Raw genomic sequence first — 144,179 nt, forward strand, 5'->3', positions numbered from 1 at the left:
ATACGTTTAAAAATGTCATCTTCTGACCCCTATAACTTTTTTTATTTTTCCGCATATGGGGATGTATGAGAGCTCATTTTTTGCGCCGTGATCTGAAGTTTTTATCAGTACCAATATGTTTTGATTGGACTTTTTAATCGCTTTTTATTAAAAAAAATTATGGTATAAAAAGGGACTTTGGAATTTTTTTACGTGTACGCCATTGACCGTGCGATTTAATTAACGATATATTTTTATAATTCGGATATTTACGCAAGCGACGATCCCACATATGTTTATACTTATTTTTAGTTACAAAGTTGTTTCTTTTAAATGGGAAAAGGGGGGTGATTCATACTTTTATTAGGGAAGGAGTTAAATCACATTTATTAACTATTTTTTTTACACTTTAAAAAAAAAATGTTATAGCCCCCATAGGGGACTATAACATTTAGTACAGTGAATAGGCGATCGGACAACGAGGAGGCAGGTAGGGACCCTCCTCGTGTCCGTGCAGCTGATCGGTACACTGTGTTTTCACCGCGGTGGTCCCAATCAGCCCAAATGAGCTGCCGGGAAGGATTTACTGTCACTTTACATGCGGCGATAAACTTTGATCACCGCATCTGAAGGGTAAATACTGGGCATCACCGAGATTGGTGATGTCCTGTATTAGCCACAGGTCCCGGCCGTTGATAGCCGCCGAGACCGGCCTGATTATATCACGGGAGCCGGCGCAGGGCATAAATATACGTCCTGTTTCATTAAGGAGTTAAGGGCATGAGAAATTATAATCATCAGGGTGAGCCACAGTGAGGGAGAAGCGACGAGTCCGATTGGTCTGACTGTCACCAAAAGAATTTGAAAAAACATGGAGATACAGGAAGAAAGAAGGTGGAAAAAGGAGAACAAGATGAAAAAGAGAAAGAGGAGGACCTAATAGGAAGAGCAGTATACTTAACCCGCAACTCGAACTGTCACAGAACCCCCACAGTGCCCGGATGCAACGCAGTATCCATATATATGCATAAAGGGAGCGTCAGACAGTCCAATGTTAGGGGTGGGAGAAATGAAAGTGGGGGAGAGACCAGGTAATCAAGCCACACATCAGTTAGCAAGGTATAGGCTCTCATAGTCAGGGGATGACACAAAGGCCAACCAAGGGGACAAATCATGCTATATTTAGCTAATTTCGGGATGAATCAGCTAACAGTTCAGATGGGATGTTTTATCATGCTACCTGCATTAGTGAGAACACGCTTGTTTGTTTATTTATGTATATTTTCTGTATATTCACTGGTCGGATGTTGCTATCTATTCTTTTAGGATAAGCAAGAATGTTTTTATTGTTTTCACTGAAAAAAAAGCAAAAAAGTCAAAGTCCATGTTTAATCCATGTGGAGCAAGGGAATTCAGTTGGAATATCCATTCTCCTTCTACCTTTGACATTTGGTTAATGTAGTTTCCTCCCCTCCAGTGGGGAATGATTTTTTTCTATTCCAAAAAATGTTAATCCTAAGGCTGATGACTGATGTTTTTCTTTATCCACTTAAGGATGCAGGGTGTACCCGTACACCCCGATCCCGAGTCTTTAAGGACTCAGGGCATACAGGTACACCCTGTGTTTCTCCGGTCCCCGGACCGGGATGCCTGCTGAAATCATTCAGCAGGCATCCCAGCACATCGCCGAGGGGGTCCTGAGACCTCCCATGTCGGCGTTCCAGCAAATCGCCATTCATTTCAGACCTGTGACGGTAAATAAGGGGGATCGGGGTTGTCCAAGATTCACACGATCCCCCTGAAGGGATAGGAGTGAGGTGGCAGGGGTGCAAACCCTCCTATCCCTGCTATTGGTTGGTCAGAAGGGACCAATCAATAGTTGATCGGGGTGCTGGGGTTAAAGTTCGGTTCCCCCTTTCTGCCCACCCACTGTAGTCCGGGCAGAACGTTGGAATCGGCGCTGACCGTCGCCGGAGGTCACTTACCATCGACGATCGGCGGCGATGATGTGCAGCTCCTTGGTGTGGCGATCCTACGGAAGCCGGTGAGTTGTTGCCTAGCAACATCTTTAGGGCTACAGTTTTCAGGCCACTATACAGTGGTCTCTAAACTGTAGCCCTCCAGATGTTGCAAAACTACAACTCCCAGCATGCCTAGACAGCTGTTTGTGCATGCTGGGATTTGTAGTTTTGCAACAGCTGGAGGGCTACAGTTTGGAGATCACTGTGCAGTGGTCTCTAAACTGTAGCCCTCTAAATCTTGCAAAACTACAACTCCCAGCATGCAGGAACAGCGAACCGCTGTCTTGCCATGCTGGGAGTTATAGTTGCATACCTCCAGCTGTTGTATAACTACATCTCCCAACATGCCTTTGGTAATTAGTACATGCTGGAAGTTGTAGTTTTGCAACAGTTGGAGGCACACTGGTTGGAAACTACAAAGTTAGGTAACAGAACCTAACTGAAGGTTTACCAACCAGTGTGCCTCCAGCTGTTGCAAAAGTACAACTCCCAGCATGCACAGTCTGTCAGTGAATGCTGGGAGTTGTAGTTTTGAAACAGCTGGAGGTTTACTCCCCCCCCCCCCCCATGTGAATCTACAGGGTATACTCACACGGGCGGGTTTACAGTGAGTTTCCTGCTTCAAGTTGGAGCTGCAGCAAATTTTCCGTAAAATTTAACTCACCGTAAACCCCCGCCTGTGTGAATGTACCCTAAAAACACTACGCTACACTACACTAACACAAAATAAAGGGTAAAACACTACATACACCTTACACCGTTCCCCACAATAAAAATGAAAAACTTATTGTACGGCAGTGTTTCCAAAATGGAGTTTCCATCTGTTGCAAAACAACAACTCTCAACATTTTCAGACAGCCACTGACTGTCCAGGCATGCTGGGAGTTTAGCAACAGCTGGAGGCACCCTGTTTGGGAGTCACTGGCATAGAATAGCCCTATGTCCACCCTATGCAATCCCTAATTCAGTGCTCAAATGCGCATGGCGCTCTTTCACTTCAGAGCCCTGTCGTATTTCAAGGAAACAGTTTAGGGCCACATATGGGGTATTTCCGTACTCGGGAGCAATTGCATTACAGACTTTGGGGGCTTATTCTCCTTTTACCCCTTATGAACAGGAAAAGTTGGGGTCTACACCAGCCTGTTAGTGTAAAAAAAAAAAATTTACACTAACATGCTGGTGTTGCCCCATACTTTTTATTTTCACAAGAGGTAAAAGGAAAAAAGTTTCTTCGAAAGTCTATGGGAACTGATATTAGTGATATTTAGATCTAAAAAGTGAATACCGGTTTTGTTATACTCTCCAGTGAATTCTAAATAAGTCATTTTTATTGATATCCATTCAAAATTATTTTAAAACTGTTTCACTTCCCTCCCAGATAAAAATAATATCATCAATGAAGCGTTTCAAGAGGACCAGATCCGCACCTAGGACCACGCCAGCGCCACCACACACAGGATCACGTGCAGTTACTCTGCCTACTAATATAGAAGTTGGTATTGTACTCTTTGGACCTGAGGAAGGCACCTTGAGTGTGCCGAAACGCGTTGTCCACTCCTTTTTGCAAAGTAAACAAGTTTTACTGGCTTGAGTCTCTCCGTCCTTTCATACACATACAGCAGCGCCTCCATTAAAAACCGGCCTTTTTTCTGTAGCTACCAGCTACCTATCCCATCTCTCCACTGGCTCTTGCATAAGAGCCCAGACCCGGTCGGAGTGCAGCAGCTTTCGTATAACAGCTCACAACCACAACTGGTGAGCCACCAGCAAGATCTGGCAACAGATTCTTGCACTAAATTCCACCCTGGGAGTGCCCCCCCATTTTTCACCCTACTATCCACACCTGAGAATATGTGATCTTCCTCCCAGTGACCTAAGTACAGATTACAATAGCAAGGTGTGAATCTGGTCCCCATCGCTGTACCTCACTTCTGCAAGTAAAATAGATTTTCATACTGAAAATAATTATGGGTTAAAATGTAAAAAAAAAAAAGCATCCCCTATAAAGTGCACTTGTGTGTCTGGGATGTTTTTATTTTGTTTTAAAAAATGTTCTGCCGCCTCTCTGCCTTTTTCATGTTCTATCACCTTGTATAGCGAAGTCTCGTTTAAGGTCCCAATAAAATAATTCTCCTTCCAAACAATTTTTTCTAATAATTGTAAATTATGCGTGGTGTCCTTTAACCCCTTAAGGACTCAGCCCATTTGGGCCTTAAGGACTCAGACAATTTTATTTTTACGTTTTCGTTTTTTCCTCCTCGCCTTCAAAAAATCATAACTCTTTTATATTTTCATCCACAGACTAGTATGAGGGCTTGTTTTTTGCGCGACCAGTTGTCCGTTGTAATGCCATCACTCACTTTACCATAAAATGTATGCCGTACAATTTACAGTAAAAATGACATATGTTCTTTATTCTTTGGGTCAATACAATTAAAATGATACCCATGATAACATACTTTTCTATTACTGTTGCGCTTAAAAAAAAATCGCAAACTGTTTAACCAAATTAGTACGTTTAATTTTGAAGACCTATAACTTTTTCATTTTTCCGTATAAGTGGCGGTATGAGGGCTAATTTTTTGTGCCGTGATCTGTACTTTTTATTGACACCATATTTATATAAAGCCTTTAATACTTTTTTTATAATTTTTTTTTGGGAATAAAATGTTATAAAAAAAGCAGCTATTTTGGACTTTTTTTTTACATTCACGCCGTTCAACGTACGGTATCATTAACATTTAATTTTAATATTTGGGATATTTAGGCACGCGGCAATACCAAATATGTATATAAAATATTTTTTTTACACTTTTTGGGGGTGAAATAGGGAAAATGGGACAATTAACGTTTTTATTGGGGGAGGGGGTTTTTCAAAATTTTTTTACTTTTATTTTTTTACTTTTATTTTTACACTTTAATAGTCTCCATAGGGGACTATTAATAGCAATCATTTGATTGCTAATACTGTTCAGTGCTATGTATAGGACATAGCACTGATCAGTATTCTCGGTCATCTTCTGCTCTCTGTTCTGCTCGATCGCAGACCTGAGCAGAAGACCCCGGGAGACGGCCGGAGCAATGTGAGGGGACCTCCGGCCACCATGCTGGATGATCGGATCGCCACGGCAGCGCTGCGGGCGCTCCGATCACCCATTTAAAGTACCGCGATGCTGCAGATGCCGTGATCTGTATTGATCACGGCATCTGAGGGGTTAATGGCGGACATCCACGCGATCGCGGATGTCCGCCATTACGGGCGGGTCCCTGGCTGCTATCAGCAGCCGGGACCTGCCGCACATGACCCGAGCATCGCTCCGATGCTCGCAGTTATGCATAGGACGTAAATGCCTGTCCTGGTGCGTTAAGTACCAGCTCACCAGGACGTACATTTATATCCTGCGTCGTTAAGAGGTTAAAGACGCCTGTAATTCTGCTACACATGGCTGCAATTGTTCATTCACATATTTTGATAAGTTTGAGGTTAGACAATCAATCCCAGAAATAATGGGTCTTCCAGGGTTTTTTCTAAGGATTTGTGGATTTGGGGAATTTGGTAAAACATTGCTGTTTTTGGATTTTCAATCGTAATAAAGTTATTTTCTTTTTTATTTAGGATTCCTTCTTCCACTACTTTGTCTTTCAGATTGTTTAATTCCTTCTGAAAGACTGCTAAAGGGTCCCACTTTAGTTTTTTGTAGGTTTATGTGTCTCCTAGGAGAGGTAGAGATTCCCCATGGTAATCTGTGGTATTAAGTGTAATAATACTTCCCCCTTTGTCCACTGGTCTTATTACTATATCATTATTAGCCTGTAGATTGTTTATTGCCTCATTTTCTTTGTTAGATTAGTTTTTTTTTTTTTTTTTTTTTGGTATTTCCCATTAATTTTTATTTTATGGAGGTCTTTAGTGATCAAATTTTCGAATGTGTGGAAAGCCTCTGAGTATTCGTTGTATTGGAAAAATATTGACCTTTTCTTTAATTGGGTTTGATTAAATATAGATGATGGGGGGGGGGGGGTTCAGTATTTGTGGTTGTAGTTATAGGATTTTTTTAGGAAATACTTTTGTAATGTTAAACACTTTATATAATGTAGATAATACCATTACATGTATATTTGTAAAAAAAAAAAACAATGTGTATATTTTTGTCCCTGCAGCTATTGTCTGTGTGTCTCTATGAGGAGTCCAAATACAGGAAGTGAGGGTGGACAAGCAGGGCTCTGTGCAGAAAGAAAAAGCAGGACAGTGTGCACTGAGGCTCTATTACATGCTCCTGGCTTATACATCATGATAATCGACAAGCCAAGAGTCTGCACCCCCACTTCCTGTTTTTGGACTCCTCATAGAGACACACAGGCAATAGCTGCAGGGACAGCATTTTTTCACTCAAAAATATATAAAATTTTTAACCAATGTATATTACAAATATACATATAATGGCATTATCTACATTCTATCAAAAGTTTTTGTTGATGACAGGCTAAATGGCTATGTTGTGGGATTACCATAACCCTGTGACTAGCTTTTTGTGAACTGGTATTTCCTGTTTGACTTTTCTTTTTTTGACTACAAATCCCATAATTCCATTTCCCTTCCTCCCACACATCAGCCACCTCACCCATTGAAACATAAATGAGCTGCATCCATTCAAAAGACCTGTGGTTTTCAGTCAGGGTGCCTACAGCTGTTGCATTAGTTGCAGATTGATCTCTCTCCCACCCAGTGATCCCTCCACCCATTGAAGCAGACAGGCTCCCTGTCATCAGCTGACTAGTGAGTCAGGTCTCGGCCGCATTGCAACCTGGGAAAAATGTGAGACAACAGTCATTTTGTATGCTGATAAAAATAAATATTGGGGTGAAAATCACAGAAGAATTGTGAGAAAACCATCACACACAGGTACAGACACTATATTATGAATTACACTAACTTTACAGCCCCGGTAGTATTGTCAAATAAAAAAAAAATATCCTGGAATACCCCTTTAAATCTTGGTATATTTTATCAATGGTTTCCATTTCCTGCTTGTAACCTATTTGATCCTCATGTCTAATTGGGCTATTTGGAACCTGATCCCTGGTGAATTTTGTTTCTTTTTTTATGTTATCCTCTAATTCTCATTTTAATACTTGTGGATAATCTAATTATTTTCCGACATTTTTTTGTATGGTTGTATATTTTTTTAAATTTCTGATATGGATTTAGTGGTTTTTAAGACTAGTTTTTCTTTTTTCAATAATAAACATTACTGCCGTGAAATAAATGATCCCATTCATGTACCGTGTCTGGGTCTCCCAGGTCTCCTGATAATTCTTTTTGTACAATTAGTCCCTTTAGTATCTTATCCCAGTCCAAATAGTTTTCTAGTCCAAATTGTTTTCTTATGAAGTACAGTGATCCCTCAACTTACAATGGCCTCAACATACAATAGTTTCAGCATACGATAGTCTTTTCTGGACCATTGTAAGTTGAAACCAGACTCAACATACAATGCTACAGGCAGTCCAGATCTGTGAAACATGTCAATGGCTGAAAGAACCGACCAATCAGAATGGACATTCACTGGTAAAACCCCTGTATTTCTGAAGCGTATGCACTGACTGGTGTCTGGTAGCACCCCCCACAGTACAGGGAGGTATTACATGTTCTGTACTCTTAACCTGTACCAGGATTACCTGCTCCTTTGGACACCAGGTGGGGGCGACATGTTACTTTTTTGGGACATTGTGTGTACTGTACAGGACCCAGAATAAGCTCCTGTCCTCTACATAGACCAGTGTTTCCCAAGCAGGGTGCCCCCAGCTCTTGCAAAACTACAACTCCCAGCATGCCCGGACAGCCTTTGGTTGTCCGGGCATACTGGAAGTTGTAGTTTTGCAACAGCTGGAGGCTCTCTGCTTGGGAAACACTGACATTGACAGTGATTACAGCTCCCAGCAGATCTTTATTACTTTTATATGTAAGGACTTGCTTTATCTATATTAATTATCTACTTATTTTTCTTTAGTCCTCACTTTTTCCTATTTCTGAATGACATTTTGGTGGCTTCAGAACCAATTACCAAGTTTCCATAGAGTTCTGGTCTCAACATACAATGGTTTCAACATACAATGGTCGTCCCAGAACCAATTAATATTGTAACTCGAGGGACCACTGTATATTAAGAATGTCAATATTTTGCCATGATGTGCAACATATAAAAAAAAATTGTAATCTGACAGTGCCCATTTACCATTTTTTTTGTTTCACATTAAAAGATACTGTATAATGAAGAATGCCATTAAAAAGTAGAATTTGTCCAGCAAACAATAAGCCCTCATACACATCATGGAAAGATAACAAGAATCAGCATCTTATGAAAGGTGGAAAAATAAAAACTGAAAAAAAAAACAAAATCACTGCGCTGGGAAGCAGGTGACACAACATGGTGTCTTTCATCAAAAAACTGCAACATCAGTCCAAAAGCTGTGTCCGGTATTGCAACCTAAAGGGGTACTCGGGTGGAAAACTTTTTTTTTATCAATTGGTGTGAAAGTTAAACAGATTTGTAAATTTCTTCTATTAAAAATTCTTAATCCTTCCAGTACTTATTAGCTGCTGAATACTACAGAGGAAATTATTTTCTTTTTGGAACACTGTGCTCTCTGCTGAGACCACGAGCACAGTGCTCTCTGCTGACATCTCTGTCCATTTTGGAAACTGTCCAGAGCAGCATGTGTTTTCTATGGGGATTTTTTCCTACTCTGGACAGTTTTTAAAATGGACAGAGGTGTCAGCAGAGAGCACTGTGTTTTTGATGTCAGCAGAGAGCTCTGTGTTCCAAAAAGAAAAGAATTTCCTCTGTAGTATTCAGGAGCTAATAAGTACTGGAAGGATTAAGATTTTTTAATAGAAGTAATTTACAAATCTGTTTAACTTTCTGGCACCAGTTGATTAAAAAAAAAAAAAAAAAAAATTCCACTGGGGAACCCCTTTAACGACGCAGGACGTATATTTACGTCCTGCGCTGGCTCCCGCGATATGAAGCGGGGTCGCGCTGCGACCCCGCATCACATCGCGTCGGTCCCGGCGCTCATCAACCGCCAGGACCCGCGGCTAATACCACACATCGCCGATCGCAGCAATGTGTGGAATTAACCCTTTAGAAGCGGCGGTCAAAGCTGACCTCCGCTTCTAAAGCAAAAGTATCCCGGCTAGTCAGTCGGGCTGTTCAGGACCGCCGCGGTGAAATCGCGGCATCCCGAACAGCTTACAGGACACCGCGAGGGCCCTTACCTGCCTCCTCGGTGTCCGATCGACGTATGACTGCTCCGTGCCTGAGATCCAGGCAGGAGCAGTCAAGCGCCGATAACGCTGATCACAGGTGTGTTAATACACGCCAGTGATCAGCATAGGAGATCAGTGTGTGCAGTGTTATAGGTCCCTATGGGACCTATAACACTGCAAAAAAAAAAAAGTGTTAATAAAGGTCATTTAACCCCTTCCCTAATAAAAGTTTGAATCACCCCCCTTTTCCCATAAAAAAAATAAAACAGTGTAAATAAAATAAAAAATAAACATATGTCATATCGCAGCATGCGTAAATGTCCGAACTATAAAAATATATAATTAATGAAACTGCACGGTCAATGGTGTACGCGCAAAAAAATTCCAAAGTCCAAAAAAGCGTATTTTGGTCACTTTTTATACCATTAAAAAATGAATTAAAAGTGATCAAAAAGTCCGATCAAAACAAAAATCATACCGATAAAAACGTCAGATTACGGCGCAAAAAATTAGCCCTCATACCGCCCTGTACGTGGAAAAATAAAAAAGTTATAGGGGTTAGAAGATGACCTTTTTAAACATATACATTTTCCTGCATGTATCATTTTTTCCAGAAGTGCGACAAAATCAAACCTATATAAGTAGGGTATCATTTTAACCGTATGGACCTACAGAATAATGATAAGGTGTAATTTTTACCGAAATATGCACTGCGTAGAAACGGAAGCCCCCAAAAGTTACAAAATTGCGTTTATTCTTCGATTTTGTTGCACAATGATTTTTTTTTCCATTTCGCCGTGAATTTTTGGGTAAAATGACTAATGTCACTGCAAAGTAGAATTGGCGACGCAAAAAATAAGCCATAATATGGATTTTTAGGGGGAAAATTGAGAGGGTTATGATTTTTAAAAGGTAAGGAGGAAAAAACGAAAGTGCAAAAAAGGAAAAACCCTGAGTCCTTAAGGGGTTAAAGGGCTTTTCCAGTGATAATTACCAGAGCTGGGGCTCCGTCCTGGAGAATGCTGAGGATTCAGGGGTCGGACAATTATCCACTGCATTATCCTGTGCATAAGGGGCAATTTGTATTTACTTTTTTTTTTTCAGATAACCCCTATTTACATCATGAAGCTGAACTGCAATACCAGATTCACATCTTGGTCAGGAGTGGCGCTGTTAATAAATAAATTCCATGTAAAGTTTAGCGCCGTGATAAGCCACCAGGGGGCGCAGATGGCGTTATTATGTCCTATAGTGCGCTATGACGTAGACTACCACCTCTCTGTGCGCTGCCCTAGGACGTAAACACCAGCTGCACTGCGCGACAACACCCGACAGTTCATGCATCTTTACAATGTCAGATTGTTCTCCGCAGCAGTGTTAATAAAGATTATTGAAGGACTGGACGCATCGCTGACATCATCATGGAGCTATGCAAATAGAATTTAGGACGTCACATGGGCGTGGGCTCAAGCATCACGCAAGTGGGCGTGGTTATGCTTTTGGTCCTATCAGAATTCATTTTGTATTGCAGCGGAAACAGGAGCTCAAACATGGCGCGTTGTTGGCTTCAATTCTAGACATTTACATTCCACACCATAGAGGCCTAAGGGTGAAGAGTAGGAGGGGAGGGAAAGAGGTGCAAAGTCTCGCGAGATCCTCCCCGCTCTCCCGCTCCTCCCACCGGCCGAGCTAGCTGAGTGAGGGATGCTTGTCCGCCATCGCGGAGGGGTTTAGTCAGCGCCGAGTAGACTAGTTCCGGTACACAATACTACGTTCTTGCGGCTGCCGCTCGCTGGGAAGCAGGCCTGCATAGAGGACGATACAGGAGCACCGAGGTCTCTGATAGGCCGGGCCCGGGGCCTCCTCAAACCGACGCACGCCGGGGGGAGACAAGGAGGGGCCCCGGGGCCGAGAGAGGGGAGGACGACGACTGAGCCGCCGACATGTCGAACCTCAGCAAAGGCACCAGCAGCAGGAAGGACACCAAGATGAGGATCCGGGCCTTCCCGGTAAGAGCGGCTGAAGGCGGAGAGATTATGAGGGAGGCGGGGAGTGTGCCGGGGGAGGGGGCTGCTTCCTGGCAGTAAACACTGGAGGCCCCGGGGGTCTGTGCGGATCACACAATGACCGGGGATACACACACTGACAGTGTACACGTGACCCCCGGTGAGGTGTATCCGGAAAGATGTTCTGCAGCTGCTGTACTCTGGAATGGGACGTCCAGCTGCCTTCTCATTGGCTTTGTGTTCCTGTCTCACACCATTTATAAGATCCCTGCCTGCTGTCAGTGAATGGAAATACTCATCATTCAGTCATCTGTCATGTTCACTCACATGGTGTAGGTCTCCAAACTGTGCTCCTTTTAAGATGTTACAAAACCACAACTCCCACTTTGGACTTTGTTTTACAACCTCTGGAGGGCCATAGTTTGAAGACCACTGGACTATAGCCGATGGTCATTGGGATTGTTAAAGTACGCTGGGGATCAGACTTGATCAGCACCGGCCCCAGAGTATGGTCCTAGACCATTGTTTCCCAACAAGGGTGCCTCCAGCTGTTGCTAAACTACAACTCCCAGCATGCCCGGACAGCCTTCAGCTGTCCGGGCATGCTGGGAGTTGTAGTTTCGTAACAGCTGGGGGCACGCTGGTTGGGAAACACTGTCCTAGACTAACAACCAGGCCTGATGTATAGCTGCAGGGCTGATGTAGAACTACAACGCTCAGCATGCCCAGACATAAGAACCAGACCTGATCATGTCTACCTAATGTACAACTGCAGGGCTGATGCCAGGGTGTGCTGTTATTTATAGTTGTGTAACATCTGGAGGGCCATATTTTGGAGACCACTGGTCACTATAGCTGATGGTTATAGGGATTGTTATAGTACAATGGGATCAGGACAGGGCTCTGTATGCTCCTAGGCTGACATTCAGGCCTGATGGTTTACAGCCACAGGGTTGATGCAAAACTACAACTCCCAGCATGCACGAACAGCTGTTTGCTTCCCAGGCATGCTGGGTGTTGTAGTTTTACAACATCTGGAGGGCCATAGTTTGAAGAACACAGGGCTGTAGCTGTGGGTTATATACACTTGGGATCAGATGTAGTCAGAACCGGTCCTAGGCTAAAAACCAGCCCCGATGGTACAGTGTACAGGCCCTGCAGCTGTGACAAGTCCTGTGCTGAAAATGAGCAGGGAGTCAGGATTTTTAGCACTGTTTGTAACCCTTTACAGGGAGTTGCTTACTTTCTATGTGTTGTGCATGAGCCACAGCTATATATATATATATATATATATATATATATATATATATATATATATCAGTATTGCAGGTGTTTTCATGGCGCTCCCTCCAGGAATTGGGAAGGATAGCCTTGTCCATCTTTAGTGTACTTTGTTCTAAGAAGAGAAAGTGTTAAAAAATTAAAAAAAGAACAGGTCCACGGTGCAATCTACTAGTAGTCTCAATCTTGTAGTTTATTATTTTTATTGCTATCAATAAGGATGACTATTACGGTATTTATACAAATGAGAGAAATCTACAAGATTGACACTACCAATGAAACAAAGTACCCTGGATATGATCAGGACAGGTTTCTAGGCTCTGGATGTAAACTGTAATCTTTATTTGTGTAGCACCACTAGATTCAGTAGCGCGGTACAGAGCTGGTCATTAGGCACGTCGGTCACTGCCCCCCAATGCCCCCAATGGGGCTCACAGTCTCATTACCAAAGTATGTCTTTGAAGCAGTGTTTCCCAAACAGGGTGCCTCAAGGTGTTGATAAACTGCAAATCCCAGCATGCCTGGACAGCCTTTGGCTGTCCAGGCATGCTGGGAGTTGTAGTTTTGCAACATCTGAAAGCACCTTGGTTGGGAAACACTACTTTAAAGAGGTACACGGGTGGAATTGTTTTTTTATTTTATTTTTTTTAAATCAACTGGTGCCAGAAAGTTAAACAGATTTGTAAATAACTTCTATAAAAAAAATCTTTACCCTTCCAGTATTTTTTAGCAGCTGTATGCTACAGAGGAAATAGTTTTTTATTTTTTTTTTATTTCTTTTGTCTTGTCCACCGTGCTCTATGCTGACACCTGATGCCTGTGTCGGGAACTGTCCAATGCAGGAGAAGATCCCCATAGCAAACCTAAGCTGCTCTGGACAGTTCCTGACATGGACAGAGGTGGCAGCAGTGAGCACTGTGGTCAGACAGAAAATAACTTCCTCAGTCTGTTGCATACAGCTGCAAAAAGTACTGGAAGGGTAAAGATTTTTTAATAGAAGTCATTTACAAATCTGTTTAACTTTCTGGAGTACCCCTTTAAAGTGTGGGAGGAAACCCTCACATACAAGAGAACACACTCCATTGCATATTTTGGGATTTGGTCTCAGGACTTCAGTTCTAACCAAACTATGAATGTTTCCATCCCCTGACTGCAAGAAGAGATAGTGAAAGTGTGGCACAGTTTATATTGTGTTGTAAAGCCGCTTTACAGGATTTAATAAACATGGCTGAATCTTTTTATTTTTTCCTTTCACCAGAAATAACGCCGTAAATGTTCAGAGATTGTCATCTAGCCTTATAAAATTGATGGCGCTTGTGTGCGAGTCGCAGCCTCTTCATTGTATACTGCTGCTTATCCAGCAAATCACTGTCCTAGTAGCAGAGGTACAAGGAACTACAGGGTTTTCTTATTTTAGTAAAGAGGGTAACACCACTACAAAAAGTACAACAGTGCAAGGGCGAGCATTGTAAACAGTGTAGAGGCTGCGGCACTTGCACAAGAGCTCATTGACGGGTGCCAAGAGTCCCCAACACCAGTGTAGCAGTGATACCTATCCATTTTTTTTAGGGTGGATAACCCTTGGGGGCTGAGCTATAGTCCCATGTATGAGATGTTGTACTGTAAGAAAGTAATTTCTTCCCCTGTATTACAGGGGGGTTAGGTCTGTATGTTGGATGAAAGGATCAGCCTACCTGCAGACCTAATGACCCAAACTAATCAGTGTAGGACATCAGACCCACAGTCAGGACAGAACTGCGTCTAATATGGATGCAAAAATGTGTCTGTAAGGCTAGGTTAATATCTGCATTGGACAGAGTCTGGAAAATGACACCAGATGTTAAAGGGGTACTCCGGTGAAAAACTTTTTTTTTTTATTATTTTTTAAATCAACTGGTGCCAGAAAGTTAAACAGATTTGTCAATTACTTCTATTAAAAAAAAAATCTTGATCCTTCCAGTAGGGATCGACAGATTATCGGTATGGCCGATACTATCGGCCGATAATCACGATTTTGGGCATTATCGGTATCGGCAATTACCTTGCCAATAAGTCGATAATGCCCCACACCGCCCGTAACCCCCCGTCCCCCCCCCCGACCCGCCGCACCACGACCGACCCGCCGCACCGCGTCATACCACCCACCGCACCGCCCCCATTGCCTTCCCCATCCCCGCTTTTATAATTACCTGTTCCCGGAGCCCACGCTACTTCTTGTTCCTGCTGCGTCCTGCGTTACGCTGTGCGCAGTGACGTGCGCGACGTGACGTCACCATCAGTGCGCACAGTGACAGTTCAGGAGGACGCCACCGGAGCCAGATGTGGAGTGGACCCCGGGAACAGGTATTTATAAAACCGGGTATGGGGGATGAAATGGGTCCGGTCCGGTGGGCTGTCGCGGTGCGGCAGGTCAGGGGGGCGGGTGCTGTGCGGCGGCGGTCGCAGTGCGGTGCGGCACGGCGGTGGGGGGAGCGGTGGCGGTGATAGGTCTAAGGTCCCCCGGACAGGCAGGGGAGAGAATTGGCAGCGGCCTATGGCACTGCAAAAGCCACTGCAGTGCATTGATTTAAAGCGCCCGCTAACTTAACTTATACCGGAATATCGGTATAAGTTATCGGCCCTAAAAAAGATATCGGTCGATCCCTACCTTCCAGTACTACTTAGCTGCTGAATACTACATAGGAAATTATTTTCTTTTTGGAACACAGAGCTCTCTGCTGACATCACAAGCACAGTGCTCTCCGCTGACATCTATGTCCATTTTAGGAACTGTCCAGAGCGATATATTTTTGCTATGGGGATTTCCTTTTACCCTGGAAAGTTCCTAAAATGGACAGAGATGTCAGCAGAGAGCACTGGGCTCGTGATGTCAGCAGAGAGCTCTGTGTTCCAAAAAGAAAATAATTTCCTTCAGCAGCTAATAAGTACTGGAAGGATTAAGATTTTTTTAATAGAAATAATTTACAAATCTGTTTAACTTTCTGGCACCAGTTGATTAAAAAAAAAAAAAAAAAAAAAAATTCCACCGGACTACCCCTTTAATCTTATGGACCCCGTTTGTGTGCAGCCGGCCTTACGTTATTTACATTTTGGATAACGAAGCCTAAAGACTTGTCGCTCCAGAGTGACACACACGAGATTTCATCGGACTCCTGTGCTTTGTACATTCACTTCTCTATATATTGTTTTCTTTTACCTGTTTTACTAATACACTGTAGAGTTAAGTAAGAAATGCACTAACACGTTCACATTCTGGATATTTCTAAACTCTCCAGGGGAGATTTATCAAAACCTGTGCAGAGGAAGAGTGGGGCAGTTGCCCATGGCAACCACTCGGTTTGCTTCTTTCATTTTTCACAGGCCTTTTTAAAAATTAGAGTTCCAGTCACCAAACTAAACTTTTAATATATTGTTCCTTATGTAGTTTTAAGACACTTTGCTATTTACTTGCTCTAGAAATTCTCATGTGTTTAATGTTATTGAAAAGACGGCCACTAGGTGGCTCTGTTCTGTTCCCTGCCGCAAGTCAAAAAGTTAGTTTGGTCTCCCCTGGGCCTGGCAGGAGACCAAACTCAGGAAGTGCGTGCGGGGCATGGCGACTCACAGCTCTTGCAGGCTTCAGTGATGTTGAGCCTTCTGGGGAATGCCCACTTTCTCCTGCCGGGAGCTCACACAATGTGAGCAAGGGGAAAGGTATGATACACAGCTTTTTAAAGCTCAGAAATATATATATTTATTTATTTTTTAACGGCAGGAGGGTTGTTAAAAGTAGTTAGGGAATATAATCTGAGTTAGTTTACTCTTTAGTACTCTTTAAAGAAGAATTCTGATTGGTTGCTATGGGCATCTGCACCACTCTTCCTCTGCACAGGTCTTGATAAATCTCCCTCTCCATTCTCACAGCCATTTGATAATTGAACCAGAAGTCGGAGTACCCCCTTAGATGCTTTATGGCTCATCAGGCATAAGTGCAAACCGTTTTACTTTATGACTTTTCTGGTACCAGATAAGGCGATTTGATTTTCTCATAACATATATTGCACAGAATACTTTGTTTGCACCAAATGTGCAGACAGGCGTGTGAGATTTTGGTGCTACATGTTGGATCATGTTGACTAAATCATAAAATGATGCACAAATAGATGACAGCCTTCATTGTACTTTATTTTGTCAATATACCACCTCTCCACCAAGCTGAATTCAGTCACAACACTAAAAGAACACACAGTAATAGTAACCGGTATTATATGGGGCCCATCTGTGTACATGTCCTATATCTACCACCTGCTGCATTCATTTTATAACTCTTTCCCATAACCTACTGTTGTGATTGATAATGTATTCTGCTGGCGGATTCTCAAGGATCTCGGTGCAGCCCATACAGCTAATAGTACAGGTGATCTCTATGATCCTGCTCTGTGCTGGCAGTGACTCTGGAGCTCCTTATCTCTGGTGGTTAGTGATCTGTTGATAATAGTAGTAGTCATAAGTATAAAAGAGGTACATTACAATTCGGTCACTCACTTTCTGTTATAGGTCACTTTTCCTGGAGTTGCTGATTCAACTTTTGTTTGGTTTCATTTGCTTCTGATATGTATTTTTAGTCTTCAGTGGCCAGATCATAGGTGTGTACAGATGTATCTTCTGATCATTATGGGATTGTTCACTGGACTCTTGTATAGTCATTAGTAAGTCTAGTGTTTGAGTTAGATCTTTTTCAATACGTTCAAAGTTTTCAGACCCTTTTATTATTTTTTCACATTTTGTTGCAGTCTTTTGTGACTTTTCAAAAATTAGATTGGTCATACATAAATGAGTCCCTATCAGACTGGAACAGATCTCAGGGAGTCCAGGAGAAATGAAACTACTTAAAAGATGCATTATTGAAGGCAACAGAAAATTGCATTAGACTTGTCAGTAAAAGCAGAAAAAGGAAGAGACCACTGTGGTACTCAGCAGAAGTGGCCTAAATCATAAAAGAAACTAAAAAGCTAGCATTTAGTAATTATAAAAACCCAGAGCAATCTACAAGATTTAGTACCGTATATACTCAAGTATAAGCCGACCAGAATATAAGCCGAGGCCCCTAATTTCAGCCCAAAATCCCAGGAAAAGTTATTGACTCGAGTATAAGCCTAAGGTGGGAAATACATCATCCCCCCCCCCATGTCATCATCCAGACCCCCGTCATTAACACCCTCATCATCATCATCCTGTCATCATCCCCCCCCCCTTCATCATCATTACCCTGTCATCATCCCCCCCTTCATCATCCCCTTGTCATCATCCCACACACCCCCTTCATCATCCCCTTGTCATCATCACCACATGTCATCAGCCCTCCCACCCCCCTTCAGCATCACCTCTTGTCAATGTCTGATACAGTGGTCTTCAACCTGAGGACCTCCAGATGTTTCAGAACTACAACTCCCAGCAAGCCCGGGCAGCCATCGGCTGTTCGGGCTTGCTGGGAGTTGTAGTTTTGAAACATCTGGAGGTCCGCAGGTCGAAGACCACTGCGGCCTTCGACATTATCCAGTAGGGATGTAAGAAAAAATCGATTCCCGCGATTATCGCAATTTTTCACCTGCCGATATTGAATCGATTCAAAATATTTTTGAATCGATTCTTTTAGTGATGTGGAATTTGAATCTCCTGATGCCCAGAAAGCATGTCCCGGGCATCAGGAGATACAAGTTCCACATTTTGTCAGCCGGATCTGACACGGCGGCTTCTAAAGGGAGATGTGTATGCTCTCCGTGGCTCTGTCATTGATAGAGCCTGGCTGGACCAGGCTCTATCAATGGATCGCAGATAAATGGAGTTCAATAGAACTCTATTCATCTGTCTGAGGAATCTAATGATTCCTAAAAGACTAATAAAGTGTACAAAAAAAGAAAAAAAAAAGAAAGTTTTAATAAAAGTGTAAAAGACATAGTTTTTTAGACAGAATCGGGATATATCGCGATGTATCGTCACCTAGACGGTATCGCGATATATCAGGATATATCTAATCGCCACACTGGTATCGCGATTCGAATCGAATCGCCAAATTCTTGGCGATGCACACCCCTATTATCCAGCACCCTCTCACCCCCTTTAGTTTTGTACTCCCCTCCGGCGGGACGTTAGGGTCCGGTGCTGCAGGACTGTCCGGTGGGGAGGGATAGTCGTTCTGGGCTGTCCATCTTCACCGGGGGGCCTCTTCTCTTCGAGCCCGGAATAGAGGCGTTGCCTTGACGACGACGCACAGGGACGTTGCTAATGAACATCCCTGTGCTTCGTCGTCAAGGCGCAACGTGACTATTCCGGGGCCGGGCCCGAAGCGCGGAGAAGAGGCCCCCCAGTGAAGATGGACAGCCCGGAACGACTATGCCTCCCCACCGGACAGTCCTGCAGCACCGGACCAGCGCACCCTAACGTCCCGCCGGAGGTGAGTACAAAACTAAAGGGGGTGAGGGGTCTTGATGATGTCGAAGGCCGCAGTGGTCTTCAACCTGCGGACCTCCAGAGGTTTCAAAACTACAACTCCCAGCAAGCCTTGCTGGGAGTTGTAGTTTTGAAACATCTGGAGGTCCGCAGGTTGAAGACCACTGAGGGCGGAGAGTTCACTCGAGTATAAGCCGAGGGGGGTGTTTTCAGCACGAAAAATCGTGCTGAATAACTCTGCTTATACTCGAGTATATACGGTAATTATAAAAACCCAGAGGGAAATCTACAAGATTAGGCAGAAAGAGGCCAAGCAAGTTATAAAAACTTGTAAAGTGCAGGCAGAAGAAAAACTAGCTCAGTCTGTGAAAAAAGGGGATAAGACATTCCTCAGATATATAAATGAAAAAAGGAAATTTAAAACAAGGAATAACTAAATTAAAAACAAAGGAAGGAAGGTATGTAGAAGAGAATAAAGGGCTAGCCGACTGCCTTAATAAATATTTCTGTTCAGTTTTTACAGAAGAAAACGAAGGAAAAGGACCTCCATTAGGGAGGAAGGCTAATAATTTGTTTGATGCATGTGTCTTTACAGAGAAAGAGGTTCTACGTTTGCTATCTAAAGTGAAGACAAATAAGTCACGGGCCGGATGGGATACACCCAAAATTATAAAAAAAAAAAAAAGCTTAGAGTTGAGCTAGCAAAACTGTTAACAGATTTATTTAACCAATCACTGGTAACAGGAGTCATCCCGGAAGATTGGAAATGAGAAAAATGTTGTGCCCATTCACAAGAAAGGTAGTAGGGAGGAATCAAGCAACTATAGGCCAGTAAGTCTGACATCAATAGTGGGGAAATTAATGGAAACCCTACTAATGGATAGGATTGTGGAACATCTCATATCCCATGGATTGCAAGATGAAAAACCGAGGGTTGTAGTCAATGGAGTATATTCAGAGTAAGGTCTTGTTACCAGTGGGGGACCTCAGGGATCTGTACTCGGACCAATTTTGTTTAATATCTTCATTAGTGATATTGCAGAATGTCTCGAGGGTAAGGTATTGGTCTTTTTGCTGATGACACAAAGATATGTAACAGGGTTGATGTTCCTGGAGGTATATGCCAAATGGAAAAGGATTTAGGAAAACTAGAAGAATGGTCAGAACTCTGGCAAATTTAATGTGGATAAGTGCAAGATAATGCACCTGGGGCATAAAAACCCTCAGGAAGAATATAAAATATATGATACAGTCCTGACCTCAGTATCTGAGAAGGGATTTAGGAGTAATTATTTCAGAAGACTTAAAGGTGGGAAGACAATGTAATAGAGCAGTAGGAAATGCTAGCAGAATGCTTGTATGTATAGGGAGAGGTATAGGCAGTAGAAAGAGAGAAGTGCTCATGCCGCTGTACAGAACATTGGTGAGACCTCACTTGGAATATTGTGCACAGTACTGGAGATCGTATCTCCAGAAGGATATAGATACTCTAGAGAGAGTTCAGAGAAGATACTAAACTAGTACATGGATTGCAGGATAAAACTTACCAGGAAAGGTTTAAGGACCTAAACATGTATAGCTTAACCTGTTAAGGACCCATGATGTACTGGTACGTCATGAGTCCGCTCCCGTTCTATAACGCCGGGCCATAGCGCCCGGGACTGATCGCGGTGCCGTGCGCTAGTAACCCTTTAGACGTGGTGTTCAAAGTTGATCGCCGCGTCTAAAGTGAAGCTAAAACGTTGCCGGTTAGCTCAGGGAGTTGTTCGGGATCGCCATGGTGAAAACGCGGCATCCCGAACAGCTTACAGGACAGCCGGAGGGTCCCTACCTGCCTCCATGCTGTCCGATCGCCAAATGACTGCTCAGTGCCTGAGATCCAGGCATGAGCAGTCAAGCGGCAGAATCATCGATCAATGGTTTCCTATGAGAAACCAGTGATCAATGTAAAAGATCAGTGTGTGCAGTGTTATAGGTCCCTATGGGAGCTATAACACTGCAAAAAAAAAAAGTGTATAAAGGTCATTTAACCCCTTCCCTAATAAAAGTTTTCCCATAAAGAAAAAAAGTAAATAAAAATACATATGTGGTATCGCCGCGTGCAGAAAAGTCCGAATTATAAAAATGTCATTAATTAAACTGCATGTTCAATGGCGTACGCGCAAAAAAAATTCCAAAGTCCAAAATAGTGCATTTAATAAAAAGCGATAGTCAGATCAATACAAAAATGGTACCGCTAAAAACAGACCCCGGAGCAAAAGATGAGCCCTCATACCGCCCCATATGCGGAAAAATAAAAAGTTATAGGGGTCAGAAGATGACATTTTCCTGCATGTAGTTATGATTTTTTTCCAGAAGTGCGACAAAATCAAACCTATAAAAGTAGAGTATAGTTTTAATCGTATGGACCTACTGAATAAAGTGGAGGTGTCATTTTTACCGAAAAATTTACTGTGTAGAAATGGAATCCCCCAAAAGTTATAAAATGCAGTTTTTATTTTTTCAATTTTGTCTCATAATGATTTTTTTTTTTCTGTTTCACCGTTGATTTTTGGGTAAAATGACTGAGGTCATTACAAAGTAGAATTGGTGGTGCAAAAAAGAAGCCATCATATGGAATTTTAGGTGATTTTTTTTTTTTTTTAAAGGTAAGGAGGAAAAAAACAAAAGTGCAAAAACGGAAAACCCCCGGGTCCTTAAGGGGTTAAAAGAAAGACAGAGGGGATATGATAGACTTTTAAATACGTAAAGAGAATCAACAGGGTAAAGGAGTAGAGCATATTTAAAAAAAGAAAAACTACCACAGGAGGACATACCGTATTTATCGGCGTATAACACGCACTTTTTAGGCTAAAATGTTTAGCCTAAAGTCTACCTGTGTGTTATATGCCGATAAGCCGCTGCAGTTCAATGATTTAATGCGGGCGCTTTAAATCAATGAACTGCAGTGGCTTTTGCAGGTGCAGAGACCTGCCGGCTTCTCTGCCCCTGCCTGTCCTGGGGTCTAGAGCCCTGCTGCCGGCCCTTCTCTCCCCCTGGCTATCGGCGCCGCTGCCCCTTCTCTCCCCCTGGCTATCGGCGCCGCTGCCCCTTCTCTCCCCCTGGCTATCGGTGCCGCTGCCCCATTGCCGGTGCCAATAGCCAGGGGAAGAGAAGCGGCGGCAGCAGGACTCTAGACCCCAGGAAAGGCAGGGGGAGAGAAGCGGGCTGCGACAGCCTCTCTCCCCCTGCCTTTCCTGAGGGCTTCTGCGGGGTCAGAAACAGTGTATCTAGGTATACACATGCACACACACCCTCATTTTACCAAGGATATTTGGGTAAAAAAACTTTTTTTTACCCAATTTTCCTTGGTAAAATGAGGGTGCGTGGTATACCCCGATAAATACGGTAGTTTTAACAGATCAATGAAAGATAGAAATAGCCGGCATTCACAATCATTCTTCTGCTGCTTCTTTATTCAAACATAATACTCACATTATAAAGGGGATAGACACAAACAGAGGGGGTATCACAAGACTACAGCAGCTGTGGTACCCCCTCTTTAGAGACCAGATTAAGCACTAAGTGCAAAACGGCTGCTGTATATGTGTGTGTGTGTGTGTGTGTGTGTGTATGTGTATATATATATATTCATTTTTTTATTTTTTATTTATTTATATTATGGAGAAGACCTGACTCATCAACGCCCAGCCTAAACCCTTGGACCTAGAAACCTGAATTTTTGCACAGGTATTGTTTTTAAGACTTAGACAAGAAATAAGAAAGGATTTTTCGAAATACCACCCTTAACCCCTTAAGGACGCAGGGTTTTTCAGTTTTTGCACTCTTTTTTTTCCTCCTTACCTTTTAAAAATCATAACCCTTTCAGTTTTCCACCTAAAAATCCATATTATGGCTTATTTTTTGCGTCACCAATTCTACTTTGCAGTGACATCAGTCATTTTACCCAAAAATTCACGGCGAAACGGAAAAAAAATCATTGTGAAAGAAAAAACGCAATTTTGTAACTTTTGGGGGCTTCTGTTTCTACGCAGTGCATATTTCGATAAAAAGGACACCTTATCATTATTCTATAGGTCCATACGGTTAAAATGATACCCTACTTATATAGGTTTGATTTTGTCGTACTTCTGTAAAAAATCATAACTACATGCAGGAAAATTTATACGTTTAAAAATGTCATCTTCTGACCCCTATAACCTATTTTATTTTTCCACGTACAGGGCGGTATGAGGACTATTTTTTTGCGCCATGATCTGACGTTTTTATCGGTATGATTTTTGTTTTGATCTGACTTTTTGATCACTTTTTATTCATTTTTTTAATGGTATAAAAAGTGACCAAAAAACGCTTTTTTGGACTTTGGAATTTTTTTACGTGTACACCATTGACCGTGCGGTTTAATTAATGATATATTTTTATAGTTCGGACATTTACGCACGCGGCGATACCACATATGTTTATTTTTATTTACATTGTTTTATTTTTTTTATGGGAAAAGGGGGTGAATCAAGCTTTTATTAGGGAAGGGGTTAAATGACCTTTATTAACACTTTTTTTTATTTTTTTACTTTTTTTTTTTGCAGTGTTATAGGTCCCATAGGGACCTATAACACTGCACACACTGATCTCTCATCCTGATCACCTGTGATCAGTGTTATTGGCACTTGACTGCTGGATCTCAGGCACGGAGCAGTCATTCGTCGATCGGACACCGAGGAAGCAGGTAAGGGCCCTCCCGGGGTCCTGTAAGCGGTTCGGGACACCACGATTTCACTGCGGCGGTCCCGAACAGCCCGACTGAGCAGCCGGGTTACTTTCACTTCAGATGCGGCGGTCAGCTTTGATTGCCGCGTCTGAAGGGTTAATACAGGGCATCACCACTATCGGTGATTTCCTTTTATTAGCCGCGGGTCCCAGCCGTTGATAGCCGCCGGTACCGACCCGATATGACGCGGGGACACCGCGTGACCCCGCGGCATATCGCGGGAGACAGCGGAGGACGTAAATATACGTCCTTCGTCGTTAAGGGGGTGTGAGAGTTTTTTTTTTATTTTTTTAAAGTCCCATACAAGTCTATGGGAAATATGTTACTGCATAACTTCCAAACGGCTGGAGATATTTCGATAATACTTGGTCACATGTTACTTATATATCCACTTTAAGTATAGGATAGTTAATTTAACCCTTAACTACCCCAATTTGTGAGGGTCAGAGTTTTTGTTTTAAGTCCCTTGCAAATCAACGGGAAATGTATGTTCCCACATAACTTCCGTACTGCTTGAGATATTTCAATACCTGGTACACATATTACAGGTCTGGATGGGAGGTCGGGATATGAGGACTGTTGGCAGTATATAAGCAGCGCGAAAAGGCGGGTTCCCCTGCGCCCAGACTCGGTAAAAGTCCTCAAAGGATGTCGATCTTCAGTTCTATGACACAGCAGATGTAATGTTTCGGGTTGTTTGGATGCCCGTAGACTTTACCCAGAGCGGCCTCATTACTATAGGATCGTAAAAAGTAAATCTATGTTACCTCAAATTTAACGCGAGCGAAGCCGCAGGCAAAAGCTAGTGTTTGAATAAAGAAGAAACTGAAGAATGATGGTTGGTTCCAGCTATTTCTATCTTTCATTGATCTGTTGAAGTCACCTGTTGCTCGATGTCAGAGCACCACATATCACAAAGCTATTGAGGACTTTTATGCCGAATTGTGCATTGGCAGTGTCGAACTGTCTGTCTTTAGTTGGACATAGTTTTAAATTAGAGGGGCAAAGGTTTAAAAGTAATATCAGGAAGTATTACTTTACTGATGGAGTAGTGGATGCATGGAATAGCCTTCCTGCAGAAGTGGTCGCAGCAAATACAGTGAAGAAGTTTAAGCATACATGGGATAAGCATAAGGCTATCCTTCATATAAGATAGGGCCAGGAACTGTTGATAGGATTCAGATTATTAGGAAGACTAGATGGGCCAAATGGTTCTTATCTGCCGATACATTCTATGTTTCTAACATAAAGTTTCCCCATCATTCTGCCACCATTACCCCATAATGACAGAATGTTAGAAATTTTTGCTAATTTATTAAAAATAAAAAAAACTAAACTGTTGCGTTAATGGAAGTATTAATACCCTTTACTCAATACAGTGGTCCCTCAACATACGATGGTAATTCATTCCAAACGAGCCATCGTTTGTCGAATCCATCGTATGTTGAGGGATTCGTGCAATGTAAAGTATAGGAAGCTGTACTCACCTGTCCCCGCCGCTCCCGATGGTGTCCCCGCCGCTCCCGATTGTGACCCCGGGTCTCCGCTGAGCTCTCCTGGTCTTCTCCGGTCCTCCGCTGTTTTCTCCTTTCCTCAGCTGTCTTCTCCGGTCCTCCGCTGTCTTCCAGAAGGCCTTACTGGGCCTGCGTAGCGCCTTCATTGCGCCGCTGCGTACGCCATTCCTATTGGATGAAGTGCGCAGCAGCATATTGACGTCATTGGAGAGGGCCAAGAAGACACCGGAAGACCAGTGCTGGACCCGGAGGGCACCCCAGAGCATCGTGGAGGGGTAAGTAATACTTACCGCACCACACGGGGAACATTAAGCTGCTATCCGGCAGCAGCTTAAGCATTTTTCGCTGCCGGATAGGTCTTAATGCGATGGCCCCGACATACAATGCTTTTTTATGTCGATGCTGACATCGACATGCGATGGCCTCTGAGAGGCCATCGTATGTCGATTTGATCATATGTCGGGGCCATCGTAGGTCGGGGGGGGGTCACTGTACTTAGTTGTAGCACCTTTTGGCAGGGATTACAGCCTCCAGTCTTCTAGGAAGGCTTGCACACCTGGATTTGGGGCAATCTGGTTCCCATGGACAACTGCACCACTTTACTTGGCTCTGTTCAGCTTTACTTCAACCCTGACCATTCTCCTTGTCTCAGCTACAACAAACCTCCCCACAGCATGTTGCTGCCCCTACCAGGCTTCACCATAGGAATGCTATTGGGCAGGTGATGAGCAATGCCTGGTTTCCTCCAGACAAGATACTTAAAATTGAGGACAAAAAGTATAACCTTAAGTCATTGGCTGTTGGGAGCTTTCAGTGCAGCAGAAATGTTCTTGTACCCTTCTCCAGATCTGAGCCTCCACACAATCATGTCTTTGAGCTCCACAGGTAGTTCTTTCTTCCTCATTGGCTGCAAACTTTCTAAATGCATTGTACAGAAGAAGGTTACTAAACAGCAAATGCATCCAGTGTAGAGGACTGTGAGTGACTGTACTATATGGAATTGTCATAAAAAATGGAGGGGTGTGGCGAGCTGCTGCTTGGGGGAAAAAATGCTTAACCCCACCAGGACCAAGGGCGTACAGGTATGCCCTCACATCTTGGGACCACTTAACGACCGGGCGTTTTTCTGTTTTTGCACTTTTGCTTTTTCCTCATTACCTTTTAAAAATCATAACCCTTTCAATTTTGCACCTAAAAATCCATATGATGGCTTATTTTTTGCGCCACCAATTCTACTTTTTAATGACATCAGTCTTTTTACCCAAAAATTTACGGTGAAAATGAAAAAAAAAATCATTGTGCAACAAAATTGAAGAAACAACGACCTTTTGTAAATTGTGGGGCCTTCCTTTTCTACACAGTACATTTTTTTGTTAAAAATTACACCTTCTCTTATTCTGTAGGTCCATACGATTAAAATGATACCCTACTTATATAGGTTTGATTTTGTCGTACTTCTGGGAAAAATCATAACTACATGCAGGAAAATTTATGTTTAAAATTGTCATCTTCTGACCCCTATAACTTTTTGCACCGTGATCTGGTACCATTTTTGTATTGATAGGACTTTTTGATCCCTTTTTATAAATTTTTTCATGATATAAAAAGTTACCAAAAATACGCTACTTTGGCCTTTGGAATTTTTTTTGCACATACACCATTGACTGTGCGGTTTAACAATATATTTTTATAATTCGGACATTTCCGCATGGGGCAATACCAAATGTTTATTTACATTTTTATTTTTAAATGGGAAAAGGGGGGGTGGGTGATTCAAACTTTTATTAGGGAAGGGGTTAAATGATCTTAACTTTTTTTTTCCACTTTTTAAAAATTATTTTTATTTTTTTGCAGTGTTATAGCTCCCATAGGGGGCTATAACACTGCACACACTGATCTTTTAAATTGATAAATGGTTTCTCATAGGAAACCATTGATCGATGATTCTGCAGCTTGAATTCTCATGCCTGGATCTCAGGCACTGAGCAGTAATTTGGCAATCGGACACCAGGAGGCAGGTAAGGGGAACCTCCTCATGTCCTATAGCTGATTGGTACACTGCGATTGTGCCGCTGTGATCCCGAAACACCCCCTGAGCTAACTGGCAACGCTTTAGGTTCACTTTAGACGTGGTGATCAACCTTGAACGCCCCATCTAAAGGGTTAATAGCGCGCGGCACCACGATCGGTGCCGTGTGCTATTAGCCACAGGTCCCGGCTGTTTTGTTAGAGGCCGGGCCCGACATGCTACGGCACCGCATTATAGAATGGGAGCAGACTTACACCCTCAGTCCTTAAGGAGTTAAGGACCAAGGGCGTACCTGTACACCATGGTCCCTTTAATGGGGTTTAAACTGTTCTCACGAGCAGAGAACGGGTTAAACCCGGTGGATCCTGGTAGCTACGGCTAATGCCTGTCACCGCCGCTTGGGCCGATGCCCTCATTAATCCTTTAAACACCTGTCCAGGAGTTGGTGGATGCTTTAGTCCAGGTCTGGGAGGACATCCCTCAGGAGACCATCCGCCACCTCATCAGGAGCATGGCCAGGCATTGTAGGGAGGTCATACAGGCACATGGAGGCCACACACACTACTGAGCCTCATTGGGACTTGTTTTAAGGACATTACATCAAAGTTGGATCAGCCTGTAATGTGGTTTTCCACTTTGATTTTGAGTGTGACTCCATATCCAGACCTCCATGGGTTAATAAATTTGATAATTTTTGTGTGATTTTGTTGTCAGCACATTCAACTATGTAAAGATGAAAGTATTTCTTACAATTAGTTCATTCATTCAGATCTAGGATGTGTTATCTTAGTGTTCGCTTTATTTTTTTGAGCAGTGTATATTACAAATATGCATATAATGGTATTATCTACTTTCTATTAAAAGTAGTTTTTTACGACAGGAACACTTTAAGATATCAGTGAGCTGTCTGCTATCTCTTCTGATTCCCACTGAGCATGAATGTCCCCACTGACAACTGCCCTTGGTGGAGTCTGTACCCCCCATACACCTTGTATACATGTCAGGTCTCATCTGAAGTGAATTGGCTGTACATGATCATGGCCGGCCTCTTTCCATTACATCTTCATACTCTCATGACAAGGACTCTTCCTTCAGTGCCACATAGAAAAGAAATGAGAACTCTTTATTCAACCAGCCCATTGATTTTCAGACTACATTACTGTGGATCTGACCCCAAACGATCCCTTCTAATGGTTCTCAGCAGTTAGGGAAAAAAAGACCCAAAAGAATTAGACTAACCCTGGCACCTACAAAATGTCAGCCATGACACGGTCTCTAACATGTCTTTCTAATAAGAACAAAACTATAACTCCCAGCATGCCCTGCCAGCCTCTACCCAGCACATCAGTGTGACGGTGACAGGTTATTTGTAGTTTGTGACTTGCTATTGATGCTGGTTTTGCACCCACAGACAGCAGTCTCTGTAAATTCAGAATTTTAAAACTTTACAAAAACTTTGATACTTTTTTTTAATTTTTTATTATTGGTAGCACCAAGCAAGCTGAAGAACAGGATTGAGTTCTGTGAATGAGCTGTAGATTGACATTGGTGAGGTGGGGAAAACAAACGCCGGTATTTCATATGGTCTGGATTTATAAAGAGGTGTCTTTGGGTGCCCCAGGTACCTGACTGTAATCTGCACCAGCTGAAAGATTTTACCTAAAACCTACACTTATGTGCAGGCGCAAGTTTCAGTGTATTCAGCAGGAGTGCAAGGCTTCACCCCTTTATTTATTTTTATTTTTTTACCAAGTCCCATTGACATTTTTTTAAAAGTTGGTTTGGACAGCATAAAATCCCCTGAAAGTTGCAAACTTTTTTTAATATTTTTTTTTTTACACCTGAAAAGCAGGAATAACTGTGTAAAATTCTCTCCATAGGGCTTTTTAAGCTATGTTCATATCATAACTCTTTGTTTGTGGCATACTGAAAGAACCATATGCTGACATGTACTACAGTGTACAAGGCCAGGTTCTTTTAAATGGGTTGTCCAGGTATAAAATGTATTCTCTATCAAGGATAGGGAATAAGTGTCTGAGGGGGACCATTGCTTATTTGAATGTGGCGGAACCATTTTCCGAGAGCCTGCTCAGCCAATCACCAGATGAGGCGGGACATTGCTGCGTCTGGTGATTGGTGGAGCGGGCAGTCACTGCCAAGACCAGTTTCTCTGAAGATGGGGCCCAAAGTGCTCAGGAGTAAGAGATGAGCCCTGTTTTGGAGATTTGTAGGGGGCCCCAACAATCGAAACCCCACAATTGAACATTTATTTAGCTGTTGGCTGTCCGGGCATGCTGGGAGTTGTAGTTTTGCAACAGCTGGAGGCACCCTGGTTGGGAAACACTGTCATAACTAGATGAGAATTTGCACCTACTAAACAAGCATCTTCTGCCTCATAGCTGGTTCAGAAAATAAATCCTTGGCAGGCTGTATCCTGAATCGTCTTCTGCTGGTAGCTCACCCCCCCCCCCCCCAAATTACTTTTAGGGTGTAAGCCGATTTTTTTATTATAAAGAAATGTACTTGAATTGTGAAATCAGCTTTGTCAGACAGGTCATTTAGGTTACATAGCTTGGTAAATACTAATAGATCAATGTGATGTATTACCTTGGATTCCCTAGAGCAGAACAGCTGCAGTGCTGGGCCGGCATCAAACGCTGCAGGAAAGAACGGCTGTAACAGAAACAGTCAAAACACGTTTCCTCGCTCGAACAACTTCTCTAGACAAATACTTCAGCAGGCTTTGCAGTTGAATAGTAATGAACTTCCTTTTAATTACCAAATCACAAGGTTTTCTCAGCTTCCTGTCTTCGTTACATTGCAGTAAAATCCAGCATGCGTAGTGGCTAACAGTTCAGGTCCATGGCAGGTGTTATTGATGGTGCGTCGTAAGGTGTTCACATCTTGTCTTCTGAACATATTCTGTGTACAGAATGTAGCCATGCATGTTAAGGAATATTCCTGTGCAGGGAGAAGCACCCAGCTGAGCTCTTCTATCCCTGGCTGCAGGAGCCTGACAGGGAGACCAGTAAGCTGGTGAGAACAGTGCTCAGCCATGTGCTTCTTAAAGGGGTACTCCACCCCTAGACATCTTATCCCCTATCCAAAGGATAGAAGATTAATGTCTGATTGCGGGGGTCTCGCTGCTGGGAACCCCACTATCTTTCCTGCAGCCTCCCTGTCATCTAGTGCACAGAACAAACTTTGCTCCGTGCCAGATGACTGGCAATGCAGGGGCCAGAGGCTCGTGACGGCCATCACGCCCCCTTCTTATAGGCTTGTATTGAGGGGGCAAGACATAACGAAGGGAGCGAAAGCGGGGGGTCCCCAGCGGGGGGACCCCTGCGATCAGTTATCTTATCCAAGATGTCTAGTGGCGGAATATCCCTTTAAAGCTTGTTCAGTGAATGATCAGTGGGAGTCTCAGCACCAGACCCCAACCAATATCAACTTATGACATTGTGACATTATTTTTTTTAAATGACAGGGACAATCGAACAATTGTTATAGCTTCCGGTCTCCCGATACTGTAGGATGAGCAGCTCTGAAGTACATATTTGGCACCTGCTTTTCTTTGTCAGAAGGAAACTGTAATGTGAGTTTACCGTATCTCTTTACATCATTACGTTACTGTGCTTCATCTTTAAGGTATCGGCAAGGTAGATACATTTCTTATCTAGTTATTAGATTCAGTGCTACAGTCCCCGTGGCTGCCTTCCCCAGTACTGAGTGCCGCGTGTCTCCCTATACACTGGTAACCTAAAGTTTTCTGCAGGATTTCAAAAACCTGAGATGGTTTTGAGGTAAGGACGAACTATAGCACTTACCAGACATGTCCAATGAGTCGTATGCTTATTTCCTATCAATACATGGACATCACCCAGTGCAGGGAGGGAGGCATCCAAATTTGTGAGCAGGGGCGTAAAGTAGATGACAGCCTGTTTTGCATCATTGACGCTTCAGTTGTCCCATAAGTTGATAATTTTTATGGTTCGAACTGGGGTGAGATTGCACAAAAAGTTCAGTGTCTGCGGTAAAATTATGGACAATTTAAAAGTTGCAGTTGATAAAACATTTGTATTGCTAGGATAGTAGTTCTGTCCTTCTACGTAGAGCAGCATTTTCAGGTGACTGATCCCCTTTAACAAAGCTATAATGGTATGATGAACCCCAACAGACCCCATTGACATATAATGGAATTGTCCTTTTGGGTTTCCTTCTTTGAGATGCAGGCTATTCACTTCCACAATTCTTATCTCCTCATCTTCATTCTAGTCTGTGCTCAGAAAAGGGGTGTAGGAGCCCTGACAGATCTGCTTTAGATTCTTCATGTTCATTTTGTTGACTGACATCTTAAGCCAGTGTTTGCCAACCAGAGTGCCTCCAGCTGTGGCCAAACTACAACTCACAGCATGCCCGGACAGCCTTTGGCTGTCCGGGCATGCTGGGAGTTGCAGTTTGGTCACAGCTGGAGGCACCCTGGTTGGCAAACACTGGCTTAACCCCTTAAGGACTTAAGTTTTTCAGTTTTGGCATTTTAGTTTTTTCCTCACCCTTTTAAAAATCCTAACCCTTTCAATTTATTATTGGCTTATTTTTGGGCCACCAATTCTACTTTGCAGTGAGATTAGTCATTTTACCCAAAAATCCACAGTGAAACTGAAAAAAAAAATCATTGTGCGACAAAATTGAAGAGAAAAACACCATTTTGTAACATTTGGGGGCTTCTGTTTCTACGTAGTAAATTTTTCAGTAATAATGACACATTCTCTTTATTCTGTTGGTCCATATGATTAAAATGATACCCTACTTATATAGGTTTGATTTTGTCGCACTTCTGGAAAAAAATCATGACTACATGCAGGAAAATTTATAAGTTTAAAAATGTCCTCTTCTGACCCCTATAACTATTTTTTATTTTTCCGCATATGGAGATGTATGAGGGCAATTTTTTTGCGCCGTGATCTGAAGTTTTTATCGGTACCATTTTTGTTAGCATTGGACTTTTTGATAGCTTCTTATTCATTTTTTAATGGTATAAAAAGTTACCAAAAATACTCTATTTTAAATTGGAATTGCATCTGAAGGGTTAATACAGGGCATCACCACGATCTGTGATGTCCTATTAGCCGTGGGTCCCAGCCGTTGATGGCTGCCGGGACCGACCCGATATGACGCGGGGTCACTGTGGGACCCCGCTTTATATCGCGGGAGCCGGCGCAGGACGTAAATATACGTCATGCGTCGTTAAGGAGTTAAAGGGGTTATCCAGGAAAAAATGTTTTTTTTATATGTTTACTGGCTCCAGAAAGTTAAACAGATTTGTAAATTAATTCTATTTCAGTACTTAATGAGCTGCTGAAGTTGAGTTGTTCTTTTCTGTCTTTCTCTCTGATGACACCTGTCTCAGGAACTGTCCAGAGTAGAAGCAAATCCCCATAGCAAACCTCTTCTACTCTGCAGTTCCCGAGACAAGCAAATATATCAGCAGAGAGCACTGTTGCCAGACAGAAAAGAACAACTCAACTTCAGCAGCTGATAATTATTGGAAGGATTAAGACTTTTTAATAGAAGTAACTTACAAATCTGTTTAAAGGGGTACTCCGCCCCTAGACATCTTATCCCCTATCCAAAGGATAGGGGAGAAGATGTCAGATCGCCGGGGTCCCGCTACTGGGGACCCCCGGGATCCCCGCTGCGGCACCGCGCTAGTTCGCTCTGCATGTAATGACGGGCAATACAGGGGCCAGAGCATCGTTACTTCACGGCTCCGCCCCTCGTGATGTCACAGCCCGCCCCTTTCAATACAAGTCTATGGGAGGGGGCGTGGCGGTCGTCACGCTCCCTGTCATAGACTTGCATTAAGGGGACAGGCCGTGGACAACTCGCTCTGTGCTGTAATGATAGCGCAGTGCCGCAGCGGGGATCCCGGGGCTCCCCAGCAGCAGGACTGCGGCGATCTGACATCTTATCCCCTATCCATAAGATGTCTAGGGGCGGAGTGCCCCTTTAACTTTCTGAAGCCAGTTGATATAATTATTTTTATTCCTGGAATTCCCCTTTAAGCACTGTATGTTAATGGCGGGGAAATGTCTTATGACCCAGGCTCTTATCCATGTACATTGCACACTGTAGTGTATGCTGTGCACCAAGATTTCCTTGGCAGAAATTGTCTTGTGTCCTTAGTCCAGTTTAGTTCTCGTAGATAAGTGACATTTTCATGAGTCACTATGACCTGGGCTTTTTTTTTGTCGTATAGTAGAGTAAGGAGTGTGTGTATGCGGATAAGAAGAAATACCAGCTACTTAACTTGTGTGTGTAATATATGAAGTGTTTTTCAGGCTATAAGATAAATCCTAGTTTTATATAGGACTCTCACAGGTCTGCTACATGTTTAGGTCCCACAAAATAAATGTATAAATCTAGTAAATGGACAGAAGGTAGTGCTTAGCAGACTCTTCAGTCCATTAAAGTAACTGGGTATGCCACAGTAAACATCAGTATACCTTGTTTGCCAGTATTTCAACCCCTTCCCAACCCATGACATACATATACGTCATGGGTCACGTAAGCAGACATGACGTGGACCCGCTGGTCGGGTCCACGTCATAACCGGGAGATGTCAGCTGTTATCAGCAGCTGACGTCTGCCGACAATGACAGACATTAGAGATCGCTCCGATGTCCATTTAACTGGTTAAAATACCATGATCTATACAGATTACTGCATTTAAACATTACATGGCGCTATTCCTGGTGTCAACCCCTCCCCCATAGCAATAGCATTACATCTATGTAAGCCATCTAATGATGACTTATGATGGGGCCCTAGGGTGTTGGGGGGGGGGGGGGGGGGGGGGAAGTTTTTTTTTTTTTAAACATTTAAAAAAAAATTCCTCCTCTGATAAATACAAATCACCTCTCCCCCTTCTAATTTTTTAAATAAAACACTGTACAAACAAGAAAAAAATATACACAGTTGGTTGCATTACATCCTCCCAAAAAATGTAGTGCAGTTAAAGTGGTGCAGTTAAAAACTACAGCTCATGGTGCAGAAAACAAACCCTAACAGCTCGGTAGGTGGAAAAATAAAGTTATAGGAGTGAGAACACATAGTAATGAGCAAATTATTATTTTTTTAACCAAAAAACAAAACAAAAATTGTTTGGTATCATTGGAATCGTACTGACCCGTAGAATACAGATAGCATGTCAGATTTACTACCGTATATTTTGAACTCCCAAAAAACTATTGCTCTACAAAATTGAAAAATATGGATTTGCACAATTTTGCCCTACGTATAATTTTTTTTTCTGGCTTCTCAATACATTGTATGATACACTTTTTTTTAAAATTTTTTTTATCAGTGGAAAGTATGATTAGTCACGCAGATAATATGCCCTAATGCAACTTTGTTAGTCAAAAAATAGAAACATGATGGGTCTTAGAAGGTAGTAAGGTGGAAAAAAATGTGAGCCAGAAAAAAAATTGCTGTGTCATGAAGGGGTTAATGTATATATCTGGTGTACTCCCAATTGTAACGTATAATGTCAAATGCCTCATGATCAAATACGGTAGTTTCTGTAGAAACAAGATATATTAGCTCAGTGTCGTACATATATGCTGTTTTATTGGGTTCTGGAAATAGCTAGAAGTACATTATTTGTTAATTATTTTGGAATTGTAGTGCGCAGCATTGACGATCTGACATGTAATGGTTATGGCTGTGACTTTCCCAACCTTCAATAGTCATTATACATCTTCAGTGTTTATATATACGGCTATCCTCCATAGTCATGTAGATAAGTGGTCTTATAATCTGCTCTTAAATACTGTTCTCTTGGAAGTGATGTAAAAATACTGAATTTACAGAGACACATTAGGATTTTTTATTTTATTTTTTGCCTTCTCCATGAAATGTCTTCTGTGGTTCACGGTAAATAAGTATACTTCTACACTTTATTCACTTTTAAAAAAAAAATTATAAAAAGCTATGAAAGTCCCCAACAAAAGCAAAAATTTGCCGATAAAAACTTCAGATCACGTCGCAAAAAATTATCTCTAATACAACCCTGTATACAGAAAAATAAAAGCTATAGGGGTCAGAAGATGACCATTTTAAACGTACTAATTTTGGTGCATGTAGTTCTAAAAAAAAATTTTAGGTAGTAAAATAAAATTTAAACCTATATAAATTAAGTGTTCTTGTAACCATAAAGACCTACAGAATAATAATAATAATGTAATTTTTACCAAGAATTGCGCTGCATAGTATGGGAAGCCCCCAAAAGTTACAAAATGGCTTTTTTTTTTTTTTTTTTTTTTTTTTTTTACATTTTTAGGAGATTTTTGGGAGATTTATAGAAACCTGTGTAGAGAAAAACTGCTACTTTTATTTATCTTTATTTTATAGGCCTTATTAAAAATGAAAAAGCATTCTGGTTGCTATGAAAAATTTGTCAACTTTTCTTCTGCACAGGTTTTGACAAATCTCCCCATTTAAGTGTAAAGAAAAGCTTAAAGGGGTACTCCGCCCCTAGACATCTTATCCCCTATCCAAAGGATAGGGGATAAGATGTCAGATCGCCGCAGTCCAGCTGCTGGGGAGCCCCGGGGATCTCCGCTGCAGCACCGCGCTATCATTACTGCACAGAGCATTCGCTCTGTGCGTATTGACGGGCGATACAGGGGCCGGAGCAGCGTGGCGTCATTGCTCCGCCCCTCGTGACATCACGGCCCACCCCCTTAATGCAAGTCTATGGCATGGGCGTGACGACCGCCACGCCCCCTTCCATAGACTCATATTGAGGAGGCGGGCCATGACTTCACGAGGGGCGGAGCCGTGATGTAACTATGCTCCGGCCCCTGTATTGCCTGTCATTACGTGCAGAGCGAACTCGCTCTGCAGTAATGACAGGCAATACAGGGGCTGGAGCGGAGATCCCGGGGGTCCCCAGCAGCCGGACTGCAGGGATAAGATGTCTAGGGGCGGAGTACCCCAAGGGGTACTCTGGTGGAAAACTGGTGTCAGAAAGTGATACAGATTTGTAAATTACTTCTATAAAAACACTTAATCCTTCTAGTACTTATTAGCTGCTGAATTCTACAGAGGAACATGTCAAAACCTTATCTCCTTCTTTAGCAATGCCTCGTCTTGCCCGGTAAGCCGCTAAGGATCAGTGTCGTGTAATGTTCCCAGGCACCAGTAAGAAGGCTAGGCACGGGCCCATTAAATACACTGGCACTTAGTGTATCACCGGCTAAGGCGGGACATGGCGGGTCAGAGGCAGGTACGTTCCGTATGCCGCTTTCTGCCTTCTTTTGCACAACGACGACTAATACAACGCTTATCCCCAGAACCAGACTGCTGATCTGGGTAAGTGATACCTCTTTGTAATCCAAGTTTCCCGCACTATAAACCCTGTGTATTGGTTTTAGTCCTGGTGATCCCTCTTTCAGGTTCCTTTATGATGGATTGGGTATATCAGGCAGGCTGGATTGTGGATGTTCAGTTAGTCTGCGGTGTAGATTTCTGCCAACTTGGATTTGTACAATGTGTCTCAAGTTGTGGAAAAGGTTGGTGACTGTGAGAGGCTGCATGTGAATGGGAAGAAGCCATCTGTTCTGATGAGTTTTACAAATTGCATAGCGCAAAGGGGAGGGAAGTGAACGCTCGGCTGGCTGTGAGCAGCTAAAAATGCATTTACAGTGCCCACACATCCCTGCTATCACTTCATTTCATTTAGATTTCTTGTCATCTTTTTCCCTTTATTAAATCTTTTAATATCTGCATCATCCGGTGTGCATCATTACGTTGTGCGCATTGATGAGTGAAAAAAATTAGGCATGTAGAATGATTTTGCTGACCTACAAGGGGTCATATCCTCTCCCAGCATCAGAAATGCAAAAAAACTTTTCCAAAAAAGTGTGAGGGGAGTGCTACTAAAATGTAACTTTTAATATATTAAATTAAAATACACCACTATAGTGATAGTGAACCAACACCATCTAAAATAGCTAATACACAGGATCCACTCAAGGTTACCACCCGTATGGTGGATTTACCAAATATACACCAATCCGGTAGATTGACATATAAATATATAACGTTCTCTACGCGTTTCTGCGCTAATCTAGAGCGTCATCAGGAGAACTTCATACATATAAAAAGTCTCAACAATGTGGAAATGTGTGAAATAAAGAGATAACAATAGCGTCACTCAATATATTAACATAAGTGAATACATGTAGCACCCCGATGCTAGGTGCCACTATGCGGGTGTAATTAATCACAGCGGATCCAGAAGGGATAACCTATAAAAAAGATACATAAAGCCAATCAGCCCATATGATCAGGTATAGTATAATTTCTTTTCATGTATAGGGCTCTCACTCACAGTCCGTGGTCCGACTCCCAGTACCTAAAAAAAGAATACAACAGATATCCCTGTAAAGAGTTGCTGCGCGGTACCTGCAAAAGAATAGCGGTATCGCCGCCACTCGCTACTCACAGTCCGCTGATGTAACCGCCAATTACAGGATCCCGGTAGGTGCGCAAACCCGCAATGGCGGGGAGCCAGTAACAGTCCGACCGGCTTCTGTGCGCTACCTCGCCGGGATCCTTGGCGTCTGGTTTCATATCCTGGCGCCTCAGTGTGACGTCGTCCGTCCCCGCCTCGCTCTGACGCCCACAGGGGGCGGGACTGAGTACCGCTCGTCGCTTCTGTATACGGGGCCAGGTAAATTAGAATGTGATTTGCGGCTAGAGGAGTAAGTGCATTAACTCCTCGGTGACCGGCACAAATTATGATCACATACTTAGAGTACTAGAATAGCCTAAAAAATGGAGCTTATTAAGAGATGCTAACCAGATGTATATATAAACTCTCTGCTACTAAGCACCTCTAAAAGGCCCTATCTTTCCACACTATAGGGCCTTTTAGAGGTGCTTAGTAGCAGAGAGTTTATATATATCTGGTTAGCACATCTTAATAAGCTCCATTTTTTAGGCTATTCTAGTACTCTATTAAGAGATGCTAACCAGATATAAACCTGTAAGAGATGCTAACCAGATTAACCTGTAATTTTACGCCCCGGCGCCCTGGAACTTAAGCACCCAGGGCGTAAACTTACGCCCTGGCGGTTTCCGGTCCCTGCCGCGCGCCAGGCAGAGATCGGAAGCGAATACCTGCTGAAATGCTTCAGCAGGCATCCAGGGCAAACGCCGAGGGGGGCCATGTATGCCAGGGAAATCGCCCCTGCGATCTGCGGCGATACCGGGCTGATCGGGTCTCTGGGACCCGACCGCCCGGTAATTTTGCATGGTCCCAGCTGTCACAGACAGGGGAGTGCTGGGGACTGGCCCCGGTACTTACATCGTCCCTGAAGACCCAGATCCCGGCGATGAAGATGGCGGCGGCGACAGGTGAGTAGATCTTCAGCCGCGGTCGGGCCCTTTACAGCAATGCACGTCGCCGTCAAGCGACATGCATTGTTGTAATGGGACCCTGTATACTACAACACCCAGAATGCCCAGACAGCCCTTGGCGTCTGGGCATGCTGGGAGTTGCAGTTTTGCAACATCTGGAGGTCCGCAGTTTGGAGACCACTGTGCCCTTCCAGATGTTGCAAAACTACACATCCTCAGCATGCCCTTACTGTCCAGGCATGCTGGGAGTTGTAGTTCTGTAACATCTGGCCCTTCACATGTTGCAGAACTACAACTCCCAGCATGCCTGGACAGTAAGGGCATACTGGGAGTTGTAGTTTTGCAACATCTGGAAGGGCACAGATTGAGAACCACTGTATTAGTGGTCTGCAAACTGTAGTCCTCCAGATGTTGCAAAACTACAACTCCAAGCATGCTGGGAGTTGTAGTTCGGCAACATCTGGCTCTAAAGATGTTGCCGAACTACTACTTCCAGTATTGCCGGACAGCCGTTTACTGTCCAAGCATGCTGGGAGTTTTGCAACAGCTGGAGGCACCCTGTTTGGGAATCACTGGCGTTGAATACCCCTATGTCTACCCCTATGCAAATCCCTAATTCAGGCCTCAAATGGCGCTCTCTCACTTTGGAGCCCTGTCGTATTTCAAGGCAACAGTTTAGGGCCACATATGGGGTATCTCCGTACTCGGGAGAAATTGCCTAACAAATTTTGAGGGGCTTTTTCTCCTTTCACCCCTTATGAAAAAGTGAAGTTGGGGTCTACACCAGCATGTTAGTGTAAAAAAAAAAATTTTTTACACTAACATGCTGGTGTTGCCCTATACTTTTCATTTTGACAAGAGGTAAAAGGGAAAAAAGACCCCCAAAATTTGTAATGCAATTTCTCCCGACTATGGAGATACCCCATATGTGGGCGCAAAGTGCTCTGGGGGCGCACAACAAGGCCCAGAAGGGAGAGTGCGCCATGTACATTTGAGGTGATTTGCACAAGGGTGGCTGATTGTTACAGCGGTTTTGACAAACGTAAAAAAAAAAATGACCCCACATGTGACCCCATTTCGGAAACTACACCCCTCACGGAATGTAATGAGGGGTGCAGTGAGAATTTACACCCCACTGGTGTCTGACAGAGCTTTGGAACAGTGGGCTGTGCAAATAAAACATTTTGTACAGCCCACTGTTTCAAAGATCTGACAGACACCAGTGGGTTGTAAATGCTCACTGTACCCCTTGTTACGTTCCTCAAGGGGTCTAGTTTCCAAAATGGTATGCCATGTGGGGGTTATTTTGCTCTCCTGGCACAATATGGTCTTCCTAAATGCGACATGCCCCCGAGCAAAATTTGCTCTCAAAAAGCCAAATATGACTCCTTCTCTTCTGAGCATTGTAGTTCGCCCGTATTGCACTTCAGGTCAACTTATGGGGTACCTCCATACTCAGAAGTAATGGGGTTACACATTTTGGGGGGTATTTTCTGCTATTAACCCTTGCAAAAATGTGAAATTTGGTGGGGAACACACATTTTAGTGAAAAAAATGATATATTTTTTTACATATGCAAAAGTCGTGAAACACCTGTGGGGTATTAAGGCTCACTTTATTCCTTATTACGTTCCTCAAGGGGTCTAGTTTCCAAAATGGTATGCCTGTGGGGGGGGGGGGGGGGGGGGTTGCTGTTCTGGCACCATAGGGGCTTCCTAAATGCAACATGCCCCCCAAAAACCATTTCAGAAAAACGTACTCTCCAAAATCCCCTTGTCGCTCCTTCGCTTCTGAGCCCTCTATTGCGCTCGCCGAACACTTTACATAGACATATGAGGTATGTGCTTACTCGAGAGAAATTGGGCTACAAAAATATCAATCCATTTTCTCCTTTTACCCCTTGTAAAAATAAAAATTTGGTCTACAAGAACATGCGAGTGTAAAAATGAAGATTGTGAATTTTCTTCTTCACTTTGCTGCTATTCCTGTGAAACACCTAAAGGGTTAAAATGTTGACTGAATGTAATTTTGAATACTTCGGGGGGTGCAGTTTTTATAATGGGGTCATTTGTGGGGTATTTCTAAGATGAAGACCCTTCAAATCCACTGCAAACCTGAACTGGTCCCTGAAAAATTGTGATTTTGGAAATTTTGCGAAAAATTGGAAAATTGCTGCTGAACTTTGAAGCCCTCTGGTGTCTTCCAAAAGTAAAAACTCGTCAATTTTATGATGCCAACATAAAGTAAACATATTGTATATGTGAATAAAGAAAAAATTATTTGGAATATCCATTTTCCTTACAAGCAGAGAGCTTCAAAGTTAGAAAAATGCAAAATTTTCAAATTTTTCATCAAATTTGGGGATTTTTCACCAAGAAAGGATGCAAGATACCACAAAATTTTGCCACTATGTTAAAGTAGAATATGTCACGAAAAAACAATCTCGGAATCAGAATGATAACTAAAAGCATTCCAGAGTTATTAATGTTTAAAGTGACAGTGGTCAGATGTGCAAAAAATGGCTGGGTCCTGAAGGGGTTAAAAAAAATTCCGCGGAAGTACCCCTTTTAAAAGGGCACAAATAAATGAACCTTTTTAACAGTCTGATTTTCGTGTTCTCACAGCTGTTAAGCCACTGAGAGTCCAGGACCAGAGCTAGGTTGTTTGCCAGCAGAACTCACATATGGACTTCCTTTCCCTTCTCTGGCCAATCACAGCACTGGACTGAAAAAGATGGCACTGTGCTGGGGGAAAAGTTTTATATTAGTGCACTACTATAGATGGCATGTGGATGGTGTTATTATAAATTGTACAGTCTTCGGCATGCCTTTGTGTGATTTACCTCTGACTATAAGTTGTATAGTCCTTTTATTGTCAATGTAGTGTTGTCTGGCAGCTCCTCTCTTTCCCAAGACAAACACATCATCTCAGTAGGCTTAGCTTAATTTGCTCTCTAAACTCTAGTCCTAGATGCTATGTGAAGTTACCACACTTAACTGACTCTACAGCCTCAATCACCATCTACCTATGTATACACACATATATCTTTATTGGCACATTTAGTGAAAAATTTGGTGTGTTTCTACCATGCTGCCTTGTGCTGAACAATGCCATAGGCAAAGGAGCAGACAGTGAATGAATATCAGGTGCTGCTAAAGTCTGCTGTGAAATGAGAAGTTCTGCAGCAGGTTTGGGTGGGGAACTGGCAGTAGGGCTGTAGAAGGGGAGAAGGCAGGGTGGGAAGACAGCGATGAAGAGCTGAGGGTAGAGCTGGGCGGTATGACCAAAAATGTGTATCACAGTATTTTTGTAAATGATGGTGGTTCCACGGTATTAAACGGTATTTACCCCCCGATCATCTTGTGACCCTTGGGCGCTGCTTCTCTGCATGCTGGGAATTGTAGTACTGAGAAAATGCTTAACAGAGAAGTACAGGACTAAGATCACCAATACATAGTTTATGCGCTTCTGCAGCATTCTTATTTTTACCTGATGTTGGAGTACCCCTTTTAATGGATGCAACAAAGTCCAGTTGTGACCACATTTGATCCATGTTTCTGGAGGAAGGACCTGCTGGGAGCATGAAGATGGATATGCTGGTTTCCAAATAAGCTCTTATCTTATAGTCTTCAAGTTAACATATGAATTCTGTGTTATCTTTACTTGTTTTATAAAATATATTGGTTTCTTTCAGATGACTATGGATGAGAAGTATGTGAACAGCATTTGGGATCTGCTAAAGAACGCAATTCAAGAAATTCAGCGCAAGAACAACAGCGGACTAAGTTTTGAAGAACTCTATAGAAATGCATATACCATGGTTCTCCATAAACATGGAGAGAAGCTATACACGGGACTTAGAGAAGTAGTGACGGAGCATCTCATAAATAAGGTAACCACAGATCCTGATGCAAATGTCAGAAAACCCCTTGGATTTCATCATGTTGAATGACAAAGTGCCTGTGAAAGAATGTTACTAACGAATATTAATGTGCTTTAAGACTGAGCCATAATCAGACTAACGGATTTACTCCCACAGCAATTACTGCAAATTCCTTGAGGTATTTTGGAATGAATTGGGCTAAGATCCTGGATTTGGTATATATTTTAGCAGAGCAGTTTTACTTGGTTAAAAATTTAGAATGAACTTAAAGAAAACTAGTGACACTGACTGACCTTTTGCATTAGGGTCCACTAAACAGCCCCCCCTCAATAGTGCAATACATGGAGGGATCCTTTGCAGCCAGTGAGAAACCCTAAAAAATATGGGACATATATTACAAAGCCTCAAAGCAAACTGCAGCTGGTCATTCCCACCATATTCCATACTGTATCATTGTCAGCCATTCAAACAAGTGGCTGACAATTGAGTGTATGAATGGACTTGCTCTGCCAAAGTGAAGATACACTTAATGAGGATCAATAGTCCTTACCTGTATAACATCCATATGTGCCATATTCACTTGTGTGCAGTAATTATACATGTAGTGCTATCAGTTGAGCTAAACAATAAACATCAGCTATATTATATCAGCACTCCCCCCACTTACCTAGTTTAAATACTCTACCTCTTTCCTATTTGGCACATTAGACAGCACTGCCCATGCTGCTATATACTGTACAGCTGTAATGTATGCCCATTGTGTGCCGAATAGAGAAGGGGTAGCAGTATTTAAACTATGTAAGACGGGGGAGGACAATAAAGCAAATCAAGCAGACAGTGGGGCAGATAGGTTAGAGAGGGGTCAGGACATAATGGTGGGTGGAGAGGAGACCTGTGGGGGAGGTTAAGAGCAGTGGATAAGGAGAGCCATGAGTGAAAATAAATGTGGCCCCAATAGCTCAAAAAATCCTATTAGTAAGATTGAATGTGTAAAACTAGATGGAAATGTAAAGTGTATGTTCACAAATGCCAGAAGTCTAGCAAGTAAAATGGGGGAGCTTGAGGCCTTGATACTGGAGGAACATATTGATATAGTTGGGGTCACTGAGACATGGCTGGACTCCTCGCATGACTGGGCTGTCAATCTGCAGGGGTTTACATTGTTTTGCAAGGAGAGGGTGAACAGGAAAGGTGGTGGAGTAAGTCAGCATGTTAGAAGCGTTATAAAAGTCTGTGTGAACTATTCCATAGCGTGTGATGCTTCTGAGGGTTTGGCTAAAACTTCAAAGGGGAGACAATTCCTAATTTTATTGCAGGATAACTTTATGGGCCAGTTTGTATAAGACTCAACAAGAAGTGATGCTCTGTTGGATCTGGTCATTTCTAGCCATGCAGAGCTGGTTGGGAATGTAACTGCATGAAAACCTTTGTAATAGCGACCACAATATAGTTAGTGTTGGCATAAAGTGTAGAAAACAAAGACAGGTTGGAAGGGCAAAAACATATCATTTAAAAAAGGCAAAGAGCTGCACTTCAGGAAAAAGACTGGGAGGACTTGTTGTCAAATACCGACACAGATGATAAATGGGAAATTGTAAATCCACACTGAATAACTACACAGCTAAATGTATTCCTATGGGGAACAAGTATAAGCGATTAAAACTAAATCCTACATGGCTGACAACTGATGTTAAAAGAGCAATACACAACAAATAATAGCATTTAAAAAATAATAATGAGAGGTCAGCCATAGCATTATATATATATATATATATATATATATATATATATATATATATATATATATATATATATCTATATATATATCTATATATATATATATATCTCAATACATTACAAAGAGCTTACCATATTTATTGGCGTATAACACGCACCCTCATTTTCACAGGAAAATTTGAGGAAAAAAACATAAATGTAAAATAAATGGCTTGGAAGCTCTGAACTATATGCCTCATCATCCCCCCCCCCCCCCCCCCCAACTGATTCCCCCTGCTCCTCAGTTTGACCCCCCCACTTTCCCCGTGCCACATTATTCCTCCCCTTTTATCAACCCCTGTGCCACATTTACCTCCCCTTTTGATCCCCTGTGTGCCTCCTTTCCCCTGTGATTCCCCCCAGCGAATCATCCCCCCCCTAGCGCATCATTCCCCCCCTGCTAATCATTACCCCCATCTGCCTCATTATCCTCCCCCTGCTCATCTTTCAGCCCCTACTCATTATTTCCCCCTTTCTCATAATCCTCCCTCGCTCATTATTTCCCCCCTCTCCCCCTCCTTTTCTATTTTTCATATTCCATTACCTGGCCATGCTCTGGCAGGCTCAGGTAATGCGGCGGTGCTTGTGGGCTGTGTGGATAGTATGATGAGTGACTTCTTCTGCCGGCTTCTCTGCACGGCGTCAGGGACGTCACTCCTCATTCTCTGCAGCGGCCACTGGTCAGAATGGCCGCAGCTTGTTTAAGTTTAGCAGCCCGGCTGTGGCCACCTTAGAACAGTCACCCGCAGCGGCAGCAGGAAATGAGTGATGTCCCTGACACCGTGCAGAGGAGCTGGCAGAAGACATCACTTGTCATACTATCCACACAGCCCACAAGACCCGACGCAAGGATTATATAAAAAATATTAAAATCAGGGGTATAACACACAGGCAGTCTTTTTGCCCAAAATTTAAATTTTAAAAGTACGTGTTATACGCCGATAAATATGGTAATAAAATCTGTAAGGGTGTAATAAAGCAGCATAAATTCAGAATGAAAGGCAGGTGGCCAAAGAAAGCAAAACAAATCCCAAATATATTTTTAGATATCTGAATGCAAAAAAAAAACAGCATGTAGGACCCTTAATATTGGGGAGGTGGTCACTGGCAATCAAGAGAAGGCGGAGCTACTGAATGGGTTCTTTAGCTCTATATATACGAAGGAAGAGGGAGGAAATGTCTCGGGCCAGGCCAGTGTTGGTAACACATCATGTAATGTACTGAGCTGGCTTAATGTAGATATGGTCCAAGGTAAATTAAGTAAAGTAAATGTAAACAATTCTCCAGGACCAGGGGGATTAAATCAAGAGTTCTTAGAGAACTAAGTTGAGTCATTTCTTTACCCTTTTAATATTTTCATAATATTTAGATATTCTCTGGTGTCCGTTATTGTGCTGAGGGACTAGCGCAAGGCGAAAGTGATACCAATCTTCAAAAAGGGCTCTAGGTCTTCCCCGGGTAATTTATAGACCAGTAAGTTTAACGTTCATTGTGGGAAAATTGTTTGAAGGACTCATAAGGGACTACATACAGGAATACATAGGGGGTATAGTAGAAGTGATAGCCAGCATGGGTTTACTAAGGATAGAAGTTGTTGACCCCTAAACGATGCAGGACACATATTTACATCCGGCTTCCGTGATATAACGCGAGGTCACGCGGTGTATCGGGGCGATCCCGGCGGCCAGGACCCGCGGCTAATATCGGACATCACCGATCACGGTGATGCCCGGTATTAACCCTTCAGACGTAGCGATCAAAGTTGACCGCCGCATCTGAAGTGAAACCAAGACCATCCTGGCAGCTCAGTCGGGCTGTTTGGGACCGCCACAGTGAAATCGCGGCATCCCGAACAGCTTGCAGGGCACCAGGAGGATCCCTACTTGCCTCCTGCATGTCCGATCACCGAATGACTGCTCCGTGCCTGAGATCCAGGCAGGAGCAGTCGAGCGGCAATAACACGGATCAATGCCATGTTAATGCATAGCAGTGATCAGTGTAGGAAATCAGTGTGTGCAATATTATACCCCCTATGGGGGCTGTAACATTGCAAAAAAAGAAAATAAAGTGTTAATAAATGTGATTTAACCCCTTCCCTAATAAGTCAGAATCACCCCCCCTTTTCCCATAAAATAAAAAACTGTAAAAATAAAAGATAATGTGATATCGCCACATGCGTATATGCCCAAACTATAAAAAAAAATTGTGTTAATTTAACCGCACGGTCAATGGCGTACGCGTAAAAAAAATAAAAATCCAAAGTCCAAAATAGCGTATTTTTGGTCACTTTTCATACCAGAAAAAATGGATCAAAAGCGATCAAAACAAAAATGGTACCAATAAAAACTTCAGATCACGACGCAAAAAAAATAGCCCTCATGCATCCCCATATAGGGAAAAATTTAAGTTCTAGGGGTCAGAATAGGACACTTTTTTAAACGTATACATTTTCCTGCATGTAGTTATGATTTTTCCAGAAGTACGACAAAATCAAGCCTATATATGTAGGGTAACATTTTAACCATATGAACATACAGAATAAAGAGAATATGTAATTTTTACCGAAAAATGCACTACGTATAAACCGGAGCCCCCAAAATTTACAAAATGGCGTTTTTTCTTCAATTTTGTTGCACAATGTTTTTATTTCTGTTTCGCCATAGATTTTTGGGGTAAAATGACTGTCACTGCAAACTAGAATTGATGGCTCAAAAGAATTAGCCATAATATTTATTTTCAGGTGGAAAATTGAAATGGTTAAGATTTTTAACCCCTTAAGGACTCGTTTTTTCCTCCTTAACTTTGAAAAATTGCAACCCTTTCAATTTTGCACCTAAAAATCCATATTATGGCTTATTTTTGCTCCACCAATTCCACTTTGCAGTGACATTAGACATTTTACCCCAACATTCACGGGAAAACGGGAAAAACAAAAAATCATCGTGCGACAAAATTGAAGAAGAAATGATTTTTGTTAAACTTTTGGGGGCTTCCGTTTCTTCGTAGTACATTTTTTGGTAAAAATGACACCTTATCATTATTCTGTAGGTCCATACGATTAAAATGATACTCTACTTATATAGGTTTGATTTTGTCGTACTTCTGGAAAAAATCACTAAACTACATGCAGGAAAATGTATACGCTTAAAAATGTCATCTTCTGACCCCTATAACTATTTTATTTTTCCACATATGGAGATGTATGAGGGCTAAATTTTTGCGCCGTGATCTGAAGTTTTTATCAGTACCATTTTTCAAAGGATTGGACTTTTTGATAGCTTTTATTCATTTTTTTTATGGTATAAAAGTGACCAAAAATACGCTATTTTGGACTTTGCATTTTTTTTTTACGTGTATGCCATTGACTGTGCAGTTAAATTAATGATATACTTTTATAGTTTGGACATTTGCGCACGTGGCGATACCACATATGTTTATTTATATTTAAAAAAAAAATTTCATGGGAAAAGGGGGGTGATTCTGACTTATTAGGGAAGGGGTTGAATCACATTTATTAACACTTTTTATAGGGGACTATAACATTGCACACACTGATCTCTTACACTGTTCACTGCCATGCATTAACATGGCATTGATCAGTGTTATTGCCGCTTGACTGCTCCTGCCTTGATCTCAGGCACGGAGCAGTCATTCGGCAATCGGACACGCAGGTGGCAGGTAGGGATCCTCCTGGTGTCCTGTAAGTGGTCCCAAACCGCCTGACTAAGCTACAGGCATGCTTTTGGTTTCACTTCAGGCACGGCGGTCTTTGATTGCCGCGTCTGAAGGGTTAATACTGGGCATCGCCATAATCTGTGATGTCCGGTATTAGCCGCGGGTCCCGGCTGTTGATGGCCGCCAGGACCGACCCAATATCACGCTGGGTCACCACATGATCCCGCGTTACATTGCGGGAGTCGGCGCAGAATGCAAATATACGTCCTGCGTCATTAAGGAGTTAAAAACGCTGAGTCCTTAATGGGTTATAAACTAACCTAATTTGGTTGCTGATGTGAGCAGTAGCCTTGGCAGAGAGTGGCTGTCAATTAAGGCCCAAATTTATTAAACTGTGTGAGAGAAAAATTTCGTTATTTTCCCACAGCAACCAATCACAGCTCAGCTTTCACTTTACCAGAGCTGTGATTGGCTGCTGTGGGAAAATCACTCCAGTTTTTCTCAATTTAATTAATCTGGGCCATAGTGTTTTTGGATTTAGCAAAAGCATTTGATACTTTCCCTCATAGACATCTGATAGGTAAGTGGTCTTTGGGTTTGGAAATTTTGGTTTGTAATTTGATTGAAAACTGGCTTAACCCCTTAAGGACCAGTCCATTTTACACCTTAAGGACCGGAGCGTTTTTTGCAATTCTGACCACTGTCACTTTAAACATTAATAACTCTGGAATGCTTTTAGTTATCATTCTGATTCCGAGATTGTTTTTTCGTGACATATTCTACTTTAACATAGTGGTAAAATTTTATGGTAACTTGCATCCTTTCTTGGTGAAAAATCCCCAAATTTGATGAAAAAAATGAAAATTTTGCATTTTTCTAACTTTGAAGCTCTCTGCTTGTAAGGAAAATGGATATTCAAAATATATATTTTTTGGGTTCACATATACAATATGTCTACTTTGTTTGCATCATTGTTCAGCGGGCGCAGTAGAGGGCTCAGAAGGGAAGGAGCGACAAATGGTTTTTGGGGGACATGCCGCATTTAGGAAGCCCCTATGGTGCCAGGACAGCAAAAAAAAAACACATGGCATACCATTTTGGAAACTAGACCCCTCTGGGAACGTAACAAGGGGTAAAGTGAACCTTAATACCCTACAGGTGTTTCACGACTTTTGCATATGTAAAAAAAAAAAAATATTTTAACCTAAAATGCTTGTTTTCCCAAAAATTTTACATTTTTAAAAAGGGTAATAGCAGAAAATACCCCCCAAAATTTGAAGCCCAATTTCTCCCGATACAGAAAACACCTCGCATGGGGGTGAAAAGTGCTCTGCTGGCGCACTACAGGTCTCAGAAGAGAAGGAGTCACATTTGGCTTTTTGAAAGCAAATTTTGCTCTGGGGGTATGCCGCATTTAGGAAGCCCCTATGGTGCCAGAACAGCAAAAAAAAAAACACATGGCATACCATTTTGGAAACTAGACCCCTCGGGGAATGTAACAAGGGGTAACGTGAACCTTAATGCCCTACAGGTGTTTCACGACTTTTGCATATGTAAAAAAAAAAAAATATTTTAACCTAAAATGCTTGTTTTCCCAAAAATTTTACATTTTTTAAAAGGGTAATAGCAGAAAATACCCCCCAAAATTTGTTAGGCAATTTCTCCCGAGTACGGCGATACCCCATATGTGGCCCTAAACTGTTGCCTTGAAATACGACAGGGCTCCAAAGTGAGAGCGCCATGCGCATTTGAGGCCTAAATTAGGGACTTGCATAGGGGTGGACATAGGGGTATTCTACGCCAGTGATTCCCAAACAGGGTGCCTCCAGCTGTTGTAAAACTCCCAGCATGCCTAGACAGTCAACGGCTATCTGGCAATACTGGGAGTAGTTGTTTTGCAACAGCTGGAGGCTCCGTTTTGGAAACAGTGGCGTACCAGACGTTTTTCATTTTTATTGGATTGGGGAGGGGGGTTGTATAGGGGTATATGTAGTGTTTTTTACTTTTTATTTTTTTGTGGTAGTGTAGTGTAGTGTTTTTAGGGTACAGTCACACGGCGGGGGTTCACAGTAGTTTCTCGCTGGCAGTTTGAGCTGCGGCAGAAAATTTGACGCAGCTCAAACTTGCAGCCGGATACTTACTGTAATCCTCTGCCCATGTGAGTGTACCCTGTACGTTCACATTGGAGGGGGGGGGGGGGGGGGACATCCAGCTGTTGCAAAACTACAACTCCCAGCATGTACGGTCTATCAGTGCATGCTGGGAGTTGTAGTTTTGCAACCGCTGGAGGCTCCGTTTTGGAAACAGTGGCGTACCAGACGTTTTTTCATTTTTATTGGGAGGGGGGCTGTGTAGGGGTATGTGTATACGTAGTGTTTTTTACTTTTTATTTTATTGTGTGTTAGTGTAGTGTTTTTAGGGTACAGTCGCACAGGCGGGGGTTCACAGTAGTTTCTCGCTGGCAGTTTGAGCTGCGGCAGAAATTTTACCGCACCTCAAACTTGCAGCCGGATACTTACTGTAATCATCCGCCCATGTGAGTGTACCCTGTACATTCACATTGGGGGGGGGGGGAACATCCAGCTGTTGCAAAAACTACAACTCCCAGCATGTACGGTCTATCAGTGCATGCTGGAGTTGTAGTTTTGCAACAGCTGGAGGCACACTGGTTGTGCAACACCGAGTTTGGTAACAAACTCAGTGTTTTGCAACCAGTGTGCCTTCAGCTGTTGCAAAAGCTACAACCCCCAGCATGTACGGACAGCGGAAGGGCATGCTGGGTGTTGTAGTTATGCAACAGCTGGAGGCATACTACTTTGGCTGGGGATGCTGGTGATTGTAGTTATGCAACAGCTGGAGACACACTGGTTTGCTACTTAACTCAGTGTGCCTTCAGCTGTTGCAAAACTACAACTCTCAGCAGTCACCGACAGCCAACGGGCATGCTGGGAGTTGTAGTTATGCAACCACCAGATGCACCACTACAACTCCCAGCATGCACTTTAGCTGATTGTGCAAGCTGGGAGTTGTAGTTATACAACAGCTGAAGGTACACTTTTCCATAGAAAGAATGCGCCTCCAGCTGTTGCAAAACTACAAGTCCCAGCATGCCCATAAGGGAATGCTGGGAGTTGTGGTGGTCTGCCTCCTGCTGTTGCATAACTACAGCTCCCAGCATGCCTTTTTTGCATGCTGGGAGCTGTTGCTAAGCAACAGCAGGAGGCTGTCACTCGCCTCCAACGATCCTCTCCGCACAGGTCAGTCCCTCGTCGTCGTTGTCGCCGCCGCTGCTGCTCCTGGGGCCCCGATCCCAACAGGGACGCCGAGGATCGGGGTCCCTAGCACCCGGGGTGCACGTCCCGCACCCGCTCACGTCCTCCTGAAGAGGGGCGGAGCGGGTTGCGGGAGTGACACCCGCAGCAGGCGCCCTGATTGGTCGGCCGGTAATCCGGCCGACGAATCAGGGCGATCGTGAGGTGGCACCAGTGCCACCTCACCCCTGCTGGCTCTGGCTGTTCGGGGCCGTCTCTGACGGCCCCGATCAGCCAATAATTCCGGGTCTCCGGGTCACTGGAGACCCGATTGACCCGAAATCCGCCGCAGATCGCTGGACTGAATTGTCCAGCGATCTGCGGCCATCGCCGACATGGGGGGTCATAATGACCCCCCTGGGCGATATGCCCCGATGCCTGCTGAACGATTTCAGCAGGCATCGGGCACCGGCTCCGCTCCAGATGGTTGTGGGGGGCCGGTAAAACACATGACGTTCTCATACGTCATGTGTTCTTAAGGACTCGGAAATGGAGACGTATGAGAACGTCATGTGTCCTTAAGGGGTTAAGGACTGTACCCAGAGAGTGGTGGTCAACGATTTGTACTCTGATTAGTCCCTGGTTATTAGTGGTGTACCCCAAGTTTCAGTGCTGGGTTCGCTCTTGTTTAATTTATTTAGTAATGATATAGAGGATGGCATTAACAGCTCTGTTTCTATCTTTGCACGGAACAGTCTATAGAGGATGTGCAGAAGTTACAAGATGACTTGGATAGACTAAGGCCCAGATTTATAAAACTGTGCGAGAGGGAGGGGTTTTCCCACCGCAACCAATAACAGCTCAGGTTTCACTTTACCAGAGCTCCTTAGCTGAGCTGTGATTGGTTGCTGTTGCTTCTTTTTCCTCTCACACAGTTTGGTAAATGTGGGCCTTAGTGTATCCACTTGGTTCAGGTTCAATGTGGATAAATGTAAAGTTATGCATCTGGGTCCTAAAAACCTGCAAGTATTGTATGTCTTAGGGGGATTAAACTGGGAGAGTCACTGGTAGAGAAGGATCCTGAGGAAGCCACCGTAGCGCGTGGGGGCAAGCTGTCCCCCTATCCTTTGGTGAAACTGTCCTTTATTTTATATTCCTTCATACTATCTATTCCAGAGTCCTTGAGTTTACATATTGTTGTTTATTCTTAGGGCATTTGTCTATTGTTGGATTGAATACACGTTTTTATTGTCATTTGCATAGGGTATATAGTGGTGTAATTTTGTATGTGGTCATATTTTGACTAAGTGCACATATTTATTGATAAACTTGGTAGGACATATTTATACATAATTGACATTTTGTCACTGCACTGTACACTTTATACTTGCTTTGGAGCTATTACTGGTCATTAATGTTCATGCTACTATTACAGGTCCTGGCGTCTTTTTCACTTATGTGTATATGGGACAGTTTTCACCTTTTACCCTATTGAGCGTGAGTTAGGGGGTTGAGGTAGGATTACATTCCTATGCTCTGTGTACTTATAATGGTGGTTGTCTTCCCCCTTTCTTTTTTTGGCAATAAAAATTTACCTATAATTACATGCATATGTGTTGGTGTGCATTACTTATGGTTGCCAGCTTTTTTTTCTTGTGCTATACCTCCAAATAACTCAACACACAGACCTTAAAGGGGTAGTCCAGTGGTGAAAAACTAAGGATAGGGGATAAGTTTCAGATTGCGGGGTGGTCTGACCACTGGGGGCCCCCGCCATCTTGTGTACGGGGCCCCGGATAGCTGGCCAGATCGTGCGGTGGTCAACACACGCTAAGCGGCGACTGAAATGCCCCCTCAATACAAATCTATGGCAGAGCCGGAAGATTGCCGAAGGCAGCGCTCTGGCTCTGCCATAGTTATATTGAGGGTGTGTGTCAGCCGCCGCTTTGTGCGGTAGTCAACACGTCCCCTTCCCGCACACTGTCGGGGCCCAGTACAGGAGATCGCGAGGGGCCCCAGCGGTCGGACCCCCCCCCCCCCCCCCCCCCCCCCCCCGCAATCTGAAACGTATCCCCCTATCCTTACGTTTTTCACCATTGGATTTCTCCTTTAATGTCTAAACCTTTGCAACAAAAGTGAGTACACCCCTAAGTGGAAATGTCCAAATTGGGCCCATTTTCCCTCCCTGGTGTCATATGACTTGTTACTGTTACAAGGTATCAGGTGTGAATAGGGAGCAGGTGTTTTAACTTTGGTGTTATCGCTTTCACACTCTCTACTGGTCACTGGAAGTTAAACATGGCACCATATGACATTAGTAATCTTTGAGAATCTTAAAGAAAAGAATTGTTGTTCTACATGAAGATGGCCTATGCTATTAGAAGATTGCTAAGACCCTGAAACTGAGTTGTAGCATGGTGGGCAAGACCATACAGCAGTTTCACAGGACAGGTTCCACACAGCATAGGCCTCACCATGGCCGACCAAAGAAGTTAAGTGCACATGCTCTGTGTGGCTGGACACAAGGCAGTTTCCAATGACCACTGCCTCTAAGACGACCACTGCCTTGCTTAAAGGTAAAAGTGATGGACTGGCCAAGCAGGTCTCCAGACCATCTGTGGGCCATCCTTAAGCCTTGCACTTTCCCCACCTTCCATTTAAGTGTTAACATAAGTGTGAACTTGCCCTTAAAAAAAACAAACAAAAAAAAAAAAAAAGCCATCAGAAAAACAATGCTAAACCTCTGTTTAACCTATTTAACACCCCCCTCCCCCTGTGCCATTTTATCAGCCCCCAGTGTCATTTTAGAGGTTTGTGGGACTGTCTGCTCCCGCCCGCAACAACCTTATTACCCGCCTGCAAGTTTTTTCTTAACTGGGTCCCGCTGGATCCCAATCCCGATGCAGCGCTGCTCTACTCTGTGGCATGTTTGGCTAATAGAAAGTTATAAAGATGCATTATTATGCTATACTGTACATTTGTACCATACATTTTAAGTGGTCTTTCCTGCTCAGTGATTGACACCAATCTGTGTATTTGGGCATATATATGGACATTTATCAACAGGTTTAGTCAGGTTTTCTTTACTATAATTGTCGCAAAATTGTCGCAACTGCGACTACGCGATTTTTCGTGCAACAATTTGACTGGAAAGCGAGAAAAGCAAGTTTTCCAAAAATTTACTACGTAGTAATAATTTTAAAATTGACTACGGGTAGTCAGGTATTAACTGCGACAGTCGCATCTGTGAAAAAAAAAAGTCGCAACAGGGTTAAAAATTGATTAAATTTAGTCCAGCTCAAACATGGAGCAGAAAAAGCTACTACCAAAGTAAAAAAGGAAAAATTGCTTATGTGAAAGAAAATTATCAACAGGCTGAAACCAGGTGATAAATAAAGTCACACATAAGCAAAAAAAAGTAAGGAAAAAAATACATAAGCAAACATTGATAAATGTCCCTCATTGAGAGCTGTCAAATATTGAGAAGGGCCGCCTACTTGACTACTCAGAATGTGCAGTGTTTTCCATAACGTAAGCTATATACCAGTTTACTCCTGCTGTAGAACGTGATGCCTGCAGATTAGACTGCACATTTACAGGGGTATGGAAATCTTATCGCCCAATACGCTGGGCAGGTGAATTTTTAAGGCATTTAGCCCGGCTTCTGGCAAAGAGAACAGCCTGCGGATGTTAAAATGCACAATAATTCTCCAGCTGTTGCTAAAACTACAACTCCCAACATGCTGGTAGTTGTAGTTTTTCAACAGCTGTAGACACACTATTTGAAAAACACTGCTCTACAGCTATAAATGGAATGGACACATTAGTTATCTGCTATAAGCAACTTTATTAAGTATGGACCTATAAAAAGCATGTCGTCACAGAACCAATTAAATACAGAATAAAGAACATACAGGTAAAATACATGAAGAGATAGCAGCAACTGTTATACAAACATCTCTGGAGCTCAGGTGGTGGTAATGGCTAGTTAGGGTATGTTCACACTGAGGAATTGAGCCGCAGTGTGAACCCCTAACATTGGTGTCAATGGGTCTTTTGCGGACCCGTTAACACTGCGGAATGTCAGCGGCTGAGATTTACACCACTGAAATTGATCTGCGCAAACAATGAACCTGTTCGTACTTTGCGTGGAATTCTGAGCGCACTGCTTGGCTGTCAGTGGTGACTGTGCAGGGCTGTGTGGTCTTACAGACGAAGGATTTCTGCTGCTATAATTCCGCTCAAATTACCCTTACATACCCTTACAGCTCTATACAGGGTCTCGCACTAGAGCAGTGTTTCCCAACCATGGTGCCTCCAGGTGTTGCAAAACTACAACTCCGAGCATGCCTGGACAGCAAAAGGCTGTCCAGGCATGCTGGGAGTTGTAGTTTTGCAACATCTGGAGGCACTCTGGTTGGGAAACACTGCACTAGAGGTATACACATTCTGGGCCAGATATGACCCATGCATATAGCATACATATAATAAAGTGCAAGTGCCGCAGCATCAATGGTAATACAAGCTATACATGAGAACTATCGGTGGTCAAGAATGCGCATGCACCCGAAATGCGTCCAGCTTCAGTAGTGTGGTCCCAGTTAGGTGATGTGCATCGTCCTGTATCATGGAATTTTAAATGGCTCAAAAGCTGGATCGTATTGCTTTTTTTCTCATGGAATGTGAGAACAATACCCATATCAGAAAGGCAAATCAGGAGCACCCAGGAAGGCCCACCCCTACGCCGTTTAGGAACACCTTCCTTCTTCCCCACCATCCATTACACTTTTTCTATTAATAAATAACTTACTTACTATATTATTTGAAATTATTTTGTGTACCAGGAGTGGAAGTGGATTGTCGTGAGGGACGTGTAAATTGTGCTCCCGTTTTTGTCCCTTGGACAAGTAATGTTTAATTTTTTATTTCCACATCCCTGCTTTTAATGACAGGATTCCGTTAAGTGTTCAGTAGCATCTCTTATAATGGCCCAAATCTATCAATCTAACAGACAAAATCGGTCTGGCTTTGCCCATAGCAACCAATGACAGCACAGCATCTATGTCCTCAAATTGCTCTGGTAAAATGAAAACAGAGCTCTGTTCCGTTATGGGCAAAACCAGACAGATTTGGCTTCAGGTAGATTGATAAATCTGGGCCAAATGTTGTGAAATTGGTGAAAACACAGGTTATTTAAGTTTAGCTGTAAGTGAATGTATTTGCCATAGCTTTAGGCTCATTCCCACAGACTATACGGGTAAGATCCTTGTTGTCTTTGTTCTGTTCTCATCCACACTAATATGAATAGAGAACTGACATGACCTTAGATCAGTTTCCCAACCAGGGTGCTTCCAGCTGTTGCGAAACTACAACTCCCAGCATGCCTGGATAGCCGTGTTTGAGGACTTTTTGTTAGTCGGATGTGTAAATAAAGAAGTGGTAAAAGGAAAAAGTAAAGTGCTCTGCGTGCGAACTACAATGCTCAGAAGAGAAGGAGCGCCATTAAACTTATGTAGAGCAAATTTGTTTGGCACGGAAGTCAGGGGGCATGTGCGTTTACAAAGCCCCCCCTGTGGTGCCAGAACAGTGGACCCCCCCCCCCCCCCACATGTGACCCCCATTTTTGAAAGTACAACCCTCACAGAATTTAATAAGGGGTGCAGTGGGCATTTACACCCCACTGGCATTTGACAGATCTTTAGAACAGTGGGCTGTGCAAATGAAAAATTAAACTTTTCATTTTCATGGACCACTGTTCCAAAAATCTGTCAGACACCTGTGGGGCGTAAATGCTCATTGTACCCCTTATTACATTACATGAGGGGCGTAGTTTCCAAAATGGGGTCACATGTGGGGGGGGGTCCATTGTTCTGGCACTATGGGGGCTTTGTAAACACACGTGGCCTTCAATTCCAGACACATTCTCTCTCCAAAAGCCCAATGGTGCTCCTTCTCTTCTGAGCATTGTAGTTCGCCCGCAGAGCACTTTACATCCACATATGGGGTATGTTCTTACTCAGAAGAAATGGGGTTACAAATTTTGGGGACTTTTTTCCTATTTTCCCTTGTGAAAATGAAACAGTTCGGGTAACAATCTGTTTGGGCATGCTGGGAGTTGTAGTTTTGCAACATCTGGAGGCTACAGTTTAGAGACCACTGCTAGGCAACTCACCGGCTTCCGTAGTTTGCACCGGGGAGCCAGCTGCACGTCATCGCTGCCTGCTGTCACCGATCGTCGATGATGGTAAGTGACCCTCCGGCACCAGTCACAGGACAGTTCCCCCATTCGGCCCTGACTACTGTGGGTGGGCAGAACGGGGGAACCAAACCCCTGTGATCTTGGCTGCAGCACCCCGCTGTCATCACTGCACAGTGCAAACTCGCTCTGTGCATAATGACCGGCGATACAGGGCCAGAGCATTGAAGTCACGGCTGAACCCCACCCATTTTATAACTTGCTGGATGTCCCAGACCTTACAAGCCTGGTAATTGACTACTTAGGGGCACATTCACAGTGTAGGGTCCATCCCAATGAGGTCAACTTATCGTGGTGGGATGGTACACAATATTTGGCCAAATGGTAAGCGTAGTACCTCAATTTTTCATTATAGCAATATAGCATTTCATATTTCATCTAGATCTTTGTGCTAGCAGTGTGCTGCTGTATTATATATGTGTGTGTGTGTGTGTGTATATATATATATATGTGTGTGTGTGTGTGTGTGTATATATATATATATATATATAATATGAGAGATATACACACACGCTAGCACAAAGATACAGATATATATGCTAGCCCAAAGATACAGATATATATGCTAGCCCAAAGATACAGATAAAACATGAAATACTATATTGCTACAATTCAAAAAATGCAAAAAAAAAGGTACTTAGCTCACAATTTAGCGGCCAAATAGTTTGGACCATCCCACCACGATAAGGTGACTTCATTGTGATGGACCCTACACTGTGAATATGCCTCTGTGTAATCAGTTTAACAGGCTTGCAAGGTCTGAGACGGCCAACACCTAATAGAGGCGGGTGGGGTGCAAGAGCCAACGTGGAGGCAGCCACTCCCCCATATGTATAACACAAACAAGGATAAGTTGGCCAGCACATATCAATCCCTCAGCCCCTGTACTACTACCCCCAACATGGAACAGACTCTGTTCCATAATGAAGGTAGTAGTACAAGCATTAATGTAGCCTCCCGCAGCCAGGAACTACTTATGCCGTTATGGAAAAAAGTCTGTTCCATGATGGGAGTAGTAGTAGTCCCAGCTGCGGGAGTCTGTAGGTGGATAACTTTTCATACTAACGGACCTTTTGCATCATTTTGCATCCTTTACTAGTATGCTCTGTTTAGGAGGCAGTGACTGAAGACAACGGCCGTATAAATGTAGCCTAAGGTTGCGTTCACACGGCCGTCTAGACCCGTTCCGTTTTTCTCCCATGAAAATTTAAAACTGACTTAAAAAAAACGGACAATAACAGATGCGAACAGATTTTATCCATTTTGGATCCGTTTTTGTTCAGTTAATAAACCCCAAAAAAATTATAATTTTTTTGTTCTGAGCATGCTCAAAAGTAAAAACGGATTGAAAAAACTGATGCAAACTGATGACATTAAAGGCCCATCCATTTTCCATAGACTTCAATGTTAAATTTACTGTATCCGTTTTTTTTGACAGAAGAAAAAATACTGCATGTGCCATTTTTCTGGTGTAAAAAAAAAGGAAATGAGTGCAGACGGATGCAAACGGATTGTAAAAAAAATCCCATTGACATGAATAGGATTTTTTTAAACCCGTTTTTAATCCGTTTACAGCTTGCAAAAAAGGAAACCAAGCGAGGATAAAAAAACAGGGACAGACGGCCGTGTGAACGCACCCTAAGATGTGTACAGTGTTTGCCACACTATAACTGGCCATACAGAATACTACTACATATGAACCCAGCCTATGTTGCAGTAATTGTGTTCATCTACTCACTGTAATATCTTTCACTTGATAGTGTGAGATGTCAAGAGCTATTATTGCCAATATCCAGCCTTCTCTGACTTCTGCTGCTTGAAACATGTGTCCTCATTATTGGAAAAGCCAATTGCAGCTAAGGAAGAGCCCAGAAGAAACTTTGAACTCTACTTTTTGAAAAGGAAATCTTTAGATATTGGTGGTTCCCTAGCTTTATACACTGCTCAAAAAAATTAAGGGGACACTAATACAACACAATGCAACTCCAAGTCAATCACACTTCTGTGAAATCACACTGTCCACTCTGGAAGCAACACTGATTGACAATCAATTTCACATGCTGTTGTGCAAATGGAACAGACAACAGGTGGAAATTATAGGCAATTAGCAAGACACCCCCCAAATAAAGGAGTGGTTCTACAGGTGTTGACCACAGACCACTTCTCAGTTCCTATACTTCCTGGCTGATGTTTTGGTCACTTTTGAATGCTGGGGGTGCTTTCACACAAGTGGCTCAGGTAGTGCAGCTCATCAAGGATGGCACATCAATGCGAGCTGTGGCAAGGAGGTTTGCTGTGTCTGTCAGCGTTGTGTCCAATGCATGGCTGCACTTCCAGGAGACGTGGAGGAGGCCGTAGGAGGGTAACAACCCAGCAGCAGCACCGCTAAATCCGCCTTTGTGCAAGGAGGAACTAGAAAGACAAGGAAGAGCGCTCCATAGCGTAATACCGCAGGTACAGGGTCCAGAGGATAAAATAGGGAATGCCCTTACGAGATGTGGTTGTGTGGACTCACACACAACAATGGTCAGCGTGGGTGAGGAACAAGATCTGGCGTGCAGCCTTCCCATCCAAGCAATATAATGGCAGCAACAAGACTTCTGGAGGTGATGGGATTCAGCGGCGCTGGTCAGGAGTAGACACGTCATGAAGTGTCTACTCCTGACCAGCGCCGCTGAATCCCATCACCTCCAGAAGTCTTTGTGCAAGGAGGAGCATTGCCAGAGCCCTTCAAAATGACCTCCAGCAGGCCACAAATGTGCATGTCTCCACTCAAACGGTCAGAAACAGACTCCATAAGGGTGGTAAGAGGGCCCGACGTCCAAAGGTGGGGGTTGTGCTTACAGCCAAACACCATGCAGGACGTTTGGCATTTGTCAGAGAACACCAAGATTGGCAAATTCGCCATTGGCACCCTGTGCTCTTCATAAATGAAAGCAGGTTCACACTGAGCACATGTGACAGACATGACAGTCTGGAGACGCCATGGAGAATGTTCTGCTGGCTGCAACATCCTCTAGCATTACCGGTGGGTCAGTAATGGTGTGGGGTGGCATTTCTTTGGGGGGGGGGGGGGGGGCGCACAGCCCTCCATCTGCTTGCCAGAGGTAGCCTGACTGCCATTAAGTACCGAGGTGAGATCCTCAGACCCTTTGTGAGACCATATGCTGGTGCGGTTGGCCCTGGTTTCCTCCGAATTCAAGACAATGCTAGACCTCATGTGGCTGGAGTGTGTCAGCAGTTCCTGCAAGAGGAAGGCATTGATGCTATGGACTGGCCCACCTGTTCCCCAGACCTTAATCCAATTGAGCACATTGCGGACATTATGTCTAGCTCCATCCACTAACACCACATTGCACCACACACTGTCCAGGAGTTGGCGGATGCTTTAGTCCAGGTCTTGGAGGACATCCCTCAGGAGACCATCCGCCACCTCATCAGGAGCATGCCCAGGCGTTGTAGGGAGGTCATACAGGCATGTGGAGGCCACCCACACTACTGAGCCCCTATTTGATTTGTTTTCATATTGCCATCAATTCTGACCGAATTCATATTGCATTCATATTCCCATCAATTCTGATCAAATTTCCCCAAACCATCAGAGATCCACCAACATGTTTCACAGTAGGAATTGTGTCCCTTTCATCATAGGCCTTATTGACTCCTCTCCAAATGTCGCTTTTACGATTGTATCCAAACAGTTCAATTTTAGTCTCATCACTCCAATTGACCTTGTGCCAGAAGGTTTGAGGCTTGTCTCTCTACTGTATCGACAAATTGCACTCCTCTAGGAAGCTGCGCATGGGATGTACTTGGACATTCCAAAATGACAATGATCCAAAACACAAGGCTAAGTCGATCTGTCAGTGAAACTTCTGGAGCGGCCATGTGACAGGAGGGGGGATAATGTGCCTGGGGAGATGGGATATGGGGAAGAATGTGCCGGTGGCGGGGGGTAGAGAGAGAATGTGACGGGGAAAATGTGATGGGAGAAGATGTGACCAGATTATAGCAACATTTGATCAGGGTTCATCAGCCATGAGGGAGATACTTAACAAGTATTGGAGTATCTTAAAAATGGATCAAGATATCAATGACACAGTCTCTGACTTTCCACAGATCACCTTTAGGAGAGGACGCAACATTGGAGACATACTTAACCATAGCCATCTGACATCAGATAATTCAGCAGGTTGAACCTGGTTGGAAAGGATCCCTTGCTGGGAATGTGAGAGAGGTTAGATTTTTTTGGCTTAGAAAGATTATATCCATCAGTGAGAGGTGGGGATTTTGCGGTTATTGTTACAAAAAGAATGTCGATGGATACATGAAATGGGAATGATGTCCCCTAGAGGACTTAATGATCAACTTAATGTCTCCTGCTTTCTCTAATGTAATGCCCCTATTCCCCATGTCTACAGTTGTAGATATTAGTATATTGTATATCAGTGATGTGACTCACCAATACGATGAACTGGAGGAAGCAGGGATGTGGAAATAAAAAAAAAAAAAAAAAAAAAAAAAAAAAAAAACTACTTGTCCGAGGGACTAAAGCGGAACACAATCTACTTGTTCCTCAAGAAAATCCACTTGTCCTGGTAGATAAAATAATTCCAACCAAAATAGTACGATCCCCCCCCCCCCCCCCCCCCCCCCCGCTAGACCACCAGGGATGGATAAAAGATCCTTTAGACACTGCTGTCAACTTTAACAGCGGTCATCTAATGGTTTAATAGCGGCCACAGCGATCGCAGCATGCCAGGCTATTAGTGGCGGGAGAGCTGTGGCTAACTCCTTTTACACCCGAGGCAAGCCCAGAAGATTGCCCCCCCCATCTACAATTTTTCCATATACAGGGATGAGGGTAATCTTGTGTGACATGATCTGTAGTTTTTATCGGAACTTTTATTAGGAAAGGGGCTTATTCACATATATACGCACTTCTTAAAATATTTTAATCGCTATTCTTCAGTCTTCATATTGACTTGTATATGGAGTCTTGATTGGAAAACACTGAACGCCGCTGTGTTACTGGGGGGGAGTTGTAGTTTTGGTTCGTGTCAGCTGCAGACCATAGGATGTGTCAAGGAATACTGGGAATTGCTGTTAGTAACTACAACACCCAGCATGCCCTAATACAGCCTATGGCTCTGCAGCTGACCCGAACCAAAACTACAACTCCCAGCATGTTACACTTTATAGTTCTACAGTTTAGGTTATGGTGCAACATGCTGGGGGTTGTAGTTTTGGTGTGTTTGTGTGCATCCGTGGGGCTCTTGGTCGGCGGGTGAGTATGATATTATACTCAATTATGCTGTGGAAGACATATATATGGGTGGCATTTTTTTTATCGATTCCTATCTTAACTGAAAATTTAGCATCCCTTTAGTTGTGGTTGGATGCCTAGAGTTACTGACCAGTGCCACCATATATGTCTCCAAGTTATATCATTAGTTTGTCCAGGATGAGTTATCAGATGTTATAACATTTATGCTATTTAGAATAATCATCTGATTGATAATAACAATGGTTGTTTGAGTTTTCTCTATATGGGAAAAACGTATTAGTCTCTGCCATACTTACCATCATGTATAAGTTTTGAAACGGTGTACAAGATTTGAAACTTAGAGCCTAAATCATATGATGCACATAATTTGCACATGAATCCGGACGGAACTTTAGCACTACTTACAGTGAATTCAATGCTGACGTAGTTGGCTGGCGACAGGATATGATGTCAGATGCCGGCTCCAAGAGTGAGAGCGCTGAGTAGCTGTAGTTAACACACAGCTCCCCGCCACTGCGGGTATGCGCTCCACCGTGGAGAATCTGACCGGCAGTGTAATCGTGAGTAAGCTGACAAGTGGCATTTTGTACCATGATCTTTTCTTCCTTAGGTACCTTGGAACAATGAAAGTGATGGGGCATTTTCTTTTACAGGTGTTGGATCTCCTATGGCCGTGAGTGTGACAAGTTGCACTATATTTGTAGGAAGGGATCTGGAGATGTGTTATTCATAGCCCTCCTTTCTTTTATGTTCTTTATTGTAGGTACTGGAGGACATCGCTACTGCTGTATGAGGGTTACTGATAGGGGCTGCCATACCCCAAGTGTACCTTGTTTCTGACCACATGTACCCGATTTCTGACTAAATGTATGAGTATTGCTGCAATTCTGTTTAACCTATGAGTTGCTGTATAGCCTTTGGCATACATATAAGTATCATAGCAATTCAGTTGAGTCAGTAGCTTGCCACGTATCCATTGGCATACATGATTGCATATGTAAACATTAGAATTTCCTTGGATTATCCAAACTAGATATCCCCTGAGGAAGCCAGTTAATATTGGCAGAAACATGTTGGAATTTGGCTATTGTTGGATATCTCTAGGGTTGTGTAACTATGCTTCATCATTGGTTTTATGACGGCCATTTAATTATTATTTGGTTGTGTGCATTTGAGCACTGGATTATTTTTGGTGATTTATCTGGTGGAATAAAAGTTAAGTTTAAGGTACCTCCCCCCTTTTATCATTTTTTTGATAAGACATTTAAGATAAAGAGCCTCATCTACAACTACCACAAAAGACTTCAAGCTGTCATTGATGTTTAAGGGGGCAATACATTGTATTAAGAACTGGGGTGTGTAAACTTTTGGTCATCGTCAATTGGGTAGTTTGTGTTGTGATTATCCTTTAAAAAGAGTAAACACAAGAGTAAAGAGTTGTTACACAATAAATGGCTTCAGCCAACCACTAACCATAAGTGGAAACAGTTTTTGTATTATCATTCATATTATTTGAACAATGGTTAAGAAATCATAAATTCTGCAAGGGTATGTAAACTTATGAGCACAATTGTGTGTGTGTATGTGTACATCTCTTCAGACAGGCCTATAACATTCTTTAATTGGCCTAAACATATCCTCAACATTATCCCCACACCTCTTGTTTGAATAGTTATTGTGTAATATTATGTCTGATACTTGTCTTTGTTTGTACCCCATAATTGTAAGCGCTACGGAATCTGTAGGCGCTATATAAATGATTATTATTATAAATAAATTATTATTATTATCATATATATGTATGAGCCTTCCCAAGCATAGCCTCTCTGCTCTGCCATATATAACATTCTGATGCCCTTACACTGCCTATGGACATGAAAACTTCCATTTTTAGGGTCTGTCTACACGTTCAGTATCCTACGCAGATTTAGTTTACATTGGAATCTGCATGTAAATGCTAAAGTGAAAAATGTACAGATACCTTGTGGGATTTTTCATTGAGCTACATTTTATAATGTGTTTTCTTCTTGTAGGTTCGAGATGATGTCTTAAATTCTTTAAATAACAACTTCCTCCAGACACTTAACCAGGCTTGGAATGATCACCAGACTGCCATGGTAATGATTAGAGATATTCTCATGTACATGGTAAGTGACTCCAAATCAGAAGGAACATCAATATAACTGAAAGGAAATTGGGAGATGTGCTTGTAATATAACCGGTTATCACATAATATTTTAATATATTATCATTAGGGAAGATGCAACTTGCTGTATCTAAGCAAATGTGAATAACATCTCTTCGGATATTAAACAATAATTCCGGGACCTTAATTTATCTGTCCATGGGACTGCCTGGATGAAGCCAGTCAGTCTTCAGTAACTTTCTTTCCTGATCATACATGACTGTAGTGCTCATATAACATGCCAGGTCCTCTTGTGAACTAGTCTATAACATGGCTTAGCATGAGGCGCCTTCTCAGGACCCTCTATAACCATATACGGTCTAGGAAGAGGATGCAGAAGAAGGAACAAGGTCACATGGCTTCTTATGAGCACTATGGAGCACGGCAAGAGCAAATTTTCCCATTTGTCCAATCTTTACAGAGGCATCAGTAATAAGATGTCTGCCAATACATGAGATAAATGGAATTCATAAAGTACTTGGGGGGGGAATTAAGATTTAACAAACAAAAGGAAATCTGCTGCTTCCTAGACAAGCCACGTGTATATAGCCGTATACAATGCTTCTTTTCCACGAACAAGTGTCTCTAAGGTTACTAGTACTATTATATGCCAACAGGGACTCTGCTTTGGGCATCACATTTGTGACAGTACTTGTGTGTATGGGAAAAAACTACAATTATATTGTATGCTTCCATATAAAAGCTGTGCATATGTTGATGTGCTATAAAGGACTCCCACATATATAAACAAGAAATCCCGTATTTTAGTTGTAGCATGCCTGAAGTAGTCTCCTGAAGACACAGCTAGTGAAGTGATCTCTTGGCCAGTCAGCTCGAAACTTTGGTGATTCCCCCCTTTATGGCAAGATGTCAAGGGTCTGTCTCTATGGCAAACGCTGATAGTATATTTCTTATACTAGTTATGTTAATCTGAACCTTTCCCTGTCGTTTACCAAAACTTTTGATCTGTCTCAGCCTGTGTGTTCAGACCCCCCAGTGATCATAAAAATAAGCTGGCAGAAGTGTGCGCTTTAAGGGGTACTCTGACGTTAAACAGTTTTATTTATTCATTTATTTATTTTTTATGCAGACTACCTGGATAGGTTTAATTTAATGTGGATAAGTGCAAGATAATGCACCTGGAGCGTAAAAACCCTCAGGCAGAATATAAAATATGTGACACAGTCCTGACCTCAGTATCTGAGGAAAGGGATTTAGGAGTAATTATTTCAGAAGACTTAAAGGTAGGAAGACAATGTAATAGAGCAGCAGGAAACACTGGCAGAATGCTTGGATGTATAGGGAGAGGTATAGGCAGTAGAAAGAGAGAAGTGCTCATGCTGCTATACAGAACACTGGTGAGACCTCACTTGGAGTATTGTGCGCAGTACTTGAGGCTGTATCTCCAAAAGGATATAGATACTCTAGAGAGAGTTCAGAGAAGAGCTACTAAACTAGTACATGGATTGCAGGATAAAACTTACCGGGAAAGGTTAAAGGACCTTAACATGTATAGCTTGGAAGAAAGAAGAGACAGAGGGGATATGATAGAGACTTTTAAATACATAAAGGGAATCAACACAGTAAAGGAGAAGAGCATATTTAAAAGAAGAAAAACTATCACAAGAGGACATAGTTTTAAATTAGAGGGGCAAAGGTTTATGCAGTAATATCAGGAAGTATTACTTTACTGAGAGAGTAGTGGATGCATGGAATAGCCTTCCTGCAGAAGTGGTCTATGCAAATACAGTGAAGGAGTTCAGACATGCATGGGATAAGCATAAGGCTATCCTTCATATAAGATAGGGCCAGGCACTATTGATAGGATTCAGATTATTGGGCAGACTAGATGGTCCAAATGGCTCTTATCTGCCGACACATTCTATGTTTAAACAAAAAAGCTGGACTTGCTTCCTGCTGCTTCTCTGACATGGCTGTCCCAAACTTTGCTGTTATTCTCTTCCTAGTTGCCATGGGTTGATGCCTCATGCTACAGCTCAGCTATTTGCTAGCCTCAGAGATGCCCTGATTCAGCAAGGGACTTGCTTAGTTAGTATGTTGATGTGTTTGGCCCAGACACCAGGAAGAAGACTGTGGCCAGGGCTCAATACACCACACTGCCGCTCGGCCAAACACTGGTTGAGGCAGGACACTGCTGCGGTCAGCCATTAGTGGCGCTACAGTCTGACTCGTCGACACCAAGATATATATATATATATATATATATATATATATATATATATATATATATATATATATATATATTTATTTATTTTTTTTAGAAGCTGCAGACATGCAGATTCTAAGACCAGAGTACCCCATTAAGCGTTCACTCTCTGAACAGGAGTCTGTAACATGCTCACTTACTTAGTAAAGTTTTGTTTAGGGCGAGTTTGCGTCCTCTAAAGTGTCCGCCATCCATCCCGGTTTTGCGCACAGCAGGCGGGTCCCCCGCTGGCATTCTCACTTTTGGGTTCCTGGATGCAGGCACCCGAATCCCGCCCCCCTTGTTTCATATTAATTTCTTGTTTCTCCACGTCCTAATGTTGTGGAGTTATCTACCCCTCTGAGCACTGCGATTTTGCTTCAGAGCGCATGCGCAGTTTTGCGGTGCAGAGCGATTCTGGGGACGCACAGCTCGTCATTAGGACAGAGAGCTGTGTAAAACAAAACAGTGCATGCGCTCTGAAGACAGATCGCAGCACTCAGAGGGGCCGATAACTCCACATCATTAGGACGTGGAGAAACAAGAAATTAATATGCAACAAGGGGGGGCGGGCTTCGGGCGCCTGAGTCCGGAACCCAAAGCGAGATTGCCGGCGGGTGACCTGCCTGCCTGCTGCGCGCAAAACCAGGATGGATGGCGGACACTTTAGAGGATGCAAACTCGCCCTAAACAAAACTTTACTAAGTGAGCATGTTACAGACTCCTGGTCACCCACACTATAACCCAATGTACTGGGTTAAGTGTGGGTGAACTTGCTGACAGTTTTCGTTTAAAGGGTTAAAGGGTATTCTGTCGTCCGGTAAAAAAAAAAAAATTTGAAAATGCTGCAGAAGAACATTAGCATTGCTTACCTGTCTGACCCAGTTCTGAAACCACAAAAAATCCATTTGTTTTCTGAGGAACTGCTCTCTTCCTAGGTTAGATAACCATGCTTCCTGGTTGAGCAGTCGCTCAGTGCTACAATTCCCAGAATGCAATGGTTTTCCTCAGCTCTTCATCCCAGCCCTCCCACCTTGCCTACTCTTCCCACATTATTCTTGCCAGTTTCCAACCCAGAGTGGTCGCAAAACATTGCAGCTGCTGCATTCATTCCCTATCCGCTCCTCTTCCTCTGACATTGCTCAGCAAAAGACAGCATACTGTGAACTCTCCCTGTTCTCCCTAAATGTCCTAATAATGATGAAGGGGTGCGTTCACACGGAGTAATTCAAGAGGAATTTACTCGAGTAATTCCTCTTGAAGTCTCTGCTCCAAATGAATGCACATCTCCTCTGCCCATTGATTTTAACCCCTTAAGGACTCAGGGTTTTTCTGTTTTTGCACTTTTGTTTTTTCCTCCTTACCTTTTAAAAATCATAACCCTTTCAATTTTCCAACTAAAAATCCATATTATGGCTTATTTTTTGCGTCACCAATTCTACTTTGCAGTGACATTAGTCATTTTACCCAAAAATTCACAGCAAAATGAAAAAAAAAAACCATTGTGCGACAAAATCGAAGAAAAAACGCCATTTTGTAACTTTTGGGGGGGCTTCCGTTTCTACGCAGTGCATATTTCGATAAAAATTACACCTTATCGTTATTCCTGATTATTAATGGTATAAAAAGTGACCAAAAATAAGCTTTTTTGGAATTGTTTTGCGCGTACCCCATTGACCGTGTGGTTTAATTAATGATATATTTTTATAGTTCGGACATTTACGCACGCAACGATACCACATGTTTGTTTTTTTACACAGTTTTATTTTTATTTTTTTATGGGAAAAGGGGGGTGATTCAAACTTTTATTAGGGAAGGGGTTTAATTGACCTATATTAACACTTTTTTTTTTTTTTTTGCAGTGTTATAGGTCCCATAGGGACCTATAACATTGCACACACTGATCTCTCATGCTGATCACTGGCGTGTATTAACACGCCTGTGATCAGTGTTATCGGCGCTTGACTGCTCCTGCCTGGATCTCAGGCACGGAGCAGTCATTCGTCGATCGGACACCGAGGAGGCAGGTAAGGGCCCTCCCGGTGTCCTGTAAGCTGTTGGGGATGCCGCGATTTCACCGCGGCGGTCCCGAACAGCCCGAGTGACTAGCCGGGATAGTTTCACTTTCACTTTGGAAGCGGCGTCAGCTTTGACCGCCGCTTCTAAAGGGTTAATAGCGCACATTGCTGCGATTGGCGATGTGTGGTATTAGCCGCGGGTCCCGGCCGCTGATGAGCGCCGGGACAGACGTGATGTGATGCGGGGTCGCAGCGCGACCCCGCTTCATATCGCGGTAGCCGGCGCAGGACGTAAATATACATCCTGCGTCGTTAAGGGGTTAATGTTTTTTCCACTGTCCTGTTCACACTATGGAAATTCTGGTAGCGGAATGCCCCCGCTGAATTCCGTTCCTTTTGAAGAAAGAGCATGTTCATTCTTCAAGCGGAATCCGCTAGCAGAAATCAATAGAAGTCAATGGTAAAATAACATTTCGCCCAACATCGTTTTTGCGTGGAAATGGCTGAAAACCCTTCACTTCTTTCTCTCCCATTTCCGCGTGCAATTCCGTGCGAAAATAAATAAAAAAATTCGGCGGCAATTCCTCTTGATTTACTCCGTGTGAACTCAACGTATAAGTGTGCATGACAGGCGGATGATGTTGGCTGTAGAGGATTACATCACTCAAGGGGTGGGGCTAAAGTGACAAGATTCAGCCACACCTCCTGAGATAGCATAGGATGATGTGTTGTCTCACACTGACATTAAAAAGACTACATAACTTCCTGTAGGGTGAATAATGCAAAAGCATGTTGAAGCTATTACAATAAGTGACAACACTATATTAAGTTATTTGTCTTGGTGTGGTCTGATACCATAATACCCCCATGTGTGCTTCTCCCAACTGATCATAACGTTTGGTATGTCTCTGGGGCATGTCAGGAAGCTTTGGCAAGTGACAGGGATACGTTAAAGATGATCCTTCATTATGGAACATCGGTAGCACGTGGTGGCTTTTGCGGACTGCTACTCCTATTCATTGCCCGTGGGAGCTGCTAGAAATGATATAGGGGCATTCTAAAAATTTTTTAGTTGTGAGCTAATTTTTTTGGTGCCGTATCTTTATTGCATGTCTTGTGCATATCATGTGACATTGATCATCTGTCAAAGTATACATTATGTCTGCTACACACCACCTCCACTTTATTGCAACAGAAGACTTGGGACCCTGCTCTTATCTGAGAGTAGAGCGTCATCTAATTCCCTGTGCTCCAGTTCCACCCTATCAATGTATCGGAAGTATACCTAAAGAAAACAGAAGCGTGGCGGTACCATAGTATGATCCTTGGATGTAGACGAAACCATGCCCGCGTGCAATGTCCAATAGCCGTACAATGTTACTTCTCAGATGTGGGCAGGGGCAAGTTGGAGCGCTGAGGGGCAGAAGAAGTAATGCCCATGTTACTGCTTTCTATTATACAGAGCAGTAATAGGATAGCCATAAAGAAGCGGTATGCCTCTGTCGTCTTATGGCAGCATACAAAGGGTTTTCCCTTGTCAGAGTTATAAGTGCTTCTAGGGGAAAAGGTCTCCGAAAAAAACTGCACTTCATGAAGCACTCACTATAGATAAGACATGGATTTCCTGCATTTCTGTACTATGGGGTTGCACTGGACTCTGTGTGCTTCCATACAGTCTCTTTGTACTGTGGGAATAGGCATATTTACCTATATTATAATAAACACTATTAATGCTTTGTGTTTCAGGATAGAGTCTATGTCCAACAGAATAACGTTGAAAATGTCTATAACCTGGGCTTGATAATATTTCGCGATCAAGTTGTCCGCTACGGCTGCATAAGAGATCATCTACGGCAAACCTTATTAGACATGATCGCAAGAGAGCGGAAAGGAGAAGTAGTGGACAGGTAAATGTGCTTGTGCATCACCTTTGTCATTTACTTGTAACTGAGGACTGTATTAGTGGAAATGTAACACAATTTAGAGAGTGCCTTTGTATTGCATCCCAAAGCTCGAATGGAAGTATTTGATCAAGGTATAATGGTTAATAATGAAACATATGGTCTTGAAGCATATGGTCTTCAACCTGTGGACCTCCAGATGTTGCAAAACTACAACTCCCAGCATGCCGCAGGTTGAAGACCACTGTTGTACACTGTCAGATATTTATCACCTCACTTAGTCCCCTGCTGATCCCGGATGAAGAACTTGTGATAGTGAACAGAATGCACGGGGGAGCTGGAGTGGAGTATACTAGGCACTGTGTAGGTCAGTAGTCTTCAAAATGTGGACCTTCAAATCCTGCAAAACAACAACTCCCAGCATGCCCAGACAGCCAACGGCTGTCCGGGCATGCTGGGAGTTGTAGTTTTGCTACATCTGGAGGTCTACGACTTGGAGACCACCGGTGTAGACTATTTGCAGAACACCGCCATCTACATTCTTGTTTTGGCAAGGATCAAATAAGAGTGAATGAAGGGGTATTACGGTGGAAAATATATATATATATATATATATATATATATATATATATATATATATATATATACATATATTATATATACATATACATATATTATATATACATATACATATATTATATATACATATATATATATATACATATATTATATATACATATACATATATTATATATACATATACATATATTATATATACATATACATATATTATATATACATATACATATATTATATATACATATACATATACATATATTATATACACATATACATATACATATATTATATACACATATACATATACACATATTATATACACATATACATATACACATATATATATATATATATATATATATATATATATATATATATAATTTTTTTTTTTTTTTTTTTTTTTTAAATCAACTTGTGCCAGAAAGTTAAACAGATTTGTAAAGGACAAATATTAAAAAAAAAACTTTACCCTTCCAGTACTTTTTAGTGGCTGTATGTTACAGAGGGAATTCTTTTCTTTTTGTTTTTATTTTGTCTTGACCACAGTGCTCTCTGCTGACACTTCTGTCCGTGTCAGGAACTGTCCAGAGCAGCATAGGTTTGCAATGGGGATTTTCTCCTGCTCTGGAGAGTTCCTGATACGGCAGAGAGCACTGTGGACGAGGCAAAAAAGAAATTAAAAAATAAAACAATTTCCTCTGTAGCATACAACTGCTAATAAGTACTGGAAGATTGTTTTAACAGAAGGCATTTACACATCTAACTTTCTGGCACCAGTTTATTTAAAAATACCCCTTTTAACCTTCACAGTTTAGAGTTGAATACTAAGGGAGGGTTATCAGAACCAGGACAGAGGTTGTACCATCTTTATATTACTGTAATGTAATATATCCTCTGTATGTGATGGGAATACCCATAGAAATTGACCAGCATGCAAAGGTGTAAGACAGGATACATCTTCCTCCATGTGAAGCCTCGATTGACTATTCCTGCCTAGGCAATCTGGATGGGAAATCTTTGTGTATCATTGATACATCTATACAATCAGCTTGACTTGCTGTATGCAGTTGTTTTTAATGTAGATTTTTCTATAACTGACCAATATTACATTATATTTTGTAAATTATAACAGAGGCGCCATAAGGAATGCCTGTCAGATGCTTATGATCCTTGGCTTGGAGGGAAGGTCAGTGTATGAAGAAGACTTTGAAGCACCATTTTTGGAAATGTCAGCAGAGTTCTTCCAGGTATGAGCTTGCGATCAGATATGTGTAAGGCTGTGTTCACATTGTGTTGAAGTTTTCTGTTGGAGGTATACGTCAGGAATCTTTTGTTACATTTCAACCACCATGAAAATCCAAGTAGAATTGTCTGTATCAATGCCATGTTTAATGGAAATGCATGTGACATACATTGAAATGTCAGATAATGGTCTCAGCTCAGATCCCGTCAGTTTCCCGTCATATTCAAGCAGTCTTTGCTATATACTGGCATGTATAGATTCCTTAGAGGGAGCTGATCACAAACCCTCAATCCACCTCTCATGTTCTGGAGCTGTGCCAGGTTTTATTCCCATCTGACAGATTCCTGAATTGGTCATATGGGCGTCCATAAGTATTGATGCCCTTGAGGTATGGGTGGGCTTATCGCGGCACTCTGCTTTCTTCCTTCTGACATTGTCAGTCTTGCGAGATCCTGCACAATATGTCAGAAGGAAGCGTGGGGAGCACGTACTCAGATATCATAAGTTATTCATGCCCCAGTCCCAATAAGCCCACCCATACCTCCAGCACATCATAATTATGCACGCCCATCTTACAGATTCAGGACTCTGTCAGATGAGAATTAAGCATCCTACAACACTGAAATGGTGGGCAGATAGACTAATCATATAAAAAGTATGTGATTAGCTCTCCCTAAGGAATTCATAGATACCAGTACATAGGGATTTTAGGAATGAACACAAGTCTTCTTTAATACGGCTCCCAAGCTACTTCAGTCAGTGATGTCTGAAACGGGTGTGACTTTGTGCTATTGAAATTAAGGGGGTATTCCAGGAAAAAAAAACTTTATATATAATCAACTGGCTCCAGAAAGTTGAACAGATTTGTAAATTACTTCTATAAAAAAAATCTTAATCCTTCCAATAATTATGAGCTGCTGAAGTTGAGTTGTTCTTTTCTGTTTGGCAACAGTGCTCTCTGCTGACATCTCTGCTTGTCTCGAGAACTGCACAAAGTAGGAGAGGTTTGCTATGGGGATTTGCTTCTTCTCTGGACAGTTTCCGAGACAGGTGTCCTCAGAGAGCACTTAGACAGAAAAGAACAACTCAACTTCAGCAGCTCATAAGTACTGAAAGGATTAAGATTTTTTAATAGAAGTAATTTACAAATCTAAAACAAAGATTAACTACACCTCAAGAATACTACCCTAGGGTACACAGTGAATAATTGTTTGAGACATAAAGTTTTGAAAAAAAGTGCAGATTTTATTAAAACAATAAAAACCTAAATGGTTAAAAATATCAGAGCAATGTCAATGTTATCTTAAACTGTCATTGGGCCCTAATGACAGATTTAGAAAATATGAATATATATATATATAGCAACCACCTAATATAGAATAATCTATAGATGTAAAAAACAAATGCAATTTTTCAACGATATATAATGATCCGGAGTCGACTATTAGTCCGGCACCTATGATGAATAAAAAAGGGCTGATAGTCCGGCACTTGTAATGGAAAAGGCAAAGTCACTTGATGGACGACCCCTTCCTCAGTAGGCGAATTCGCCTACTGAGGAAGGGGTCGTTTTTAGCACCCTGAAACGCGTCTAGGCTGATATCTAATCTGAACAGAGCACAATTTGCACGCACCACCTAGACTGAAGCCGGACCAGAACTTTGTGCACCACTTGCTGCATTCATCAAACATCCTCTCCTACTGAGCGCATTACCAACCTGCTGCCTGCACTACCAGAACCCAGCCACGATCTCTCCAGCGAAGGTCCGATACACATCCAGGTATTTGCCGATACCACGGACCGCTCCCGAGAGAGTCTCCTGCCGGAGCCCATATCCATCCAGGCTCTCACGCCGGGATTGCTGCAGCCAATACAAGAATTTCAACTATCGGCCCGTCGCAGTACGGGACCAGCAGCCAGGGTGAGGTTGAACTTTGCATTTGTCTAACAACTGTGGGCAGCTTTTTATACACCTGTACATCAGTCCATCAAGTGACTTTGCCTTTTCCATTACAAGTGCCGGACTATCAGCCCTTTTTTATTCATCATAGGTGCCGGACTAATAGTCGACTCCGGATCATTATATATCGTTGAAAAATTGCATTTGTTTTTTACATCTATAGATTATTCTATATTAGGTGGTTGCTATATATATATATATTCATATTTTCTAAATCTGTCATTAGGGCCCAATGACAGTTTAAGATAACATTGACATTGCTCTGATATTTTTAACCATTTAGGTTTTTATTGTTTTAATAAAATCTGCACTTTTTTTCAAAACTTTATGTCTCAAACAATTATTCACTGTGTACCCTAGGGTAGTATTCTTGAGGTGTGGTTAATCTTTGTTTTAGTTTTTACCCATTTGGATTGGTGGGGATCAATCCTTTAACCACAATAACCTCGAATACCTGGTTGTGAGCTGCACACATTTTTCTAATTTGCACCTAATTTACAAATCTGTTTAACTTTCTGGAGCCAGTGGGGAGATATATATATATATATATATATATATATATGTTTTTTTCCTGGATAGCCCCTTAAATGCAACTAAAAATCAAGCCTTTAGCTAGCCTTCTGGAGGGCTACCTGGGTCAGTCCCACTAAACAAGGTTATGTTGCCGTTACTCTGCTGTAGGCTGCACCTTAGTCTGAACTTGCAGTTGTTACCGGACGCCTAAACCTTTTTATTCTGCAACTATTATATTTTACTGTCATTTCAAAAATGTTACATGTCATAATGGCATGTCAGAAGTTTTGATCAGGGAGGGGTCTAGGTCCTGACACATTCTGGGGGAGATTTATCAAAACCCGTGCAGATGAAAAGTTGCCCAGTTCCCCATAGCAACCAATCAGATCACTTCTTTCATTTTTAACAAGACCTCTGCAAAATGAAAGAAGCAATCTGATTGGTTGCTATGGGCAACTTTTCCTCTGTAGAGGTTTTGATAAATCTCCCCCTCTGTGATCACAAAAATGAACAGGGAGACTTACACAGCGGAGCGCTACTGTTCACGTGTTGTTTAGTTCAGAGGGTTCAGCTTCTCACTTAGCAACCACCACTTTAAGATATTTGAAAAGATTTTTAAACAGTAGCACTTAAAAGAGCGTATTACTACATTATAATAATAAAATGTTACTAACATGTGCACAACAATCTGATTAAAGGGGTGGTCCAGATTAGTAAAGAATTGGATTCTTTCCCTCACTAGCACTCCTTGTATCAGCTGCAAATCCTTTCTAAGTGCTTATTGAGTTCTGTCATAAAATACAGAGCCAGGTTCAGCAGAAAGAGCAGAATGTTTTCCTTTATCGTGTATGTAAAGGATTTTCGGCTGGAAGCTTGTTGGTTGCGTGTCACATTTCATGAAAGGCATCTGTATAGCTTTTACCATTCAAGTCATCAAATCCTTACCGAGCCTTTGTTTTCTGCACAGATGGAAAGCCAGAAGTTTTTAGCAGAAAACAGTGCCTCAGTGTACATAAAGAAAGTAGAGGCTAGAATAAATGAAGAAATAGAACGAGTCATGCACTGCCTAGACAAATCCACAGAAGAGCCCATTGTAAAGGTGGTGGAGCGGGAGCTCATCTCCAAGCACATGAAGACCATTGTGGAGATGGAGAACTCTGGGCTAGTTCATATGCTGAAGAATGGAAAGACAGAAGGTATGTCACCTAAGTGGGACTAAAGGGGTAAAGAATCTCCTCATGAAGAGCGCCAATAGGCGATGCTGCACAGAATAATATATGTGAAGTAGTTTAGACGAGAGTTTGGTGCCACCTGTTGGATGTAGAGTAAATACTCACCACTTTAAAGAGCATTGAACCAGGATTGGGGATTAGAAGCCTGTTTGAATCGAATGTTAAAGGATTGTGCCATCTGGTTAACCCTTCGTCTGTATGCCCTATTACCACTAGGGAAATCCTTTTCTCCACACTCGCCCATCATACAGATCAGAGCAGTGTTTCCCAACCAGGGGGCCTCCGTCTGTTGCAAAACTACAACTCCCAGCATGCCCAGATAGCCTTTCAGTATCATATGTTCAGCTGGTGAAATGGAAGGTGATTATTATAAGAAAAAAATGTGTTTACATAGGTATCTGTGTACTCACAAGGCTGTAAGTGATTCAATATTTAGTACAACAATACCTGAGATTGACCAAGACTTAGCGTATACGGATTGTCCCCTCCTCTTAAGGCTAGAGTAAAAGCTTGTGAGCTTGGTGTTTTTAAGGTTATTACCGTATATATCGGCGTATAACACACACCTTCATTTTCACAGGGAAATTTGAGAAAAAAATAAATGTAAAATAATGGACTTGGAAGCTCTGCATTATATGCCTCATCATCTGCCCAACTTTAATGACCCCTGCTCCTCAGTTTAGTCCCCCCCCCCCCATTGCCACATCATTCCACCCCTTTTATGAGCCCCCGTGCCACATTTACTCCCCCCCCCCCCAATCCCGTGTGCCTCCTTTACCCTGTGATTCCCCCTGCTTCATCATTCCCCCTGCTTGTGATCCCCCCCTTGCCTCATCATTCCCCCTGCTTATCTCCCTTTGCCTCATCATTCCCCCTGCTTCATCATTCCCCCTGTTCATTATCCCCCCCCCCACCGCCTCATTATTCCCCTGCTCATCGTCCCTCCCTCTGCTCGTTATCCTCCTCCCGCTCGTTATCCCCCCCGCCTCCTCATTCCCCCTGCTCGTCATCCCTCCCTCTGCTCGTTATCCTCCTCTGCTCGATATTCCGCACCTCCTCGTTATTCTCCCCCCCCCCCCCCCCCCTCCTACTTTTTATATTTTTTTATTTAGCCATTACCTGGCTGCGCTCTGGCAGGCTCTGGTCAGGTGGCGGGTCTTGCGTGTCTGTGCGGCAGGTATGTCAAGGACAGGTGACTTCTCCTGCCGGCTCCTCTGCACAGCATCAGGGACGTCACTCCTCATTTCTGCAGCCGCTGCTGGTCAGTGTGGCCGCAGCGCCGGCTGCTTGTTAAAGTTCAGCAGCCCTGACGGAGCCACTTTAGAACAGCCACCATCGGCGGCTGCAGGGAATGAGGAGTGACGTCCCTGACGCCGTGCTGAGGAGCCAGCAGGAGAAGTCACTTGTCCTCGACATATCTGCCGCACAGCCTCACAAAATCCGCTGCCTGACCTGAGTCTGCAGGTAATGGAGTATAAAAATGCAGAGCAGGGGAGAAGTGTTGGGCTGCAACAGCCGCCGCTGGTTACTGTTTTAAAGTGGCCGCGGCCGGGCTGCTGATCTTTTACAAGCAGCCGGCGCTGCAGACACTTTGAATCAGTGACCAGAACATTTATCGCCGTATAAAACGCAGGGAGAGTTTTTGCCATAAATGTAAGTTTTAAAAGTGCGTGTTATACGCTGATAAATACAGTAGTTAACATGTAGTTAAGACACTGGTTGAAATGAAAGGTTTCTTCTTGCTCACTTGTTTTATAGCAGGTACAGCCTTGCCAGGTTTCTACAGCGCATACTTAGGGGTATTAGTCATGGGAAATTGTCCCCTTTCTTCTGGCGCAGACAGCGCCTTGAGTTAATAGGTCAGGGTAAGGAGGGAGCTATATAGTGTTGCTGACATTAAAGCGATTCTATTCTAAAAGCTGCTTTTACGATCTTTCAGTAGTGATAGCATATAGATTAGAAATGTACTGACAGTGTTTTCATTTTAGACTGGTTTGTATAATGTAGATATATGGCAATAATGTTTTCATGTACAGTTGTTGTTTTTTTTTCCCCTAATAGTTACCAACTTTCTTATTTGGCGGTTCCTTTTTTTTAGATTAGGTTTACTGCAGATATCATTAGTGTTTAGCAAAGTGCAGCCCTCTAGTGGTCATGTTCATTCATGGAAAATTATTAAAGGTTGGTAAGACTAACAATATGGCATTAGCTGTAAAAGAAGAAAGGGAATATCTTTCTCTCATCATTGAAACCTTGCCGGGGCCTGATGATGCCTACACAGACTAGAACAGTGTTTTCCAACCAATGTGCCTCCAGCTGTTGCAAAACTACAACTCCCAGCATGATATAGTATTAACCCAACCTAATACAGGACAATAGAATGAACTATATAGTGTGAACACAGCCATGTCTGTACAGTATAAAGACAGTGTTTCCCAACCAGGGTGCCTCCAGCTGTTGCAAAAGTACAACTCCCAGGATGCCTAGCATGATATAGTGTGAACCCAACCGAATACAGGACAATAGAATGAACTAGGGCTACAACTAACGATTATTTTAATAATAGATTAGTTGTCGATAATTTTATCGATTAATCGGAAAAAATGTCAAAATGCCCCAAAAAAAGGGGTTCAGCTGATTCTACTTGAAAAACTATGTACAATGGCCATATTAAAAGTTTCTAGCATGTGATGTGACCAAACATCAGCAATTTTGGATTTTTTTTTTTTTATCGTTTACGCAGGTTGCTGTCATTATTAATGATCCTGTACAGAAACCAGCGTAAATTTGATACTGCCGCATGGGTAACTGAACTATAAAAAAAAAAATTTTTTAATGATTCACTAATATTTTAATAATTCAGACAGTTACCCATGCGGTAGTATCATATATATGTAAAAGAAAAAATTATTTTACTTTTTTTGTATAGCAATAGGAAAAGGGGGAGCTAATTTTTATTGGAGAGCCGTAAATTTAAATAGTTTTTATTTATTTTCTACTTTTTTTTTTTAATATAGCACTCCTATACACGTGTATGTGCAGACTGCAGACCATTGCTTTTACAGACCCCTTTAGACAGCAGGACCCCCCCCCCCCCTTTAGACAGCAGGGCCCCCCCCCCTTTAGACAGCAGGGCCCCCCTCCCCTTTAGACAGCAGGGCCCCCCTCCCCTTTAGACAGCAGGGCCCCCCTCCCCTTTAGACAGCAGGGCCCCCCTCCCCTTTGGACAGCAGGGCCCCCCTCCCCTTTGGACAGCAGGGCCCCCCTCCCCTTTGGACAGCAGGGCCCCCCTCCCCTTTGGACAGCAGGGCCCCCCTCCCCTTTGGACAGCAGGGCCCCCCTCCCCTTTGGACAGCAGGGCCCCCCTCCCCTTTGGACAGCAGGGCCCCCCTCCCCTTTGGACAGCAGGGCCCCCCTCCCCTTTGGACAGCAGGGCCCCCCCTCCCCTTTGGACAGCAGGGCCCCCCTCCCCTTTGGACAGCAGGGCGCCCCCCCCCCCCTTAGACCGCAGGGCCCCACTTTAGAGAGCAGCCCCCACCCTTGTATACAGCAGGGCCCCCCTTTAGAGAGCAGGGCCTTCCTTTAGACCGCAGCCCCCACCCTTGTAGACAGCTGTCCTCTGTCGGGGCTGCCGCTCCGCTGCATAGTTCTAGCGTCTGCATCATGTAGTCCTATGGAGCAGCATGTGACCCACACGTCACTCTGCTCCCTCCGTAACGTTACGCTGGGCGCAGGGGAGGAGTGGAGTGACGTGTGTGTCACATGCTCCTCCATAGGACTGCATGATGCGGACGCTAGAACTGTGCAGCAGAGGGGCAGCCCCGACAGAGGACAGCTGTAGGTGAGCTGTCTACAAGGGGGGCCCTGCTGCCGCCGCCCCACATGTCCCCGCTGCTGCCTTGCTCCTAGCGCCCCGCCGGGACATGTCTATTTTCTGCTGCTCATCTGTACCCGACGGAGATGAGCAGCACGTCCCGGCGCTGCGCTGATTGCACTAGGAGCAGGGCAGCGGCGGGGACATGTCGGGCGGTGGTGAATAAACGAATGAATGTAGCCTATATGTGGGACGTGTCGACTTCATTCATTCATTGCTGCCACAGACGGCAGACAACGAATCGGGCGATTATTCGATAACGGAATTTGTCGACAAGAATCCCGTTATCGATTTTAATCGATTACATCGATTAATCGTTGCAGCCTTAGAATGAACTATATAGTGTGAACACAGCCATTTCTGTACAGTATAAAGACAGTGTTTCCCAACCAGGGTGCATGCCTGGACAGCTGGAGGCATCCTGATTGGGAAACACTGGACTAGATCTGCCGGCAGACGTTAATCCTCAGTATTTGGTTAGGAGTGAGATTACATAAATGTTGAATAGAAACTCTCTCTCCAATAACATGTTGGAAACTGAGCTCCTGGGGTAACACTTATAGAGTCAAAATATTTCCCCTTTGGAAAAACACATTAAGATTTTCTGTTTTTAATCCTTTTTGTGTATTTCTTTGACATTTCTTTTCAGATCTAGCATGTATGTACAAGTTGTTTAGTAGAGTCCCGAATGGCCTGAAGACAATGTGTGAGTGCATGAGTCTGTATCTACGAGAACAAGGCAAAGCGTTGGTTTCTGAAGAAGGAGAAGGGAAGAATCCTGTTGATTATATACAGGTTGGTATACGCTGACAAAAGGCTGAAATGTCCATTTCTATTTGCCACTCTGCTCCATTATCTGAATTTTATATTTTTTTTATTCAGTTGGTAAATAGGAAAGACCTCTTTGTATTTAAACCTTATAACAGTGTTTCCCCAACCAGGGTGCCTCCAGCTGTTGCAAAACTACAACTCCCAGCATGCCGGGACAGCCAACGGCTGTCCCGGCATGCTGGGAGTTGTACTTTTGCAACAGCTGGAGGCACCCTGGTTGGGAAACACACTGCCTTATGAATTGATTTTATTAGCTTGAAATTGGTATATTCAGCAGCCATTCATAGTCCCCATATTGTAACCACTCTAATATGTCCAACAGGTGTTCCTGCTAAATGTGTCCAGTTAGCCGGCAAGATAATTATTTCATACTTTGTTGACATTAAAAAACACCAATGAATTGAATGACCGGATCAGTTACTGCTTGGATAATAGTAGAAATCTGGCACTTAGCTGAACATATAGGGGAAGATTTATCAAAACCTGTGCAGAGGAAAAGCTGCCCATTTGCCAATAGCAACCAATCAGATCACTTCTTTCATTTTTAACCAGACCTGCAAAATGAAAGAAGCGATCTGATTGGTTGCTATGGGCAACTGGACAGATTTTCCTCTGCACAGGTTTTGATATATCTTCCCCATAGTCTAAAATTTTCATGAAACTTCCAGTTAGTTATCCCATTTGTATTAGTGATTGTCACCACTACTCTTCCCATACACCTGATACCTGGTACCATCCTTCCTGTTAAAGGGACACTCCACTACGTCAAAACGTATCCTCTGTCTGCAGAAAAAATTCAAACATAAAAAAAAATACATCACTCATGTATCTATGGCGTAATACTGTGTGAATGCACTTACTCCATGTAATTGATGAAATTCACTAATACTGTTTTCTATCAATTTACCATTTAAAGTGTTCCTGTCGTCAACAAAAACGTTTTATATAACATAGATAATACCATTATATGTATATTTGTAATATACATTGGTTAAAAAAAATGTGTATATTTTTGTCCCTGCTATTGCCTGTGTGTCTCTATGAGGAGACCGAATACAGGAAGTGAGGGTGGACAAGCAGGGGTCTGTACTAGGGATCGACCGATTATGGGTTAGGCCGATACTATCGGTCTATATTCACGATTTTGGAAGTTATCTGCAATTACTTTGCCGATAATCCGATAATGCAAAGCCCCCCACCGCACCGGCCCAGTTTTAGAATTACCTGCAGGATGCCGGAATATCTGTATAAGTTATCGGCTATCAGCCTTAAATTCCACAGATTATCGGTATCGGCCCCAAAAAAGATCGATATCGGTCGATCCCTACTCTCTACACTAAGAAAAAGCAGGACAGTGTGCACTGAGGCTCTATAACATTCTCCTGGCTTATACATCAGGATGATTGACAAGCCAGGAGCCTGCACGGATCCCTGCTTGTCCCACCATCACTTCCTGTATTTGGTCTCCTCATAGAGACACACAGACTGCAGGGAAAGCATTTTTCCACACACAAAAATGTACACATTTTTTAACCAATGTATATTACAAATATACATTTAATGGTATTATCTACATTATATAGAAATGTTTTTGTGGACAACAGGTAGACTTTAAACTATTTTCTTCTTTCATTTTACTTTCTACAGGGTCTTCTTGACCTCAAGAGCAGATTTGATCGGTTCCTTCAGGAATCTTTTAGTAATGACCGTCTTTTCAAGCAAACCATTGCTGGTGACTTTGAGTATTTTCTTAATCTGAACTCCAGGTCCCCCGAATACCTTTCCTTATTTATCGATGACAAGCTGAAAAAAGGAGTCAAAGGCGTAAGTTCAGTGGATAAGCTGATATTGTTTCATGTCCTTACATAAAGATTGATGGATAGACAATGAATGTAATTATATTGTGCGGGTGGCACCGGAGGAGATATTGTGGGATACAGAGGAAAGGCAAAGGTGACAAACATCCCTGATCGTCAATATAGACTGCATAGTCCCCTTAGGACAGTGGTCTCAAACTGTTGGCCCTCCAGATGTGGCAAAACTTCAACTCCCAGCATGCCCGGACAGCCGTTGGCTGTCCGGGCATGCTGGGAGTTGAAGTTTTGCCACATCTGGAGGGCAACAGTTTGAGAACAATGCCTTAGGATATCCAGCAGGAATTGGTCATTGTTACCCTTATGTTGGTGGCATCTTTTTGGTTTCCATCTCCTCCATACGTCACCGAGGGGGACAAGCGCCATATTAAAGGGGTACTCCGCCCCTGGCATCAGGATAGGGGATAAGATGTTAGATCGCCGCGGTCCTGCTGCTGGGGACCCCGGGGATCGCCGCTGCGGCACCCCGCCATCATTGCTGCACAGAGCGAGTTCGCTCTGTGAGTAATGACGCGCGATACAGGGGCCGGAGCAGCGTGAAGTCATGGCTCCGCCCCTCATGACGTCACGGCCCGTCCCCTTAATGCAAGTCTATGGCAGGGGGTGTGACGACCGCCACGCCCCTCCCATAGACTTGTATTGACGGGGGCGGGCCGTGACGTCACGAGGGGCGGAGCCATGACTTCACGCTGCTCCGGCCCCTGTATTGCCCGTCATTACGTGCAGAGCGATCTCGCTCTGCGCAGTAATGATAGCGGGGTGCTGCAGGAGCGATCCCCGGGGTCCCCAGCAGCGGGACCCCGGCGATCTGACATATTATCCCCTATCCTTTGGATAGGGGATAAGATGTCTAGGGGCGGAGTACCCCTTTAAGGGGATGTTAGGTTACATCATAGCGGTCAGGTTAGGGACTTGTACCATACTTTTAAATACCTAAATTTTGGCATATTCTTTGTTTCTTTAAAAGCTGACGGAACAGGAGGTAGAATCCATACTGGACAAGGCAATGGTCCTCTTTAGATTTATGCAAGAAAAAGATGTATTTGAGCGTTATTACAAGCAACATTTGGCCCGAAGACTTCTTACCAACAAGAGTGTGTCGGATGACTCTGAAAAGAACATGATATCCAAGCTGAAGGTGAGAAGAACATCATGTAGTAGATCCCTGAGGTTAGGAGAAAGGCTGCTTTACATTTCAGGAAATTGAGGTCTGTGATGATTAGTGTACTTGTCAAAGCATCCGTGAGATTGAAGTATTGGAGGCCAAGAATAGATGCTGTAGAGAAAAAATCATTGAAATATGCAGTGACATTACCTAGTGTTTATTGGGTTTAACTGTTCTCTTGGAAGACAATTCCTTGCTGTAATTCAGGAACTCTGGGGTTAACTTATACAGAAGAACAGCCCATTCTGTTACATCTGGATCTCTTGTCTACCTGCTTGTCATAAGTTTACAGGGGTACTTCGGTGGAAAACATTATTATTATTTTTTAATCAACTGGTGCCAGAATGTTAAACAGATTTGTATATTACTTAGATTTAAAAATCTTAATCCTACTTATCAGCTGCTGTATGCTCTAGAGGAAGTTCATTTTTTTTTTAATTTCTTTTCTGTCTGACCACTGTGCTCTCTGCTGACACCTCTGTCCATGTCAGAAACTGTCCAGAAGCAGGAACAATTCCCCATAGCAAACCTCTCCTGCTCTGGACAGTTCCTGACATGAACAGAGGTGTCAGCAGAGAGCACTGTGGTCAGACAGAAAGGAAATTCAAAAAGAAAAGAACTTCCTCTGTAGTATACAGCAGCTAAGTACTGGAAGGATTAATATTTTTTTATAAAAGTAATTTCCAAATCTGTTTAACTTTCTGTCACCAGTTGATTTAAAAAAAATAAAAATAATAATAATAATAATTTCACCGGAGTACCCCTTTAAATGGAAAGGTCATTGGTCAACATGTTCAGGATGCATCATATAATCGCTCTTTTCCTCTAGACGGAGTGTGGTTGCCAATTTACATCAAAGTTGGAAGGCATGTTTAGAGACATGAGTATCTCAAACACCACTATGGATGAATTCCGGCAACATTTACAGACCACAGGGGTATGAAAAATATCTTTATTTATCCATATTTACATTACAATATTACATTTATTTCTACAGTCAAACTGTAGATCACTTCATTGTATTCTGATTTTATATTTTAGGTTTCCTTAGGGGGTGTAGATCTTACAGTCAGAGTACTTACCACTGGATACTGGCCCACACAATCTGCTACACCAAAATGCAACATCCCACCAGCTCCTAGGCATGCTTTTGAAATATTTAGGAGGTATGTTTAACAGAATGAATCTCTGTCTCTATGTATTGTAACGGCAGATATGGCTGACAGAAAAACGGTCTATTACCCGTAGCCATTTATTGAAGGGCATCTTTTATGTTACCTGAGCGGTCTGAAAGCTGTGTTCTGATTAATTTCATTGTGAGAAGTGTTATGGTGCGTTCACATCATGATTTTGCTATTCAGTTCCAGTATACGGTTTTGTATACAACTGTATACATAGACATCCTAAGCAAACGATTGCATTGCACCTGAAAGGAGGTATAATGCCATTCAATAACCACCAACTTCCTGCAACAATAAAGTCTGCACTGTATAGGCTAGAGATGAGCGAACTTACAGTAAATTCGATTCGTCACAAACTTCTCGGCTCGGCAGTTGATGACTTATCCTGCGTAAATTAGTTCAGCCTTCAGGTGCTCCGGTGGGCTGGAAAAGGTGGATACAGTCCTAGGAAAGAGTCTCCTAGGAATGTATCCAGCTTTTCCAGCCCACGGGAGCACCTGAAAGCTGAACTAATTTATGCAGGAAAAGTCATTAACTGCCGAGCCGAGAAGTTCGTGACGAATCGAATTTACTGTAAGTTCGCTCATCTCTAGTATAGGCAAACGTTTTGTGTATGTCGGTGCGGTATTTGCAGGAGTTTTCTCTTGTGATTGGCCACTAAAAAAGGCTGATTTGGCGTAGTATATGGGAACACCCCCAATAAGGCTAGGTTTCCACATAGGTTTTATCCTGTGCTTTTTTTTCTTTTTTTGGGGGGGGGGGGGGGGGGGAGATATCTTCCACTGCAGTTTTTGAGTCAAAGCCAGAAATGTATTAAAAGGAATAGGAAATTTAGAGAAAGCACTTACACATCTTTGTCCTACTGTCCACTTCTGACTTTGACTCAAATGCAGTGATCCCTCAACTTACAATGGCCTCAACATACAATAGTTTCAACATACAATGGTCTTTTCTGGACCATTGTAACTTGAAACCAGACTCAACATACAATGTTACGGACAGTCCAGATCTTTGAAACGTGTCAATGGCTGGAAGAACTGACCAATCAGAATGGGCAATTTACTGGTAAAACCCCTGTATTACTGAAGTGCATGCCCCTTACAGTACAAGGAGGTATTACATGTTCTGTACTCTTTACCTGTACTAGAGTTACCTGCTCCTTTGGACACCAGGTGAGGGAGGCTCCATGTTACTTTTTTAAGGACATTGCGTGTTCTGTACAGGACCCTGAATAAGCTCCTGTCCTCTACATAGACCAATGTTTCCCCAGCAGGGTGCCCCCAGCGGTTGCAAAACTACAACTCCCAGCATGCCCGGACAGCCTTTGGCATGCCCGGACAGCATGCTTAGAGTTGTAGTTTTGCAACAGCTGGAGGCTCCCTGCTTGGTAAACACTGACATAGACAGTGATTTACAGCTCCCAGCAGATCTTTCTTACTTTTATATGTAAGGACTTGCTTTATCTATATTAGTTATCTACTTATTTTTCTTTAATTCTCACTTTTTCCTATTTTTGGATGACATTTTGGTGGCTTTAAAACCAATTACCAGGTTAACATAGAGTTGTGGTCTCAACATACAATGGTCATCACAGAACCAATTAATATTGTAACTTGAGGGACCGCTGTACGGCAGTGGCAGTTAAAAAAAAAAAAAAAAAAAAACTCAAGAAAAAAAGCCTTTGTGAAGGCGTAGCCTAAGGGGCATTTTCTGCCTCACAAAAGGAATAACACACAGTCCTTAGACACAGTTACGATACAACTACTCTCAACTTTCAGTACTGCAACTGTCTACAGGTATTCAGGTCTGCTGCACAACTTCTTTACTGCAACATTTCAACAAGCATACCTGGACAGCAGGGCTTCGGCTAGGAGACATCAGTCAGCCAAGTTACTCACACATTCAGTAGCTTTCTCATTAACGTCTTCTTTTTATTTCAGTTTTCAAATAAAAAGACGTTAAAGGGGTACCCCCCTGGAAAACATTTTCTTTTAAATCAACGGTTGCCAGATATGCAAATTACTTCTATTAAAAAAATCCCAATCCTTCCCGTACTTATCAGCTGCAGTATAATACACAAAAGTCTTTTCTTTGTGAATTTCCTTTGGCTGACCACAGAGCTCTCTGCTGGCACCTCTGTCCATGTCAGGAACTGTCCAGGGCAAAAGAGGTTTGCTATGGGGATTTGCTCCTGCTGGACAGTTTCTGACATGGACAGCAGTGTCAGCAGAGAGCACTGTGGTCAGACAGAAAGGAAATTCATAAAAAGAACTTCCTGTGTATTATACAGCAGCTGGTAAGTACTGGAAGGATTGGGATTTTTTTAATAGAAGTAATTAAAGGGGTAGTCCAGTGGTGAAAAACTTATCCCCTATCCTAAGGATAGGGGATAAGTTTGAGATCGCAGGGGGTCCGACCGCTGGGGCCCCCTGCGATCTCTCTGTAGGGGGGCCAGGCTCTCCGGCCAGATATCGGGTGTCGACCCCCGCATGAAGCAGTGGCAGACATGCCCCCTCAATACATCGCTATGGCAGAGCCGGAGATTGCCGAAGGCAGCGCTCCGGCTCTGCCATAGAGTTGTATTGAGGGGGCGTGTTGGCCGCCACTTCGTGCGTGGGGCGACCCGCCCCCTTCTCGCGGGCTGTCGGGGCCCCGTACAGGAGATCGCGGGGGCCCCAGCGGTCGGACCACCCACGATCTGCAACTTATCCCCTATCCTTAGGATAGGGGATAAGTTGTTCACCACTTGTTCACTACTGGACTACTCCTTTAACTAATCTGTTTAACTTTCTGGCACCAGTTGATAAAAAAAAAAATGTTTTCCAGTGGAGTTCCCCTTTAATGAGTAAGCTACTGAGTGTGTGAGTAACTTTGCTGACTGATGTCAGCAAACACTTAGCTGAAGCTACGCTGTCCGGGTATGCTTGTGGAAATACTGCCTCACAAAAGGCCACACTGAAGATGTGTTGGAACGTAGAACTGGTATTGAATCAAAAGAATATAACTAAGGGTTTACACATACCTAGCAATCCATTGTAGTGGCTCTTGACAAATACACATTCATATTTGTACATCTTATTTTATTATTTTTCAAATCCTTTTTATTGCATGGATTTAAATATATATTTTATGCTGCCATTCCCTCTGAAGGTTTTACCTTGCCAAGCACAGTGGACGACAGCTCACGTTGCAGCATCACATGGGCTCAGCGGATCTCAATGCCACATTCTATGGGCCTGTAAAAAAGGTAAAGTAAGCTGCTTCTTTGCACAATGAGTTAATAGAAACGTGCCAAACATAAAGAAAATAAGTTCTGTTTTTTTAGTGTGTGCACTTGATATTGTCCTAGGAGGACGGCTCAGAGGTCGGTGTTGGAGGAGCACAGGTAACTGGTTCGAACACAAGAAAACACATACTGCAAGTCTCCACCTTCCAAATGACTATACTCATGCTCTTCAACAACAGGGAAAAGTATACTTTTGAGGTGAGCTATTAAAAATAATCTTTCATGTGATACTGATGTAGAATAAGACAACATAAAGGAAGGAGAAATTTGTTCTTCTCTACATGGTGGCTATACAAGACGTCGTCACTAGGGTTTTTCATGTTTAAAAAATATTGGCTTTAACCCCTTCCCGCAGAATGTCATATATAAACGCCGGGTTGTGCAGTGCGTTCGCGCATCCCGACGTTTATAAATGACATTCAGTTAACCCGGCGATGCGCAGCATCGCACGGGTTAACTGGCAGAAGTCCCGCTGTTTCCAGCAGGGGACAACTTCTGCTTCACCCCCAGGACCATCCATTGATGGTCCTGGTCAGTGATCACTGTGATTGGTCCCTGTGGACCAATCACAGTGACCTGGGGTGAAAGTTCAGATCCCCCGCACTGCCCGTCCCTGGAAGTCGGGTAGAATTGGGGACGATGGCTGTGGGGGAACACGCGGGGACCGGCGGCCTTACCCGAACCAGCGGCGGGACCGAGGAGCAGTGTGGGACCGGCCACGTGGACGAGCAGCGACGGGACCGGCAGGTAAGTATGTGGTCCTCAGAAGCAGCAGTGAAGATCTTCACTGCTGCTTCTAGGAGTCTGAAAACTACAACTCCCAGCATGCCTAGACAGCCTTTGGCTGTCTGGGCATGCTGGGAGTTGTAGTTTTGCAACATCTGGAGGGCCCCAGAACTAAATCTATATATTAAAGGAGTACTCCAGGGTTCAGACCGCTGGGGCCCCCACAATCTCCCGTACGGGGGCCCCCAGCTCTTTGCCGAATGCAGTTCTCCAGCTCTCCCATAGAGATGTATTGAGGGGGCGTGCCGACAATGTCATTCTGGGCTTAGACACGCCCCCTTGCTGTGGACTGCCGGGGCCCCATATGGGAGATCGCGGGAGCCCCCAACATTTGGACCCCCGGCGATCTGAAACGTAGTCATGGCCGTAAAGGTTTGTACTAGAGATGAGCGAACTTACAGTAAATTCGATTCGTCACGAACTTCTCAGCTCGGCAGTTGATGACTTTTCCTGCATAAATTAGTTCAGCTTTCCGGTGCTCCGGTGGGCTGGAAAAGGTGGATACAGTCCTAGGAAAGAGTCTCCTAGGACTGTATCCACCTTTTCCAGCCCACGGGAGCACCTGAAAGCTGAACTAATTTATGCAGGAAAAGTCATCAACTGCCGAGCCGAGAAGTTCGTGACAAATCGAATTTACTGTAAGTTCGCTCATCTCTAGTTTGTACCCCTGAAATTTTTCTAGAAAATGAAGTATTTCTCACAGAATAGGATTGCAGTAACACATGTTTTGCTACACACATGTTTATTCCCTTTGTGTGTATAGGAACTAAACAAAAAGAAAAGGGAGGAAAAAAAGCAAATTGCACATATCACACCAAACTCCAAAAATGGTCTGGAAAAAATTATTGGCACCCTTTCAAAATTGTGCAAAAATAAGATTGTTTCAAGCATGAAATGCTCCTTTAAACTCACCTGGGGAAAGTAACAAATTACCAACGGATTTTGGGTCACACTGTACAGCCCAGTGTCAGAAAGCTGGGTTTGCGTCCGAGATCTTGGGTCTTCCAGCAGGACAATGACACCAAACATATGTCAAAAAGCCCCCAGAAATGGATGGCAACAAAATGCTGGAGAGTTCTGAAGTGGCAGCAATGAGTCCAGATCTAAATCCCATTGAACACCTGTGGAGAGATCTTAAAATGGCGCCCTTCCAAAGAGAAAGACCTGGAGCAGTTTGCAAAGGAAGAGTTGTCCAACATCCCGGCTGAGAGGTGTAAGAAGCTTATTGATGGTTATAGGAAGCGACTGATTTCAGTTATTTCTTCCAAACGGTGTGCAACCAAATATTAAGTTAATGGTGTCAATAATTCTGTCCAGCCCATTTTTGGAGTTTGATGTGACATTATGTCCAATTTGCTTTTTTCCCTCCCTTTTTTGGTTTAGTTCCAAAACACACAAAGGGAATTAACATGTGTATAGCAAAACTTGTTACTGCAATCCTTTTCTGTGAGAAATACTTCATTTCTAGAAAAATTTCAGAGGTGCCAACTTTTACGGCCATCACTGATATCCCCTATCTTTATATGGGATACGTTTTCATATCCCGGAGTACTCCTTTAAGTCAAATATACTTCCCATTTTTGAAGAAAATTTATCAAAACATCTCTGTTTTAAAGTGGTACTCCGGCGCTTAGACATCTTACCCCCAATACTTTATAAATTGGTAAAGTATATGGCTTGTTCTAATTCTGCAATAAGATATTTTGGACAACTTGTAAAAAATAAAATATTTAAAAGCTTTCAACAAAATACAGAAGAATGTGCTATCCCCAAGGATGGGGTATCAATATTTACAATTGCGACCTACCTGAAACGTGCAGAATACTATTTAAAGAATTTAATTGTAGAGGATTCTCTTATGAGATTGTTATGAAAGGGAATATCGCAATGATTTCTAAGTTGCATAAAATATTGCGGGGAAAAATAGTTAGAAAAATTCTCAGTGATAAGTAGAGAACAATGAGATGATGCAGGACCAATACGTGATATAGAATAGGAAGTGGTAATGGCTAATATTCCGACCAGTAAAGGTTATAAATATCGGGCATTGAAGACACCGTTATGACACAGATGCAAGTATTGCAACTGGATTTGCATCTTTTTGTGAATACCTCTGTTTCCAGGCATAAAAGTATCTCTAAAAGTCCTAGGGCTGTTAATATAACTATAGTCTGTCCTGCCAGATCACCATCACCACGGCTTACCGTAACCATTTAGCTCAGTGCAGTTTTTATTACAGTTTGGGTTCAGTGAGGGACGACAGGCAGATTCATCAGCATCCTGTTGTTTTCTATATAATATAAAAAAATAAATGTTTAGATTAGCGATCCAATTCCTGTTCAGATTGTTTTAGCTCAGTATTTTTAGTTTCTTGTGATCTGTTTGTAGTTTTTTTTTCTATCAGAGTTTGTTTATAGGAGAGACACATTTTACTAACATTATTTTATTTATTTAGGAAATTCAACAAGAGACAGACATCCCAGAGCGGGAGCTTGTGCGGGCACTTCAGTCACTGGCCTGTGGAAAGCCAACCCAACGAGTCCTCACAAAAGAGCCCAAATCTAAAGAAATAGAGAGCGGGCACATGTTCACTGTTAATGATCAGTTCACTTCCAAACTTCATAGAGTTAAAATCCAAACAGGTGGGTCCAGCAATATATGAACTGATGGTAAAGCGTGCAATACAGGGGGCAGGTGTTCCTTTATTCCATGTTATTTCTAGCTTTGCATTTTACAGATCTTTCTAATTTTCTGTGAGAAAAAGGGTGAGATAATTTACATCACTGGGTTGTATCATTTACTTTTTATAGTGTATATCTCCCTGAGAAATTCTGGTCACTCCTGATTATGGGTTGTAATTGATACTAGCCTTCTAGGTTAGGCACACATTGTTTTTGGCCTCTTTGGGAACTTAAAACTGCTTTAAAAAATTGTTTTAATTCTCAAAAAAAAAAAAAAAGAGAGAAGTTAGTGTTAGATATTTACATGTCAAAATACATCAGTGCTTTGGCATGTATTTGGAATGCAAACAGAGTTTAAAGGGTTACTCCGCCCATAGACATCTTATCCACTATTCTTTGGATAAGGGATAAGATGTCTGATCGAGGGGGTCCAGCCGCTGGGCGGCGGGACCCCGCGATCAGACATCTTAGCCCCTATCCAAAGGATAGGAGATAACATGTCTAGAAGCGGAGTAACCCTTTAAATATGGGGAACTGACCTGTTTACGTTAAGTTTCTACTTTTTTTTTGTCCTGCGTTTTATGGGTTGAAAAAAACGCCTGATAAAACACCAGTGCAATTTTCTGCGTCTGGCATTTTTTCTGCCGTTTTTTCTTGGGTTTTCTCATTTGTGTGGTAATTGCATCTTGGCGGTAGTGATACCCGCTGTGATCTGTTCTTAACTGCAAGTACTACTACTCCCAACATGGAGCACACTCTTCTCCATGCTGGGAGCTGTAGTATCTGCATCAATAGACAGATCACAGTGAGTGTAACTTCTGACACCTGTTGCGATCTATTAATGCAGGTACTACAGCTCCCAGCATTGAGCAGAGTGTGCTCCATGTTGGGAGTTTTAGTACCTGTAGTTAAGGAAAGATCACAGCGGATGTCACTCCTGACACCCGCTGTGATCCTCCTGTATAATGTATAGATGTGGCCGCTCTTCTATGGTCCCCTGCACTGACGTATATATACACATATTCCTATTTCCCACAGAGAGTTGTGATTGGCTGGAACGATCTGGTAAATCACAGCTCTCTGTGGGAAATATGAATAGGTGTATATATACCGCAGTGCAGGGGATCATAGAAGAGTGGCTGGCCGCATCTATAAATTAGACAGGAGGATCGTAACAGTCGATCTATTAGTACAGGTACTACTACTCCCATCATGGAACAGTGTGTTCCATGCTGGAAGTAGTACTACTACCTAAAAAAGAAAAAGTAAAGAAAAAAGTGAAAAACATACACACACTCTACATTTTTATTATTGTCGGCTACATTTTTAGTGCTTTACCCGCTCACATAAATTCATCCCTGTTTAAAAAATTTATAAACATTTTGTTATAAAAAAGATACATTTCGTTAGATACAATTTTTTTTCCTTCACTACTGTATCTTTTTTTTATTTATTTTTTAATGGTACCCTACGAAATAAAAAAAAAAAAAGGTATTTCCGTCACTTTTTTGTATCGCTAAAGTCCCAAAAAAAATGATGTATACCCCACAGGTCGCCCCAAAAATGTTCTGTGAAAAGACACATGTGAAATTGGTGACATAACTTTGACTTACATTGTGATTCTTTTTACTCTTCTTCATTCTAAGCTATTAAATTGGCATAAATATGTACTTTGCTGTTTTGCAGTGGCGGCCAAACAAGGGGAATCTGACCCTGAAAGAAAAGAGACTCGACAGAAAGTCGATGACGACAGAAAACATGAGATAGAAGCTGCTATAGTTCGGATTATGAAATCTAGAAAGAAAATGCAGCACAATGTATTAGTAGCAGAGGTATTGTTCAGTTTTTATACAGTACAGAATGTTATTTACATAAATACTTTGTCCGATACTAGGTTTAACGTTCAGTTTCTAAGAAATTTGATCACATGTTCCAGAATGAAGTTGCTTGAGGATGTGTTGGAAATGAAGTGCATTGACCTGCACAGTAATGGCTTGCATGCCTGGTGCAGAAGTGTTGTCCTGGTATGACCCTCTTGTCTGGAAACTTTTCAGTTGGAAATAAATCAGTATAAAGGGATACATTATAGTTTTATTTTAGCATATGTTCACTGTGTACAGGCTGTGTAATTATTTTACAACATAGTTAGGTTTTATTTTCTGTCATTTGCTATATATGCAACTCCATTTCACCATTTGATAAAAAGTAAACTGTGCTGCTCTGGTAGAGAAGATAAATTCTTAGTCATTTTCTTTAATGTTACGCGTTCTTGTCACTTTTTCTGCACATAATATACAAAACATTTAATGTTTCCTTTTCTCGTTCCCCTTCCAGGTAACACAGCAATTGAAGGCCCGGTTCCTTCCAAGTCCAGTTGTTATTAAAAAACGTATTGAAGGACTTATTGAACGTGAATATCTAGCTCGAACACCTGAGGATCGCAAAGTATACACCTACGTAGCATAGAAAATGCGTCCTGCTAATTGATTTACTCTTGGACTTCATACCCCTTCGCATGGACTGGGAAGTTCTTTTAAATCATTACACGGTTATGAGCGCCATCTATTAAATTACAGTACGTGTTCTAGAACATGCACGACAAGCCTACAAGATTTTACGACGTCAGATTCCCTTGGGGGGCCTTTGTAGATATCCTTTATACAGTTCCTTTGTGGAATTGTGAACACCCAGATTTCTCTTTCTCGATACTGTATGGAAAGAACAGGAAATATCGAAAAAGGAAAAAAAATGAATAAATGAAAAAAAAAAAAAAAAACTAATTTAGAAAATACAAGTCAAGTTAATAAAATGTTGGGGAACTTACTCCCTGCCCCCAAATGTTAGTGGTGGTGTTTATGTTCATCTGCTGAATCGAATGCTTTTCTTTTAAAGGTATATAAATGGGAATGCTGAGTTGCAATTCAGGTTATGGGAATAAATGAAATTTTTTGTAGTATTGAACACAGGAACGATGCCAGGTTGGGTGTTGGGCTGCTGTTTGTTTTTGATTCTTGCACATAAATTTTGACTTAACACATGTGAATGTCTTTAAGATAAAGTCTTAGTCTACCTTTATGTACATTTTGCCCTTCTTCTTCTTTTGCACTCTGGACCATCAGCACCCAAGGAAGAGAAGTTCTATTTTGACTCTATGCTTCTTTGGTACTGGTGGAGGAATCAGGCTACCCACTTGTCACAACGCTGGAGAGGCAACTGTAGAGTAATATATTCTGGGGGGCTTTTTGGCAGGAGGATTTTCTGGTGTATATTTAACCCTATTTATTCAAGCAAGTGCTCAAAACACCGATTTTGCAACGACCCGTGAACTTCTGACAGAATATGCTTTATGACAAGCCGACAACGGCTTATTGCTAAAGAGTGGAACCCCTGTAGAACCTGCTATGCATCTAGTGTATATAACCAATGTATTTTCCTAAAGTGATGCCTCCCCCCCCCCCCCCCCCCAATTATTTTATCACTCACCCGTTACACACTGCTTCTTGTCTCCTCTTTCAACAGCATATATGGGGCAAATCTCCTTAGTCATGGTTCTTTATGTACCAATATGCATGTTGAGCGCCGAGTGCCATTGTTGACTTTGCAAGTTGATATACATTGTCCAGAGCATTATGTTTATTTTAGATATGGATATGAATCTGCACCATGTTCGTACTCAATGTGAAATATTTTTCCCCTCCAGGATTTTCTGTTCCGCATAAACATGTGAACGTTGTCCATCAAACATTAATTTACTGAATCTTGGCAAGTCTTGTTCTATTCTTATCCACAAACATTAACCACAGACAAAAGAAAATATTCCAGTGTTTGCAGTTGTAAATAACATTTTATTTGTTTACTATATTCTTTTAAAAGACCATTTTATGCTATACGTTTATGGTAATAAGAGCCTGCAAATTTGCAATAAACAGGGTTTTTACTCTTCCATGTTTACACTGAAATGCAAATTTCCAGGGGAATAAAAAGGTGTAACATTCTCGACTTGCAGTTTCTATAATTTTGTATGACTTGAAAGCTAAAAGTAAGAAAATAAATGAAAAGACACCCAAGCTGGTCTAGGATTTTCCTAGTTTAGTGGACTATAATTTTATAGTAGGTGAACGAAAGGGTTTGTTTTGTAATATTTTATGTATATTGTTTAATTTATGCTTCAATAATGAAACTGAGCCTCTGAACCAAAATAGATGAAATGGAACTTTATTTTATAGCAGTGCATTTTATCACTCTTGTCATATGATCAGCAACAGCACTGGAGATTTTCAAATGATATTCAGAGTAGTATTTTTCTTTTGACTTGCATGTATATTCTGTCATGGAGTTTGTAATGAGGGTCCACAATAAAATAAGTCATATTGACTAAAAATAGTTTGGCCCTAAGCAGAAAGTGTGTCAAAAATTAACAAGTGCATTATATTTGTGTGTGAAGCAATAATTCTCCTTTATTTATGTTTGGCTTTGAAAAAGGTCTTGGTTTTAAGCACAATTTGGATGCATAATTTTCTACATATGTATTTATGAAGAAATACTAATTGCCAAACTGTATGTTATTAGACACTAAGTACCGTATTTTTCGCCCTATAGGACGCACCGGCGTATAAGACGCACCCAATTTTTAGGGGCAAAATCTAAAAAAATAAAGATTTTGAACCCAATAGTGGTCTTCAATCTGTGGATCTCCAGATGTTGCAAAACTACAACTCCCAGCATGCCCGGACAGCCAACGGATGGAGGTCTGCAGATTGAAGACCACTGCATAGGAGGTAATACTCACGTGTCCCCGCCGCTCCGGACCCGTCACCGCTGCCCTGGATGTCACTCCATCGCTGGCCGTGGCCCCGTCGCTCCGGAATGATGCTGCCGGCCGGGTATCCTTGCTCTCCGTCGTCGCCATCACGTCGTTACGCACGCACGCGACGACGTGATGACGAGGAAGGAGAGCGCCGGCCATACAGGGGATCCCTGAACGGAGAAGACACCGAGGAGGCAGGTAAGGTCCCTCCCGGTGTCCTGTAAGCACTAACCCGGCTATTCAGTCGGGCTGTTTGGGATCGCGGCGGTCCTGAACAGCCGGGTTAGTGTCACTCTCCCTTCAGACGCGGCGGTCAGCTTTGATCACCGCGTCTGAAGGGTTAATACAGCGCATCACCGCGATCGGTGATGTCCTGTATTAGCCGCGGGTCCCGGCTGTTGATGGCCACAGGGATCGCCGTGATAGGGGTGTATTCGCCGTATAAGACGCACCGACTTTTTCCCCCCCAGTTTTGGGGAAGAAGAATTGTCTTATACGGCGAAAAATACGGTAGTAATTGGCAATGTGGCGTTCATCCAGTGTGCTAGAAGGTTTATCACGGGTGCAAAATGTGCAGACCCAACAAAAGTTGCAATTTTTGTGTGCATACAGAGGGGGAGATATTCAAAAACTCCTGTAATTTCTGTTACACCAATATTAATCACACTTTTTTTGTTCTCACATTTTCAAAGGTTTCTTGTGCTGCTTTGAAAATATGTGAGTTTATTTTGGTTCCACGGTTTTTTTCCATGCCAAAATTGCTAATTTTGGCACCAAATTATTTATATTTTGCTGCAAACTTGAATAATTTTTTTTTTTGTGCCGAAATTGCTGATTTTGGTGCCAAACTTTGAATGTCAGAAAATTTTGGTGGAACCATCTCACAATTTTCCATGATTTCTAGTGCTCATACAAGCGATAACTATATAAATAAAACATGTCCAGGGATTACATGTGAGTGCAGGTGCAGTGACCATGAAAAAAAAAAAAATATACATTTTTTATAAAAAAAAAAAATATATATATATATATATACACACACACACACACACACCTTTCTGTAATTTCTACACTAGCAAAGAGCTGGTGTGAAATGTATGTAAATTGGACTCATCCCTTTGAATGCATCGTGTAAAACATGTAGTTTACATAACCACACCCACTTTTGCAAAAACTGGTGTGACTAGTGTAAACCTTGGATCATTCTCATGTAAAACTTTGAATATCTGACGGAAAACTTTTTGCGGCAGAATTTTGGCGTGAAATAGAATTTTTGGTGTGAATAGTTTTGAATATGACTCCAATGAGTTTGCACAAAATGTTTTCACTTTTCGAATGGTCCGTGCCATGCACGCCAAGTGAGCATGCAGGGGGGGCAGCATGGCATAAATGGGGGCGTGGTCTTCCATTGTTACAAATTTACTACAGTTTGCACTGCTAGCAGTCGTAAACTGTAAAATCTGCACTAGCTTGGAAGTTGGTGTCTATTTGAGTCTGCCTTCACTGGCAGCCTCAGGTGTGTCAAGCTTATTGAGAGGTATATACTTCTAAATAAATCTGGAGTGGGTGAGAGGGGTGGCTCTTATTTTCTAAAACCACCAAGTTATATACCTACTATAATCAAACCAGTATCTGATGGAAAAAACATGCAATGCGCTCAGATCCGGATGTGCCTATATCTCTGTGCATTTATGACGTTTACAGATGTGAAGTATTTTCAGTTGTCAGGAGTTAACAAACTGAGGCTGTGATGTTCACACAGCCGAAAAATATCTTATCCGCCTATCCAAAGGATGTGCGGTCGTGGGAGTCCTGCCGCTGAGATCTCCGGTGCAGCACCCCAGTCATCTGGAACCCCGCTCTGTGCCGGATGACTGGCAACTACAGCCACCACGCCCCCTCCATTCATGTCTATAGGACGGCTACATACTCGCAGTAACGCCCCCTCCCATAGACATGAATGGGTGGGCATGGTGTGACATCATGAACGCGGAAGCTCCTAGCTATCGTGTTCCGGACGCCGCAGCTGCCGCCCGGAGATCGCGGGGGTCCCCAGTGGCGGGACACCCGCAATCAGACATCTTATCCCCTATCCTTTAGAGTACCCCTTTAAACTTAATGGAGGAAAAAAGCTGATAATTCCAATTCTGTAAAATTAAGTGGCTTTTTTATTATTTTTTTACACTCTCTTCCCCCCCCCCATATTATAGGATGTACATGGCCCAAAAAAGTTTTGTTTCCACATTACATTAAAGCATTTGCTGTAGATATATAAATAACAAAAAAAGACATCAAAAACAGTGAAGATGAAAAAGAAAAAAATACAAGAATCAAGTGAAAAAGATGGACAGAATTGCAGGAACTTTTGGCTAGTTTTTTTTTTTTTTCTTGTTTGACGCTCAAAATGAGTCTTAAACAACAGAATAGGAACATAGCCTAAAAGAAGCCAATACCCACTAGATTGTGGTTGACAGAAGATATCGACCAGATTTCATCCAATGAGTGATCATTTTAGTGATGACAGTCTATTCTTGTCTGTAAGGAAGCAAATGTAAAAAAAATTTGGCCAATAGCCAGATGAAAGGTCTTTCATTCAGGAAAGATTTTTCTACCACTTTCAGGAAAGAATGTTCTCAGGAAAGAGCTTTGTGGTATTGGTTCTGTATGGCCAGTTTGAACAACTGTATCATACCTCACAGTGATATGAAGAGGAGGTGTATTATGCACTCACCTTTAGGTGTTAGGCTTCCAGTGCAACACACTTACTTGCACATAGAGATTAAAGATGAGCATCCTGGGATTGCTAGTAGTGTTTCTAAGGGGTGCAATTGGCTGACCCAGGGCAGAGTGCGGGCAAGTCCATTCTGTCGTAGGAAGAAGTCAGGTCTATGGTCAGGAATCCACCCGAAGGAAAATGTATACTTTCAAACTTCAAATGTATCATGATTATACAGGCGACTCATTTTGAGGGGCATATCACCTGATGAAGAGGGTGGATTCCTGGCCATAAACCGGACTTCTTGCTACGCCAGACTCACGTTAGGGCTATGGTCACACTGGTTTTTATGTTTATTTATTTTTACATTTTTTAAAATCTGCTGTGGGATACTATTGGATTTCTGTTATTAAAGATGTCCAGTGCTAAGAATTGTATCCCCTTACCGCAGCTCCCCTGCGATCTCCCATACGGGGCTCTGCTCTGCTAGAGCATGTTTTGTATCAATCACGTCAGCTGGTGGAAACCAGGCCCGGCGGAACCACCAGGTGGACCAAGCGGCCGCTTAGGGGCGGACAGGTCCGCAGGCGGGGGTGGGGCGGAAAAATTTACCTTTTTTTGGAGGGGGGGGGGACATCCCTACGGGTTGCTGAGTTGCGGATCGGGGCCCCCCCGATAGCCTGGCTGCGGCCACTTTAAAACCGTGACCAGCGGCGGCTCCTGTGGGCCCGGACTCCTCCTGTTTTCTATATTTTATATTTTCTTACCTGGCCGTGCTCGGCAGGCTCAGGTGATGCGTCGGGTCTTGTGGGCTGTGACGAGTTACGTCTCCTGCGGCTCCTCTGCACAGTGTCAGGGACGTCACTCGTCATTTCCTGCAGTGCTGGGGTGTAATGAAGAAAACTGTGCCTTGTAGGAAATAAGTGACGCCCCTGATGCTGTGCAGAGGAGCCGCAGGAGACGTAACTCGTCACAGCCCACATGACCCGACACATCACCTGAGCCTGCCGAGCGCGGCCAGGTAAGGAAATAGGAAAAATAGAAAAAAGCAGGAGGAGGGGGGAGCAATGAGCAGGGGAGAATTATGAGTGGGGGAGGATGATGAGGCAGAGGGGGGATGGGGGACGGAATGATGAGCAGGGGGGGAGAATGATGAGCAGAGGAAAACACAGGAAAGGAGGCGGGAGAGGTTAAATATGGCACAGGGGCTGATAAAAGGGGGAGGGGGGGGGGGCAAAGTTGGGGGATGATGAGGCATATAGTTCAGAGCTATAGTCATTTATTTTACATTAATTTTTTTCCCCTCAAATTTTCCGGTGAAAATAAGGGTGTGTGTTATATGCCAGTGCGTGTTATACGCAGATAAAGACTGTAATTCCCCCTCCCCCCCCCCCCCCTCACATTCAGCAGGACATCCCTGTGTCCTGAAAGATTTTTTCGGGACACAAGGATGTCCCGGTTACCTTTCTGAGGCCACCCCCCTCTCCCCCCAGTGCAATAAAAAAAGTGTAAATAAACATGTGGTATTGCCACGTGTGGAAATGTCCGAATGATAAAAATAATACCTCTAATTAAACCGCACGGTCAAAGGCAGTGTGACGTTTTCAGGTGCCGGTGTAGTGAAGAATTTTGTGTCCTGAAGCGTTCTCACACTGCCGCTCAGCCGATCGCCGGCCGAGTCGGACTTCCCTGCGGCTGGTGATTGGCTGAGCGCAGTATGATTCTCTGACCACCGGCAACCAGGAAGAGGATTGCGGCGGAGACCGGAGCCAGTTACCGGAGGCCCCCGGGGGAACGGAGAAAGGTATCTACATCTTTATTTTTTTACTGCCGGCAGTATGGGGGACAATTTTTGTATTCTGGAGTGCTCCTTTATTGTTGTAAACTCAGTGTTTTAGTTTCAGGTCATCCTAAATGCAGATGAGTATGAGACTGCTTAATGTGGAATTGGCAAAGATTATGCGTCATGTCCCTCTTTTTCTGCAATTTAAATTTTTAAGCAAGGAAAACAATGTGATGCAGATTCCACATTCTGTATAGACATATCCTAAGTCGGGTATAAGCAACCTTTAACTCTGCAGGTATTTTGGACTACATCTCCCATGATGCTTTGGCAGCATTTTGACTGTAAGGCCATAATGGGAGATGTAGTCCAAAACATCTGCAGTGCCAAAAGTTGCCTATGCCTGTCCTAAGGCCCTAGCGGCAGTGCCTGTAATGCTACATGCCACTATACAAAGCTTTGTTGACGGGCATATGTGTTGCTTATAGGGATTCCATATGTAGTATCTGATCGAGCTTCCCACTGTTTCTATCAGGTAGGTATGAAAACTTACAGAAAATATGAAAGTATGAAATCGGGAAGATACAGAGGTACTGTTTAAGCACAATTACAGCTATAATACAGCTAAATGTCTCTGGCCCTCAAGGTACATTCTTAAAATGTAGTAGAGCAACCCATAATAAAAAAAAAAAATTCCCGCAGTTTAGGGCCATGGGCACACATTATTTTGTCATGTTTTTGAGACCTTTTAAAAAAAAAAATGGTAACTCTTACTGAATTCAGTGGAAAAATGTTTGAGTGCACATTCAGTATAATTGTATATCACACATTGAAGGAATCTGTCAATTTCTCACTCCTCCAACCATCGCTGATGGAAACAAGGCTGAGCTTGCATCACACTGTTAAAGTCTCATTACTTTTAATGCACCAAAGAATAAAACATTTGTCATATGTTATGGAAGCACATACACCCGTCCTAAATTATTATGCAAATTCTATTTACGTGTCACAAAGATTAAAAATGTTGTTTTTCAGTTTAACTCATGGACGGCATTGTGTCTCAGGGCTCTTTTGATCACTGAAAACTATTTCTGACACCTGTGATAATTAGATGCCAGGGGAGCCCAATTTAAGGAAACACTACTAAAGGTGGCTGTTCCACATTATTAAGCAGAGCACCAGTTTCATGCAATATGGGAAAGAAAAACATTTTTAAGAAAAATATTTCAAGAAAACTTGAGCGTGATCATCACACTTTAAAAGATATTTGTGGCTGATTCAGGCCGATAAAGGCAAATGGAAGAAGATTTCAGCCAGATCCATGCATTGGGTCAAGAGAGCAGCTGCTAAAATACCATAACATAGCAGCAAACAGATATTTGAATCTGCTGGTGCCTCTGGAGTCCCATGGACATCAAGGTGTAGAGTCTTGCAACTGTGCATAAAACTTCTATTCGGCCACCACTAACCAATGCTCACAAGCAGAAAAAACTGCACTGGGCAGAAAAATACACTGCTCAAAAAATAAAGAGAACAATAAGATAACACATCCTAGATCTGAATGAATGAACTAATCGCATGAAATACTTTTGTCTTTACATAGTTGAATGTGCTGACAACAAAATCACACAAAAATTATCAATGGAAATTAAAGTTAACCCATGGAGGTCTGGATATGGAGGCACACTCAAAATCAAAGTGGAAAACCATACTACAGGCTGATCCAACTTTGATGTAATGGCGGGGATGTGCTATTTGACTTTTGTTAAACACGAGTAACTTGATTATGATTTCTGGTGTAAAATCTGCATAAAATCTGCCATCTTTGCACTGTGATACATGGGCTTGACCTTTAAAGGGGTACTCTGGTGGAAAACTTTTTTTTTTTTTTTTAATCAACTGGTGCCAGAAAGTAAACCGGTTTGTAAATTACTTCTATTAAAAAATCTTAATCCTTCCAGTACTTATTAGCTGCTGAATACTACAGAGGAAATTCTTTTATTTTTGGAACACAGAGCTCTCTACTGACATCATGACCACTGTGCTCTCTGCTGACATCTCTGTCCATTTTTCGAACTGTCTAGAGCAGCATATGTTTTCTATGGGGGTTTTCTGCTACTCTGGACAGTTCTTAAAATGGACAGAGGTGTCAGCAGAGAGCTCTGTGTTCCAAAAATAGAAGAATTTCCTCTGTAGTATTCAGCAGCTAATAAGTACTGGAAGAATTAAGATTTTTTAATAGAAGTAATTTACAAATCTATTTAACTTTCCGGCACTAGTTGATTTAAAAAGAAAAAAGTTTTCCACCAGAGTACCCCTTTAAGTAGATGTGGACAAAACTTAAAGATTACCTGTCACCAAATAAAACTTTTAATATAGTGTTCCTTGTGTAATTAGCAGACACTTTCCCATTCTCTTGCTTTTAACCTCTTTACCTCTTAAGGACCCAGGGCGTATGGATACGCCCTCACACCCTGGGCCTTAAGGACCCAGGGCGTATCCATACGCCCTGGCGTTTTCCGGTCTCTGCCGCGCGCCGGGCAGAGATCGGAACTGGATGCCTGCTGAAATCCTTCAGCAGGAATCCAGGGCAAACGCCGAGGGGGGCCATGTAGGCCCCCCATGTCGGCGATCGCCGCAAATCGCAAGGGAAATCGCCCTTGCGATCTGAGGCGATACCGGGCTGATCGGGTCTCTGGGACCCGACCGCCCGGTAATTTCGCATGATCCCGGCTGTCACAGACAGCCAGGACCATGCTAACGTATAGGAGCGAGGTGGCAAACCGGCCACCTCCTCCTATACCCTGCGATTCTTCAGTTAGATAACCGACTAATCGCAGGAGGGGGGGCGGTTACTTCCTCCCGCCCGGCCCCTGAAAGTCCGGAGAGGACGGGAGGAAGACCGGAGGACGCGGCGGGGGACGGGGGAGTGCTGGGGCCCGGCCCCGGTACTTACCTCGTCCCTGAAGACCCGGATCCCGGCAATGAAGACGGCGGCGGCAACAGGTGAGTAGATCTTCAGCCGCGGTCGGGCCCTTTACAGCAATGCACGTCGCCATAAAGCGACATGCATTGCTGTAATGGGACCCTGTAAACTACAACTCCCAGCATGCCCAGACAGCCCTTGGCGTCTGGGCATGCTGGGAGTTGCAGTTTTGCAACATCTGGAGGTCCACAGTTTGGAGACCACTGTGCCCTTCCAGATGTTGCAAAACTACACATCCTCAGCATGCCCTTACTGTCCAGGCATGCTGGGAGTTGTAGTTCTGTAACATCTGGCCCTTCAGATGTTGCAGAACTACAACTCCCAGCATGCCTGGACAGTTTTGGCATACTGGGAGTTGTAGTTTTGCAACATCTGGAAGGGCACAGATTGGGAACCACTGTATTAGTGGTCTGCAAACTGAAGTCCTCCAGATGTTGCAAAACTACAACTCCAAGCATGCTGGGAATTGTAGTTCAGCAACATCTGGCTCTAAAGATGTTGCCGAACTACTACTCCCAGCATGCCAGTGAATGCTTGTGAGTTGTGGTTTTGCAACAGCTGGAGGCACACTGGTTGGGAAACATTGTCTGTTTCCTAACTCAGTGTTTGCCAACCCGTGTGCCTCCAGCTGTTGCAAAACTATAACTACCAGCATGCACTGATACTGTGCATGCTGGGAGTTGTAGTTTTGCAACAACTGGAGGTCCCCCCCTGTGAATGTACAGGGTACATTCACATGGGCAGGGGCTTACAGTGAGTATCAGGCTGCAAGTTTGCGATGCAGCAAATCTTGCACGGCAGCTCAAACTCGCAGCGGGAAACTCGCTGTAACCCCCCGCCCATGTGACTGTACCCTAAAAACACTACACTAACACAAAATAAAATAAAAAGTAAAAAACACTACATATACACATACCCCTACACAGCCCCCCTCCCCTCCCCAATAAAAATGAAAAACGTCTGGTACGCCACTGTTTTCAAAATGGAGCCTCCAGCTGTTGCAAAACAACAACTCCCAGTATTGCTGGACAGCCGTTGACTGTCCAAGCATGCTGGCAGTTTTGCAACAGCTGGAGGCATCCTGTTTGGGAATCACTGGCGTAGAATACCCCTATGTCCACCCCTATGCAAATCCCTAATTTAGGCCTCAAATGCGCATTGCGCTCTCACTTTGGAGCCCTGTCGTATTTCAAGGCAACAGTTTAGGGTCACATATGGGGTATCGCCGTACTCGGGAGAAATTGCCTAACAAATTTTGGGGGGCTTTTTCTCCTTTCACCCCTTATGAAAATGTGAAGTTGGGGTCTACACCAGCATGTTAGTGTAAAAAAATAAATTGTTTACACTAACATGCTGGTGTTGCCCTATACTTTTCATTTTGACAAGAGGTAAAAGGGAAAAAGCCCTCCAAAATTTGTAATGCAATTTCTCCCGACTACGGAGATACCCCATATGTGGGCGCAAAGTGCTCTGGGGGTGCACAACAAGGCCCAGAAGGGAGAGTGCGCCATGTACATTTGAGGTGATTTGCACAGGGGTGGCTGATTGTTACAGCGGTTTTGACAAATGCAAAAAAAAAAAAACCTCACATGTGACCCCATTTCGGAAACTACACCCCTCACGGAATGTAATGAGGGGTGCAGTGAGAATTTACACCCCACTGGTGTAAGACAGATCTTTGGAACAGTGGGCTGTGCAAATTAAAAATGTTGTACAGACCACTGTTCCAAAGATCTGACAGACACCAGTGGGGGTAAATGCTCACTGTACCCCTTGTTACGTTCCTCAAGGGGTCTAGTTTCCAAAATGGAATGCCATGTGGGGGTTATTTTGCTGTCCTGGCACCATAGGGGCTTCCTAAATGTGACATGCCCCCCAAGCAAAATTTGCTCTCAAAAAGCCAAATATGACTCCTTCTCTTCTGAGCATTGTAGTTCGCTCGTAGTGCACTTCAGGTCAATTTATGGGGTACCTCCATACTCAGAAGAGATGGGGTTACAAATTTTGGTGGGTATTTTCTGCTATTAACCCTTGAAAAAATGTGAAATTTGGGGGGAAACACACATTTTAGTGAATTTTTTATTTTATTTTTTTTACATATGCAAAAGTCGTGAAACACATGTGGGTTATTAAGGCTCACTTAATTCCTTGTTACGTTCCTCAAGGGGTCTTGTTTCCAAAATGGTATGGCATGTGTTTTTTTTTGCTGTTCTGGCACCATAGGGGCTTCCTAAATGCAACATGCCCCCCAAAAACCATTTCAGAAAAACGTACTCTCCAAAATCCCCTTGTCACTCCTTCGGTTCTGAGCCCTCTAATGCGCCCGCCGAACAATTTACATAGACATATGAGGTATGTGCTTACTCGAGAGAAATTGGGCTACAAATATAAGTATACATTTTCTCCTTTTACCCCTTGTAAAAATTCTAAAATTGGGTCTACGAGAACATGCGAGTGTAAAAAATGAAGATTGTGAATTTTCTCCTTCACTTTCCTGCTATTCCTGTGAAACACCTAAAGGGTTAAAAGGCTGACCGAATATCATTTTGTATACTTTGGGGGGTGCAGTTTTTATAATGGGGTCATTTGTGGGGTATTTCTAAGATGAAGACCCTTCAAATCCACTTCAAACCTGAACTGGTCCCTGAAAAATAGTGAGTTTGGAAATTTTGTGAAAAATTGGAAAATTGCTGCTGAACTTTGAAGCCCTCTGGTGTCTTCCAAAAGTAAAAACTTGTCAATTTTATGATGCAAACATAAAGTAGACATAATGTATATGTGAAAAAAAAATTAAAATACTTTGAATATCCATTTTCCTTACAAGCAGAGAGCTTCAAAGTTAGAAAAATGCAAAATTTTCAAATTTTTCACAAAATTTTAAAATTTTTCACCAAGAAAGGATGCAAGTTACAAATTTTTTTTACCACTATGTTAAAGTAGAATATGTCACGAAAAAACAATCTCGGAATCAGAATGATAACTAAAAGCATTCCAGAGTTATTAATGTTTAAAGTGACAGTGGTCAGATGTTCAAAAAATGGCCGGGTCCTAAGGTGTAAAATGGCTGGGTCCTTAAGAGGTTAATGACGAATGGCGTACCTGTAAACCCTTCGCCCGGTCTATAATGCGAGGACACACATGACCCAGCGCCATAGCGGGTTGGTCCCAGAGGCTTATGAAAGCCGGGACCCTGGGCTAATAGCGTGCTGCACTGATCGTTGTGCCGTGTGCTATTAACCCTTTAGACACGGCGTTCAAAGTTGATCACCGTGTCTAAAGTAACAAAAATATACTCCCGGCGGCTCAGTAAGGCTGATTGGGACCATCGCGGTGAAATAGTGATGTCCCAATCAGCTAAAACGCAAGCAGAGGGTCCGTTACCTGCCTCAGGCGCGTCCGATCGGCGATTGATTGCTCCAAGCCTGAAATCCAGGCTTGAGCAATCGATCACCGATAACACTGATCATTGCCATGTTAATGTATGGCAGTGATCTGTGTAGAAGATCAGTATGTGCAGTGTTATAGCCCCTAGAGGGGGCTATAACATTGCAAAAAAAAAGTGTGAAAAAAAGTTAATAAACATCATTTAACCCTTTCTCTAATAAAAGTAAGAAACACCCCCCTTTTTCCTATTTAAAAAAAAAAAAACCTGTGTAAATGAAAATAAACATGGTATGCCCGCATGCGGAAATGTCCAAACTATAAAAATATATAGTTAATTAAACTGCATGGTCAATGGTGTATGCGCAAAAAGAAAATCAAAATGGTACTGATAAAAACTTCAGATCATGGTGCAAAAAAATGAGCTTTCAAACGGCCCAGTACGCGAGAAAATATAACGTAGGGGTCAAAGGATGACAATTTTAAGCGCATTCATTTTCGTGCATGTAGTTATAATTTTTTCCAGAAGTAAGACAAAATCAAACCTATATAAGTAGGGTATCATTTTAATTGTATGGACCTACAGAATAAAGAGAAGGTTTCATTTTTACAGAAAAATATACTGCGTAGTAACGGAAGCCCCCAAAAGTTATAAAATGGCATTTTTTCGTAAACTTTGTCGCAATTTTTTTTTGTTTCGCCGTGGATTTTTGGGTAAAATGACTAATGTCACTGCAAAGTAGAATTGGTGGCGCAAAACGTAAGCCACAATATGGAATTTTAGGTGCAAAATTGAAAGGGTTATGATTTTTATAAGGTAAGGAGGAAAAAACTAAAGTGCCAAAACTGAAAAACCCTGAGTCCTTAAGGGGTCAAAATTATCAACATAAATATGTTTAAAATGTAATTAAAAAAAACTGCCACTAGGTGGCTCTGTTCTGTTCCCTGCCACAATTAATACAGTGAGTTTGGTCACATCCCCACCTGGCAGGAGAAAAAACTCAGGAAGTGCTTCTCTGCACTGAGCTTGATTGACAGCTGCACACAGCTAGAGCCACACTGAAAGATGCACAGAGTTTAAAGGGGTTATCCAGGAAAAAACTTTTTTTTTTTTTTTTTTTTATATACATCAACTGGCTCCAGAAAGTTAAACAGATTTGTAAATAACTTCTATTAATAAATCTTAATCCTTTCAGTACTTATGAGCTGCTGAAGTTGAGTTGTTCTTTTCTGTCTAAGTGTTCTCTGATGACACCTGTCTCGGGAACTGTCCAGAGTAGAAGCAAATCCCCATAGCAAACCTCTTCTACTCTGCAGTTCCCAAGACAAGCAGAGATGTCAGCAGAGAGCACTGTTGCCAGACAGAAAAGAACAACTCAGCTTCAGCAGCTAATAATTATTGGAAGTAATTTACAAATCTGTTTAACTTTCTGTAGCCAGTTGATATTAAAAAAAGTTTTTTTCCTGGAATACCCCTTTAAGGTCTTCAGTTCATCATGATCTTCTATTCATGACAATGTGAGGGCAGAAGTGGTCCCCCAGCAGGCTTCAGTGATATCATGCCTTCTGGGAAATGCCCACTTTCTAGTGCTGGGAGATTGCACTATGTGAGCTAGAATAAAGGTATGATACACAGCGTACCTGTGAGCCCTCGTCCAGTTTCCCTTCTATGACACGCGCTCAGGAGCTAAGCGCGGGTCATAGAGGATTGGTCCCGGCAGCTATCTGCCACCAGGACCCGTGTCTAATGCCAGACATCACCGATCGTGGTGATGCCCAGCATTAATCCCTTAGACGCGGAAATCAAAGCCGATCACTGCGTCTAAAGTGAAAGTAAGAGTATCCCGGCAGCTCAGTCGGGTTGTTCATGACCACCGCGGTGAAATTTCAGCGTCCCAAACAGCCTCCCTCCCTGCCTCCTCTCCGTCCGATCGGCAATCTGCTGCTCAGCAGGCTGGAGCAGCGGAGTGCCGAGAACACTGATCAATGCTTGTTATGGCATAGCATTGAACAGTGTATGCAATCAGAAGATTGCATGTAATAGTCCCCTGTGGGGACTAAAAAATGGTGTAAAAAAAGTAAAAATAAAAGTTAACAAATGTGATTTAACCCCTTCCCTAATAAAAGTTTGAAAAAATATGTAAACAAAATTAAACATAAACATATGTAATACTGCCGCATGTGTAAATGTCCAAACTATAAAAAATATATTGTTAATTAAACCACACGGTCAATGGCGTACACGTAAAAAAATAAAATTCCAAAGTCCAAAATTGCTTATTTTTGGTCTCTTTGTATACCCTTAAAAAATTTATGAAAAGCGATCAAAAAGTCCATTAAAAAATAGTACCGATAAAAACTTTAGACCACGATAGCCCTCATATAGCCCCGTAAACGGAAAAGTGTTATAGGGGTCAGAAGAGGACAATTTTAAACATTAAAATTTTTGTGCAAAAAAGTAGTAATTTTTTAAAACAAGTAAAACAAAATCAAACCTAATTAAGTTTTAACTGTATGGACTTACAGAATAAATATAAGGTGTCATTTTTACTGAAAAGTTCACTGTGTAGAATCGGAAACCCCCAAAATTTACAAAATGGCGCTTTTTTTTTTCTTCCATCTTCGCCCATCTACGCTGCAGGGACCGTCCCCATTCCGATGGGGGAGGGCTAGATGATCTGGGCCATCCATCTTTACCCGGCGGCCCTCCACTTAGGACCAGCCCCGGATTAGTGACACTGCATTTACACAGGGACGTCCATGAGCAGCAGACATCCGTGATGTCCCTGCGCGGTGGCATCAATGCAGCATCACTAGCCTGAGGCCAGTCTGGAGCAGAGAAGAGGGCCTCCCGGTGAAGATGGACTTCCCGGAACGGCTCACCCCTATACGCAGATGTATTTACCACCCTAGGCTTAAACTCAAGTCAATAGGTTTTCCTAGGTTTTTGGGGTGAAATTTGGGTCCTCGGCTTATATTCGGGTCGGCTTATACTTGAGTATGTTTGTTTGATTCTTTTTATTCTTTTAAAGTAAACATTAAAGAGGTTATCCAGCGTGAGATTTTTATTTTACACGTTTGCTCACTTAAAGGGGAAGTTCGGTACTTAATCTTTTTTTTTATCTGCATTGTGTCATTTCTATGCATTAAGTAATATACTTCTTTTTCTGAAATCCTATGCTTGTGTGTGTTTTTCTTACCTCTTCTCCCCGGCGGATGTTGTGTAGGTTTTCCGAATCGTTTTTACCGTCGTCTCTCGGCGTTCATGTGAGGGTGCCATGTTGTTGTCAAATCGTCATCGCTGACATTCATGTATGGGCGCGGCGGATTTTTCCCCCCTGCCCCATAGTTAGCATTTTCTCCTCCTCCGTTCATGGGCTATTTTATCCTGCTCCCTGATTTGCTGTTTGTACGCCCTATTCTGTTCCACCTCTTTGGCTTTTTACCCAATAATATAGTCTTCTTCACGCCGACGTGCATTTTTTTTTACATGGCTGTTGCGTGTCGAATCAGGTGTTAGTCTGTGCGCATGCATCCTGGAGCGTCGCGTTGGATTGGGCCTGCTCCCTGATTGGACGCTGCACCACGAAAAGCAGAGCTCCTGATTGGACGCCGCACAACTCGAATAACAGCCGCTGATAGGCTGAGAGAAGCCAGCAACTAACACGTTGCTAAGGCCAAAAACAACAACATAGAGTGGGCGGGAATGTAAAGCAAAATTCACATTTAGAAGGCGGAACAGGCAAATAAGGTGGGCGGAAATGGGCGGTAACATTATAATTTACAAGGCGGAACATGCAAATAAGGTGGGTGGAAATGTAAAAAAAATAAAAAGGGAGGAACACAAAGCTAAGTGGCCGGCAGTCATAGACATTGCGGGAGGATGTTGAAAAAAAAGTAGTCCGCGTAGCAAAGAAAACAGGAAATGCAGCCATGAGGACAAGGGAGATGTGGGAGACCGGAGAGAATAAAAAATACTGTAAAACGCTACAAAACAAACATGGAAATGGTCGCACAACAACATAAAACGTAAGTAAGCCTAAATGCCAAAACTTGAGCACCGGAGTTCCCCTTTAACAGTGGATAAAAGAAACAAAAGAATTTACTTCCTCTAGCGCTCCAGCGGTGCCTCTGGTGTCCCACTCCTGTCCCCAGCTGTGCTCCACCTCTCAGAAATTGTGATGATCAGGCCCGGAATGACATCAGGGCCCAGAGTGTCCCACTGCTCCTCAGCCAATCACTGGCTGGAGGCAGGACATCGCCTCGGACAGTGATTGGCTAATGGGCAGTGTAACACTCTGGGACCCAATGTCAGTCCGTACCTGGGCATCCCAATTTCTGAAAAAAAGAGAAGTGCAGCTGGGTACTGGAGCGGGACAGTGAAGGCACCACAGAAGCGCTAGAGGGAAGTAAAAGTTTGTTTTTATGTACAAAGTTGGTGGGCAAAGATTGTAAAAAAAAAGATAAACTCCCGCTGGATAACCCCTTTAATTTCTGGGGTGAAACATGTTGTCTATCTAATAACCACCATCTGTTTTCTCCATGTGGGTATATAAATACAATCTAAAAGAAGATTTATATGACCTGGAAGGGTAATTTTTCATAATCAGCAGTCAAGTTGTTAGGATTCGGCAGGCTGGATGTGGATCCTCTGTGTCAGCGAGGGATTGGCGTGGACCGTACCGGTGGACCGGTACTAAGCTGCTACTGGTATTCACCAGAGCCCGCCGCAAAGCGGGATGGTCTTGCTGCGGCTGTAGCAACCAGGTTGTATCCACCGGTAACGGCTCAACCTCGCTGACTGCTGAGAAGGCGTGGGACAGAAGGACTAGACAGAGGCGAGGTCAGACGTAGCAGAAGGTCAGGGCAGGCGGCAAGGTTCGTAGTCAATGGTAATGGCAGAAGGTCTGGAAACACTGGTATGGCAATCACAAGAAACGCTTTCACTAGGCACAAGGGCAACAAGATCCGACAATGCTGGGAAGGGAAAGTGAGGTTATAAGGGCGTGGAGCAGGTGGGAGCTAATTACAGTGATTGGGCCAGGCATTCGCTATGCGAATCACATCCCCGCCGGCAGTGTCAGTGCAGTGCTCCCGGTCAGCGGGCCTGACCGGGGCGCTGCAGAGAGGAGAACGCCGCGAGCGCTCCGGGGAGGAGCAGGGACCCGGAGCGCTCGGCGTAACAGTACCCCCCCCTTAGGTCTCCCCGTCTTTTTGTCTGCTTGTCCCCTCAAATGAGACGAGAACATTGGGAGGGACTCTTGAGTTTTCTTCCGGAAGAAAGAGAAGTCCTGGGTAACTTCATCAGCGGCAGGCAATCCAGAAGAAGTGGGAATGGGGAGGGGGGGCAGAGGGTGAAGCTTGTCACGGGGCAGAGTGTTACCAGGAAGGGGGCTATGAGGAGGCAAAATCTCAGCTTGCTTTTTGCCAAAAATATCCTGGTAAGGTTTGGGAGGGGCCGGTATGGGTGGAACCTCAGGAGTTGGACAAGTGGGAGCAGATGTGAGGCATCGTTTGTGACAAGCAGGACCCCAATTCTTGATCTACCCGGTGGTCCAGTCAAGGGTAGGAGAATGACGTTGGAGCCATGGCAGACCGAAGAGGACTTCAGAGGTGCAGTTGGGCAGAACAAAAAATTCTATTTTTTCGTGATGCAGTCCAATGCTCATAAGCAGGGGTTCTGTGCGGTAACACACAGTGCAGTCCAATTTTACTCCATTGACCGAAGAAATGTAGAGAGGCTTGACGAGACGGGTCACTGGAATGCTGAACCTATTAACAAAAGAGGCCAAAATAAAATTTCCCGCAGAACCAGAGTCCAAGAAGGCCACAGCTGAGAAGGAGGAATTGGCAGAAGGAGAAATCCGCACGGGCACAGTGAGACGTGGAGAAGCAGACTTCACACCAAGAGACGCCACTCCCACGTGAGCTGGGTGCGTGCATTTCCCAGACGTAGAGGACGAATAGGGCAATCCACTAGGAAATGTTTGGTACTAGCGCAGTACAGACATAAATTTTCATCTCTGCGACGAGACCTCTCTTCATGGGTCAGGCGAGACCGATCCACTTGCATAGCCTCCTCAGCGGGAGGCACAGGGGTAGACTGCAAAGGATTCCGGGAGAGAGGTGCCCAGAGATCAAGGTCCTTTTCCTGGCGGAGCTCCTGGTGTCTTTCAAAAAAACGCATGTCAATGCGGGTGGCCAAATGGATAAGTTCATGCAGGTTGGCAGGAATTTCTCGTGTGGCCAGCACATCCTTGATGTTACTGGATAGGCCTTTTTTGAAGGTCGCGCAGAGGGCCTCATTGTTCCAAGACAATTCAGAGGCGAGGGTACGAAACTGGATGGCGTATTCGCCTACAGAGGAACTTCCTTGGACAAGGTTCAGCAAAGCAGACTCGGCAGAGGAGGCCCGGGCTGGCTCCTCGAAGACACTACGGACTTCAGCGAAGAAGGACTGGACAGTGGCTGTGGCAGGATCATTGCGGTCCCAGAGCGGTGTGGCCCAAGACAAGGCCTTTCCAGACAGAAGAATAACTACGAAAGCCACCTTAGACCGTTCTGTGGGGAATTGGTCCGACAACATCTCCAAGTGTAGGGAACATTGAGACAGGAAACCACGGCAGAGTTTAGAGCCCCCATCAAATTTTTCCGGCAGAGGCTAGGAGCGGGCACTCGCTGCGGAGGAGGTGCAGGAGCTGACGGAGGAGATGGTTGCTGCTGTAGCTGTGGCAGAAGTTGCTGTAGCATGGCGGTCAACTGCTACAGCTGCTGTCCTTGTTGGGCGAACTGTTCTCCTAGTTGCGCTATCTGTTGAGACTGCTGGGTGACCACCGTGGTAAGGTCAGCGACAACTGCCAGCGGGACCTCAGCGGGATCCATGGCCGGATCTACTGTTAGGATTCGGCAGGCTGGATGTGGATCCTCTGTGTCAGCGAGGGATTGGCGTGGACCGTACTGGTGAACCGGTACTAAGCTGCTACTGGTATTCACCAGAGCCCGCCGCAAAGCGGGATGGTCTTGCTGCGGCGGTAGCAACCAGGTCGTATCCACCAGTAACGGCTCAACCTCGCTGACTGCTGAGAAGGCGTGGGACAGAAGGACTAGACAGAGGCGAGGTCAGACGTAGCAGAAGGTCAGGGCGGGCGGCAAGGTTCGTAGTCAATGGTAATGGCAGAAGGTCTGGAAACACTGGTATGGCAATCACAAGAAACGCTTTCACTAGGCACAAGGGCAACAAGATCCGGCAATGCTGGGAAGGGGAAGTGAGGTTATAAGGGCGTGGAGCAGGTGGGAGCTAATTACAGTGATTGGGCCAGGCACCAATCAGTGGTGCACTGGCCCTTTAAATCTTAGAGAGCTGGCGCGCGCCCCCGCGCGCCCCCGCGCCCCCTAGAGAGCGGAGCCGCGCATGCCAGGACGTGACAGCCGGGGACTGGGACAGGTGAGTAGCTTGGGATGCGATTCGCGAGCTGGCGCTTACCGCTATCCGAATCTCATCCCCGCTGGCAGTGTCTGTGCAGCGCTCCCGGTCAGCGGGCCTGACCGGGGTGCTGCAGAGAGGAGAACGCTGCGAGCGCTCCGGGGAGGAGCAGGGACACGGAGCGCTCGGCGTAACACAAGTCAACATAAATAAACATAGTAAAAATCTAGAATAAAAAAAAATTAAAAAATTAAAAAAAACAACAACTCTGCTTTTAATGTTGTTTTGTTTTAGAAAAGGTTGCAGGTGTAGAAAAAAAATATATATTCTCCTTTCCTTGCTACTGCAATTCCGTTTGCTCCCGGTCCCCTCTACCCCCTATGCTTCTTCCAACTTCTGATGATGTGCCGACCCTACAGGAACTGCCCAATCATTGGCTGCTGTGGCGACTCGCAGGTTATTATGCTTTAATTTTTTATTGCTGCATTTGGGGTTAAAATCTTTGAACAAGCCCTGTAAGAGTCTTGTGCACATGGCTGTAATAGGAGTGCTGTAGAGGTTCTCTTTACTGTACCCCTGTGTATGCAAGTCATTTTATTGAGTTTTTCTTCTCTTTTACTCCATACAAATCTGGCAACAAGCTCCATTGGACTCCATGGGGAGGAATTTATCGAGGGTGGTATAGGTGAACGATTATTCTATATATGTAGAAAGCAGGTAGATGCCAGCGATTAAGAAACTTCACCTTTATTGGAACCACGTCAAATCATCGACATGGAGAGACTTCAATAAGACAAACATTTAAAATTCCAGGAATCAGCGCCAAGCATGACGCGTTTCAGGTCATGTGACCTGAAACGCGTCATGCTTGGCGCAGATTCCTGGAATTTTAAATGTTTGTCTTATTGAAGTCTCTCCATGTCGATGATTTTACGTGGTTCCAATAAAGGTGAAGTTTCTTAATCGCTGGCATCTACCTGCTTTCTTCATATCCTTGGAGGATTATATTACCGTGCGGTGGCCGGGTGAGCTGACTATTCTCCTACTTTGGATTATTCTATATATTTTAATTAGTGTGGTGGTTATGTTTGCCAAATTTATTAAATGGTTCAGGACATGTGATAAATATGGGGCTAGTACACACTTTATTTTACGTTACATTTAGTACACTTCTTGGCATGGTCCAACTTTGTAACCTGTTGCAAAAATTTGTGCAACTTATTACTATTGCGGTTAACAACCAGTTTTGTAAGCCGTGCTGGTGTAGATTTCAGACAAATTGTGAGCTTTTTTTGTGATTTTTCACCAAAAAGAGAAAAACAACTTGATTTTAACATACCCACACAATCATGAGAAAATCATCTACTTGGAACGGTATTTTTCAAACAATGTGTCTTTAGCTGTTGCAAAGTTACAACTCCCTGCATGCCCGGACAGCCAACGGCTGTCTGGGCATACTGGGAGTTTTAGTTTTGCAACAGCTGGAGACACATTGTTCGGAAAACTCTTACTTGATAAGTCACAATAAAAAATAAAATTTTCAAAAAAGTAACTCCAACAAATTTAGAGCAAAAATATATAGTCTACATACAATAATACATTCCTCCTACAGTCATGACCGTAAATGTTGGCATCCCTGAAATTTTTCAATAAAATTAAATATTTCTCACAGAAAAGGATTGTAGTAACATGTTTCGCTATACACATGTTTATTCCCTTTGTGTGTATTGGAACTAAACCAAAAAAGGGAGGAAAAAAAGCGAATTGGACATAATGTCACACCAAACTCCAAAAATGGGCTGGAAAAAATTATTGGCATCCTTTCGAAATTGTGGAAACATTGGATTGCTCCTTTAAACTCACCTGAGGCAAGTAACAGGTGTGGACAATATAAAGATCACACCTGAAAGCAGATAAAAAGGATAGAAGTTCACTTAGTCTTTGCATTGTGTGTGTGCCACACTAAGCATGGACAACAGAAAGAGGAGAAAAGAACTTTCTGAGAACCAAAATTGTGGAAAAATATCAACAATCTCAAGGTTACAAGTCCATCAGAGATCTAGATTTGCCTTTGTCCACAGTGCACAACATTATCAAGACGTTTGCAACCCATGGCACTGTGGCTAATCTCCCTGGGCGTGGATGGAAGAGAAACATTTATGAAAGGTGTCAACGCAGGATAGTCCGGATGGTGGATAAGCAGCCCCAAACAAGTTCCAAAGATATTCAAGCTGTCCTGCGGGCTCAGGGAGCATCAGTGTCAGCACAAACTATCCGCCGACATTTAAATGAAATGAAGCACTATGGCAGGAGACCCAGGAGGACCCCACTGCTGACACAGAGACATAAAAAAGCAAGACTGCATTTTGCCAAAATGAACTTGAGTAAGCCAAAATCCTTCTGGGAAATATCTTGTGGACAGATGAGACCAAGATAGAGCTTTTTGATAAAGCACATCATTCTACTGTTTACCGAAAACAGAATGAGGCCTACAAAGAAAAGAACACAGTACCTACAGTGAAATATGGTGGCGGTTCAATGATGTTTTGGGTTTGTTTTGCTGTCTCTGGCACTGGGTGCCTTGAATGTGTGCAAGGTATCATGAAATCTGAGGATTACCAACGGATTTTGGGTCACACTGTACAGCCCAGTGTCAGAAAGCTGGGCTGTACAGGACAATGACCCCAAACATACGTCAAAAACACCCAGAAATGGTTGGCAACAAAGCGCTGGAGAGTTCTGATCCCATTGAACACCTGTGGAGAGATCTTAAAATTGCTGTTGGGAAAAAGCTCCCATCCAATAAGAGAGACCTGGAGCAGTTTGCAAAGGAAGAGTGGTCCAACATTCCGGCTGAGAGGTGTACGAAGCGACTGATTTCAGTTATTTTTTTCCAAAGGGTGTGCAACCAAATATTAAGTTAAGGGTACCAATAATTTTGTCCAGACCATTTTTGGAGTTTGGTGTGACATTATGTCCAATTAGCTTTTTTTGTTTAGTTCCAATACACACAAAGAGAATAAACGTGTATAGCAAAATGTGTGTTACTGCAATCCTTTTCTGTGAGAAATTCTTCATTTTCTAGAAAAAATTTCAGGGGTGCCAACATTTACGGCCATAACTGTGTGTGTAGGGAAAACATTCTGCTTGGAAGCATTGCTACATATTCTCAGTACAGTGCCATACACTCGCAATGCACAGGGATGCAAGGTTTTCCAACAACTAGACAAAAAGCTCTATTCACTTGATTAGGGATGACCTGCAATAACAGATACTGCCCATGTTGAGACATGACACTGTTTATGTAAAATTACTCTAGATCCCAGTGAAATAAGATCACTTTACCCTCTTGTTTACCTCACATAAAACCTACATTTTATTAGATATTTATTCAAAAATTTGCACAGAAGTTCTTTAAAATACCTATATCACCAGAGTATAAATATTGATGTGTGCCACAAGGCTGAATAGTGTATACCTCAATGGTGCTTATGACGGTACACAACCCTAGGGAGTTCACCCTCCTGTGCCGGCATGCGGACATGAGATAGGACTGTAGTAGTGTTGCCAAGCAGTATGATGTTACTGCCAGTAGGAAAGGAAAAATGCCTTTTTCTCAGTCTCATTCCCGGTATCACTTCCCCCATGTAAGAGTAGAAGTAACGCACTTCAGACAACATGAGGGGAAAATGAACAGGTACAGTGCGAGTCAACTTTTTTCACTTCCTTATATTCCAGAACGCAGAGAGTTAGAAATTTAAATGTATGAAATTAATGAGGTGTTGTATATCTACAAATTTTAGAGCTCACAAATGTTTATATACCACATGGTTACACCATCTTGGGGCACAAATTTAAACACCTGTAGGGTGTCACACATTTTGGCACACAACATCTTTCAAGAGCTCCCAAACACTTCATTGATTTGAACTTTTGCAGCATTTGCTATTGAGCTGGTGATCGAACCCCATAGAGGTAGAGATATAAATCACATTTGTAGAGAAAGGGAGAATGACTGGATACTTCAATTAAATACTCGATTTCCAATATGTTTAAATTACAGATAAGAGATACTACCATATATTATATCATGTGGCATATCCCCCCTTCCCACAAAGATAACTGGTTCCGCAATTGGTTTCAACAGGTGTAATAGTGGTTAATAAAGGGGGATTGTAACCGTATGGCGGGTTTATCAATAAGGCAGTGATTGACTGCATCCCCATTTGCGCACTGGACTTCCTACTGTATATTCAATACTTCTGGTTTGGCATACACTATCTGCTGCAGTTAAAGTGGAATAGTGGTAAGCTGAGTTGGAAATCATCTAATCTTTGCTACTGCTGTGTCTTCATGTCTCGCACCCATTATTGCATTATTTAACTGGGACTGCCAGTTACTGCCAGAAACACACTTATATGCCTCAGCCCAGTAAAGTTTACTGCTGCCATGTCATCACAGCACAGTAAAACCAGACAACAATTGGGAGTATTCTTAAATCTGAATGAGAATGGGACATTTGGGGCGTGGCCTGGATGCCGGACTCATTGGTCACGCTGTAGTTGAGCTCCCACACAACTAGCCCAATACCGCGACCACACAGCGTTTACCAGAACCTCAAAATCACCTGTGGGTGAACAAGATACTTGCCGACATGCCTGGCAAGAGAAAGAAAGTCACCAAGCAAGGTACGCTGCAAAAAATCTACTTTACCCAGTGGTGGGAATCCTCCCAAGATGGCGCAGAGAGTGAGCTGGTCCCAGAGCCTCTGCTTCCCCTGCCTTTACACGCAGCACCAGCGCTCTAATTCAGACCCAGCACTGCACTGCGGGCACCCTCCGACTGCCATGGAGTCCCCTGCCTCTGCTCTACCGTCACCCGCCTCATCACAGGGAAGCAATCAGCAGATACCTGGGGCAGAACATACAGCGCGGCCCCGCTCTATCCCTGGGCCTCAGAGATCACCACCTCTCAGCCCTCTGCAACAGGAGGTACACAGTTCTCCCAGCCTACTCACCATTCACTTCAGCCATGGGGACTGAGCTCCCTCCCTCAGAGGAAGATGACCTGCACCTGCTACCTGTCTGTGAACAGGCAATAACAGACACAAATGAAAAGTATGCTACTAACCCTTAAAAGATCCTTCATGAGGGACTTGATGGCGATGTTTAACCCCCTGCATACCATGGTGGAAGACCTTGGAAATAGGGTTGATCATATAGAGACTAAATTTGGGGAGTTTGCTGCCTCCCATAATGAGGTCATTGATTCCCATCAAGCTGCTGAGGAGGACTTTGCTGCTCTTAAAACGAAAGTCGCCAATCTGGAGGATCGCAGCAGCTGCAATAACATCAAGCTACGTGGAATACCTGAAACAATTGCACCTGATGATATTCCTAATTAGAAGGAGGCAACATCTTTGGGAGGAGATATAATTTGTGTCCAAGAGACGCATCTTCTTAGCAATGCGTTTCAGTTGAAACATCCTTCATACCCACATATATTTAAATCACACTATAAGTCCAAATCAAGAGGCGTAATGCTGGCTATCAAAAATACTGTGCCATTCACTGTAAACACTTTAATATGTGACTCTAACAGGCATTTTATCACTCTTTCCTGCCTCAAAAACAACTTGCCTTACCTAGGGCAGTCCTGCTTTCTCAATACCTTGAGAGTGGTCAATAGGGTCAAACAAGGACCGCTGGTAGTATGCAGGGATTTTAATTTAGTTGTAGACCCACTTCAAGATTCCACTTCCTCCGCACGCACCACTCCTGCTTCCTTGGATTTTACACTCTGGTCTGAGGAACTATATGATGCTTGGCGTATCCAACATCTGATCGAAAAAGACTACACACACCACTCTCTGACTCATAACACTCACATCTGGACATGTTCCTGGTGAGCCGCCCACTTCTGGCTAGCTTGGCGTCATCCACCATTGAAACCATCAGTTATCACGCTGTCCTTATATGAGAGTTTCACCACCTCTCCCACTCACCTGTGGAGGGCGAGTCCTTTTCTCTCTCATCCGGGGCATGTCCAGACACTACGTAATAATCTTACAGATTTCTTCTCTATTAATGCTGAATCTACCACTGACCCTATCATATTGTGGAATTGTCACAAAGCATATATTAAGGTTTTTTTTCATTAAATATGGGGCTATCTGCAAACGGAAAAGGGAAGCAAAGATGACCGACATCCTCACTAAGTTGAAGGAGTTGGAGACCCAAAATAAGTCAGTCCCTTCCCCTGCTTTAGCTACTCAGCTGTCCACGGTGAGACAGAACCTAAGAGAACTGCTATTGTTCAATTGTGAAAAAATCTGCAGAAGACGCAGGCTAGATACTATTCACAAAATGATAAAGCGGGCAAGCTACTGGCTTCACATCTTAAATGTAGAAATGAACGCTCTCGTATAGCGCGTTTCAGAAATCCTGTTTCTAAATCCACAGCTGGGTCCATACTCTGGATGAGGTGGCTAATCATTTCCAGGCCTTTTACGCTTCTTTGTCTACAAGACTCCACTCCCACCCCTCCAACCCTGAATGACTCTATAAACTCTTTTCTCTCTTGACTGGGCTTACCAAAACTCACTGACCAACAGCTGCTATCCCTCAATAATCCTATCTCCTCGGTAGAAATTACTAAAACTATTAAATCTCTCCCCTCTCAAAAAGCCCCTGGCCCACATGGCTTTATAAATTTATATTACAAAACTTTTTGCAATACCCTATCCCCTTACCTCCGTAGCTTCTGTCAGGCGGCAATCTCCCAGGGTACCTTTCCTGCTGAAAATCTCCAAGCATTGATATTTACGATCCCAAAACCAGGCAAGGATCCTGACCTTCCCCAGAGTTATAGGCCAATTTCCTTGCTCAACCAAGGTCTTAAGATATAGCAAGGAAAGAGCAAACAAACTGGCACTGCCCCACTCACTACCCTCCACCCGGCGAAACCTGAAACCGGGATGCTACACTATGGGTGTAGGACTAAGAACTAACAGGGAGGTTGATCGCTGGAGGTGCAACACCTATAGATACATCTGCACAAATATATACAAAGAAAAGAACGGGTGCACTCACTCAGCTATGATCATGCCAAACTTCGTCAGGGTTCCAGTAGTATTCCGAGCTGTTTAGTTCATCGGATCCTAGGAAAGGCAGTATGCTGGGGGAGTCTCAGACGCAGGCCACGGACAGTATCACGCCCTCTGCTGCTTCGTCAGGCCGCTCCTGACGAGCATCCTGACTAGGCGCCGGAGGGCGTGATACGATGAACTAATCAGCGCGGAATACTACTGGAACCCTGACGGCGTTTGGCATGATCATAGCTGTGCGAGTGCATCCGTTCTTTTCTTTGTATATATTTGTCAAGATCTTAAGATCTTTGCAAAAATAATTGCTACCCGACTAGCTTCAGTTTTACCTTGTTTGGGCCAGGCGGACCAGTCGGGGTTCGTCCAAGGCAGCCAGGCATCAGACAATACCAGATGGCTTCTAAACGTTTTTCACCATTTAGAAAAAACTCGCACCCCTGCCTTGGTTCTAGCACTAGATACCGAGAAGGCGTTTGACCGGCTCCGCTGGTCGTACACCTTTTCGGTCCTACATCACCTTTGCTGGCTCAATTTTGAAGGCTATAACCTCTCTATATACAAGCCCTATGGCCAGAGTTTTTGCCAAAGGAGCTTTATCGGATCCCCTGAATATTACCAACGGCACAAGGCAGGGGTGCCCCCTCTCCCCTCTCATTTTCATCCTAAGCTTAGAGCCACTTGCTTATGCTCTATGTACAGACACAATGGGTTCTGGTGTGAGAATAGGGGTAGATAACACCTGATTTCATTGTATGCGGACGACATCATTTTGACCATCACTCATCCAACTACATCCACACCTGCAGTTATGATAATCATTCACAATTTTGGAGTCCTTTCATATTGCCATCTTAACGCTACTACACAAGCACTTCCCATTTATCTAGATGAGATGATCGTCCATTCTCTTAAACAGAGACACCCGTTTGAATGGCGAACCTCGGACCTTACATATTTGGGCATTAAGTTAGCTTTTCCTCATATATTGTGGTCGGGGCTCCACATGTTACCGGCAAGACTTACGTTCACCAGTAGATAATACTTCTTCTGTGGTTCCTGTAAGGAAACTACTAACACATATGCATAACACTGTAAAGTAAAGCGGTTGAACTGTGGCCAAAAACCGCAACCGAGGGTTAGCCTTTAGAGGGCATACACTATTAATTGATAAAGAAAATAACCTGTGTGACAGGGGGGCGTGCTTTAAATATACAATGCCCCTCCCACAAATATGCACGCACCTCTGTGATGGGGGGGGTGCTTTGTTGTGTGCGTTATATATTCAATGCCCCTCCCACAAATACAGCCTGACAGGCTTATCACCGGCAATACTTATGTACACCAGTAGATAATACTTCTTCAGTGGTTCCTGTAAGGAAACTAATAACACATATGCATAACACTGTATAGTAAAGCGGTTGAACTGTACCCAAAAAACGCGACAGAGGGTAGACTTTTAGAGGGCAAAAACATAAAACTGTGTAGGAATAAAATTATTTATAGGAATTACAATACCAAGTATCTGAAGACACCAGCCATTTCGTTGTGGAGATTTGGGACATAAGTAGCATAGCAGCCTGACATCCACCTGCCTAACTTCTGTATAATGTGCGGAGGAACCTTGTGTCATGATGCTGCAGATGCTGCCCCAATGCGAAAAGAGTGACCTGGGAATTCCCGATGATTACCTCCCAAAGTGGTGAAAAACGTGAAATGTGAAAAACGAACTGTGAAATGGTCAGAGAAAACTTCCCATCGTGAAGTTTTCACGTCACAAACGTTCTACGTACCTGCATGGAAGGTTAAACCTAACAACAACAGATGAACTGTGCCCAACGCCACGACCGAAGGCAGGTCTTTAGACGGCAAAACACCTGACTTGGTAGGTTAAGTAGTAGAATGCATAAACCTCATAAACAACACCACCCCCTAACTTCACTGACCCTGAACAACCTAATACAGAGCCTATGACAGTAGAATCAACCAACTAATTATGAACTATACCTACTCTGAAGAATAAGGCAGCACTGACTCTAGACCATGCTAGCATACATGCTATATATACTGACATGTGTCAGAGAAACTGATAGCTGCCTGTCAGGCCTAAACTACACTATCCGATCCCTATTTTAGAGGCCAAAAACACAAACTGTTAGCCAAGTGACACACAAGTAACCTGACCCCATGACAGACCTTGACCATGATATGCATATTTACCTGTAACAGAACTAAGCTCGAGAAACTTACCTGAAGGCTACCTGAACTGTACCGGCAGCCATACCATGAACTATCCACCAACTGTACTCCGAAGCATTTGCCTGTTGCGGGTAAACGAACCTTGCATCGCCATTGTACCTGTAGACAGGCCAGGACTATGCTTAGACAATGTGTCTTTTCACCTGAGAGGTCTTACGTGCCATCAACTACACTCAACTAACTCCAACTTGGACACGGACCCAAGCTTAAACTGCCAAACTTCTGCCTCAAAACTGAACCCCAGGGTGACGTTGTGCCATGATTGACAAATAACTTCATATCCATCATGCCTGTAACCGTGACAGTGCCTTGCGTAACCCTAGAACCTGTAGTTCTATTCGAGAACCACCATGCCTGAACCTTTACCAGGTCTTTTCGTAACCGTCGTGCCTGTGGACGTGACAGGTCTTTCATGATCCTCGTACCTGTAGGTGTGACAGTTCTTTGCGTAACCCTCGTGCCTGTACACCTGACAGGTCTGGCATAATCATAATTTCATTTAAAACATTTTTTTTTACTATGTGTCATGAAACTATAACTCAGAAAGCGTGTTAGGGACAATAACTACGCAGTGTATCCCACTTCAGGTGAGGCGGGTATGAAGGGATTACAACCCTTATGCGCCATGCCGTTGTTGCTCTGAAAGCGTGTCATTAACAACAACAACGCCACAGTGCATCCTCCTCCATCCATGTTAGGTATAAAGAGTGTACAGCCACCTGTATGTCGTGCTGTTGTTACCCTGAAGACGTGTCAGTGACAACAACTGCGCAGTGTATTCCTCTGCACATAAGGCAGGATTGATGTATATACCATCTATGTCTACCGTCTATGAGTCTTGATATTGTCGCTCTGAAAACGTATCGGTACCAACAACTATGCATTGTATCCTCCGCAGACGTGGCAGGTATGATGGGAATACCACCGCCTATGTTTCATGATGTTATTGTTCTGAGACGTGACCATAACAAGTGCTCCGTGAATTCCTCTGCAGCCGAGTCGCGTATGATCGGTATACCACAGCCAATGTGCGGTGATGTTGTCACTCTGAAAACATGTCAGTAGCAACAACTGTGCAATGTATCCCCCTGCAGACATGGCAGATATGATGGGTATACCGCCGCCTATGTGCTGTGATGTTATTGTACTGAAGACGTAGCCATAACAATTGTTCAGCAAATTCCCCTGCAGCCATGTCGCGTATGATCGGTATACAATCGCCTATGTGTGGTGATATTGTCGCTCTGAAAATGTGTCAGTAACAACAACTTTGCAATGGTCCCCCTGCCAACATTACAGGTTTAATGGGTATACCACTGCCTATGTGACGTGATGTTGTCGCTCTGAAGACATGTCAGTAACAACAACTGCGCAGTGCATCCCCCTGCAGAGGTGTCAGGTACAAAGGATAAACCACCACCTATGTGTCATGATGTTGTTGCAATGAAGATGCATCAGTACCAATTACTATGCAATGTATCCCCCTGCAGATGTGGCAGGTACGAAGGATACACCACTTGTGTCAAAATGTTGTTGCTCTGAAGACGTATCAGTAACAACAACAGCACGGTGCATCCCCCTGCAGACATGGCAGGTACGAAGGGTAGACAATTGCCTATGTGACATGATATTGTTGCTCTGAAAAACGTGTCAGTAACAACAACTATGCAATGTATCCCCCTGCAGACACGGCATGTATACTGGGTATACAACCGCCTATGTGTCGTGATGTTTTCACTCTGAAAACGTGTCAGTAGCAACGACTATGCAATATATCCCTCTGAAGTCGTGGCAGGTATGAGGGGTATACACCAACTATGTGTCATGATGCTATTGCTCTGAATATGTGTCAGAAATGAACAACCATGTTGAACAACCCCCTGCAGAAGTGGTAGGTATGATGGGAAACAACCATAATACTATGAGCGTATAAACTGTATAATACCATGCCCAATATAAATGCCTTGAGTGCCTGAATCCAATGCACAAACGCATGTGCAGGATAAAACACCACGAGTACACGTACCGCATGAATGCTATGAGTGTATGAAGAACGGGAGCGTATGAACAGTGTGCATACCCTGATCGCAAGACCGTATGACCGCCATGAATGTGAACAGCACAAATGACATGAGTACCCGACCAGTAACTGCTGAGAATGTATGAACAGTATAGAAGCTACGAGCACGTGAACAATATCGTATGACGAAATGAGTGTCGTGGGCGTATGATCTTTATAGTGAAACACCATGAATGTATCAAAACAGTATAAATTACTACAAGGCTATGAAACGCATATCATGAGCATAAGAATTGTGTAAACACCAAAATTGCCTGAACACTATAACTGCCATAAGCGTATGAACAGTATCAATGGCCCGATCATGTAATAACAACTACTATGAGCTGGTGAGCAATGTGAATACTGTGGGTTAACGTACAGTATAAATGCCATAAACGTGTACATGCCATGAGTGTAGGAAAAGTATAAATGCAATGAGCCTAAACATTATACCGTATATACTCGAGTATAAGCCGACCCGAGTATAAGCCGAGACCCCTAATTTCAACCCAAAATCCCAGGAAAAGTTATTGACTCGAGTATAAGCCTAGGGTGGGAAATACATCATCCCCCCCTGTCATCATCCAGACCCGTCATTAACATCCTCATCATCATCACCGCCTGTCATCATCCAGACCCTCATCATCATCACCTGTCATCATCCCACACATCCCCCCTTCATCAACCCCTTGTCATCATCCCCACCCCCCTTCATCATCCCCTTGTCATCATCCCCACCCCCCTTCATCATCCCCTTGTCATCATCCCCACCCCCCTTCATCATCCCCTTGTAATCATCCCACACCCCCCCTTCATCATCCCCTTGTCATCATCCCCACCCCCTTCATCATCCCACACCCCCCCTTCATCATCCTCTTGTCATCATCCCACACCCCCCCCTTCATCATCCTCTTGTCATCATCCGCCCTCAGTGGTCTTCAACCTGCGGACCTCCAGAGGTTTCAAAACTACAACTCCCAGCAAACCCAGGCAGCCATCGGCTGTCCGGGCTTGCTGGGAGTTGTAGTTTTGAAACCTCCGTAGGTCCGCAGGTTGAAGACCACTGCGGCCTTCGACATCATCCAGCCCCCTCTCACCCCCTTTAGTTCTGTACAGTACTCACCTCCGCTCGGCGCTGGTTCGGTGCTGCAGGACTGTCCGGAGAGGAGGCCGTCCGGTTGGATAGTGGTTCCGGGCTGCTATCTTCACCGGGGGCGCCTCTTCTCCGCGCTTCGGGCCCAGAATAGAGGCGTTGCCTTGTCAATGACGCAGAAGTACGTTGGCAATGAACGTACCTCTGCGTCGTTGTCAAGGCAACGTGACTATTCTGGGGCCGGGCCCGAAGCGCTTAGAAGAGGCCTCCCCGGTGAAGATAGCAGCCCGGAAGCACTATCCCACCGGACCACCTCCTCTCCGGACAGTCCTGCAGCACCGGACCAGCGCCGAGCGGAGGTGAGTACTGTACAGAACTAAAGGGGGGTGAGAGGGGGCTGGATGATGTCGAAGGCCGCAGTGGTCTTCAACCTGCGGACCTCCGGAGGTTTCAAAACTACAACTCCCAGCAAGCCCGGACAGCCGATGGCTGCCCGGGCTTGCTGGGAGTTGTAGTTTTGAAACCTCTGGAGGTCCGCAGGTTGAAGACCACTGCGGGTGGAGAGTTCACTCGAGTATAAGCCGAGGGGGGTGTTTTCAGCACGAAAAATCGTGCTGAAAAACTCGGCTTATACTCGAGTATATACGGTAACCACCACAAGCTTAACCAGTAAGCGGCCCCGAGCGAATGAATATTATAACTGCCATGAGCGTATGAAAAGTGTACATACCATGAACGTGTGAACAGTATGATTGCTATAAGAGTATGACCGTATACCTGCCCTGAGCGTGTGAACAATATTAACAGGCGTGTGAATATTAAAAACGCCCAGAGTGCATGAACAGTATAACTCTATGAGCGTGTGAATAGTATGCATGTCATAAGTGTATGCACAATGAAGCCCCTATCGTATCAAATATAGATGCCATGAGAGGACCGACCGACCGTATAATATCACAAGAGTCCATGAACAATATAATGCCATAGGCCTATGGACAACATAAATGCCATGGGTGTATCAATCAGCATAGCTGCCACAAACGCGTATGCTGAGTATAGAATGCCATAAGGTATTAATATAACGGCTATGACATAATACCGTAAAGCTGCTAAACAAAAACTTTATCACCTATACAATTGTAAACTCAATACGTATACCCACATAAAACGCTGACAAGATTACACGCTACCAATGCTATGCATACACAATGACCGTAACAGACATATATCACTAATGTAAAGAACGTATGAGCCCCAATGCTACAGACATATGTGCACTGCAATACTATAATGTATCTACAAATGTAAAAACACTATAACGTGTGAAACTACATCAATGAAATTTACGCACTGTAAATGCTGCCATGAAAAAACACATCTTATGACTGCTATAATAGTTACACCACATATAGATAAACACCTATAAACAACCAAATGTACTGCAATTAACAAATACAATACTGTATTTGCCACATATAATGTTATAACCGTATGGACCGTGTGTGTTGCTATGAAACGTGTGTACTGAATACATACCTATAACCGTATCCTCTGCTTATAACACTGTGCGCCTGTACTGCATACAACACTATACATGCAAACACTGTGATAGTATGTATACCACGCTGCCAATGTACCCGCTACACAAACCATTATGAGTATATGTACTGTACACAACCCATGACTGTACATACTGCACATAACACGGAAAAGATTGTACTGTAAAAAACACCATAACTACCATATTTATCGGCATATAACACGCACTTTTTAGGCTAAAATTTTTAGCCTAAAGTCTATCTGCGTGTTAGACGCCGATAAGCCGCTGCAGTTCAATTATTTTAAAGCGGGCTCTTTAAATCAATGAACTGCAGCAGCTTTGCAGGTGCAGAGACCTGCCGTCGCTGCCGGCTTCTCTACCCCTGCCTGTCCTGGGGTCTAGTGCCCTGCTGCCGGCTCTTCTCTCCCCCTGGCTATCGGTGCCGCTGCTCGTTCTCTCCCCCTGGCTGTCGGTGCCGCTGCCCCATTGCCGGCTCCGATAGCCAGGGGGAGAGAAGCGGCGCCGGCAATGGGGCCGACAGACAGTGGGAGAGAAGGGGCCGCTGCCCCGTTGCCTTCCCCATCCCCGGTTGTATAATTACCTGTTGCTGGGGTCGGGTCCGCGCTGCTTCAGGCCTCCGGTGTACGTCCCATGCGTCGTTGCTATGCACTGCATGGCGCGGCGCAATGACGTCACTTTTTTTACCCAAATATCCTTGGTGAAATGAGGGTGCGTGTTATAGGCCGGTGCGTGGTATACCCCGATAAATACGGTATATGCACTGCATATGATATTACGAGTGTATGAACCGTATAAAACATGCTTTTTTTTTGTATACACATTAACATATCTCCCTATGACCTCTCGTTCCTTATACAAATTTTTATTTAATATACTATACATTTTTTTTATATCCCCTTTAACAATTCTTAAACATAAATAACCACACACACAATTTCTTTTATTTTTTATTTTTATAAAACTCCTATCTCTACCTGAACCGGGTTGATGTGTTTATTTATGCACCTATATGCCTAAGCATTCCCCTACCAACATAACATAACTACGTGTATCCACAACCACCTCTTTTTTTTATTTTTTTTAAACAAACTTTATGTAACAAACCAAGTGACCAGTATTACACGTGCACACACAGCACCACCTAGCAATGGCCTCCGTGCACTGCAGTCGGTCATGCAGCAGCAAGGGAAACTTCGCTAAGACCCGCAGCCCCGACTTCTGGGACTCCAAAGAAGCTGCTGCGCCCGGAAGGTTTCGGCAATCGTCTAACATGCCCACATGAGTGAGACATGACCCCAACCAAGCCCCCAACGACACCCCGGTACCAGCGCTGTACTTGTTGGCGGCACTGCAGACCCCCGCCCCGACCCACCGTGACATAAAACCGCATATGTGAACGCATGAGAATGAAAGATTGCATCACCGGATACTGGCACTTACTGACCATAGACCAGATTATGACCCGAAAAACCTTTGCCACCAAACTCCACACACTCTTGAGTGGGAACGTATGACAGCGGTGCCCAGTAAACTGAAAATACCGCCAAACGCAACACACGCACCTGTGCGACAGGGGGCGTGCGTTAAATATACAACGCCCCTTCCACAAATACGCACGAACCTGTGTGACAGGGGGTGTGCGTTAAATATACAAGGCCCCTTCCACAAATACGCATGTACCTATGTGACAGGGGGCGTGCGTTAAATATTCAACGCCCCTCCCACAAATACAGCCTGATAGGCTTATCACTTATTGTATCAGACCAACTATGAACCTTTTTTAAAGTCCATAGCTGAAGAAGCCCAGAGACTAGCCAAATTTGATATATCCTGGTTAGGGAGGGTGGCCACCTTTAAAATGTTTTTGCTCCCTTGTTTTTTATACTTATTTATGACCCAACCCATCTCGGTCCCTAACTCTTTTTATTGGCTTAAACTATACTCTCAAAATTTGGGCACATAAAAAACCTCGGCTGGCAGCAGCTATTCTCACTAAGTCAAAGGAAGCAGGAGGCTTGGGGGTGCCCGATATCAGAGGATATTACACAGCCACATTGGTCAGTTATCTGTGTGGATGGCGGAAGGGAAACTTAGCAGTGCCTTGGGTACACATTGAACACACCTATTTATCACCTTATCACATCACAGATATAATTTGGCTTCCTTTTTGGAATACCACATCCCCCCTCCTTTTATCTAACCCCATCATAAAGGCTTCATATATGGCATGGACTTGATATAATGTAGATAATAATATTAGCTACATTATATCAAAAGTTATTGTGAATGACAGGTACACTTTAATGCTAATAAGAAATGGGAGGAAGATCTGGGATACATTTCTGATGCATTATGGGATAAAATTCTATATAATACAGAATTTATTTAGGTGAACTTTATGCAAAGAATTGTTCAGCTTAGGATACTGTATGGTTTATACTTTTCCCGGCTCACTTTACAAAATTATTGAACCAGAGAATGGGACATTCATTATGGACACTAAGACTCAATAATATTATTTACAAAACCATCACGACCAATGAATCAAGGATCTGGTAACAATATAATTACTTGGTCCCTAATATGGTCTTTGTACAGTAATGGAATACCATCTTGACTGACTGTTCAATTAAATTGATGAACCTGTTCATTAAATATGAGGAAGTAAAACTGCAAGAATTGCAACCTGAAATTGAAAAACTTAAAGAGGTACTCTGGCAAAAAAAAATGTTTTATCTCCATATGTCCAGGCTGATGCAATAAAAAAATAAAATAAACCTTGACTTACCTCCCACCCAGGTGCCGCCAGGATCTATGTCCTGGTCTCTACTGTGGTCCACTTCCTGCTTCCTGGGCCAGTGATGGCTGAGCAGCAGTACCATATATTGAGCAAAAGACACGGTCTTCTTCCTGGTGCCCAATATGTCACACTGCTGTTCAGCCTATCACTGGCCGAGGCAGGACACCAGCGATTAGCTGAGCTGCAGTGTTGTATGCATTTTAAGTGCACTAAATTATAAAATAAAAAAATAAATTATTTTCATTACCTTTATGAATTGTTTATAAAAATCCAAAGTAGTGAGGTCCCAGTAGTTGCAAGTGAAAAATAAATCATTTTTGTTGGTGAATATATCTGAAAGTTCATATGCAGGTGATCTAATAGTATTGGGGTATACAGCAATACCAAACGCGCTTCAGCAGGGGGGGGGGGGGTTCCCTTCCTCAATAGCAGTATATAGTAGTTCCCATATTGAATCTGAGTGTTTATATAGTCTTTGCCTTCTGATTAACAAGTGTCCCTGTCATAGTGAAAACATGGATTATAAAACATGGGCTGGACTTATAAACTGTATCTGGCACATGGAAGGCCATGGAAGGCCATGGTGGCCAGCATACATTGTGAGCATGAATACATTGACAACATTAATAGCATTATCTAGAACTAGCCATATCCTGAGTTCACAGAGCCCTGCTTGTCCTCAATGCACAGAGCCCTGCTTGTTTTCAGTGCACAGAGCCTTGCTTGACCTCAGTGTACAGAGCTCTGCTTGTATTCAGTGTACAGAGCCCTGCTTGTCCTCAGAGCACAGAGCCCTGCTTGTCCTCAGTGTACAGAGCCCTGCTTGTCCTCAGTGTACACTGAGGACAAGCAGGGTTCTGTACACTGAGGACAGATCCCTGCACAGAGCCCTGCTTGTCCTCAGTGATAAGCATTCACGACAAGCAGGGCTCTGTGCACTGAGGACAAGCAGAGCTCTGTACACAGAGGACAAGCAGGGCTCTGTGCACTCAGGAAAAGCAGGGCTCTGTACACTGAAGACAAGCAGGGCTCTGTACACTGAGGACATGCAGGGCTCTGTACACTGAGGACAAGCAGGGCTCTGTACACTGAGGACAAGCAGCGCTCTGTACACTGAGGACAAGCAGGGCTCTTTACACTGAGGACAAGCAGGGCTCTGTGCACTCAGGACAAGCAGGGCTCTGTGCACTCAGGACATGCAGGGCTCTGTACACTGAGGACAAGCAGGGCTCTGTACACTGAGGACAAGCAGAGCTCTGTACACAGAGGACAAGCAGGGCTCTGTGCACTCAGGAAAAGCAGGGCTCTGTACACTGAAGACAAGCAGGGCTCTGTACACTGAGGACAAGCAGGGCTCTGTACACTGAAGACAAGCAGGGCTCTGTACACTGAGGACATGCAGGGCTCTGTACACTGAGGACAAGCAGCGCTCTGTACACTGAGGACAAGCAGGGCTCTTTACACTGAGGACAAGCAGGGCTCTGTGCTCTCAGGACAAGCAGGGCTCTGTGCACTCAGAACAAGCAGGGCTCTGTGCTCTCAGGACAAGCAGGGCTCTGTACACTGAAGACAAGCAGGGCTCTGTACACTGAGGACATGCAGGGCTCTGTACACTGAGGACAAGCAGGGCTCTGTGCGCTGAGGACAAGCAGGGCTCTATGCACTCAGGATATGGCTAGTTCTAGATAATGCTAATAATGTTGTTAATGTATCGATAAAAGTTTTTATCATGCTCACAATGTATGCTGGCAACCAAGATTCTTCCATGTGCCAGATACAGTTTATAAGTCCAGGGCCCTGCTATAGACGTGACTTTCAATTAATAGTTTAATACATTTTTTAAGTAAAACTAGCCATATCAGTTATTTTTATTATTATTATTATTATTATTATTTTAATTTCAGTAGTACATTTAGTAGTATATGCATACTTAGAGGGCTGTAAATTCTCCATTTGTTTTTTGACATGAGGGGTATCGTGCAACACAGCGGCCTCAATATACATTGTATTTTATAGTGTGAGCCACCCACAACCCTTTGTATTATTTTTAACAAATGTATATTACAAATATACATATAATAATATTATTTACATTATATCAAAAGTTATTGTGAATGACAGGTACACTTTAATGCTAATAAGAAATGGGAGGAAGATCTGGGATACATTTCTGATGCATTATGGGATAAAATTCTATATAATACAGAATTTATTTAGGTGAACTTTATGCAAAGAATTGTTCAGCTTAGGATACTGTATGGTTTATACTTTTCCCGGCTCGCCTTACAAAAATTGGCTTCAAAGAGAGCTTTGCCTGTTCAAAATGTCCTGGTGCGGAGTCAGATTTTTTTTCATTGGCTATGAAGCTACCCAACAGTTAAAGTTCTCTAAAGGCGAGTATTTCATGAATAGAGGCAAAGCTATCCACAGCAATTTTAGAGTGGATGGTGGGTTAATTCTTAGGTTGTTTTCTTATGCTTCTTGTTATATGGAAATGGTATGATTAGGGTGCACATTCCATTGGAGAATGGTAAAGAGATACAAGCATTAGTATTGCTAAAAATTCTACAAAGGGTCGTCTTCATTTCCAAAACATATGGTGAATATGGGAATAAATTAGAGTATCTTCTATGTCCTTTTTGTTTTTTCCATACTGCCATCATCCCTAATATGAATATTTGTAGTGAATCATTGTTGGGGGTATATTATTTCTTTTTGTATTTTGGAATAAAGATTATTTAGGAAAAGAAAATGCAATTTACAATCTTTAAGAATTTTTGTATGCAATTGTACATATAAAACGTAAATGTTCCTCCATTTTTGTGTAGATTTACCTTGAAATACAATGCAGCATGTGAATCAGATTACATTACTTCTCAGACTACACCAGCAAGTAGGACAGCCTGATGTTTCTCTAGGTTATCTGAAAATTGGATACAGAAAGGCTTTGGTAAACATGAAAGATCATGTATCAAAGCGACACGTGGAAAAATAGGAAACAGTTCTGAAAAGACAATTGTAATAAAATATTCATCATATCCTCTCTGTGCGATTTACAGCTCATCTCACCGCTCCCTAAGCAGATGGAGCAGAGCGATGACACGAGCTGTCAATCACGCGGAGAGGGTGTGATTATAGCCCAGCCCACAGGACTAGGTAAGTATACCTCCACGTCCAGGGGACTACTTACAGGCTGGCGGCAAGACTTACTTAATATCCTCACCATTCCATATATAATGTGTTGCCACGTGTTTTATATGGTAAAATCTGATGCTTAGTTCCCTTTAAAATGGCCAAAGAATTGGTAATGATGACTTTTCCCCATTAGTTGTAATGCCTTGACATAATTTTATGTAATGCTAAAGGAAGTTTTTTTTTCTTAATTCAAACATATGTACATTGTTTAATAAAGAGGCTGCAAGGACCATTTTTCCAATGGCATGTAATATTTGGGTGCTGTGCATTCCTTGTCACACGACGTGTGAAGAAGAAACAGACAGATATAACCACAGCGACCAGAGATTTTCTTTCTTGCATTTGGAATGCTTGGAATGCTTTCTACTAGTGAGCTGTAAATTAATAGAACCTAATTAAGTCTTCAGTCTGAAATACATTGTTAAACAAATGTTATTTTCATATGTTTGTCACTGTCACAAAACAGAAATCTGGTAATACAAAATCACTATGTGCAAGATTAACCATAGGCTCCAAACACAAAATCATATTATAGCTACAGGAGATGTATATACAGAACAAAGGACTCGATCAAATCCCACCCTGTTAGCTTTTTAGTGACACTAAGGATGACAAATGCTAACCAGAAAGGCTGACATCTGTGAAAATCTCCCATGTTGGATTTTCTTGGTTATTGTTGGGTAAAGTTGTTGGAAGTTCAGGACAAATGACAGATATGCATCGTATTAATAGACCAGGCTGCACATCAAAGCAGAGATCTACATATTTTGCTCTAAAAATAGGGTGGGATTTTTACTCCTCTGTGCTCACTCCTGTCCTATCAGACTTCAGCATAAAAACAGAGAGAAAGGAGTTATAGACCAGCCTGCAGTGATATGATGTAGAGAACCAGTCCTGCATGGCAGACTCAGGGAGGAAGTGAATGTATGGTGAGTGAGGGTGGGACTAGCATTCCTTTGTGATCATTCCTGTCCTGTCTATCAGACTCCTGTTGGAAAACAGAGAGGAGGAGGTTACAGAGTAGCCTGCAGTGTTATGATGTAGAGACCAGGCACCGCACAGCAGACTAAGGGAGGAAATGAATGTATTGTGAGTGAGGGTGGGACTAGCATTCCTTTGTGATCATTCCTGTCCTGTCAATCAGACTCCTGTTGGAAAACAGAGAGGAGGAGGTTACAGAGTAGCCTGCAGTGTTATGATGTAGAGACCAGGCACCGCACAGCAGACTCAGGGAGGAAGTGAATGTATGGTGAGTGAGGATAGACTTAGTGGTTGCCTCAGATTCAACCTTTTCGGAGCAGTGTATGTCAGAATGAATGAGCAGCTGATCAGAGGGATTTGTAAGCCAAACACAGAAGCTAGATACATAAAAAAAGACATGTAAAGAATCTGCATGACCTAGTAGTATATGTAGGCAATTTTTTTCTATGATATTACAGGTAACCTTAGACATATATGACATTTCCATCCAGAACAGAAACTTTTCACAGATCAGTGGCAAGTCATGTCATGTGTTGCTGCAAAAGGGGGGGAGGGGGGAAGGATACTGTTGTCTTTTTCCAAGAGCAAATGTCAGTATTCTAAAAGCATTTAGGAAACAAAAAACAAACAAAAAAAAAAAAAAAAAAAAATATATATATATATATATATATATATATATATATATATATGTATGTATATATATATATATATATATATATATATATATATATATATAACCATAACATATATATATATTTTTTTACATTTTTTTTTTACTTTCTTAAAATCAAAACATAAACAGTAGAAAAAGTTTCCCAGCTTTTTTGTGTATATTTAAACTGTAAAATTTCAATTTTTAATTGAATTATCTGTAGGAACAAAAATCGCTTTTCCAAATGTGAAATAAAACACAGCAATGCTGCAAAAAACTACTAAAAAAATCTTTCTTTAATATTAATCATACAAGTGTAGAAACATATTTAAAAATATTGAGAACATTATGAATAAAGCTGACGCCCCCCTGCTGTTCTATGACATACACATATTAGATTCTCTTTTCCTAAATGAGTTTTCTCATTAAGTTACTTTTGTGTTCCCTTTTATAGCGTTTCACAGCGGGGAGAGGAGAAAACTATAGCAGCTTGTGTCATAAATTACTGCCTGACAATAGATGCTCAGACGGAGTTGACTGCTGATGCAAGGGGGTGGCCACCTCCCCAGAATAGGAAGAACGGAGGAAAGGTTGGGACTCTTCCTTTTCCACTAAGGGTTTGCTTAAAAGGAGAATAAAGCCAAGAATCTGCAGAACAGTATGAAAACTTCCCACCGGGACTGTATGGAATGAACCGCCATCATGAATAGGTGAGTGGCCATATATCGTAATATTAAAGTGTTAGAATAGGACGACCACAAGGGAAACAGAATTTAATAAAGACCTTTTGATGTCTATAACAGTGTTTCCCAACTGGTCTGCCTCCAGCTGTGGCAAAACTACAACACCCAGCATGCCCGGACAGCCGAAGGCTGTCCGGGCATGCTGGGTGTTGTAGTTTTGCAACAGCTGGAGGGCCGCTGCTTGGAAAACACTGTTCTGTAGCAATCTATACTATGTATCCTGTACATATATGTGTAAATAAATAATGCAGCCATAGACTCATAGAGCAACACTTGAAGCTTCTTGACTTGTGTGAAGTTTTTTAATACTCTATGTTGTCATTGTCTTATATACAAGCATAATAAAGGTCTTCAAACACAGGTTGCGGTTGCGATTGCGATCTTCACTGGTGTGTTCCCCCATCTTATATAAATCTGGATTGCAATGGAGAATTTCGTTCTATGATAATACAGACAGACATTCACACTACAGCCCTTATACAACCATAATATGATGCCCATTGAAGCTTATGAGGCTTGGAAAAAAACTTCTATATGCCTCTTGCTTTATATGGAGGCATGCAGAATTTTTTTTTCTGTTGGATATTAGTGATAATATTAATAATAAAGCTATGTTTCATTGAATGTCATACTATACAGACATGCTTGCCTAGAACCTTTGCTGGGTAGCAACTAATAGTGAATTTGTTATATCTATGGAGATCAACATAAGGCTACATTCAGATGCCATAATGTGCTTACACTTTAGCATATATATTAGCGCTGCATGAGCGGGATACTCCAGTAATTGTTAAACAAAACCTAGATCAATATAGGGTTCAATTGTGATCTGAGGTTCATTTCACTTGGTTATATAATACACTAAAATATGGCTCTATTAGGGTCATCTGCACGTGACTTTTACTACTTAAATTTTAACTTAAACTTTTTATATGTTGTTACTTATGAAAATTAAATAACTTGTGTAATATGGTTGTTTAAAAAAAAATATATATGTTGAATATTTATTAAGGAAAACAGCTCCTGAAAATCCCACCACTAGGGGTCCCCATACCTACTGGGACACAAACCAGTTCTGCAGCAGCATCAGGCTTGTCCATGAGTTATGGACAAGATATGACTCATGGACAATGCTGCATGAGCAGACACACCAATCACCTCCCACCATTACAGGGGAGGGACACTCCTCTTTCCCCTGAGAGGATTTCTAACATTTTGAGCTAATAAAAAGAGGGATTTTTATAATAAATATAGGTGATAGAAGCATAAAAAATTTGATGTACATGGTCAGGATTAGGTACAGAGTAATCTATTAATTTTATTAAATAATTTGTTTGTGGGATCTGACAGTGTCATGATCACACCCTATCGGTCCAGCCAAGACGCTAGAGAGAGTGTGATGGTGCAAGGGTTAAAGCCGCCAGACCTCTGGGTATCCACTACTAGTCCCAGCAAGTCACCAAATTAACCCTTAGATAAATGTGTTTCACCCGAGCTGCCTTCAGAAAGGTGAGCTCATATATTTAGAGATCAAAGACCAGAGCTGATTAATTAAACATTTAATCTGATTAAAGGTATCACAGTGCTGACTATATAAAAATACAGAAACAAATGACATACAGGTACAAAAATACATAAAAGAGTTTAGCAAGTTCAGAAAGCAAAAATGAAGTTCAGACAGCGTAATAGTATAGTAGTCCATGAGAGTGAGTCTCCAGCTGCTCTTAGGATGGTCTTGTCAGCTTGGAGCACAGATCTTAATACCTGACTCTAGCATTGTTACATATTATATATCTCCTTTTTGGAGGGACTCCATTCCCCCCTCCCCTCTGGTCCCACCAGGGGGGGGGGGGGGGGGGGTGGGTGGGCATCTCTTATCTCATATATGGGACCAGAGACCCCTTACATCCTGCCACTTCAAAGAAACTCCTGACTTCAAAAAGAGGAAAACAGCAGACAGGCCCCAATTGACTGCAATACACAAAAACAAAGGATACACCGTCTGAATGACCCCTCACCCCCCAGGTCTTAGTTTATACATAGATGCAATTATAAAACACATGTATGTTTCCATAATCAGGCCTTGGGCATGACAGACAGGTACGCTTAACATAAAATAAAATTCATTTAACCTATAAATCAAGGTATATATATATTTTTTTGTGGGGTACTGACATTAAAGACAGAATGGGGTATAAATGTCTGATCGCAGAAGGTCTGACCACTGAAACCCCATTATCCTGAGAAAAGGACTCCCAAAGCTACACTCTAAATGAATTGGTAGTATGCAAACTCAACTTCTGCTTTATTCCTTGTGCATGGGGGTGCTGAAATGGCTAGCTTTAGCACGCTATGGGTAGGGGACAGGTGTTTATTGTGGCAAAACTCTTTTTAAAGATTGTCATAGATATATTCTCTCATCTTTGTGAGGTTAAAGGGGTTATCCAACATAAGGTGAATTTAGTAATTAAGTGTCATATAGTAGTGGACATGCTTACCAGAGATCTGTACTTGTGTTGGTGGTAAAACGCCGTGCCCTGTGTTCCCCATCATGCTGCTGGCTTGTTTTTGGGAACTGGCTAATTACTGTTTCAGTGGCCTCCCCAGACTACAATTCCCCGGATCCTTTGTTTCAAGATGGAAGGTGACTTATTTCCCTCCCACACATCAGTAACCCCACCCATTGCAGCAGAGCCACTCTCCCTTTGATCACATGACTTGCCCGACATCACCCAACACACAAGCTGTGAATATATGTGATGATAAATGCATGCAAATGTGAGTTGTTAATGTCATCATGTGGCTGACTTCACACACAACAGACCAAGCAGCCAAACCCCCTTTCATCACCTGACTTGTGATGTATTGTCTCGGGCCACATAGCAAGCTGGGAAAGGCCCGAGACAATATTCATTTTGTAGGCTACAGAAAATGAACTTCCTTAGAAAAGAAAGCCAAAGAAATTCGATATCAGCCACCAACCATGGGTAAGCAAAGAATATTAGTAACTAGACTAACTTTGCTGCCCCTGTCTTATATTCATTCCAACTTAGAAATCCTGGAATCCCCTTTAATTACACAGCAAACATTTATAGGTCCCACACAAGCCATTATCCTTTGTTGTGATACTTTTTTCCCAGAGTTATAATCAACAATCAATTACTTTGTGCAGCAGATTAACCCTTTTATCCAAGAGAAACATGTTTTGCTGTGGCTTATTGGCAGATAGTAGTATTATTATGCACACCAAGCTTGCCGAATGTGTGTTAATTGTGCCAGAAGCGTAAAACGCAATATACATTTACGTGTTTAGCATTTCAATAAGTGAAGGTGTCAGGATCCAGACTGGTATGCAGAGAGGACACTGGAGGTGGATCCTCTGTGTCAGAGAGGTGATGGCGTGGGTCGTACCAGGGGAACGGAATCTAAGGGGTTACTGGTTTTCACCAGAGCCCGCCGCAAAGCGGGAAGGACTTGCAGCGGCAGGAAACCCCCAGGTCGTTCCACCCGATAGCGACTCAACCTCACTGACAGCTGAGACAGGCGCAGTACACAAGGACAAGGCAAGAGCAAGGTCGGACGTAGCAGAAGGTCTGGGCAGGCAACAATGGTTCGTAGTCAGGGGCAACGGCAAGGGTCTGGATACACAGGCTTGGGATATACAAAACGATTTCTCAGGGCACTAGGGCAACAAGATCCGGCAAGGACAGGAAGGGGAAGTGGGCTTTTATATGTTTTGAACTGATTGGGCCAGGCACCAATTAGTGGTGCACTGGCCCTTTAAATTTCATAGAGCCGGCGCACGCGCGCCATAGATAGCGGGGCCACGCGCGCCGGGAGGGCAGTGAAGGAGGACGTGGTGGGTGAGAGACACGGGACGCGATCCGAGAGCGGGCACTTCCCACACCTCGGATCGCGTCCCCTCCGAGAACATGGAAGCAGTGCTCGCGGTCTGACCGGAGCACTGCATACAGAAGCACGCCGCGAGCGCTCCGGGGAAGCAGTGGGACCCAGAGCACTCAGCGTGACAGAAGGAAAGAAAAGCTGTAGACACGGCCAACTTTCCTATACCACATAGGCAGCTTTGAAGTTGTTTACACAAATACTATTTTTGGTTTTGCCCATTTTATGAGTTTATGATAAATATAGTCATGCACAACCCAACTGTCTTCATTTACTAAGACAATCACTGAAGGCATTAAATTCCCAAATATTATAAAACATTTAATAATAGGAGGATGGACTGAAGGGAAAGCAGACCACATTATACATCGTTTCCACTTTGCACTTATCAAACAGGAGACTATGGTGAGATGACTGCTGACTTGTTTTACTGTGACTTGGAGGTAGTGCGCATAATTTAGGTGAAACATGGCATAGATGGCAATAATTTTAGTTATGTCTTCCATGTGTTGTTTATTAACATGCATAGATGTACAATTCCAGGCAAAGTATTTATTATGATTGCAGAGACGGATACATTGGTATCTTTCAGGCTATCTGGATAATTTTTTTGCGAATCATTGTGCCAAAAAATCCAAACTACAGAGATCCAGAAGCTTTGTCCCTGATATGGATCGATGGTGGACAAACTCCACTAGTGTATACACACATGTATCATAACAATAAATCACCTGTCTAATATTGCGGAGGTCCTCTTCATGTGAACTAAATCTTTTTTTTTAAAAACAATTTATGACTATAGTAGCTCTTCTGTGGGATCAGACCAGATGGGCGAACCTTTACTCCTTATGAGCTCATGAAACAGTCACCGATTCACTATTTATAATTTCTTGGACCACTTTTGGTGGGTATTAGCCACTGCATGTCAGAAAGCAACCTTTTTGGACATACCCAGTTGTTTAGCCATCTTGCACGTTGTTTTTTTTTTTTTTACTTCCAACACAACATAAAGGGGTACTCCACCCCTAGACATCTTATCTTCTATCCAAAGGATAGGGAATAAGATGTCTGATCATGGGGGTCCCGCCACTGGACACCCCCGCAATCTCGGCTGCTGCACTCCAGATATCCCGTGCATGGAGCGTACTTCGCTCTGTACCGTGTGACTGGTGATGCGGAGGGTTGTGACATCATGGGAACACCCTGCTCATGATGTCAGCGCCACGCCCCCTCAATGCAAGTCTCCCATAGACTTGCATTGAGGGGGCATGGCCTTGACATCATGAGCCTCCAGAGCTGCACCTGCTGTAAACAATCATCGGGCGCAGCAGGGAGATTGCGCGGGTCCCCAGTGGCGGGACCCCGCAATCAGACATTTTATCTCCTATTCTTTGGATAGGGAGTAAGATGTCTAGGGGCAGAGTACCCCTTTAAGGGTAGGGTCACGTGCCGTATTTTGCTGCATATTTTCTGCAGCTGATTCTGCTACCCATTGACTTCAATTGGTAAGAAAATATGCAGCAGCAAATATGCAGCAAAATAGGCATGCGTAACCATACCCTAAGACCTAAGAACATACTGGTCCCACCCATTGACAGGTGCCATTATAAAAAGATGATCAATGTTATTCATATAAACAGCTAATAAAAATGTTGTCATTGGAGACAGAGAAATTAGTTGAAGCCAAAATTCTTTATCAGAGAGTTATCCTGGTGGGAAGAAAGGATTGGGCATGCTGAAATCCAACATTTCTGTTCCTTCTATGTGAGGCCCCCCATATAGATTGTTGGCCGATCCCACCAAAATCAACAGGTTTAGACAACTTTTATCTAATGTTTATGGCAAGCTTGAAACGAATATAAGACATACATAGTTAGTACGGTCTAAAAAAGACATATGTCCATCAAGTTCAACCAGGGAATTAAGGGGTAGGGGTGTGGCGCGATATTGGGGAAGGGATGAGATTTTATATTTCTTCATAAGCATTAATCTTATTTTGTTCCAGGAATGTATCTAATCCTGTTTTAAAGCTGTTAATTGTTCCTGCTGTGACCAGTTCCTGAGGTAGACTGTTCCATAAGTTCACAGTTCTCATGGTAAAGAAGGCGTGTCGCCCCTTGAGACTAAACTTTTTCTTCTCCAGACGGAGGGAGTGCCCCCTCGTCCTTTGGGGGGGTTTGACCTGGAACAGTTTTTCTCCATATTTTTTGTATGGGCCATTAATATACTTATATACGTTTATCATATCCCCCCTTAAACGTCTCTTCTCAAGACTAAACAATTGTAACTCCTTTAATCGCTCCTCATAGCTAAGATGTTCCATTCCCCATATTAGTTTAGTCGCGCGTCTCTGCACCCTTTCCA

At 43.1% G+C, this 144,179-nt stretch overlaps 2 protein-coding genes across 4 annotated transcripts in view; both read left to right on the plus strand.

The window, feature by feature from the left end:
• The first annotated feature begins 10,795 nt into the window (after nucleotides 1-10,795).
• CUL3 (cullin 3) lies at nucleotides 10,796-96,367 on the plus strand. 2 transcript variants are annotated; one of them, XM_056564888.1, is made up of 16 exons: nucleotides 10,796-11,279; nucleotides 42,419-42,616; nucleotides 64,886-64,999; nucleotides 71,008-71,168; nucleotides 72,874-72,988; nucleotides 76,426-76,654; nucleotides 81,214-81,359; nucleotides 83,043-83,219; nucleotides 84,237-84,407; nucleotides 85,264-85,371; nucleotides 85,476-85,600; nucleotides 88,766-88,862; nucleotides 88,968-89,099; nucleotides 92,143-92,329; nucleotides 94,055-94,200; nucleotides 94,703-96,367. In XM_056564888.1, exons 1-16 carry the CDS (start codon nucleotides 11,214-11,216, stop codon nucleotides 94,832-94,834), a joined length of 2,304 nt encoding a protein of 767 aa, XP_056420863.1. In that variant the 5' UTR covers nucleotides 10,796-11,213; the 3' UTR covers nucleotides 94,835-96,367. The 2 variants fall into 2 exon arrangements, with proteins under 2 accessions (XP_056420863.1, XP_056420862.1); XM_056564887.1 differs by having other exon boundaries at nucleotides 10,797-11,279; nucleotides 88,965-89,099.
• A 41,392-nt stretch (nucleotides 96,368-137,759) lies between these two features.
• Nucleotides 137,760-144,179, plus strand: part of FAM124B (family with sequence similarity 124 member B) — a 30,622-nt gene continuing 24,202 nt past the window's right edge. The window contains exon 1 of one of the 2 annotated variants that reach the window (XM_056564894.1): nucleotides 137,760-137,879. The gene's annotated coding sequence lies outside the window, so the exon portion shown is untranslated. The remainder of the gene's footprint in view (nucleotides 137,880-144,179) is intronic. The other variant, XM_056564893.1, reaches the window with a different exon arrangement.

Source organism: Hyla sarda, chromosome 3 (genome assembly GCF_029499605.1).
Source record: "Hyla sarda isolate aHylSar1 chromosome 3, aHylSar1.hap1, whole genome shotgun sequence".
Lineage (NCBI taxonomy): Eukaryota > Metazoa > Chordata > Amphibia > Anura > Hylidae > Hyla > Hyla sarda.

Coding starts and splice junctions, on each gene's coding strand:
- CUL3 (XM_056564887.1), top strand. CDS start 11,214: ATGTCGAACCTCAGCAAAGGCACCAGCAGCAGGAAGGACACCAAGATG. Junction 83,220..84,236: donor TGAAAAAAGGAGTCAAAGGC/GTAAGTTCAGTG, acceptor TTTCTTTAAAAG/CTGACGGAACAGGAGGTAGA. Junction 85,372..85,475: donor AACATTTACAGACCACAGGG/GTATGAAAAATA, acceptor TTTATATTTTAG/GTTTCCTTAGGGGGTGTAGA.